A 138,392-nucleotide genomic window follows, 5' to 3' on the forward strand; every position below is an offset into this window, starting at 1 on the left:
AAGGTAAGCAGGTATGGTACGGTACGGTATGGCGTACTGGCAAGAGTCCGTACTCCATACAGGATTGGACCAGCTTCGGCAGCAGTGATTTAAAGGGCCTAGGGCTCCAGTCGCTGCAGGGAGCCCCAGGCCCTTTAAAGCGCCACAGGAACTCCGGCAGCCGGGCTTGGGCGAGGATTTAAAGGGCCTGAGCTCCGGCTGCTGCGGGGATTCCCGGGCCCTTTAAAGCACCCTCGGAGCTCTGGCAGCTGGACTCGGGAGGGGATTTAAAGGCCCCGGAGCTCTGCAACAGCCAGATCCCTGGGCCTTTTAATTCGCCCCTGAGCCCCAGGGCTCCCAGCCGCCTTTGCCGATGGTAGCTCTGGGGTGATTTAAAGGCCGTGGGACTCCCAGCCACAGCCGGAGCCCCAGGGCCTTTAAATGTCAAAAGGCCCCGCCTCTTCCAGTTGAGGCCACTCTCAGGACTCCAGCGTACCAGTAAGTCCTTTAAGTTACTTTCACCCCTGTGTACAGGTGACAGCACTGGCTTCCCAGGGGTTACTGGGAGTCCTTCCATTGCAGCTGTGGGAGATGGAGGAGAGGATCATTATGGAAGCCAACAGCAAGGTTAGCCAGAGTGAGTTGTGTCATTATGGTGGCATCCCCAGCCCACAGTGCCCACATCTTACATTGTCCCATGTGATCTACTAGCTGGGACCTGAGCAGAGCAAAGGGCACTGCTGCCAATGGGCTGCCATCAAGCCCTTTGCTCTTCCCTCAGCAGGCAGAGGGGGCATGGACTGGTGCCAGTTTGCCTTTTACAGTTGAGCTGGGGGTGGTTTCTGGGGCACATTCTTCTTACATTGCTGATAATGCCCCTCACCCCCCTGCTCAGCATTATCCTGCCATCCCCAACTCTCTGCCATGCCTACCCCACAGCCACCTGGCTCCAGACACACAGGCCCTACCTTCAGAAGGGCACAATGGGTCCCCCGAGGGAGGCAGCCTTCCTCAGAGAGTCGCCTAGCACTGGGTGTCCTGTGGCACTCAGAGTCCCTGCTCTCTGCCCTCGGATGAAAGGTCCAGTACAAGGACATGTTAGTTCATACGTCATGTGTCCAACTAGGATTGCCAACTTTCTAATCGCACAAAAACAAACACCCTTGTCCTGCCCTCTGCCCCACCCCTTCTTCGAGGCCTTGCTCCCGCTCACTCCATCCCCACTCCCTCTGTCACTCGCTCTCCCCAATCCTCACTCATTTGCTCATTATCACTGGGCTGGGGCAGGGGGTTGGGGTGTGGGAGGAGGTAATTAGGGGTTCAGAGTATGAGAGGGGGCCCCAGGATGAGGCAGGAAGTTGGTGTGTGGGAGGAGGTATGGGCTCCAACTGGAGGTGCAGGCTTTAGGATGGGGCCAGGGATGAGGAGTCTGGAGTGCAGGACGGGGCTCAGGACTGAGACAGGGGGTTGGGGCTCAGGAGGGGGTTTGGGGTACAGGCTCCGGAAGGGAGTTTGTGTGTGAGAGGGGTGTGGTCTCCGGGTGGCACTAATCTCAGGCGGCTTCCGGAACCAGCTGGCATGTTTGACTCCTAGGCGGAGGCACAGACAGGTGGCTCCATGCCTGGAAGCTGCGCAGCTGGCACTTGGGTTGGAGGCAGCATGTGGAGCCTCCGTGACCATCCCTACATCTAGGAGCTGCTCCTGCTTCCGGGAGCAGCACGGAGCCAGGTAGGGATCCTGCCACCCCTGCACCAACTGGACTTTTAACACCCCGGTCAGTGGTGCCTGCCAGAGTTGCCAGGGTCCTTTTTTGACTAGGTGTTTTGGTCGAAAACCAGACACCTGGCAACCCTATGTCCAATGCCAGCAGCATGGGATGGCCTAGGCCAATGTGGCAGCCAGCCACAGCTCAGGAGAGCCTCACAACACTCCTGACACAAGGGAATGTATTTTAGGGACGGGAGCTTCAGGGCCTCAGGGATCTCCCTGTACCAGAACTGTCCTGAGACCTCTGTCCTGGAGGCCCCCAATGCCGAACCCACCTCTCAACTTCATAGCATTCTCTAGCCAACCCTTTGGACCAGGAACATGTCAAGTCAAGCAGCAGCACCTCTTCCATTCCATTGAGGAACATGGCTTCCAGACAGGGCTGGCTCGGGCGAGTTCTTAGACACTGACTTGTGTTTTTAAAAAGGCAGGAGGCGGGGATATTAAACAGTCTAGTGTTTGCCCACCTCAGAGGCCACTGTCACCCACCAGCCCAGACATGCACATAAAGAACCACCTGTAACAAGGGCCCACGTGGTGCCTTGGCTCTTACTCAGCTTCCAAACACACAAAAAATCATCTTGCCTGAAGGTGTGGGTTATGGGAAGCGGGTATCATAGGCCCCTAGCTCATTTCCTTGCAACCCCACCTAGCCAGGTGTCATCTACAAATATTATAAGTACACTCGCCACTCCATTCTCTAAGTCATTCACTCAGTTGTTTTCGCCTTCTCTTGCTTGCACCACTTTCAAATCTCCTCTTAATAGTGATCTATCTGGTCAATATGTAGCCTATCCACACTTGAAATATTCTGCTGTAAATAAGTGGCTTAACTACACTTGAAATCTTCTACTGTAAATGTGTACACAAATATTGAATGGTACACAAATGCTGAAAAGACCAAAAATGAAGGAATACTAATTAAGAACACGAAGTGACACAATCAGACAGGTTGTTATCCTTATCACTGAATCAAAACTCAAGCATGCAAGGTATAATATAACAGGCTGAGCTGAAGACAAAGGGATGACATATATATAGTGAACACAGACACGGATACAGACAGAGGGATAATGTCCAAAAATTTCAAACATGTATTCTCACAAAACTCACTGTACAAGACTGTCCTCACAAATTTTCACCTTGAATCTAGGCCTATAGACTATGAAAGTCTATGATGATGGCCAAGCTACCGAGCTAGGGCTCAACCAACTAACCAGTCACCTCTTTTAGCTACCATATAAGGATAATAATGAGGAATTCTCACACATAAATAATTCCTTAGTTAACTAGACGTAAAACTGTAAAGACACTAAAATGTAACAATTCTCTCCCTTTCAACACATACTTGATCCAGCACCAGCCACTAGTAGTGGTTTGTTATCAGCTGATCTGAGAGGACACGTTCATCATGGTCTAATCTTGTGCCATCAGAACCGATATATTTTTATTAATATTATGAACATCTTTAACTCTTTAATACGACAAAATCTAGAGAACAGACCCCTGCATCATCCTCTCAGCAAACACCCAGGTGCTCTGCCCAGCTGATCCTTCTCCTTATGGATCACGTGGGACCAGCCTCCCTGGGAGTAAGTTAGGTACCTCCATTATTCTCTCTGTTCCTAGCAGGCTGCCCATCCTTCCTAGGTGATTTGCACTATCCACAGAGAAGTCATCAGCTCCCCCAAAATGCAGCCAACTCTGGAGCAGGACCTGGCAGCTCTGTATAATAAGACTACAGCCAGCGTGTAGGCCACCTAAGCAAAGGAGCCAATGTCCCTACCACAGCACAGGGAACACGGCTGATGGGCAGCATAAAGTGATCCACGTTGGAGCCTTAATGAGCTGTAGTGTTTGGGGCCAGACTTTTCCATCTGAGCAGCCCTATGCCATCTCCACCAATGTGATGCCTGTGGCCGTGCCAGGCAGGGCTGGTGCAAGGATGTTTTGCGCCCTAGGCGAAACGTCCACCTTGCGCCCTCACCCCCATCCCCACGCTCCTGCCCTGAGGCGCCCCCCCGTGGCAGCTCCCCCACTCCACCCTGAGGCACCCCTCTTGCAGAAGCTCCCCATCCTCCATCCTGAAGCACCCTCCCCGCCCCAGCTCAATCCTGCTCCGTCTCCACCCCGAGCACGCCATCGCTGCTTTACTTCTCCCGCCTCCCAGGCTTGCAGGGCCAATTGCAAGCCTGGGGGTGGGAGAAGTGAAGCAGCCACAGCATGCTCGGGGAGGAGGCGGGTCAGGGGTGAGCTGTGGCAGGGAGTTCCCCTGCATGCCGCCCCCCGCCTTTACTTGCTGCAGGCGGCCCTCCCTGCGCTCCTCTGCCCCAGCTCCTTCCGCCTAAATGTCGGCGGCGACCAAGGCGGCCGAAGATCCGGCCGCCGTGGTTGCTGCTGAAGAAAATGGTGCCCCCCAAATCCTAGCACCCTAGGCAACAGTCTCGGTCGCCTAAATGGTTGCACCAGCCCTGGTGCCAAGGCCTACCCACACCACAGCCTTGCCCTGCCAATGTCTGGCATGCACCACAGCCCTGGCTTCACCACAGCCCTGCCCATGCCAAGGCCCCACCTGTGCCAAGGCCCTGCCCGAACCACAGCCCTACCCATCCTGAGGCCCAGCCCGTGCCAAGGCCTGCCTATGCCAAGGGCCTGCTCATGCCACAGCCCTGCCTGCACCACGGCCCTGCCTGTGCTTAGGTCCTGCCCATGCCAAAGCCCCACCCACACCAAAGCCTGTCCACGCCAAGACCTGCCTGTGCCAAGGCCTGCTCTGCATGCTAGGAACTGCATTTTGACCACCAAGCACTGCTCACTGTGTCAGCTGAACTCCTTGTGCTCTCTGCCTTCTGCAGCCCTCCTGGCAGGCCAGCACCTCTCAGCGGTCGGTCTGAGGGGCACAGGAGAGAAGGCAAGCTGGGGAGCGAGGGCTAGTCTAGCTCTGCACATTTCAGCAGTCTGGGTCTGGTGAAGGAGCAAGGGTTGAGGCTGCTCAGGCAGCGGAGCCCTGGCCAGCAACTAACCAGTCTTGGCATGAGACTGGGGGCAGGTGGGCTGAGGCACACCCTGGGCTCTCCGGGAGATGCAGGCAGTGGGGCAGGCCTGAGTCTGATCTCAAACTAGTTTCGCCTGGAGTAATGCTATTACTCTCGGTGGAGTCGCTGCTGACTGACGCCAGCATCAGGGGGAGTGGATCGAGTAGGAGCCAGCCTGCTCTGTGTTGGCATTAAGCAGCTGGAGTTAGGTGAGGCAATCGCTGGCCCAGCTCCAAGGGGAGGAGGAGAGTACATGCAAAGCTGGGCTCCAGCAATAAGCAACCACCCACCCCAGGGTGCGGGAGGAGCAGCCCGGACCCAGCCAGGGCTCAGGACTGCAGATGCACAGTGTCCATCTGTGCCCAGTGAAGGGGAGGGGAGCTCTTGGCTAAAGCGAAGGAAGGGAAAGTTCAAGCAAGACTGGACAAACACTCTGCAGCCAGAGTAAGGGGCGTTTTCTCTGTGTGTGTATGAGGGGCACTGTGTGAGTGAGAGAGGGGCACTGTGTGTCAGGGGTGCTTTGTCTGTGTGTCTGTGAGGCAGTGTTGAGTGTATGTGTGTGTGTGTGGGGGGGCATATGTGTGCCGGGTGCTCTGTGTGTGTGCTTGAGAAGGGCTCTGTGTGTGCGTGTGTGTGTGAGGAGCACTGTGTGTGTGTACCAAATAAGGCCAGGCACAGCTGGAGGGGATTGGGTCTGAGGTGCGAGTCATCCCACTGGCCAGCCCTGGCTCTGCCTGGACATGCTGTCTGTGACCAGAGTCTATCAGCACTACTTGTCCTTGCCTCAATGGGGCAGGGAGGATCTAGAGTTGGAGGCATCGCTGCCTAGGGGCCATGTACTGGGTGGACATGAGGGAGAGGAGACACCCTCACCCACTCAGTCTCCTATGTGGGTGAGAGCCCCCTGCATGCTGCCTCTCATGGAGAGATTCCCCCCACACACTGTCCCTTGTGGGGTGACACCCCCCCCACATCCTACCCCTTGGTCTGGCAGGTCGGGGAGCAGTACTGCCACAGCTCCCAGCAGGCCATGGAGATGATCTGCACCCCCTGTGAGCACTGCCCCATGGTACAGAACACCCCTGTGCAGAGCTCTGTCCTTCACCCCTCCCAGCACACTTCCTCCATGGTGCCTGCCCTATCTTCTCATCCCCTCGCACAGCCCAGCCCCAACCCCTCTGGTGACAGCTGAAGCCCTTTGGCTGGGTTGGCAATGATCCCCCACCTAGAGAGGGCACCCATGGGAGTAAGTACCCAGCAGGGGTGCCCCCTTGTGACACCCATTGGAGCAGGGCAAGGCACTTCGCAGGGCACCTGGAGAGCTCAGGTGTCTTGGTAAGAAGTGTCTGGGCCTGGTGCCTGGCTGGGCAGGATGTGGGCAGCGTGGTGCCCCTCTCCCTATCAGCCCTGCCCCCCAAAGTGCTGTGCAGCTGCCCCAGCTTCTCTGGGTATGGCATGGCTGGGCTGGACGGAGTCAGAGTGGTGCCCCTCTCCCTATCAGCTCTCCCCTGCAATACTGCCCTGGGTTCTCTGGGCCCAGCCTGACTGGGGGAGAGGAATACTCCTGGCAATGGGAGATAAGAGCTTCATTCCTCAGCCCTACCCAGACCTGCCGCTCCCCTGGTCCACCTCCAGCCCCCGCCCCTCCCCTGCTGCAGCTCAGGACTGCCCCCGCACCTGATCAGGGAGGTCCTGCAGGTCCCTTCTCACCCTCAGCTGGGTTCTTTGCCACCCCACCTGTCCCCACATGGGCTGCGGCACCTCACTGAAGCCCATACCAAGAGTGGCAAAGCTCTGTCTCCTGCCTGTGCCAGCCGGGCACATGATGGCTGCCCTTGGTACAGGCAAGGGGCTCAGATCCCTTGAAGCTGTGTTGAACCTTCATGGTCCAGAGCAGGAGGGTCTGGAGCTCACTGCTAGCACCATGCTGATCCAGCTGTCCTGCCAGCCCTATGACACTGTGACCCTGCTGCTCGGCTCCTGTGCTGCCCACCCCGGGGTGAGACCCCCTTCGCTCTGCCTCTGGGGGGGCTCTGGCTGCAGCATGTCAGGGTTTAACCCTTGGGGGATCCCAGCCACAGCAGGAGACCTAATGAAACCAGCAGAATTTTTTCTTGGGGGGGGGGCGCAAGAACTGACCCTGGGAGCAGGGGCCAGCCCCTCCTCAGCCCCCTAACCAGACAGCACCAGTCAGGCTGTGCCAGCCCTTCCTGGTGCCAGTGCTGACCCCCAGCAATCTGACTGCCCCATTGGTACACAGGGGCCAGAAGCCCTACCAGTCAACCTGTCACCCTGCCATGTCCACCAGCTCAGTGACCTCCAGGCAGCGCTCATCTTATGCCCTACATCACCCTACTTCCCATGACACCTGTGATGGAGTAAGGACTGTCTGTGTGGGGGATGGGAGAGCTGGGGATGTCTTTAGGTGAGGAACAGGATCTTTAAGCCTGTAACCTGAGCCAGGTAGGGGGGAGAGGGTTAGCACCTTGGCCCGGGAAGCTGGGCAAAGGAATCAGCCGGCTGGAGGAGGGGCAGTTCAGTTTCGGTTTTGGGCTGGGTGATGGGAATTCAGGGGATCCTATGCTGGGATCCAAGCGTCCTGAACCCCGAGAAGGACTCGATTGGGGAAGTCCTGGTTGGGCCTCCAGGCTCTGCTGTAACCTGCAATCCTGTTGTCCAATAAACCTTCTGTGTTACTGGCTGGCTGAGAGTCACTGTGGGTCCCAGGAAGAGGGCTGCACGGCCGGACTCACCCACACTCCATGACAACACTACACGCTATGTTCTGAAAACATCCACTCAATGTGCAGCAATGGTCAAAAAAACAAACAGAATGTTGGGAATCATTAAGAAAGGGATAAATAATAAGACAGAAAAATTCACATTGCCTCTGTATAAATCCATGGTACACACACATCTTGAATACTGCATGCAGATGTCGTTGCCCCATCTCAAAAAAGATATATTGGACTTGGAAAAGGTTCAGAAAAGGGCAACAAAAATGATTAGGGGTATGGATATTAGCCTGCCTGCCATGCCTGGGGAAGCAAAATACCTAGAGCCACCCCTGGGGATGGTGTCCCTAGCCTGTTTGCCAGAAGCTGGGAATGGCTTGATCACTTGATGATTATCTGTTCTGTTTCTTTCCTTTGGGGCACCTAGCATTGGCCACTATTGGAAGATAGGATACTGGGATAGTTGGACCTTTGGTCTGACTCAGTATGGCCGTTCTTATGTTCTTATGCCATACAGCAGGCAAGAGGCAGGGCAGCAGAAGAGCCAGCAATCAACTTGCACTGGCTGCATCTGCCCCAGCTATAGCTATAGCTGCTTCCTTCTCCAGGCTGCTCGGGGCTACGCTGGGACTTAGTGCAAAGATGGCCATGCACATGTTCATGGCCAGTTTTCTAGCCCAGCTCTAGAAGATGAGTGGGGCTTGTGGTTAGAGCAGAGGGGGCTGGGAGTCAGGACTCCTGGGTTCTATCCCCAGCTCTAGGAGGGAGTGCAGGGGCTAGTGGGTTGAGCAGGGGACTGTGTATTAGTTTAGAGCAGTGAGGGCTGGGAATCAGGACAGCTGGGTTCTAGCTCCAGATTAGGGTGGGGAGTCCAGTGCCTTAGAGCGCGGAGTAGGAGCCAGGACACCTGGGTTATAGCCCTGGCTCAGGAGGGAAGTGGGGGCTAGCAGTTAGAGCAAAGAACTGCATATTAGGATACTGTGCTGATTGTGTGTTAATACTTTGCATTTACACTGGGGAGGGCCCCTTCTCAGGAAGGGGTACAGGAGCAGCTCAACTTACAGGGCTTTGGCATACTCTCCACAGGGGCCAGGCCCTGCCTGCTCCCACCCTGGGCCCGAGTGTTCCTGCAGACTTTGCTGGCTGCTGCCAGGCACCACCCAGGGGTGGCTCTAGACATTTCGCTACCCCAAGCACGGTGTCATGCCGCGGGGGACGCTCTGCCGCTCGCCGGTCCTGCGGCTCCGGTGGACATCCCGCAGGCGTGCCTGCAGAGGGTCTGCTGGTCCCACGGCTTCGGTGGAGCTGCAGGACCAGCGGACCCTTTGCAGGCACGCCTGAGGAGGTCCACCGAAGCTGCGGGACCAAAGGACCCTCCGCAGGCATGCTGCCAAAGGCACCCTGCCTGCCGCCCTCCCAGCGACCAGCAGACTGCCTCCTGTGGCATGCCGCCCCAAGCACGCGCTTGGCATGCTGGGCCCTGGAGCCGCCCCTGGCACCACTCCAGGGTGGGACAGGGGCTCTGGTAACAGCAGCTGTGGCAGAGGAGAGGTTGTTCCCTGGCTGGGGGCTCCCAGGTGCAGAGCGGGGCCTTGGAGGGGCTGAGCATAGGGATTGGTGGTCAGCCTGAGCCCCTCAGTCATGACCTGCCCGATGCAGTTCATAGGGTGGGCGAGGCCTTGGTGGAAGCTGCCCCTTGGCTGTGTTCCCCATTAGTTTCCTGCCTGCTCTCCTAGGCCTGATGCGGGGAAAGTCTCTTACCCTTGTCCCCCCTCCCCATGGGACTTGGGGCCACTGCTCGGTGGCTGCTGACCCAGTCCTTCCCAGGAAGCAGTGGCAGACAAGCCATCACTCTGACCAGCTCTGGACTTGGTACTGTGCCGGGCTCGAAGGCTGAGTGGAGGCTCCTGTGGGGCAAGGAAGCAGCTGCCCCCACTCTAGCTGTCCTGCCAAAGCGGTGAACAGGCTGTGGGCTGGGGGTACTGAACACAGAGCCTTCTAAGGCTGGGTGCTGTTCAGCACCCCAAAGCCTGGTACCCTGACCCCCCAACCCTCCCAGGGCAGACGTGCTGGGACCTTTGGGGTCTTTTGCTGCTATGGGGCTGAGGCAGCCTCCCATGGGCGGAGACATGGGTGTATCTGGGAAACATGCAGCAGTCTCTGATTTGCCAATGCCTGCCTGTCACCCAGGGTGGTTATATTCCTGAGCTGGCCCATTCCACTGTCTGGCCAGTTGAAGTGGTGCTAACGGCCTTGGCAGGACCTGAGCTGCACTGGCTAAAACACAAGTGTGGGGCCCATAGCCAGAGCTTCTGGCTTTCCAGCCAGACGTGCTTCTTCCTGCTCTCAGCCTCCTTGGGGCTCACAGCACCCTGCCTTCATGGGATCCCTGTTGCCACCAGTCCTATCTTCCCCCAGGGCCTATGACAGCAGGGTGGGGCAGCAGTGACTCCGCCACAGACAGCAATGGTTTCCAGGAAGAGGGAGTGTGAACGCAAGCCAGGGAGACACTGCAGGGAGGCACCCTGGTTTGGCACCAGGGACTGAGTGACGGAGCCAGCTCAGGCAGGACCAGAGCTCAGCACCAGTCCCATGGCAAAGCCAGTGCAATGGGGAACCACAGGACCATGGTCTCTTACCTGTGCTGCTGAGATGCTCTAGTGAGAACGTCCCTGGCCAGCACACAGGTCCCTTCTGGAGCCCTGCTCTGGAGCAGATTGGACCCGGCTATGGAATGATCCAGCCCCAGAGCTGGGCTCCTGAGGCAGCGGATCCACTGGTCCATGCGCAGCAAAGCTGGGTGCTTTCTGTCATGCCCCACGGCAATCCTTGTGCCTTCCTGCCCTGCCCAGCCTGGCAGGATAAGCGCACATGCTAGGCAGAGGAATCACTGGTGAATGGATGCTGCCAGTGTCTGGGCTGAGAACTCAGGGGGAGACAGGCCCAGCAGGTGCTGAAGTGACAGCTGGAATCCAGCATGTGTCCGCTGGATCTTAGATTAGTTATGCAATGAGTTATGTGCCTGAACAGGAGCACTGTAGGCTGGGAATGCCGGGAAAGGCAGCTCCGCAGGGCATGGGACCATGTGGAATTTATCACAGTTGGGCTCATGTTTCTCAGCAGCAATAACATAGCAAAGCAAATTCAGCTGCTCCTAACCCCGTTAGCCGGCCAGCCCAGAGGGCAGAACGAATTGGTGCATGAGAGAAGAATGTGGCTAGGCGGAAAGGGGCCAGAGAGAAAGAGCAGCAGACGCTGAGCCCCAACAGATGGAGAGACACCTGGACAGAACGGGTCTCTGAGTGGTGTGGGAGGAGCTGATGGGCAGGCAATGGAGGCTGGGGATGTTCATGGGGTGGAGGCAGGTTGACTCTCCCATACACTGCTGGAGAGGTGATGAGCCATGGCAGAGATGAGTGGAGCATGCAGGGCTCGAAAGAGGCAGAGCATTGATCCGGGAAGGTGACCAAGCTGCCTGCTTTGCATGGAGCCCAGGGGAGCGAGGTGCCAGAGCCGGCCAGGAGGAAGCAGCAGCAGCACCAAGGAGCGAGATACTGAGCATGGCAGAGTGGAGAGGAAACAGCAGAGTTTGGACATGGCCTGAATACTGGGTCCAGTGGACAGGTATGCGGAGGGGGGTAGTAACCAGGAGGGTAGAGAATGAGGAGGTGCTGAACTCTGCCCCACACCATGCACAGGTTCCACTGCTCCCAAACTGTGGGCAGCGGCTGGCACTCCGCCCTACGTGATGCTGGCAGGCACTCCTGGGGCTGTTCTCCCCTCTGGTCTGCTATCCCTCTGAACTCACCTGTGCCATCCTGTGCCCCGGGTGCTCTGCACTGCAGGTCACCCACTGCTCATCCCAGAGCTTGCACTAAACATAGTCCTGGCTGGATCTCAGGGCTGGGGACCAAGGGGTACTCAGGGCTTGAATCTATGCCCCTCAGCAGCCCTGCACACAGCCCACCTGCTCCTGCCAGATCCTCCCTGCCCACATCCAGGGCTGCAGACCAGCCGCTCTGGCTCCTCCCAGCCTGCTCATCCCCAAGCTCTCTGGCTCTCTCCCTGCTCAGGAAAGTGGCCCCAGGGCCCCTTTGCCCTTCTTTTCTCCAGGTTCCTCCATGATCATCCTGGGGTGACCCTCTGCCTGTGATCTGCTGCCCACGATCCATGTGGTAGTGGCACAGAGCCAGTCTCATTGCAGCTGCCACCTTTCTGGGCACAGCATCTGCCCTCTGCTTAGGCTCTGCACGGCCCCTTGCTACAGCGTCAGGGCACCCACTGCTGCAGGCAAGGGCTGGGGAGGTGCTGCAGTGTGTCTGGGCAGGCTGACCTCAGGGCCTCGCTCTGGTCCCGGCACCCAGCGCAGGTGGGAATGCCACTGAGTGGCCGCCTGCATCCCAGTGCCCATGCAGTGCCAGTCACACCCCATGAAATATGCCATGTCCCCATGCCCATAGACCCCACTCAGAGCCTACCACTCAGACCCCACCCACAGAGCCAGCCTCACTCCCCTAACACTTCTGAACCTGACCACCCCGCAGTGCTGCCTGAGACCCCACCCACATGGATCCTAGTCAATAGCCATGCCCCTGCACCCTGCCATTGTCTTCTGTGTCCCGCTGCCACACACTGCCCTTGGGAGGTGTCCCCTGGGCTTGTGACTCATTTCACCTTCTGCGCTGCCCCTACAGCATCTCCTGCCTGCTCACCCCAGGCAACTTCCCAGGCAGAGCTGCTGCCAAATGAGGGCAGGGTGTCAACCCCACTGTGCTTTCACTGGGCCCAGGTGACAGCACAGTTGGCTGGGGGCCCACCTGCCCCGTCACAGCCATCCATCTCCAACCATGGGACTGGCCCAGCCCCAGTGCCTGCCCTCGGCTGGGAACGGGAGAACCAGGCTCTGTGCTAACAGTGTCAGTGCCTGGTCCCCTCGGGGCTGCAACCCTGGATGACAGCTGAATGGAGCCCTGTGCTCACAAGGTCTGAGGCTGGTGGCAGGGCGTTCCCAGCCCTGTGATTGTAACACCAACACCAATGTGACACCCCCTCACCATGCAAGGTGCTGAGCAGGGCAGACAGACCAGTCATGGTGCCCCTTTGCTACCTGGCATCTCCTCCTGGAGTTCTGCAGGCCTTCGCCCATGCCTGTGCCACAGGCCCAGCTTTCCACGAGAGGGCAGTGACAGGTGGGTGATGCCTGGCTGTCCAGACCCAGCAGCAGCACTCCCACTCCTGTACTGCCCCCTGGCGGACTGTGAGCAGCAACTGCTGTCTCTCTCAGCTGAACAGTTAGTAAGAAGCAGGAATCCTAGTCTTCTGTGATAAAAACCAAAATTCTCTGATAAACAACCATAAAAATCCACGTTTTTCCATGATTAAAATGAAACACTGGCCTTTAGTTTCATTAGCCGCAATACATACAGGTCTCAGATGAACACAATACTTTACTGATATACAGCAGAGCCCCGGTTACCAGAGCCTCCATTGCACAGGTCTCCGTGTTAACCGAACAACCAGCCGCTGTTAACACGGGGCTCAGGTTGACAGAGGCTCTGATAAACGGTTCTAATACATGCCAATTTAAAGCACATTCAAAAATCAACCCCCAGAGGGGGAGGTTGTACGCACTGAATAAGTGATACCAGTGCTGTCAGCGAACTTTAGTTCATAGTTAATGGATGCCTTTATTTTCTTCACAAAATGTAAAAAACTATTCACTGTAAAAATGCACATTCTGCATTTTTCTGTGGCAAACAGATTTCTAGGCTCCCAGGCAATAAGATCCACTGGGCCCTGGCATGGCTGCCTGTGGACTCAAGGGGTGTCGTCCAGTAGTTCATCTACTGGCGATCTGCAGCGCCTCTCATATGAGCTAGCAGACCTCCCTTCCAAGGGACCTTCCCCTCACCAGCCCCGCCTACCCCCTTGCCTGGGAATCCCCCCCAGCATCCTGCCTGGCCAAAGGCCCTCCCCAGCTGCACAGGGAATTGGGTCTTTTCCCTCATCCCACTTCCTGCCCCCTCGCTGCACTGACTGGCATATGGGAGAGCCCAACCATCACAAGGGGATGTTTCAGATACAGAGGTAGGAGAATTTTTATTACTCGTGCAAGAGGTGACTCAGGATTTGACCTGCTGCTGATTCCCATGCCAAAGAGGAGCCCTTCCCTTCGCCTCTGTGGCTGCCCAGCTGGCTCTGGAAGTGCCTAATGGTCAGAGTGAGATTTGAGATGATTTTTCCCAATTCTGCCAAAATTTAGCCAGGCAATGAACCTGTGATCATTTGTAGACAAAGGCAATACCTTGCCGCTGACCCACACAGGCCACCTCATGGTTAACCAATTGGCAATATGGCATGAGCTGTGCAAATAATGAATGTCATGTAAAACTATAGGTGATAGCACTTTCACCATGCCTGCAAGAGCTTCAAAGCTAAGCTCACATGAGCAGCTAGTAAGGCTTCCATGACACTCCAGAGTTTTGCGGACAATCAAAAAGCGCTGAAAGAAAATTGTTCTTTCATGTTCACATTGTCAGCAAAGTGCATCCACACTTCAGCAGTAGCATTGACATTGAGAACAGTGCACAGTGGGTAGCTATCCCACACTTCTGCCGCTAGGTCGTCTAGTAAGGTAGAGTGGAATGCAGCACATCATGGGGCTGGGCTCAATGTCCCATGATGCTTTCCACCCTAACATTCAATGAGCTTCCATCTTCGGTTTGTGGCATTTTTCAACAGCCCTTGTTTGCTGGTCACCTCGCCATCTCTGTGTGAAAGGATGGGTCCCACACTGCTTTCCACTGCTCTATTAGCTGTCAGTAACACATCTCGAATGGCAGTGCAGTTAATAGTGAAGTTCTGAACTCAACAGAATTCACAGTTGCCTGATATCAAATAGCAATGTTTTCCCAAGGAATTGAAATTGGGGGCGGGGGGGTCAAACAATACAAGGTGATGGTGAGGACCGATGAGGGATGACACCGTTAGGGCAAAGGTATGCTGTATGGCACCATAGTAAAAACTGAAAAATATTCCAAGACCATTTTATTAGCTTTAACTCATGTTTTTAATTCATCACACAAAGTAAAGTTGACTACATAAAGCTACTAAGAAGCACTATCTGTACCTCGTTCTTGGTTTCTTGTACTTTTGAACAATTCTGATAATGAACTTCTCAAATGCAGTGTGTTCATTTTTGGTGGCTTTTCATGTTTCCAGTACTTCCAGTCCTTCATGACATGCTCATGATCATGCACAAGATGATTTCTTTCAGAACACAAAATTCTATTCAATGAGGAAAAAGAATACTCAGCTGTAAGCTATTATGACTGGGAATAGCAAGAGATGAATTCCTACTTCTTTCATCCCATGAAACAGCACAAAGATTAGGTCGAACCAATAGTGATGATAAAGAAGTTGAAGTAAAATCTTCATTTGTTCATGGTATGATATTTACTATGTGTTCAAATCCTCTATTCTGTCCTGATCACATGGCAGCCCCCTTTGCAGTTACTGCCTCACTCCACTCAGCTGTCAGTGTTTTATAAGACAGGCACCTGTAAAAGCTATGAAGCCCTTCTTGGAGCTGGGTTTGAGGAGGCAACTACCTGCAAAGCTAGAACAGAAAGATGCTGGCTTGTGGCTGGCCTCAGCATGACTGATCCTGTCATGCGCTGGGCCTGTTTTTCTACACTGCTCAGGCTGCAAGTGAGAGGCAACCCCAGAACCAGCCACTACCTGTTCTTTTGGTGCTGTTCTCTTCTTTCCCCTCAGGGACTTTTTTGGCTTGATTTGTCTCCTATTAAAAAAATGGGTCAGACTTTATCCCCATCTCATCCAAGGTTCCCTGATCCTCAAAGCCAGGATATGACCATCTGCGAGCTGACCAGACAGTGGCTCTCCTAGGAAACACTCTCCAGCTAAAGGGCCTGGGAACAAGGGACTATGTCAGAGCAAAAACCTGACTTCACAGATTGCATGTCATAGAATCATTCAATATCAGAGTTGGAAGGGGCCTCAGGAAGTCATCTAGTCCAACCCCTTGCTCAAAGCAGGACCAAGCCGCAAATCCCTAAATGGTCCCATGAAGTATTGAAAGCGCAACCCTGGGTTTCAAAGACTTTAGATATTTCTCTGACTAGTACAAGTTATACAGGTTGTGAATGGTGCGTATTGCCCTGGGCCTGAGCAGGCTGAGATTGTGGTACGTCAGGCTCCAGACCTGCATCAGTTTGCAGTGTAAGTGTGCTGCAGGGAGAGGTGCATGGAACTCACTGGGTCCATTGACCCCAGCAACGGTAGCCCAGTAGTTAGCCACAGCCACCCAGATATGACCCCCCCGCCCCCCAGGAGAGTCGGCGCCTGAATGACAGTGATGCAGGGACAAGGCCCCTTGGATATAGTTTAGGGACCTCACAGCCATACGGCTGGGGATTATGGACAAAAACAGCTCTATATAGACACTGCCCCCATGGGGTATTATCACACTGCTGCAGGGACACTGCCTCCCGGGGGTGGGAAATCGCAGTGCTGCAGAGACACTGCCTCCCTTTGGTGGGATGGAGGTCTAACTGATGTGCAGCTACACAACCCACCGTGGGTATTACCCCAGTGTGGCTGGCCTGGTGCATGTTCACGTTCCCCCTGGGGGGCCATATGTATGTCTTCCCTCTGGGCTCTGCTGCAGCCTTGGCTCACCCAGGGTGGCCATGGGCTCTGATAGCACTCTCCTGCTGCCCCAACCCTGCACCAGGGCATGTGCGCCACCTGCCGGCTCAGCTGTCTCCAAAGTCCTTCGGTCCCCCGCCCGCAGTGCCCAGCTTCTGGAGCTGTGAAAGGACCAAGGGTTGGCTGCATGGTCCGTGGCTCCAACCTGACAGGGCAGCTCTAGGAGTCATGCAAGTTATTGCAAAAGGAGGAGAAGATAATTGGCCGAGTCCTGCCAGAGCTAGGCATAGAGCAGTTTCACATCCTGCCCCCACCCCCGGTCGATATGGTCATGCAGGGGGGGGTGTCACTTTTATTGAAGCCCAGGAACTTTTGGTGGCAAGGAGCTGAAACCCCCATGAGCTGGGTATGTGTTGGAGGTGAGCACTGCTCCCCTGTGCCCTGCCTGGGATCCTTAAATGGTAACCCTTACCCTCCCCAGAGCTGCATTATTGGCTTTTGGCCCAGATGCAAATATTTGCACAGCGGGGGCGGTGAGGGAATGAGAGCTAAGGGCACAGCCCTGCTTGGACAGTCCAGCCTCAGCCTGACCATTTCTGTACAGGCTCTGCGACAGTCCCTGAGGCGCAGCAGGATGATTCAGGCCAGAGCAGTGCTGCTGCTTGCCCTGGCCTGTGCCCTCAGCACAGGTAGGAGTGCCCACCTCGGGCAACCAGGGCCTGCTGTGAGCCTGCCCTCTCAGCTGGTCAGGGACTAGGGCAGAGGGCCCTTTTGGAATTGGCATGAGGTCCAACAAATGCCTCTCCCTCCTGCAGCTCAGTACTGCTGGCAAATGCCCTGCTGAGGAGGTCTGGGAGCAGGCAGCGAGGAGGAGGAGGGCACAGGGGAGACCATAAGGAAAAGCCCCATCAGGCAGAGCATGAACAGCTGCTCTCCCCTTAGTGCTCAAGCCCCACAGAGGAAAGGACTCTGACCAGCATAGCTGGGTCATGACTCCAGCCAAAAGGGGAGAGGGTAGTGGACAACAATGAGCAGCAGTGCCCCTGAGTGGGGCCAGGCCATGGGCTCTGTGGGGCAGGAATGCTGGCAGAGCCTTTAGGGCAGTGCCCCAGCCACTGACTGCACTCACACATGTGCTCTGTCCTAGCTTGGCTGGTCAATCGGTGCTGTTTGGGGCTCTGGCGTGTTTTCTCCTCTGTGTTTGGGCAAAGACGTGCTGAGACCTCTCAGACAGGGCCCCCTGGTGCTGAGGCGTTCCCACTGGGACCCCAGCCTCTGCCCTGACCTAGCACTTAACAGACCAGACTATGGCTGAGAATTTTAGATGATACAAAACACAGCTTGAAACAGCCCCTTGCTGTAGCCATTGATATGGCCAGTCGCACTGCCGGCCCCACTGCTGATCACCCGGCCGACCTGCCAGCCCCTCTGCCTGCCCACAGCTGACCCCTCTACTGACCCTACTGATGGCCCACCAGCCCTGCTGCCAGCACACTGGCCCCGCTTGTGGACTGCTGGCCCCTCTACCAGCCCCACTGACGGCTCCGCTGCCTGTCCATAGCTCTGCTGCCAGCCCAGGCACTTCTGCCTCACTGGCCCCAGTGCATCTCTGGACCCCTCTCTGTTCCATGCCCAGGGCGGGGCGAGAGGCCAAAGCTGGGCACCCTCAGCCATGTGGTTACCAGGAGTGTGTCTCTTGATGTATACCCCAGGGCAATGGCGCTCCCCTCTCAATGACTTCCAGAGGCTCAAAGCAACCCAGCTGCTACCTCTGAGCCAACGAGGCTCTGGCCCAGAGCAGGATGAGCCTTCAGACACTGAGGAGTGTGCCAGGCGCTGCACGGTACTGCTGGACTGCAGGTGAGTGGGGGGAGTCGCCCAGCTAGGGATGCACACGACTGTGTGTGGCTGCATGTGTGTGAGCTCCCCCATGTGATGCATGATGCCTGCCTCAGGAGAGCTGCAGTCAGGAGCTGGATCAGGAGCTGGATCTCAAAGCGCAGGCTTCTCAACGTTTTGCACAGGTGGCGATTATTGTCTTTATTCTCGTGTGTGGGTGACAATCAGCATCACCCCTCTCACACACTGAAAGAAGGGATTCTGTCCCCCCGTCTGCCTCTCCCCAACCTCTCAATCACTCCTCCCTCCCAACGCTCATCTGTGCCTCCTAGGGTTTCTCACACACACACACACCAGGCCAAGCACTCCAGAGGGTACCTTCTTCCCCTCCCCAGCTGGTAGTGGGGAGTCCAGAGGCTGCTAAATCCCCTCACACACACCGCTGCCCAGGGGAGAGCAGTGTGGCAGTCTCTGTCACTGTGCCCTCTAATTTTTCATACACATGTGCGGAATGAATTTTTTTATGTGCACCAAAAGAGTGAATATAAATCATTGTCCCATCCCCAGCCTGGAGTGGCTCCAGGCTGCAGCACGCCAAACGCCTACTTGGGGCGGCATGCTGCGGGGGGTGGTCTGCCAGTAGCCCGGAGGGCGGCAGGCAGGGTGCCTTTGACAGCATGCCTGTAGATGGTCCGCTGGTCCCGTGGCTTCGGTAGACCTCCTGCAGGCGCCCCCTGCGGCATGACGCCTTGCTTGGGGCTGCGAAATGTCTAGAGCTGCCCCTGTCCCCAGGTCTCTTGTGCGGGGGAGGCCGTGAGTTGTTGGGCTCTTTGCGCTCGCGTGCGTGCGCACACACACTCTTGAGACTGGCTGTGTGCTGCTGCGGTGAGGGAGAAAAACTCTGCTCTCTTATTGTCTCTTTGGCGCCAGGAGGCTAGTTTTTTTGTGTTTTTTTACTGTATTATGCCTAGCTATGCTGCCACTTGCTTGTGCAAACCAGCTATGGGTGCTACTAGGGTTTGTACCTATTCACTATTACCACCTTGCCATCCAGCAACTTTCAGAAATGCTCATTTGCCTTCCACTCATAACTTCAAAGGGAGTTTACCCATGTATCACTTTAGATCCTCTTAGGCCTGGTCCACACTACACAGTAAAATCGATTTAAACAGCGTTAAATCGATTTAACTCTGTACCCGTCCACACTACAAGGTACTTTAAATCGATTTTAAGGGCTCTTAAAATCGATTTCTGTACTCCTCCCCAACGAGAGGAGTAACCCTAAAATCGTTATTACTATATCGATTTAGGGTTAGTGTGGACAGAAATCGAAGTTATTGGTCTCATTCCTTTAATGTAGCTACCCAGAGTGCACTGCTCCGGAAATCGATGGTAGCCTAGGACCATGGACGCACACCACCGAATTAATGTGCCCTAGTGTGGACGCATAAAATCGATTTTATAATATTGGTTTTATAAACCCGGTTTTAGTAATTTTGATTTTATGCTGTAGTGTAGACGTAGCCTTAGAGACATTAAGATGGTTGATAGCTTTTCATGCTAATCCCTCTCTCAGGTCTTTACTTTTCTCAAAGCTTCCTTTACCATGCGATTGGTTCGTTCAACTTGTCCAGAGGACTCAGGGTGTCCAGATATGGGGAAAAGTTGCTTGATACCTAAAGGCTTACATAACAACTCCCACAAAATGAGATTCTAAATCTGAAGCAATTACTCTGGGAATTCCCATTCTTGAGAAAACCATTTTAAAGAGTTTCTTAGCGCAGATCAAGGCACTGTCGGTTTTAGTAGGAATGATTTCGACCCATTTAGCAAAGGGACCTACTATACCAGGCAGTAATTATTTCCTCTACTGGTGGTGAGTAAAAAGCCTATATAATCTACCTGAATCCTGGACCAGGAATCCCATATTTTTGGTACCCCAATGAATGTTTTTTGAAGCTGGCAATCAGCATTCACCATGGAGCACTGCAGACTATTATCACACCATTGATCTATAACTGCTTTCATGCCTGGCCACCACCCTGTACGTTTAACTGTGTTTAAAGAGTCCTGTTCTCCTGTGTGACCTTGCTCATGCACAAATGGAATCAGGTCCCACTGTTCCTGGCGTGGGACTATCCAGATCCTTTGACAATCAGCATCCACTGCCCACCAGACGTCTCCAATCCTGTATTTTCCTGAGGGATCTTTCCCTGTCTTGACTAAGGACCGGATTGCTGTATCCCCATCTTGAAGGGTACTTAAGCCCAAAGTATCTTTTTTCACTGTTCAACCAAGGGAGGGAGCAACACAGTGATTTCTCTGGCTGTCCAGTCAGAGTCACTGTAAATAGTAACAGAAATGTCCCAGGGTTCGTAAGCTAAGACAGCTCTAACAGCCTACACCTCGGCTGTTTGGGCAGAAGGGGGGGGCGGTGAGCTGGTCCTTGGCGCCTCTCTCCGTCATTTGCCCAGAGGGTTCCATACCCTGTTTTGGAATGACCTAAAGGTCAGAGTGCAAGCTCCTCCTGCTTAGCGTCTACAAGCCTCATGCCTCCCTTGACTGGCTACTCAAAGTGTTTTACAAGAGGAAGGGAGCAGGTATGCTCTTCACCTTCTGTAATTAGCCCATACGGAGTCTGATAAAACTGCATGTTCTGTTTTAAACTTGACTCCTCCATTTACTAGGGTGAGGGTCCATTGAGCAATGCGAGGGATAGAGACCTGGCTGTCCTGTATTTTCCCTGATCTAATGAACTTGATTGGGAAATATACAGAGTGTATACAGAGAAGAGAGGTTTACATTAATTAGGAACTGGGGAAACTTTTGGGATGGGGGAGCCTATACAGGAGATATGGGCTCCGGCTAAACCAAAGTGGAACCAGACTGCTGGCACCAAACATTAAAAAGGTTGTAGAGCAGTTTTTAAACTCGGAGATGCGGCAAAGCCGACTGCTGCAGAGAAACATGTGGATCAGATGCAGACTTCTCTTAAGGGAGATTCTAATGATAGAGAATCTCCAGGTTATAGTCAGGAGCAGAGGATGGAAGAGGATAATGTAAGGGCCAGATCAGATGATAAGCAGTTACATAAAAAAGAATCTGACACATCAGAAAAGGGCAGACAAATAAACAGGGACAAGTTTTTTAAGTGCTTGTACACAAATGCTAGAAGTCTAAATAATAAGATGGGTGAACTAGAGTGCCTTGTGATAAAGGAGGAAATTGATATAATAGGCATCACAGAAACCTGGTGGACTGAGAGCAATCAATGGGACACATTCTAGGGTACAAAATATATCGGAAGGACAGAACAGGTCATGCGGGGAGGTGGAATGGCACTATATGTGAAAGAAAATGTAGATTCAAATGAAGTAAAAATCTTAAGCGAATTTACATGTTTCATAGAATCTCTATGGATAGAAATGTTATATTTTTATTAGAGCATGACATTAGGGAATCTATTATCGACCACCTGACCAGGACAGTAATAGCGATGATGAAATGCTAAGAGAAAGTAGTGAGGCTATCAAAATTAAGAACCCAATAACAGAGGGGGATTTCAATTAGCCTCATATTGACTGGGAACATTTCACTTCAGGAAGAAATGCTCAGACAAAATTTCTCGATACTTTAAATGACTGCTTCATGGAGCAGCTGGTACGGGACCCACAAGGGGAGAGGCAACTCTAGATTTAATCCTGCATGGACCGCAGGAGCTGGTCCAAGAGGTAACTATAGCAGGACCACTTGGAAATAGTGACCATAATACAGTAGCATTCAACATCCCTGTGGTGGGAAGAACATCTCAACCGCCCAACACTGTAGCATTTAATTTAATTTCAAAAGGGGGAAACTATGAAAAAAAAAAGAGGTGGTTAGTTAAATAGAAATTAAAAGGATAGTGACTAAAGTGAAATTCCTGCAAGCTGCTTGGGCACTTTCAAAAGATACCATAATAGAGGCCCAACTTCAATGTATACCTCAAATTGAGAAACACTGTAAAAGAACTAAAAAAGAGCCACCGTGGGTTAACAACCATGTAAAAGAAGCAGTGAGAGATAAAAAGACTTCCTTTAAAAATGGAAGTCAAATCCTAGTGAGGCAAATAGGAAGGAGCATAAACACTGCCAAATTAAGTGCAAAAGTGTAATAAGAACAGCCAAAGAGGCATTTAAGAACGGCAAGCCAAAAACTCCAAAGGTAATAACAAAATGGTTTTTAAGTATATCAGAAGCAGGAAGCCTGCTAAACAACCAGTGGGGCCCCTTGATGATCGAGATACAAAAGGAGCACTTAAAGATGATAAAGACATTGCGGAGAAACTAAATGGATTTTTTGATTTAGTCTTCATGGCTGAGGATGTTAGGGAGATTCCGAAACCTGAGCTGGTTTTTGTAGGTGACAAATCTGAGGAACTGTCACAGATTGAAGTGTCACTAGAGGAGATTTTGGAATTAATTGATAAACTCAACATTAACAACTCACTGGGACCAGATGGCATTCACCCAAGAGTTCTAGAAGAACTCAAATGTGAAGTTGCGGAACTATTAACTAAGATTTGTAACCTGTCCTTTAATTCGGCTTCGGTACCCAGTGACTGGAAGTTAGCTAATGTAACACTAATATTTAAAAAGGGCTCTAGAGGTGATCCCGGCAATTACAGACCATTAAGTCTAATGTCAGTACTGGGTAAAGTAGTAGAAACAATAGTTAAGAATAAAATTGTCAGAAACATAGAAACACATAAACTGTTGAGCAATAGTCAACATGGTTTCTGTAAAGGGAAATCGTGTCTTACTAATCTATTAGAGTTCTTTGAAGGGGTCAACAAACATGTGGAGAAGGGGGATCCAGTGGCATCGTATACTTAGATTTCCAGAAAGCCTTTAACAAGGTCTCTCACCAAAAGCTGTTATGTAAATTAAGCTGTAGTGGGATAAAAGGGAAGGTCCTTTCATGGACTGAGAACTGGTTAAAAGACAGGGAACAAAGGGTAGGAATTAATGATAAATTCTCAGAATGGAGAGGGGCAACTAGTGGTATTCCCCAAGGGTCAGTCCTAAGACCAATCCTATTCAATTTATTCATAAATGATCTGGAGAAAGGGGTAAACAGTGAGATGGCAAAGTTTGCAGATGATACTAAACTCTCAGGCTAGTTAAGACGGAAGCACACTGTGAAGAACTTCAAAAAGATCTCACAAAACTAAGTGATTGGGCAACAAAATGGCAAATGAAATTTAATGTGGATAAATGTAAAGTAGTGCACAGTGGAAAAAAATAACCCCAACTATACATACATGGAGGTTAATTTAGCTGCAACGAGTCTGGAAAAAAGATCTTGGCTTCATCGTGGACAGATCTCTGAAGATGTCCAAGCAGTGTGCAGGGGCAGTCAAAAAAGCAAACAGAATGTTAGGAATCATTAAAAAGGGATAGAGAATAAGACAGAGAATATATTATTGCCTTTATATAAATCCATGGTATGCCTACATCTCGAATACTGTGTACAGATGTGGCCTACTCACCTCAAAAAAGATATACTGGCACTAGAAAAGGTTCAGAAAAGGGCAACTAAAATGAATAGGGGTTTGGAGAGGGTCCCATATGAGGAAAGATTAACGAGGCTAGAACTCTTCAGCTTGGAAAAGAAGAGACTAAGGGGGATACCATAGAAATATATAAAATCATGAATGATGTGGAGAAAGTGGATAAGGAAAAGTTATTTACTTATTCCCATAATACAAGAATTGGGGAGAGGGTCACCAAATGAAATTAATAGGCAGCAGGTTTTAAACAAATACAAGGAAGTTCTTCAAGCAGCTCACAGTCAACTTGTGGAACTCCTTACCTGAGGCGGTTGTGACGGCTAGGACTATAACAGCGTTTAAAAGAGAACTGGATAAATTCATGGTGGTTAAGTCCATAAATGGCTATTAGCCAGGATGGGTAAAGAATGGTGTCCCTAGCCTTTGTTTGTCAGAGGATGGAGATAGATGGCATGAGAGCGCTCACTTGAGCATTGCCTCTTAGGGCTGGTCTACAATACGGGGGAAAATCGATCTTAGATACGCAACTTCAGCTACGTGAATAACGTAGCTGAAGTCGAAATATCTAAGATCGAATTACTCACTGTCCTCACAGCGCAGGATCGATGTCCGCGGTTCCCCCTGTTGATTCCACAACTCTGTTTGGGTTGGTGGAGTTACAGAATCGATATAAGCACGTTCTGGGATCGAGATATCACATCTAGATGAGATGCGATATATCGATCCCCGAGCAATTGATTGCTACCTGCCGATACGGCGGGTAGTGAAGATGTACCCTTAGGTTCACTCCCTCTGGGGCACCTGGGATTGCCCACTGTCGGTAGACAGATACTGGGCTAATCTGACCCGGTACGGCCATTCTTATGGTTTTATGGTCTCATTACAGTGAACCTTTGACGGCCAATAATAAATTCCCAATGCATGGGGCTTCAGACCAATGCAAGACATTCTTTTTCACAAGTATGAACGCGTGTCTCTATTTGATCCAGGAGCCTGGAGGCATATGCATTGCCGTTGGTTGAGAGTCACTCTGACACTTATCTGAGGAGGCCAATTCAATCACAAATGGCAAGGCAAGGGCAGGATAAACCAGGGCAGAAGAACTAATGAAACTTTGCTTCAAGGTGACCAGGGCAATCTGTTTGTCTGTTCCCAGTATCCAAATCCTGATTTTCTTTAATAACTCGTACAGAGACTTGGCTTAGTCAGAGAACATGTCAATGATCTTTCTAGCAAAATTAAAAGTTCCCAAGAGAGTTCGTAAGGAGTAAGTGTCTGTTGGAGCAGATTCCTTTCCTATCATATCTACCCTTTTAACCCAGACACAGTATTTCACTTGTTGCTATACTAATCTAGGCTTCTAAAAGAGTTGACAGATGTGATTCTAGTGTCAATAGCCATTATATTTGCAAAGTCATGGCGATTCCAGAGAGGGCCTGGAAGATTGGAAAAAGGCTAATGTAGTGCTCATCTTTAAAAAAGGAAAGGAGATTCGGGGGAAAATATAGACCAGTCAGCCTCACCTCAATCTCTGGAAAATAATGGAGCAAGAATTCAAGGAATCAGTTCTGAAGCACTTAGAGGAAAGGAAAATGATCAAGAAAAGGCAGCATGGACTCACCAAGGGCAAGTCATGGCTGACTAAGCTAATTGACTTCTATGATGAGATAACTGGATGAGGAGGGAGCAGTGGATGTGTTATTCTTTGACTTTAGCAAAGCTTTTGATACGGTTTCCCATGGTATTCTTGCCAGCAACTTAAAGAAGTATGGGTTGGATTAATGGGCTATAGGTGGATAGGAGGCTAGCTGGATCATTGGGCTCAACAGGTAGTAATCAGTGGTTCTATGTCTAGTTGGCAAATGGTTTCAAGCTGAGTGCCCCAGGGGTCAGTCCTGGGGCTTTCTCTGTTCAATAACTTCATTAATAATCTGGAGGATGGTGTGGACTGCACTCTCAGCAAGTTTGCAGATGACACTAAACTTGGAGGAGTGGTAGATATGCTGGAAGGTAGGATACAGAGAGACCTAGATAAAGTAGAGGTTTGGGCCAAAAGAAATCTTATGACTTTCAACAAGGATAAGTGCAGAATCCTGCTCTTAAGACGGAAGAATTTCATGCATTGCTACAGACTAGGGACTGAGTGGCTAGGCAGCAATTCTGCAGAAAAGGACCTGGGGATTTTAGTGGATGAGACGCTGGATAGGGATCAACAGTGTGCCCTTGTTGCCAAGAAGGCTAACGGCATTTTGTTCACATAGTAGAACTGTTGCCAGCAGATCATTCCCGTTTATTCGACATTACTGACGCCTCATCTAGAGTACTGTGTCCAGTTATGGGCCCCACACTACATGAAGGTTTTGGACAAATTGGAAAGATTCCAGTGGAGAGTAACAAAAATGATTAGGGGGCTGGAGCACATGACTTATGAGAAGAGACTGAGAAAACTGGGATTGTTTAATCTGTAGAAGAGAAGAATGAGGGGGGAATTTCATAGCCTCTTTCAATTACCTTGAAATGTGGGGGTTTAAAGACGATGACTCTAGACTGTTATCAGTGGTAGCAGATGACAGACCAAGGAGTAATGTTTTCAAGTTGCAGTGGGGGAGGTTTAAGTTTGATTAAAAACTTTTTCATTAGGCGCGTGATGAAATACGGGAATGGGTTAGTTAGGGAGGTGGTGCAATCTCCTTCCTTAGAAGTTTTGATGATTAGGCTTGACAGAGCCTTGGTTGCGATGTTTTAGTTGGAGATTGATCATGATTTGCAGGGGGTTGGACTAGATGACCTTGTGAGGTCCCCTCCAACCTGATATTCTATGATTCTGTTATCGTTTTCGCTATTAACCTTAAAAGAGGTTTACTATACTGTAGTTGAAACCTCTCTGATGATTTCCCTGGTCATTTCCGAAGTGTGTGGGGGCCATGTGTATTAAAAATGTCATCCACATATGAAATTACATGAGAATGGTGGTCAGGGTGCAAATGGTTCCACGTTTTGGTGACATGAGCATGACAAATACTAGGGGAAGACTAGAAGCTGCTGGGAGTTCGGCTGAAGGTATTTCCCCACTCCAGCACTTTAAGTGCAGAAGCTGGGGGGCTCGCAAGGAGTCTAACATTCAATACTGGCCTCTCCAGGCTTGTATTAAACTCCCAGTGTTATAGTTTCTCACTGATCTTGAATGGGTAGATGTTGCCACTGTCAAAGTGAAAAAAACCCTTTGGCCCTAGGAAGGCGCACATGGGCGATTCTCTGGGATACGCTCAAACCCCTTCACCCCCCTCCCCCTCCTCTGGGGAAGAGCTGAGAAAGCTCTTAATTAGCTTTTGCCATCAGCTAATCAAACAAAATATGTCCAAACCTCTTAGAACACACAAAACGAACAATTCTGTTATTCAAAAATGTAAATTATATTTAAAAAAAAAAAGAAAAACTACATCTAGAACTTAGCCTAGTGCTAGATTTAAAAAGAGCAATTATAATAATTAAGCATAATTGTTTTCGTTTGGTCCAGCTTAAGGGTTACAAGCAAAATAAAATATTTGGGACCTAGGACAGATTAGTCAACAAGCCATAAATAAATACAAGAGCTAAACCTAACCGCCTCTTCCTAGACATTTCCTGATCTACTTACATGTGTGGGGATTTAAATGTCAGTTCTAGTTATGATTTAATTATTTTGCATACCTGACTTATGGATTTTTACAGCATAGGCCTGGTCTACATTATGCGTTTAAACTGATTCTAGCAGCGTTAAACCGATTTAACGCTGTACTGTTCCACACTACGAGGCTCTTTATATAGATATAAAGGTCTGATTAAATCGGTTTCTGTACTCCTCCCCAACAAAAGGAGTAGCGCTAAAATCGGTATTACCATATCGGGTTAGGGTTAGTGTGGCCGCAAATCGATGGTATTGGCCTCCGGGCGGTATCCCACAGTGCACCACTGTGACCGCTCTGGAAAGCAATCTCAGCTCAGATGCAGTGGCCAGGTAAACAGGAAAAGCCCCGTGAACTTTTGAATTTCATTTCCTCTTTGCCCAGGGTGGAGCTCTGATCAGCACGGGTGGCAATGCAGTCCCAAATCCAAAAAGAGCTCCAGCATAGACGGTACGGGAGATACTGGATCTGATTGCTGTATGGGGAAACAAATCTGTTCTATCAGAGCTCTGTTACAGAAGACGAAATGCCAAAGCATTTGAAAAAAAAAATCTATAGGCTACAGAGTGCTGTGTGACAAGCGTAACGGGAACCCAGGGACTCAAATGGACTCTCATGGAGGGAGGGAGGGAGTACTGAGGACTTCAGCTATCCCACAGTCCCCAGCAGTCTCCGAAAAGTATTTGCGTTCTTGGCTGAGCTCCCAATGCCTGTAGGTTCAAACACATTGTCCGGTGTGGTTCAGGGAATAGCTCGTCAATGTACCCCCACCTGCCACCACATGAAAGAAAAGGGAAAAAAATCCTTTCTTGACTTTTTTTAATGTCACCCTATGTCTACTGAATGCTGCTAGTAGATGCGATGCTGCGGCAGTAAAGAGCAGTATCTGCTCCTCTTCCCTCCCCAGTGGCAGATGGTACAACATGCTTGATAATTGCTGAATACCCCTGGCTGGCCTCAGGGGCGCCTGGGTAAAAATAGGAATGATTCCTGGTCATTCCCAGTAGAGGGACAGAACGGCTGGTAACCATCTTCATCATAGCCACTGGGGGCTGAGCTTCATCAGCCCCCTCCCTTTCCTGTGTAAATAAAAGATTCTGTCCTGCCTGGACTATCATAGCAGCAGCATGCTGTGCTCCTCTCCCTTGCACCGCTTAATGTCCTGCCTGGACTGTCATAGCACCGGGAGGCTGCCTCCCCTTCATTTTATCTCACTAACAAGTCACTGTTTCTTATTCCTGCATTCTTTATAACTTCATGATACAAATGGGGGGGACACTGCCACGGTAGCCCAGGAAGGTTGGGGGAGAAGGGAAGCAATGGGTGGGGTTGTTGCAGGGGCACCCCCTGTGAATGGCGTGTAGCTCATCATTTCTGCGGGATCTGACACGGAGCAGCTGTAGTCTCTGATGCACTGCTTCTCTAGTACATTTGCCCCATATTCTAGGCAGGACTGACTCTATTTTTAGAAACCATAAAGAAGGGATTGACTCAGGGAGTCATTCCCAGTTTTACTTTTGCACCCCCGGCCGATCTCAGCCAGGGGCACCCATGAGAGCAGCAGACAGCACAGAAGAACAGATAACCATCATCTCATTGCCAAATTACACTGGTAACCTTCTCTGCTATCATGGAAAAGCAAATGAATGCTGCTGTGTAGCACTGGAGGATCGCCTCTGTCCGCGGCATCCAGTACACATACGGTGACTGTAAAAAAAAAAGCTGAACGGGCTCCATGGTTGCCGTGCTATGGCGTCTGCCAGGGCAATCCAGGGAAAAAGGGCGCAAAATGATTGTCTGCTGTTGCTTTCCCGGAGGAAGGAATGACTGACGACATTTACCCAGAACCACCCGCGACAATGATTTTTGCCCCACCAGCCACTGGGCTCTCAACCCAGAATTCTAAGGGGCGGGGGAGACTGCGGGAACTATGGGATAGCTACGGAATAGCTACCCACAGTGCAACGCTCTGGAATTCAACGCTAGCCTCGGACCATGGACGCACACCGCCGAATTCATGTGCTTAGTGTGGCCGCATGCACTCAACTTTATACAATCTGTTCTATAAAACCGGTTTATGTAAAATCAGAATTATCCAATAGTATAGACTTACCCTCGGTCACCTATGCTGAAGGAGCACTGGTTGGCATTTTTATAATAGCAGGCCTTATGCTCTTGTTTAGCATCCTGTAGGTTTTCTCCAGCAAGGGCTAGAGAGTCTCCGAGAATATTTTGCAGGTTGATTACAAAGTCTAAATTGTTATTTTCTGGAGAAGATGTAACCGTCCTCCCATTTGCTGCTTCACCAAGTATAATGATCCCATAACTTCATGGCTTCAATCGAGTTCAAAGGGAGAAAACCCCGAAGTGGGATATGGTACAGCCCTGTAGGCAAAGATCAACTGCTGTCACGCTAAGTCTCAGTCTTTGGAGTGCTCGTTCACAAATTTACGTATCATGGCCCGAAATCCCATTAAACTTTTGCACTACGCCATTAGGTTAATGGCAGTAAGGGGGTGGCAACTGTTTCTCCCGAGGACCTTCCCAAAGACGTTTCATGGTTCCTGCCAGGACTTTAGTTTCCAAATCCATAAGGATGTCAGAGGGCCAATCTGCCCTTTCAAAAATATCTGCCAATGCCTGGCTCACATTTTTAGTCTTGGTGTTGCTTAGAGCTACTGTTTCCGGCCATTGGGTGGCAAAATCCCTAAAGGTCAGTATATTCAGCTTTCCTCTGCGTATCTTCTGAGGGAAAGAACCCAGAAAATCCACAGCTACATGCTGAAAAGGAAGCTCACTTATGGGCAGTGGCTGGAGAGGGGCCTGGACCTGGTGGTGGGGCTTTCCCACCCTCTGGCGAACCTCAGAAGACCAGACATAGGAAGAAACATCCTTGCCCATTCCCTCCTAGTGGTATGATTTCCCCAACTGGTCTTTGATCCTGTTCACCCTAGCATGACCACTATGTGATCATAGTCTAAACTTAAGAGATGTGCCCTATACTTAGCTGGAACATCCAACTGTTTTTGAGGATGCCAGTCCTCGTGCACACCAGAAAACTTTTCCTAGTATGAGTCCTCCTTCTAGAAAAAACCTGGACCTATTGGAATAGCTGAGAAGCACTGGCTAGCTCTGTGGTGCCATTCAAGGTCCCTTTAGGCTTCCATCTGTTTTCTGCCCTGCCTGGAACATCTCCCTTTATGCTGGAGACATTAGTTCCCCACTGTGTTGTGGACTGTAAGCGATGAAGGGTGTCGCTGTCCATTATGAACTGCTGGTGCCCTAGGTTGTATTTCAGGCTCCGGTATCCTTTGGCGCTGGCTCCCCTGACTCTGGACAGGTTGCAAGCATGGGATCTGGTGCTGACTGCTCCTCCAGTTATAATTCTTGGGCTCATTCTGGCTGGAGCGTACGAACTGGATGTAGAATTGCTATCATACACTTTGGTTTGGAATCGCGTTCCACCCCTCCCTCTGGCTCAGTCCCTTTAGGAGGTTCAGGAATGTGGCGGCCTGGTTAGCCTGGCTGCACGTGAGGATGCCCACCCTGTTTGTCGGATTTACATGTTGGCTAAACCTTCCCAAAGAATAGGAATGGGATGATCATACACTGCAAAAGTCAATATTCCAGACCAGTCCTTCTACTGGACAGGCAACTTGGCTGTCGGTAGGTTAAAAGAATTTGCCTGAAGAGGTTGCACTGCCATTTTGGTGTCTTGGCTGATGAATTTGGCGTCCACCAGCGACTGGCAGATAGCTGATGCCTCTGCTCATGTCCATCCACACAGTAATCTTCCTCCCAACCACATTTACAGTTTCCCTTCTATCTGGGAAAATCTGTGAGGCGTCTGGACCGGAAGGCTCTCAGTGGGACTCCTGATTGCTGAGTTGAGTTGGCTGATGCTCATGGAGCAGTTGGCCTTTACATGCCCCAGCTCATTAATTTTGAAACATTGGCCAGCTGATTGTGGGCTTGGGCGAGGTGGGTTCTTACAGAGTAGGCTGGTGGGCAGGACCTTTGCTAGGGGTCTGAGCACCCTAGGCGCACGGCCATTTCGCTGCCTCACGCACTGGTCCCCGGGCTCCTCAGTCCTGCCTGCAGATGGTCGGCTGCTCCCACGGCTCTGGTAGAACTGCCGAAATCGTGCCTGCGGGAGGTCCACCACAACTGCATGAGCAGCCGACCCTCCTCAGGCACCACTGCGGCAGCTCCACTGGAGCCGCCTGCCGCCCCCTCCGGCAAAATGCCGCCCCCTAATAATGCTAGCGCCCTAGGTGATTGCCTAAGCCGCCTAAATGCAAGCGCCGGCCCTGCTGGTGGGATGAGATGGAATCTGAAGTTTCCCTACCTGTGTGGAGGGCCTGGACGAGTGGGGGTCTTAAGGTGATCCCAATGGTGGGGTGTCGTCTCGGGTTGCCCCTTCTGGTAGCCAACTGCTACTAATTTACTTTTTCTCCACCACCTCCACCCATTTGGCTGCAATCTCCCCCACCTTGACTCATACATCACAGCCTCTGAGCAGACCAGGTCACTCAGCAGTTGCAAGCTGTCACCCTTCCACAGGCCCATGGACTCAGCAGGCTGGGTCAAGCAGCACTTCCAAGCTACCATCCTCCAATGCCACAGGTTCAGCGCATCCATATCCCCACTTTCATGTTCGAGTAGTAACACAGTTGATGAGCAATGCCTACAGGAATTTTGGACGCAGCAAGGATCTTTAGCTTAGGTAAGCGGAGCGTTGCTACAGAGCAAATGGGAAGCCAAAACACAAAAAGAGAGATTAGACGGAGGGACGGAAGCAACCATCTTGACCATAAAGTTATTTATTGCCAGGTATACAAGGAGAAGCCATTGGAACATTAAATCTATCTTAAAATTGATTACAAAAAGTTAGCTTTAGAAAAACTATATGCGATCACACAAGTCAGATTAAGAAAGCTATAGCTACAATAGGCTAAAACCAGAGAGAGAAAGAGAGAGAGAGACACACACACATTTGCGTTCTCACCACTCTGTGAAACTTGAACTTTTCGGAGTTCCCAGGTTGTGGTGGAAGGTGAAGGTTCGCAGGGCTTGAGACAGGCAGAGAGAGCCCCTGTAGGATCAGTCAGAAGATTAAGTTCCAATGGGACTGATGCAGATTTTGGCTAGCAGCATCGAAACACTTACCTGAGCATGGACAGGGCTTTTTTTGTAGTGAAACAGCAATGGTTTAAGAACGAACACCAGATTTGTTTATGGGTAAACTGATGGCTGGAGGGAATTCAGCAAAGTTGTTTTGGTCAGGCTAGACAAAAGGAACATTTCTGGATACAGGTGGTGTTCCTTGGTCTTATAACTACTGAACTGGATGTATACAGACATGTGTTCATTAACATCGTGAGCAGAGATCCCCATCATGCAGTGCTTCCCTGATTATCTGGTTCCAGAGTTCCATGTGGCTTTTGTCTCGGGAATCTCTGTTCTCCATTCTGAATGCTTATTGAGATGCTTGTGTGTGCCATCGCAGATGCAAATGAGGTTAGGAGTTCCCTCAATCTTGTCACCATTGTCCGGAGGAGGTTAGGTATCTTTCCCACTGCATTTTCAGTCATTACTGTATGTCTTTTGATTGGTTTTGTTTCAAGCAGAGGCTGGGGTGAGGTCCACCATGAATCAGACTGGCAAGAGAGTGGGACCTGATTCCTCAAAAAGAATACGGAGCACTTATATCACCTCCCCAAAGGCCCCTCACCTGTCCTCTGTCACATTGGGGAAAACCCCTGGGCCTTTTTCTTTGGCCCTTTGTTTTCCCACTGGCCAAAGACAGCTGGCTCCCGATTTATGGTGGAAGAGTGTCAGACACATAGAAAAACATAAACTGTTGAGCCATAGTCAACATGGTTTCTGTAACGGGAAATCGTGGCCTACTAATCTGCTAGAGTTCTTTGAAGGGGTCAACAAACATGTGGACAAGGGGGAATCCCGTGGACATAGTGTACTTAGATTTCCAGAATTCCATTAATGGTAAATTCTCAGAATAGAGAGGGATAACTAGTGGTGTTCCCAAGGGTCAGTCCTAGGACCAATCCTATTCAATTTATTCATAAATTAACTGGAGAAAAGGGTAAAAAGTGAGGTGGCAAAGTTTGCAGATGATACTAAAAAGCTCAAGATAGTTAAAACTGAAGCAGACTGTGAAGAACTTAAAAAAATCTCACAAAACTAAGTGATTGGGCAACAAAGACTTGATCATTTCCTGTTAGGCTCAGTCCTTCTGGGGCACCTGGCATTGGCCACTGTCGGTAGACAGATACTGGGCTGGATGGCCCTTTGGTCTGACCCGGTACGTCCATTCTTATATTTTTATGTTCTTAAGATTGAAGTTTCCAGAAACAGATTACAGTTTTGTGGGGCCCTGGGCCAAAGAAAGTGGGGGGGGGGGCTCTAAGCTCACCAGTCATGCAGCAGCCTATTAAGTGCTGCACAAGCACTCAGTGCTTTCGAGGGGATAGTCCCAACCCATCCCAGCCCCAGACCTGCTGAGGCGGCGGGGGGGGGGCGAGATGTCCTTCCCCTACCTAGCCAGACCCAGGGTACCTCTTCATTACCAGCAGTATCGGCGGGTTGCAATCGATTTCTCGGGGATCGATATATCACGTCTCATCTAGACCGATATATTGATCCCCAAAAGCGCTCCTGTCAACTCCGGAACTTCACCAACGTGAACGGCGATAGCGGAGTCGACAGGTGGAGCTGCGGATGTCGATCACGCGCCGTGAGGATGGTAGGTAATACGATCTAAGATACTCCGACTTCAGCTATGCTATTCACGTAGCTGAAGTTGCATATCGTAGATCGATCCCCACCGTAGTGTAGACCAGCCCTCAATAAAGGGAGAGGCGCCTATCCTGTGTTCCCCCTGGAGCTGCCACAGTGGGGAGAGATGCCTCTTCCCCGTCAAATGCTGATGCCAGGAGTTTAATCTGGGGAGAGTCCTCGCTCATCTCTGAAGTCCCGGGGAAACCCTCACCTCCTTGCTCGAAGCAGGACCAATATGTAGCTAAGTCATCCAACTAGGGCTTTGTCGAACCTGACCTTAAAAACCTCTAAGGAAGGAGATTCCACCACTTCCCTAGGTAACCCATTCCAGTGCTTCACCACTCTCTGAGTGAAAAAGTTTTTTCCTAATATGCATCCTAAACCTCCTCCACTGCAACTTGAGCCCATTACTCCTTGTTCTGCCATCTGGTACCACTGAGAACAGTCTAGATCTATCCTCTTTGGAACCCCCTTTCAGGTAGTTGACAGTGGCTATCAGATCCCCCCTCATTCTTTTCTTCTGCAGATTAAACAATCCCAGTCCCCTCAGCCTTGCCTCATAAATCTTGTGCTCCAGTCTCCTAATCATTTTTGAAAGCAGCAAAGAATCCTGTGGCACCTTATAGACTAACAGATGTTTTGGAGCATGAGCTTTTGTGGGTGAATACCCACTTCGTCAGATGTATTCACCCACGAAAGCTCATGCTCCAAAACATCTGTTAGTCTATAAAGTGCCACAGGATTCTTTGCTGCTTTTACAGATCCAGACTAACACGGCTACCCCTCTGATACTAATCATTTTTGTTACTCTCCGCTGGAATCTTTACAAGTTTTCCAAAGCCTTCGTCTAGCATGGGGCCAACAACTGGACATAGTACGCCAGATAAGGCCTTACCAAAGCCAAATAGAGAGGAATGATCACATGCCGCACAGGTTCCAATCGACCCTTGCTTCCACATCACAAAATTCATTCCGCGTATGCGTGGGAAATAGCGGAAACACTGGGCCCGTCCCCACCCTTTCCGCCTGTAGTTCCTTCCCCTATGGACACATCCTGTTCGACCCACAGTCTGCCCCATTCCAGCCCACACCACAGCCTCAGAAGCTGGGAGATGGAGCCAGCGTGTGGGAGGAGCCAGAATCCAGTTCCGGTGAAGGGAGGAGCTGGCGTGGTGGAAGAGCTGAGGGCTGGAGCTTGGATGGGGGAGGACTCTCCCAGCTTCGCTAAGCTCTAGCCAGGCACGAGTGGTGACTTCTGCTATGGGGATGGAAGGTGCTGAGGATGAGGTGGAGTCTGCCAGGGGGTTGGGGGCTTTGGGGCCTATCCCAGTGTGGATGTGACTCTTCGGTTTGATCTTCAGGGCCTTTCACTTCAACCACCAGCGCCATAGCTGCCAGCTACTGCCATGGACCCAGCACTTGGCAGACATCCACATTAAGAGGAACGTCCACTATGACCTCTACCAGAAGAAAGGCAGGTGGCGACAGGGGTGAGGGTGAGGGGTGGGGGAAGGATGACAAGCAGGAGTGAGGTGGAGGAGCGCAGGGATTAGGGCGTGGGGTGAGAGCTAGAGGGGCAGGGGTGTAGGGCGGGGACTGAGAATGGGGCAGGGGCAGAGGTGGGGGGGTGAGGGCAAGGGGGAGTGCAGGGTGTCCCAGGGGTAGGGCGGTGGGGGTATGGGACAAGGACAAGGGCTGAAGGGCAGGGGCAGCAGAGAGCAGGGGCACATTCAGCACCCATTTCGCCCAGTTTGAGCTCGGGCTGATCAAACCTAACTGCAAGATCCCGCTGCTTCGTCTGGCCAGCTAGGTGCTTCCTACCATGAGCCAAGCCTTGGTGGTTTTGCAGTGAGCGAAGAGGTGAGAGGGCAGAGTGAGGGCAGCAGCATTTCCAGACCAGGCACTCAGCCGCTCTGGAGACATCTACGGCTGTGTTATATGAAAACACATCCAGTCGTTCTCACAGCTGCCAGGCTGCTGGGCTCCAGCAGTACAGACATTGACTCCTGCCACCCAGCCTACCCCGTGCCAGCCTCTCTGAGGACAGTGACCTCCTGAAGCCCCAAACTGGCCAGCTATGCACCCCACAGGCACCACTCTCCTACCAGTCTCAAACCACCAGTGCTCCAGTGTCTGACTCTGTGATTAGAGCGCCCTGGTCCGGGCTCCCGACTGCAGGGAAGTTGCCCAGTTTTTACCCCAGCACTCTAGTGCTCCAGCACGCTCACTACGGGAATGATGGCTACCTGTTCTGCACTGCTGGTTGGAGCTGGTACGGAGATACAGGAGCCACTCGTGCTGAGCTCTGGTTGCTCTCTCAGCAAACATTCTCCACAAGGCACCCATCCCTGGGCTCATGAGGACACCCTTCTAACCGACAGATTATATGCAGAATTGCATTAGGGGAGATGGGAGGAGCTACCGGGGCATGCGGTCCACGACGGAGGAGGGGAAGAACTGTCAACAGTGGAGGCTGAAGTTTCCCCATGATCACAGGTGCTGTGAGGGTAATGCCGACGCCATGCTGGGAATGTGTTGGCGCACTCCCATGATGGGGCAGTGCCACCTACCGGCCCAGTGATATGGCCAATGAGTATCGAAGTCCAGGGGAGGCTATCTCCCCTAACCAAGGCTGTGGCATCGCCCACGCTTCCACCTCTTCGCTGAAGCTAATGGAGACACAGCTCCAATCAGGGGCCTGGAGCTTGGGGTTCAGGCTGGTGACCGGGGCTGGAGTAGCCAAGGGAGGCTCGGGCCGGCCAGCAACTCAAGGTGACTGGGGCCGGCCTAGCAGGTCGAGCCAGTCAGTGTGGCAGGCTGGAACAGAGGGCCTCTGGTGGAAGGGGCTAGATTCTCCGTAGCCCTGCCCTCAGCACACTGCTCGTCTCATTGGGCTGGTATTGAAGGAGTTGATAGCTCTGGGAGTCCAGAGTAAATTGCGCCTCTGTCACTTTGCCTCAGTGGGTCACAACTGAGGAGGTCAAATTCAGCACAGACTGTGCAGAAATAGGGCAGACTCACTCCATATTGGTGGTTGTTTTGTCATTAGATATATGAAGCCAGTAATCAAAATAACTTCAGTCTCTCCACACTGGTTAACAGTAAGTGAAAGATACAGTCTTCTTAGGCATCACAGCACTTAGAGTCCACTGCCTGGGTGGTGACCTATGAGGAGTGAAAAAAAATTTCATCGAACAAAGGGGCCTTTTAATTCAAAGCGATCAGTCACACATATAGATCTATGTATAACCCAAATTTTACCCAGTAACCATGCTAGGGTCAATTCTGTAGTAACTAAATATCTAAATAGCTAAGGGTTTGATTATAAAAGAAAAGATGAGGATTAATTACTGTTAACAGATCATCTATATATAACTGATCACAAAGTCCTTATATCAGATCTGTAGCAGTGATAGAACAGATCGCTGGCTTATAAAGTCTCTCTGGTAACTTCCAAAAGATTGGAAAGTCTTCAGTCCATAATTCAAAATATTCCTTTGAATTGTAAAGCCACAGTCCAGAGAATCAGGGCAGGAAATAGATGGCCAAATAGAGATAGCGGAGGGATCTTTTATATCCTCTGGCATTTGCCTGGAAATCTACTGTCTCGAAGAGAGCTCACAGCCCAGGTGCACGGAAAGTTCCTGACCCAAGGTGGAGTCCTGGATTACATGAGCATATCCCATGTCCTTATATGCTGGATCACCCACAGCCCACGTTCTGGTTGAAGCCTCCTTCTTCAGGAAGCTTTATCAGGGCGGAAGGAGTTTCTTCTATAGCCCGTTGTGAGAGCTAAGTGTTATTCATGCGACATCAACATAAAGTGTTCTTGATGGGACATCAACACATCAGTTTAAATTTTATCTGGAGGCTGTTATTAAGAGAACACACATATATGAATAGACAATATTAATAACTTCAAATACACAAATGCATATGTACGGGCATACTTAGCTAATCATGTTTTCCACTGACAAGTTTCGTGACATACGTTGTACAAAATTTGTTCTAATTGTCTAACAGTGGCAATATTAATGCTATAAATGGTCATACTTAATCGCACAGCATTATTGCCGCTCTCAGAACTGGGACTATCTGCCATTAGTCCTACACAAAGAGCACTAGTACCTCGCAAATGTGCTGGAGACCTCCCAAATGGATGGAAGGTTCAGAACTGCCCAGACCAGAAGGGATACGAGCCAGAGACTGGCTCCAAAACACTTTCTGGAGCAGAGCTTTTAGAAAAAATGGTTCCGTATGAAGAGCGATTAATATCTGGAACGTTACGGCTTGGAAAAGAGAGGGCGAAGGGGAGAGAGGACAGAGGTCTATAATCATGACTGATGTTGAGAAAGTAGATAAGGAAGTGTTGTTTACTACTTCTCATAACAGAAGAACTTGTAGGAGGGGTCACCAAATGACATTAATGGGCAGCAGGCTTAAATCAACAAAAGAGTATTTATTCACACAACACACAGTCAACAGAGGCCAACACCATAACAGCCCGTAACCAACAGTCTACCCACTAGGCTGCCCATCACTGAAAGCTCTATCAGAAATGGAGAATGTGGGCATCACCCTAATCCCCACTGAAGGGAGTTAAAACAAGATAACCAAAAAAGAAAGAGATTGTCACGGATTTTGGAGGGGACAAGGCCCTGCACCCCCGGCTTCCTGCAATTCACCATGACTCTCAGTCAGAGAGTACAACAGAAGGTTTATTAGATGACAAGAATACAGTCCAATCCAGAGTTGTAGGCATAAACAGGACCTCACTGTTAGGTCCCTCATGGGGGGAGGGTTGGGAGTTTAGACCTCAACCTTGGTGTTTCATCCGATTCCCCAGTCAACTGAAGTCTGAAGACCCCACCTCCAGCTTAGTCACTCACTCTCCTCCCACTCAGCTAGCCTTTGTCCAGTTTCCGGGCAAAGGGATCACCTGGCCCAACTCCCGCTTCGGTTACAGGTTCAGGTATCTCCCCTCAAGTGAAGTCATCTCCCCATCCCATCTCGAATGCAGACAATCCCAGTAAAACTAAACAACATTACCAGGTTAAGTATCAGAGGGGTAGCCGTGTTAGTCTGGATCTGTAAAAGCAGCAAAGAATCCTGTGGCACCTTATAGACTAACAGACGTTTTGGAGCATGAGCTTTTGTGGGTGAATACATGCATCTGAGGAAGTGGGTATTCAACCACGAAAGCTCATGCTCCAAAACGTCTGTTGGTCTATAAGGTGCCACAGGATTCTTTGATGCTATTACCAGGTTAGTCTGCCCCGCTCCCTACTGCGTCACAGAGACAAAGGGAGAAAAAGCACTGTGCCAAGCCCTTGAATGGAGATGGAACAGCTGCTGAAATGGACAAGCATCCATCATCAAGAGCAACTCCTGCAGCAGATGGCCACACAGCAATAGCAGGAAATTCGTTAATTAGCAGCTCAGCAGCAGCAGCAACAACAGTTGGTCCAACAGGTGGCCTGCATTTTGCAACCCCGTGCCCACCAGAGCTGCCTAACCCTGCCTCTATCCGGCTTTCCAAAATTGCTCCGGACAATGATCCTGAGGCTTTTTTAGAGACTTTTGAATGGGTGACCCTGGTAGCGCAGTGGCTCCAAGACCAATGGGCTGCAGTGGTGGCCCCGTACTTAAGCAGAGTAGCACAGACTTCTCGTCACCGAGAAGCTGTGTGACTGATGCTGGAGCTGGCTCAAATCAGAAGCAAAGATATGGGTGTAGGTCGCTGAACGTGTACTACTAGAACAGTTTGTCCAGATCCTGCCCCCTGTGGGAAGAAAGTGGTGTTTCAGCATCACCCTAACACCATGATCGAGGCCATTAAGCTCATGGAGTACTACCTCAGTGCCAAGTCTCCCGGGATTACAATATCTTCGTGGCTGGTTGGAACCAAGAGTCCTGTGCCCCTGAAGGATTAAACCATCCAGTGACTCCCTGGATTATGTGGAAAATCGACATCTATCCCCCCACCAGAGCTCCGGCGGGCAAGAGGATCCAGAGGAACAAGGACCCCCCATTCCAGAGGCCCAGTGCTAACTACCTGCCCTGCGGTTCAGGAGACCTTTGATTGGCCCAGAAGTCAGGAAAGCATGTTGTGACCCAACTGCCCGGGTCCCCAGGCATGAAACCCAAGAACAATACCGGTGTTTCTGATCTTCCTGATTTTTTCCTAAGGTTGTTCTGCACCATAGCCATCATAGCCTGGAGTCTCTTCTTAAAGTGGCGCACACACACACCCTTACTGGCAGTTCTATTTCTTCAGTTTTGCTTTCTCAGGAGTCATGGGTCAAATTCAAGAGTCCCCTGCTCTGTCTACCACATAATTTTGAATTTGAAAATGCATAGTGGGGCCGTTGTCATGTAATTATGTACCACCATTAATCACCTCCTAACACTTGCATCTTTAAAAACACAGAACTGTTCAGAAATCTGCAAGCAGGGACATTTTTTTTCTGGACTGGGATATTACCATTACTGTCACTATTGAAATGCCACTAGTGAGTCTCATGGCTCAGAGATAAGAGCCATGGAACTGTGCCATTGCCTGTTCTCTGGGCCTCGTGCTGCTGCGAACTGTGCAGTTCACTGATAGGACTATCTAAACCAGCTTGGTATTTTTTGTGTCAGCATTTTTTGCCACTTTGCCAGCTCTTTGCTCACCACTCCTACAGGCTTTTACGGTAATTACACCCAACTTAGTCAATCCTGGTATTAAGAGCAATAGTTCAGTACAAGTATCATTTCTTCTATGTGATGAGCCAATTCCTTTTCCAGAAGTCTTATGACTCAGACAGGATTGTCATGGTAGTTAGGCACAGATCTATGTCTCAGTTACGGCCAGCATTGTCCCTGCCAATTCAGTCACCAACACGGAGACAGACTACATCTTTTTGAGCCTGAGCAAAGGAACGTAGAATGCTGTTCCTTCACTTCCTTTTTGGCCACCTTTGGAGCCAATGACATGCACTGGTGATAGTAGCCCCACTTCTCACAAACACTCCTTCGCTTTGTATTTCATTAGACAATTCCACCACTATCCCAGAGGGTGTAATTTTTCAATTAAAATACATTTTTGTATTGAAGACAAAATTGATATGATGATAATGTGTCATGTGGCTTCTGCTTTCTTTTTTCCAACTAACCTACCCAGCCATGTCCCTGCTGAATCACAAGAGTCAGCTGTATAGCTGATGGTCCTTAATAGTTTTTTAGCCTGTATAAGCTTTATACAGAATAAAACGGATTTATTGAGCTGGATGTCTGGGTGCTGCTGTCAGGTAACCCGCAAGGCTGTTTTCACTTAAACATGCAGCTTTCGGCGTATAGCCCGGACCCTGGGTTTGTGTTGCAGCAGTCTAGCATGTCTGGTTCAACAAGGCAGGGGTCTGGAAGTCCCAAGCTGGTAGGAAAAATAGGCTCCAATGTAATTTCAGTAAATCATGAGACAGTCCCAAGGGGACTGCTGTGACCAAACCCGTCACACCCAACTTCTGGCAAAAAGAGGCTAGGAATTTTGAAGCATTTAGAGATGACGAACAGTCAACATAGATTCCCCAAGGGCAAGCCAACCTAATTGCCTTCTCTGATGACAGAATTGGCTCTGCGGATATGGGGAAACCAGTGGATGCAATATATGTTGACTATGGCAAAGTTTTTGACATGGTCTAGCAGCAAGTTCAAGAGGTATGGATTGGCTGAATGGACTATAAATTGGCTAGAGAGCTGGCTAAGTCGTCCGGCTCAATGGGTACTGATCAATGGTTCGATGTCTATTTGGCAGCTGGTATCAAGCTGAGTAACCCAGGGGTCAGTCCTGGAGCCGTTTTCTTCAACAGATTTATTAATGATCTGGATGACACTAAACTGCAGGGAGACGTAGATACCTGGAGGGTAACGACAGGGTCCAGAGTGATCTAGACAAATTGAAGGATTGGTCCAAAGGAAATTTTGTGGGGTCCAACAAGGACAAGTGTAGAGTCTTACAATTAGGATGGAAGAATCTCATGCACTGCTGCAGGCTGGCTAAGCAGCAGTTCTGTAGAAAAGGACCTAGGGATTACAGTGGATGAGAAACTGAATATGAGTCAGCACTGTGCTCTTTTTGCCAAGAAAGCTGCATTAGTAGGCGTATTGGCAGCAGATCGCGGGAAGTGATTAGTCCCCTTTATTTGGCACTAGCAAGGCCACATCTGGAGTACTGGGCATTGCCAGGAGATCGAAGGACGTGATCATTCCCCTCTATTCGACATTGGTGAAACCTCATCTGGAGTATTGCATCGAGTTTTGGGTTGGCCATTACAAGAAGTATGTGGACCAATGAAGGGAGGAGGGCAATGAAAATGATAAGGGGGTTGGGACACAAAGTTCGACAAAAGGCTGTGGGAACTGGGCTTTTTTAGTCTTTAGAAGCGAAAAGTTAGTGGGATTTGATTGCAAACTTAAATTACTTGAGGAGAGGTTCCAAAGATGATTGAGTGCAGATGACAGAACAAGTAGCAATGGTCTCAAGCTGCAGTGGGGGAGGGGGAGTAAAGGGACGATGACTTCTTATAGAATCATCGAATATTAGGGTTGAAAGGAACCTCAAGAAGTTTTCTACTGTAAAGCCCTGGTCAAAGCAGCCCCTATTCCCAAATAAATCATCCCAGCATGACCTTAAAAACCTCTAAGAAAGGCGATAGCACAGCCTCCTTAGGAACCCTTTCCACTGCTTAACCCCCTCCCATTCTTGTCTTTTGCAAACTGAACAATCCCAGTTCCCCCAGCCTCTCATAAGCCATGTGCGAATCATTTTTGTTACTCTCTGCTGGACACTTTCCAATTTTTCCACATCCTAGTGTGGGGCCCAAAAACTGGACACAGTACTCCAGATGAGGTCTCAGCAATGTCAAATAGAGGGGAATGATCACGTCCTTCGATCTCCTGGCAACGCCCCTACTTATGCAGCCGAAAAGGCCGTTGGCCTTCTTGGCAACAAGAGCACACTGTCGACTTATATCCAGCTCTCCTCCAATGTACCCCCTTGGTCTTTTTCTGCAGAACAGCTGCTTAGTTATTCGTTCCCTAGTATGTTGGAGTTCCTGGGATTCTTCCATCCTAAATACAGGATTCTGCACTTGTCCTTGTTGAACTTCATAAGGTTTCTTTTGCCCCAATCCTCTAACTTGTCTAAGTCCCGCTGTATCTTATCCCTACCCTCCATGCCATAAAGTTTAGTGACCACCTTTCTATCACCCTGGGAATTAGCGCTTTTGACACAGGGCACTCGCTGCAGGCCGATGTCCTGCCTTGCTGCTGCCCCACCCCCCGTGTCCATCCCAGCTTCGATTCCCCTTATGCCAGGTTTCATCTTTGGGGAATCCCCCAACCCCCTATTCCCCACCTCGCCTGAGTCTTTGGTTACTGCCAGTTACCATCTAGCCCCCGCCCCATGGGCGCCTCTATGTATTTTGCTGCCCCAAGCATGGCAGTCAGGTGGCTTTTGGCGGCGTGCCTCTGGGAGGTCCTCTGGTAACATGGATTCGGCGGCCTGCTTGTGGCAGGTCCACCAGTTCCACAGCTTCGGCAGGTCCGCCGCCCAATTGCCATTGAACCCGCGGGACCGGCGGACCTCCCGCAGGCAAGCTGTCAAAGGCAGCCTGACTGCCGCCCTCATGGCGACCTGCAGGCCGCCCCCCACCCATGCTTGCTGCCCCAGGCATGCGCTTGGTCTGCTGGTGCCTGGAGCCGCCCCTGAGGACCGCCCACACCCAACACTCACTGGGAAGACTGCAGTATATGTGCCACTCATCATTGACAAGGAGGCTGTGTACCTGTTGCCTCTGCCTATCCTTGGGCTGCCCCGTTGCCATCCCAGTACCTTTCGGCCTTAACCAAGCCTGAAGCCTGGGATTTTTTTCCAGGCCGGAGATTTCTCCAGCTCGGTTGGTCTTTCACCAGCCCAGCTCCACTTCTGCGACATGGTTCAGCTTCCCAGCAGCCAAGCCCTTGTCCCGATAGAGACAGAGACTCTCTGCTCCAGGCCCAATGGGCTCTTATAAGTGTCAGGTGGGCCCTAATTGGGGCATGGACCCAGCTGAGGCTTCTTTCCCAATCAGCCATTCCCCAGGTATAGCCCTCTCTAGGGCTGTTTTTAACCCCTCCCAGCAGGACTGGGGTGACCACCCCGCTATAGTTGGATGTTAGGAAAAACTATTTCACTAGGAGGGTGGTGAAGCAGTGAAATGGGTTATCTAAGGAGTTAGTTTTTAAAGGTACAGCTTGACAATGCCCTGGCTGGGATGATTTAGTTGGGTCTGGTCCTGCTTTGAGCAAAGCATTAGACTAGATGACCTCCTCAGGTCTCTTTCAACTCTAACCTTCTATGATTCTATACCATCCCTGCCCATACTGCCTAATAGCTGTTGGTGGACTACCATCCATGAATTTATCTAATTATTTTTTGAGACCTGTTATAGTCTTGTCCTTCACAACATCCTCTGCCAAACACTTCCACAGATTGACTGTGAATTGTGTGGTGAAATACTTCTTTTTGTTTGCGTTAAACCTGCCCCTATTAATTTAATTTGGTGCCCTCCCCCCTCGCAGTTCACGTGTTATGAGATGGTGTAAACAAAACTTCCTTATCTATTTTCTCTAGGCCAGTCATGATACAGAGCTGTATCATAACTCCCCCAAATCATTTCATTTCCAACAAGAAAAGTCCCGTTTTATTAATCGCACCTCATACGGTAGCTGTTCCATAACCTTACTCATTTTTGTTGCCCTTTTCTAAATCTTTTCCAATTCCAATATATCTTTTTTGAGATGAGGCGAAAACATCTACATGCAATATTCAAGCTCTGACGTACCATGGATTTATTTAGAGGCAATATGATATTTTCTCTTATTATCTTAATGAGTCTCAACAGTCTGTTAGCTTTTTTATCTGCCCCTGCACATTGAGTGGATGTTTTGAGAGAACTAGCCACAATGAGTCCAAGATCTCTTTCTTGAGGGAGAAAAGCTAATTTAGACCCCATAATTTTATATTTATGGTTGGGATTATGTTTTCCAATGTTCATTACTTTGCATTTATCAATACTGTGGAAAAATGCAAGTTCCAAAATTGAGTTTAGTGTCATGTGGTCTGGTAACATGTCCTTGCATGTCTTGCTGACTCATAGCCACCATTATCCATAGGCTGGCTGAGGCACTCACTGGTGAGAACAAACTTTTTCCATGGTCCATTGTCTTTAATGGGCCATTAGCATTATCTAGTTTCTTCATTGGTGTAGCTGAAAGGCTAGTTATAGATGTTTCCAACTTTATAGCATCTTTCAGTGACATACACATAGCAAAATTAATAACTCCACATACGATTCAACAAGAATTCTACCTCACAAGGCTCACTTTGTACAAAGGTTCATTTTGTAGCATAATTATCTGAAAGTGGTGAATATGGGGGGTATCAGGGTGTTGCTTTTGGGCACAGAGTGTCACATACCCTACTCTGTGAGGCAATTTTACTCGGCTGGTGTAATGGGGTTCTTACAACCGCTGGAAGCAAATGCGAGGCAGACATATGCCTAACTTTTCAGGCTGTGTGTATACTACCGAAGTGAGTTAGTCGACATAGCTTAGGAGTCGACGTAGCTAAGGTCAACTAACTGTGGGGTCTAGATCGCACTGGGTTGATGGGAGACACTCGCCCGTTGACTTATCTTATGTTCTCGTAAGGGATGGAGTATGGGGGTTGACCAGAGATTTAGCTGCAGTTGATTTGGTGGGTCTTCACTAGACCTGCTAAATTGACCCTGGTGCATCAATCACCAGAGCAACAATCTGCCTATAGTGTAGATATAGCCCGAGTCTCTGCCAGGCCACTTGCATTGACCTAGGTTTGTAATGTAGCCCTGGCCTGAGTGCTGACAGGGCCCCAGTCATTGAAACCATTCCAGTTCCCTGCGCTCTGTGTCCCAGCAGGTTTTCGCCCTCTCTGCGGAACGGCCTGGAGGAGAACTACTGCCGGAACCCAGACAGAGATGAGCGGGGTCCATGGTGCTATACCACGGACCCGGCCGTCCGGCACCAGAGCTGTGGTATCAAGAAGTGTGAAGATGGTGAGTTAAACCCCCCTTTCCCAAGCACAGGTGCCGACTTTTCCTTTTCCCAGGGGATGTTTCACCCCATTTCACCTGAGGCTCAAGCCCACTCAGGCTTCCTGCCTCCACTCTGCTCCTTTCCCTAGGCTCCCACACACCCACCACTATCCACCCTCTCCTAGGTCCCCACAAACACCAAACAGCAGTTTGGCAGTGGCACCACCCACTTCAGCTGTTTGACGGGGGTGTTCCCCATTATCTGATGAGCATGAGTGGAACAGCTGTGGCCGATGTATGTTGAGCAACCACTATTTTTGTCCATTCATGCCCCAGACCGAGAGAACCCACAGACTTGACATCTATGCCCTCATTCATGGAATAGTCATCGCCCACGGGCAACGATCAGACACCTCACCCCCCCTCTGTGTGAAGGCGGGAAAGCCCCTCACTCCCCAACTGACAGCTGGTGCCTGTGCACCAGCACCCAGCCCGCACATGCCCTAGCACCCCTGCACGCCGTCATGCACAGATGTGCAGGATCCAGGGTTCTACCCACAAACCCTTGCCTGGCATTAGTCTGCTGGGTGACTGTCTGCAATGTGGGGGACTCTCCTGGGGGCAGAGCTGGGAGGATTGGGGAATGCCGTGAATTCTCTGGGTTCAGTGTCCCCGAGTCCCACCTGCATAGCTGGTAGAGGCCCAGAGCTATCAGCCTGCATGTCCCCTGCCTCGCTCCATGCCTAAAGCATGCCTCTCTGTTGCAGACATGTGCGTGTTGTGTAATGGGGAAGATTACCGGGGACTTGTGGACCACACGGAATCTGGGCGGGAGTGCCAGCGCTGGGACCTGCAGCACCCCCACAAGCATCCATACCATCCCCACAAGTACCAGCCCGCCCTGCTTGGGGCCGGGATTGCTCATCCCTGGCAGGATGTTCTCAGTTTGGAATGGGGGGGGTGCCTCAGGAGGGAGTAGGGCTGGGTAGTGGGGGGGCATCTCAGCACGCTGTAAAGAGCAGAGTGTTCCCCGGGATCACTGGTTGCTGCCCATTAATTCCTAGGGCCTTGGAAGCCTGAGCCCCCAGCACTGCAGAGGCCCTGCAGTGAATGCAGACCAGCCTGGGAACATGGCACTCTGGAGTGGGATTGGCACAAGCAGAGACCGTCTCTGCTGCCAGTGCTGAGCCTCCAGGCTGGCAGTACCACCTGCAGAGGAGCATTCTTGGCACTGCCCAACCCCACCGCCATGTTCAAGCAGGGCCTAGCACTGAGATTCTGTGGGTAACATGTCCCCCAAACAGGGCTGGTCACTGCCCAGGGTCAGTCTGGGGGCCTCACTGAAAACACTCTTCCTAGGAGGGGTCCGAGCAGGGAGAGAGCACATCCCAGAAGTTCTCGTACCAGGACAGGAGCTGAACATGGCTTTGTAAATATCAAGGTTTCCCTCACCTCTTTCCCTCGCCTCCTCCCTATCCCACCCAGATACCCTGAGAAGGATCTGGATGACAATTACTGCCGCAACCCTGACAGCTCCGTGGGCCCCTGGTGCTACACCACAGATCCTGCCCGGGAGCGGGAATACTGCCACCTCCGCAAATGCAGTAAGTGATGTGGTGTGCTGTGGGTGCCAAAGGGCATGTGTGGGATGTGTTTCCCATACTGCTATGTCCGTATCATCGCTTAACATCACTGAGATTCACGCTGAAGTGTCCAGTAGGGCTCTGGTCCCTGATGGTGTGAGGCCTAGCCATTTGGCAGTGACACCCCATGCTGCACTGCCCAGATCGCTACTACCATGCCTCAGAGGAGTCAAGTCATGTAGCCATGACAGACCTTTCCTGGCCAAGGCCCCGCCTGCTGCCGCTGCCCAACACTGCTCTCTGCTGTGCCCCAGTGCAGGGGATAAGACCCCCAACCCCTGGCACAACACCTACCCTCTGGCACTCAGGAACATGTTCCATGTCCTTAGGGGTACTTCAGAGAGCCCGTGAGGTCCAGCCTCTGGCTCACAGTACTGAGCACATGGCAAGACCCTGCCAGCGAAGAGTGTGCAGCGTGACCAGTCCCCTGGTCATCGGGCTGGTGCTAGGGTGAAAGCTGTCCCAGTGCCCACACCCACAACATACACCACTCCTCCCTGCTCCCTGGTGCTCCCAAGCCAGCCACCACTGAGGCTTGGCCTTTCCCGCTGCCCACATTCACAGAAGCAGAGAAAAGCCCACGAGTGGCAGACACCACCACCAGCTGCTTCAAGCACAAAGGCGAAGGCTACCGGGGCAAGGTGAACGTCACCACGTCAGGAATCCCCTGCCAGCGCTGGGACGCCCAGACCCCCCACCGGCACCACTTCCGGCCCGAGGAATACGAGTGCAAGTAGGCGATGGAACTGGTAGGGGGAGGGAGGCGCTGCTAGAGGTGTATATGCTGGACGTTAAGGGCACGGGAGGCGGAGGCCTTGCTCACAGGATGAAAAATTTACTGCGCATCTCAGTAGGGATTGCTGGGTGGCCCCTGGAGGCTAATTGGGGTCCCGGGGAACTACCTGGAGGAGGGAGTCACTGGGGTCCCGGGGGGGCTAGCTGGGGGAAGGTGTTGCCAGAGGTTCTTGGGGGGGTACCTGGGTAGGGGTTATCTGTTCCTCCCAAGATGAGGGCCGGCACCAGTGCACACTGCTCTAGCTGCCCGAATAAACACCCAGGGTCCTGGCTGGCTGTGCTGGTTTGGCTTGAGCTGACGACGTCCAGACTCCCTGGCTCAACTCCTTTGTGTTGCAGGCGCCCACTGTGGCAATGTAGACATCGGTCTGATGGCTGCAGCAATCCCCCGGCTGAAGTTGGGCAGGAGGGGCTGGCTTTGCAGCTGGGAGTCACAGCGTGGGAGCCAGCTGGAGGAACCGGGCAGGGCTAGGAGTGTGGTGTGAGGCTAGGCAGGGCTCGCAGGTTCTGTGGTTGCAGGGCCTGAGACAGGCGTGGCCCCGGCCCAGATGGGGTGGCGCCAGGACCGGCGCTAGGGGTTTGAGCGCCCTAGGTGCACGGCCATTTTGCTGCCCCTCGCAATGGTCCCCCGGCTCCACAGTCCTGCCTGCAGACGGTCGGCTGCTCCCGCAGCTCCAGTGGAGCTGCCGCAGTCGTGCCTGCAGGAGGTCCACCGCAACCGCGTGACCAGCCGACCCTCCGCAGGCACCACTGCGGCAGCTCCACCAGAGTCACCTGCCACCCCCTCCGGCAAAATGCAGCCCCCTAATAATGCTGGCGCCCTAGGCGATTGCCTAAGCCGCCTAAATGCAAGCGCCGGCCCTGGGTGGCACCAAACTTGCAGAGGGCCTGCCTGCTCCTGGCGTGTCTGTGAGGGGGAGAGCCGTGGCTCCCATGATGGGGGCTGGCAGCCACTGGACGCTGTGCCCTTGCTTGTGATGTTCCCAATCTGAGCTGGTGTGTCTGCCAGGGACCTACGGGAGAATTACTGCCGGAACCCTGATGGCTCAGAGGCCCCCTGGTGCTTCACCAGCCTGCCCAGCATGCGCGTCGCCTTCTGCTTCCAGATCAAACGCTGCACCGACGAGGTGGAGGTGGAGGGTGAGGACTGCCCTGGCAGGGAGGAGACAATAAACCAGTTGTCACAGTCCAGTGCTCCCGAGTAACCCTACAAGAACTGGTACCCATAGCCCAGTGGCCAGGAGCAACACTACAATGAGCAACTAGTGTGTTCTAGTTATCTTAGGTGCCTGTACTCGAACACAAAAAGGCTGGAGAAGAACTAGGCATAATTGGAAGTCCTGGGACAGTCAGGGAACTATCATAGAATCATAGGGAAGGGATAGCTCAGGAGTTTGAGCATTGGCCTGCTAAACCCAGGGTTGTGAGTTTAATCCTTGAGAGGGCCATTTAGGGATTTGGGGATTTAGTTGAGGATTGGTCCTGCTTTGAGCAGGAGGTTGGAATAGATGACCTCCTGAGGTCTATAGAAGAGTAGGTCTGGAAGAGACCTCAGGACGTCATCTAGTCCACCCCCACCCCCACTCAAAGCCAGGCCTAAACCAACTAAATCATCCCACCCAGGGTTCTCTCAAACTGGGCCTTAAAAACCTTTAAGGAGGGACATTCCACTACCTTCCTAGGTAATCCAGTCCATTGCTTCACCACCCTCCTAGTCAAACATCTTTCCTACTATCCAGCCTAGATCGCCCCCATTGCAACTTGAGAGCATTGCGCCTTGTTCTGCCATCTGCCACCACTGAGAACAGCCTTGCTCCATCCTCATTGAAACCCCCACATCAGGTAGTTTGAAGCCTGCCATCAAATTCCCCCTCACTCTTCTCTTTTGCAGACTAAACAAACTCAGTTCCCTCAGTCTCTCCTCGAAAGTCATTCGGCCCAGCTGCATGATCATTTTTCTTGCCCTCCACTGGACTGTCTTCAATTTGTTCATATCCTTTCTGTAGTTGCGGGGGAGCTCCCCAAACTGGACACAGTACTTTAGAAGTGGTCTCAGCAGAGCCAAATAGAGGAGAACAATCTCTTTCCTCGATCTGCTGGCAATGTTCCTACTAATGCTATGATGGGATTGGACAAGGGGGAGAAAAGGTAGAGGAGTTGCACTATATGTAACAGGACAATATGATTACTCAGAGCACCAATGTGAACTGGAGAAAAGCCTGTTGAGAGTCTTTGGCTAAGTTCAGAGGTCAGAGCAATAAGGGTGATGTCGTGGTGGGCATCTGCTATAGCCCACTAGACCAGGAGGATGAGGATTTCTTCAGACAACTAACAGAGGTTTCCAGCTCACAGACCCTGGTTCTCATGGGGGATTTCTATCACCCTGACATCTGCTGGAGACCAATACAGCAGTGCACAGACAATCCAGTAAATTTTCTGAGTGCACTGGGGACAACTTCCTGGTGCAAGTGCAGCTGGACAAACCAATTAAGGGCTGTGCTTCTCTTGACTACTGCTCACAAACAGGGAAGAATTGGTAGGGGAATTTGATGGAGGTGGCAACCTGGGTACAGGGCTGTCCCTAGATATTATGGGGCCCTACTCAGCCCCCCTATGGGGTGGCAAGCCTCTGTGGGTGGGGGGGAAGGGGAGAGGGCAAGGAGCGGGCCCCAGGGGAGGGAAGCGGGGCTTGCTTGGGGAAACCACCCCCCAGCACTCACAGGCAGCGGGGGTTGGGGCCGCATTTCTGCACTTCTACAGCCAGTGAGTGGAGTTTCCTGGGCCTACTGCAGATTGTTGGGAATTGGTGGCCGAGCTGGGCAGGGGCAGGAAGAAGCGGGGCTGGAGTGGAGGCCCTGCGCACGGCACTAGGAAAGTTGGGGCAAAGCCTCAGTGAGTTTAAACACAAGAAGGAAGCTTCCAAGAATTGACATTTGAACAGATGACTAGGGAGAATTATAAAAATATTGCTTGAGTATGCAGGGAAGTAATAAGGAAGGCCATAGCATAACTGGAGGTGCAGCTAGCAAGGAACGTGACGGGAAATAAGAAGGGTTTCTACAGGTATGTTTGCAACTGAATTGGGGTGGCAACCTAGTGACAGATGATGTGGAAAAAGCTGAAGTACTCTTTGCTTCTTTTGCCTCTGTCTTCAAAGACAAGGTCAGCTCCCAGACTACTGTACTGGGCAGCACAGTATGGGGAAGAGGTGAGAGAACAAATAAAGGACTATTAAGAAAAACTGGACATGCTCAAGTCCATGTAATGCATCCAAGAGTGCTGAGGGACTTGGCTGATGTGATTTCAGAGCCACTGTCCATTATATCTGAAAACTTTTTTACGCTTGGGGGAGGTCCTGGATGATTGGAAAAAGGCAAATATAGTTCCCGTTTTTAAAAAAGGGAAGAATGAGAATTCTGGGAACTACAGACCTCGCCTCAGTCAGCCACACCTCAGTTCCTAGAAAAATCATGGAGCAGCTCATCAAGGAATCTATTTTGAAGCACTTGGCAAAGATAAAGGTGATCAGGAACAGTCAACATGCATTCAACAAAGGAGAGTCATGCCTGACCAATCAGATTACATTCTATGATGCGATAACTAGCTCTGTGGATATGGGGCAAGTGGTAGACATGCTATAGCCTGACTTTAGCAAAGCTTTTCCTACAGTATCCCACAGTATTCTTGCCATCAAATTAAAAAAGTATGGATTGGCTGAATGGACTATTAGATATCTAGAAAGCTGGCAAGATCGTCGAGCTTAATTGGTAGTGATCAATGGCTTGATGTCTAGCTGGCAGCTGGTATCAAGCGGAGTGCCCCAGTGGTCTGTTCTGGACCCGGTTTTGTTCAACATCTTCATTAATGATCTGGAGGATGGGATGGATTGCATCCTCAGCAAGTTCATCAATGACAGCTGCAGGGAGAGGTAGATAGGCTGGAAGGTAGGGATAGAGGCCATCTTGAGCTAGTTAAATTGGAAAGTTAGGACAGAAGAATCCCATGCACTGCTACAGGCTGTGGGCCAACTGTCTAAGCAGCAGTTCTGCAGAAAAGGACCTGGGGATTACAGTGGACGAGAATCTGGATATGAGTCAACAGTGTACCCTCGTTGCTAAGAAGGCTAACGGCATATTGACCTGCATTAGTAGGAGCATTGCCAGCAGATAGAGGGATGTGATTATAACCTCTCTAGCTGGCACTATTGGGGCCAAATCTGGAGTATTGCATCCAGTTTTGGAATACTCACAACAAAAAGGATGTGGAGAAATTGGAGAGTCCAGCAGTGGGCAACAAACATTTTTAGGGGGTTGAGGCACATGATGTAGGAGGAGAGGCTGAGAGAACTGGGCTTATTTAATCTCTGGAAGAGAAGCGTGTTTGGGGTATTTGATCGCCACTTTAAACTACCTGAAGAGGGGTTCCAAAGAGGCTGGAGCTAGTTTGCGCTCAGTGGTGGAAGATGACAGAACACGACATAAAGGTCTCAAGTAGCAGTGAGGGAAGTCTAGGTAGGATAGGAAAAAACATTTCACTACAAAGGTGGGGTAGCACTGGAATGGATTATCTAGGGAAGTGTCGGAATCTTCAGCCACAGAGGTTTTTAAGGCCTGGCTTGACAAAGCCCTGACCAGCATGGTTTAGTTGGGTTTGGGCCTGTGTTTAGCAGGGGATTGGACTAGATGATGTCCTGAGGTCTCTTCCAACCCTAATCTTCTATTATTCTATGATCAGTGCGCACAGACCAATGTCCAGGAGCGACCCTAAACTAACAAACCAGAGCGTGTAGCCCAGTGCCCTGGAGCAACAATACCATAACAAATGAGTATCCACAACCCAGTGCCCAGGAGCAACTGCATAATAACAGAACATAGTGTGTATGTTACCTCCTTGGCAGTATGGGGGGTCTGAGTGAAGAGCAGGGGAGGGAGGACTAGGTCAGCGGTACCAGGATAGTCCCCGAGGGAGATGTCATGGTGAGGATGGGGGCCAGGGAGCTGGAGGGGGTGGGGGAGTTGTGCACACCCGGTAACAGCTATTTCCCTTTCTTCACCCCCAGACTGTTACCAGGGAAATGGTGAACTGTACAGAGGCAAGATCAGCAAGACCCGGAAGGGCATCACTTGCCAGAAGTGGTCAGCAGGCTCGCCCCACACACCCCAGTGAGTGCAGGGTCTCCAACAATGGCCTCCACAGCCACTGGGAGAGGTCCCCAGCGGGGAGGTGTCTGCACTGGGCCCAGGAACCTAGGCATGTGACCCTGCCATGGAGCCTGGGTCAAGGCGAGCAGCAGGGCCAAGGGCAGTGGGAAATGCTCCCACCTCCGGGGGGAATGTTATGGGGAGTGTTGGCATGAGGGATGAGAGGTATGAAAAGGTTGAAGCGTAAGGGAGATAGAGGGAAACCAGGGCAACAGGGGGTGTTGAGGAGGCGGCAGGGGGAGGGCTGAGGGGTGGTTGCTGAGGGGCAGCAGAGAGAGGAAGGACTCAGGGCTGACTGCACTACCGCCTCCCAGGATCTCTCCCGCCATGTTCCCCGCCATGAGGCTGGAGGAGAATTATTGCCGGAACCCCGACAACGACAGCCACGGGCCCTGGTGCTACACCATGGACCCCAGCACCCAGTTTGATTACTGCGCCATCAAGCCCTGCGGTGGGTGTCTGGCACACAGAGGAGACAGCTCAGTCCCGTGGCCGCTGCCCCACCTCATATTCTCTGGGGACCAACGCAATCTTGCTGAGTTGAGAAAATGCAGTGAGCTTGTGGCCTGGCTCCCCTGTGCCTGGCTGTCCTGTGGCCTAGCCTTCTGTTGTCCCAGTGCCCCACACTGATGAGGGGCAGGGCCATGATAGGGCCACATCTGCAAGCCCACAAACTGGGCTGAGTCCTCCAGGGGCCTTCTCCACAGCAGAGGCAGCCCTGGCCACCCGGTGTTCGGCATGTGGATCTGAGTCTGCTCAAAGCAGACCTGGGCTCTGGCCTGGCAGATGGATGGGCCCCAAGTGGCCCCAAGCATGCTTAGACTGCTTTGTGAGTTCCAGGTACCCAGTCGTGCCTGTGTCAGGCAGGTGGGGCTATTCGTGTGGGGACAGGCCAGAGCCAGAAGGTGCTCGGTGGAGGTGGGGTGCAGTGAGGAAGAGGTAAAGGGGTGCAATTAAGGACTTAATCACCCCCACTCCAGGGATGCAACTATAGAGTGGCTCAGTACCAGTGTGGTGGTGCTAGGCGCATCCCAGAATGCCGGCTTCTCCGGCACCACTGCTCTGGAAACCCGGAGGTGTTTTCAAAAGATTTAATCAGCAAAGTGGGGGGAGGGGAGCTGGGTTGAGGGCTGAGGGAATGAAGCCCCAGGATGGTGCCGCTCTCCAGCACAACCCCAAGCTGTGCTTTGGCCAGTCCCCAGGCCTTACACCATCCAGACTCAGCTCATGTACTCTGACCCACATCTTGGGGCAACTGACTTTCATCGCCTCTGATTTGTTTCCCCAGCAGGTGACAAGACACCATCCATCCTGGAGACTGTAGGTAAAGACTGCCATCTGTGGCCAGAGTCTGGGTGCTGGGGCCAGTGGTGGTAGTTTAGCCTGACGCGAGTGCTCACGAGCTGAGGCCACAGAGACCCTAGATAACCCCCACCCCATCTCTGTGTCAGGATTGGGGCAGGTGGAAGCAGTTCAGCCTGGAGGCGGGGAGTGCTCATGAGTGAGGCCAGAGAGCCCCCCCCCCCAGTGGTTTCCCCAGGAATTGAAATTAGGGTAGGGGAGTGTTCGAATTTACAGGGGGGTGTCAGGACCAATGAGATATAAAAAAGAGATATGAATAAACTAAACGTTTTGTTAGGATTATGCAAATTTAACATAAGGAAAAAGCAAGTTACACCAAAACACATAACAGATCAAGATTGCTAAAAAAAAAATTGACTTTTGAAAAGTAAGCTATCATGGGATAAAAGGGCACTCCTCTCATGGATTAGTAACTGGTTAAAAGATGGGAAACAAAGGGTAAGAATAAATTATCAGTTTTCAGAATGGAGAGAGATAAATAGTGGTATTCTTGAAGGGGTCAGTACTGGGACCAGTACTATTCAACATATGCATCTGGAAAAATGGGTAAACAGTGAGATGGCAAAATTTGCAGATGACACAAAACTATTCAAGATAGTTAAGTCCCAGGCAAACTGCAAAGAGCTACAAAGAGATCTCACAAAACTCGGTGACTGGGCAACAAAATGGCAAATTAAATTCAATGTTGATAAATGCAAAGTGATGCACATTGGAAAGCAATCTCAACTATACATACAAAATTATGGCATCTGAATTAGCTGTTAACACTCATGAAAGAGATCTTGGAGTCATTTTGGATAGTTCTCTGAAAACATCCACTCAATGTGCAACAGCAGTCAAAAAAGCAAACAAAGTTGGGAATCATTAAGAAAGGGATAGATAATAAGACAGAAAATATCATATTGCCTCTATATAAATCCATGGTACGTGCACACCTTGAATAGTGTGTGCAGATCTGGTCACCCATCCTAAAAATATATATATATTGGAATTGGAAAAGGTACAGAGATGGGCAACTAAAATGATCAGGGGTATGAAACAAGAGGAGAGATTAAAATGACTGGGAGTTTTCAGCATAGAAAAGAGATGACTAAGGGGGATATGATAGAGGTCTACAAAATCTTGACTGGTGCAAAGAAAGTGAATAAGGAAATTTTATTTAATCCTTCACATGACACAAGAACTAGCAGTCACCCAATGAAATTAATAGGCAGCAGATTTTAAAAAAAGAAAAGGAAGTACTTCTTCAGACAATATAAAGTCAACCCAGGGAACTCTGCAAGGGGATGCTGTGAAGACCAAAACTATAACAGGATTTTAAAAAGAACTAGACAAATTCCTGGAGAACAGGTCCATCTGTGGCTATTAGCCAGGATGGGGAAGGATGCAACACCATGCTCTGAGTGTCCCTAGCCTGTTTGCCAGAAGCTGGGAATGGGTAACAGGGGATGGTCACTTGATGATTACTTGTTCTGTTCATTCCCTCTGAAGCACCTGGCCTTGACCACTGTTGTAAGACAGGGTACTGGGCTATATGGACCATTGGTCTGACCCAGTATGATCATTCTTATGTAAAAATTAATTATAATAATAAAAATGTTTATTACAGAAACTCCCCAACATAATGACCTCCCAAGATAAAAACAATGTGAGATAACAACCTTGGCAAATAATGCATTTTAAAAATCTTGGCCTACTAGGAAACATATTTATATACGTTTCCATTCCCAGTCACAAACCTAGCATTCTGGAGTAAAGTGACTAAAATATAGTCCAACAAACAAATGTTTTCTTAACATGCCCCTCACTTTTCCCTCCACCGCACTCCACTCACCAGTGTTGTCCTTGGTTAGTGGAAAGTAGACTCAGAGTTCAGAGGTGCTTTCACATGAGTACACCTTCCAGGTGGGGGACAAGAAGGCACCTTGCTTGTTCCTCCAGCTGCTCACTGTTCGCTCTTGCCATGTCTGTTCGTTGTGCCACCGTTCACTCCACCATTCTGTTGCCAGTGGCCCTGCGCAGTCACCTTCAGCTGCCGGCTGCCACCTGCCACTGTGACCTCTGCGAGTTGGTCTCTTGAGGGTCCACCAGCTCTCAGTGATTTCAGCTGAGCTCTCAGCTCGCTGCTAGTGCAGTCTGGGCTGTCCCTTATACAAAAACACTCTACCCACAGGTACACTCTCCCCACAACAGGACTAAGTACTGTCACTGATTTCAGCTGCAGTGGTCACTTAACAGAACAAAAGACTATCTCTGGAGCCTAATCATCTCTGTCTTTAAATAGTGGAGAGGGACAGGGCCTACCCTCTCTCTTGATGCCTTCAAATCATCACAGGCTACAGTTCTACTGCCCATTACTCATACAATAAGAACAACATTTCATTCCCCATTCCCCCCACATTCAAGTGGTTTGTAACCCAACCCCAGCCAAAATCTATCACTTAGACAACACAGCTCTGTTTGCTGGATACCTAGGTAGATTAGGTATGAATGTAAATATAATCTGGCCCTGAAGCCTTTCCCCGCTGCCCCCGCTCATCACTTGCTGTCAGGGAGAGCTCATTTAGACTTTGCTTACAAATCATCATATGAAATTATTAGGTTGGCCCACTTCACCGAAATGAATGCACTGACATCATTCAGCTGTATAAGGAAGCTAATCTATGTTCCTACTTTTCAAATCTATTATACTTTTTCAGATACACATATTTTATCATACACTGTATAAGCTTTTAAAGTGTGCATTAATGTTTCAGTTTAAATTCAGATTTCCTAAGAGTCACTGAATTGGTATGTAACTAGCTCACAAAACTGGGGGGGTGTTGGGGAAATTCAAGGGGGGCGTGGGGAAATTCAAGGGGGGTGTAGGGAAATCACTGACCCCCCCCCCCACCTCCGTCTCAGAACTGGGGCTCGAGCCAGATCACCAGGTGCACCATGGCCATCTGTCTCTCGCTGGGGCGGGGGGGAGGCTTTGCGGAGCTCTTGCTGAGCCTGTTGCCGGCCCGGGTCCTTGAGTACTGTCCTCATCCTCCCTGTGCTTGCAGATAATGTGGTCTTTGCCGAGTGCGGAAAGAGGGAAGAACGCGTCCAGCTGAAGGGCCGTATAGTTGGGGGACGCCCCGGGAACTCACCTTGGACTGTCAGCATCCGCAACCGGTGAGGAGTGGCCCCGGGGATGGAGGGCCCAGCCAGGGTGGGGCTGGGGCAGGAGAGCTGGAGTGCGGGACCCTGCTAGGTCATGGGGAAGCAGCTGCAGAAGCGGCGACTCAGCCGGCAGGTATTTGAACTCCATTCAGTGGTGCAAGAGTTTAATATGTGCGGAACAGTAACGTGTGCATCCCCCAGAGCAGCTAGAGCCCGGCCCATGAGCCTCGGTGGGTGGGGGGGGCTGGTAACACTGGTTGGCTGCTCCACCCCACTCTGTGCAGCCTCCTCCACCTGGCTCGCAAGGCACAGGCTAGGGATTAGCAAGCCACTAACGTTGGCCCTTGCCCCCGGGGCTAAAAGTTCCCCATCATCCAGACCGCCCAAGCACTCGGTAGCATGGGCTTGGGAACGGGCACCTGCAGAAAAAACAGTGATGGTCACACCTCCTGGCATGCAGGGCCGGCGCTACCATTTCGGCGACCTAGGCAATGGCCTAGGGCACCAGAATTTTTGGGGGGCGCCATTTTGCGGGGGGGGGGGGCTGGCACGCAGGTCCGATGGATTTACCGCAGTTATGCCAGCAGATGGTCCGCTGCTGGAAAGGCTCCGGTGGAGCTGCCGCAGTTATTTCGGCGGACGGTGCGTTGATCTAAAGGCTCCGGTGCCTTTAGACCAGCGGACCGCCCGCTAGCATCAATGCGGCAGCTCCACCGGAGCCTTTCCAGCAGCGGACCGTCTGCCAGCATTACTGTGGTAGGTCTACCGGGACCCCGGGGGCGGCGAAGTGGCCGTCCGCCTAGGGCTTCAGAAACCTTGGCGCCGCTCCTGCTGGCATGGATTCCCCACAGAGGCGAGAAGGGGACAGGCTAAGCTGCACAGACCTGTACTATCTTACAGTGAGATGAAGTGCCATGCAGACCAGTGACTTCTCTCTCTGACTATGGCCAATGTCACAGAGGCAGAGATTCCCCATGCGCCTCACTGTCACACAGCTGATTTGCTGAAGACCAAGCAAGCCCATGCTCAGAGCGGCACGGAGAGCCCGAGGTTCAGTCTCACCTTCTGAAGGACACAGGCCAGAGAACGTCTCCAAAACATTTCCAACAGCCAATCTTGAGTTAAAAATTGTCAGTGGTGGAAAAGCCACAAGGACCGTGGGTAAATTGTTCCAATGGTTAATTAGTCTCACCAGTAAAAATGTAAGCCTGATTTCCAGGATGAAGGTGTCTAGATTCAACATCCTGCCTATGGAGAGTGGTGTCCCTTCCTCTGCCAACCTATAGAGCCCAGGATGAAAGATTCAGTTCCTGTGCCGATATACGTTCACCGCCTCTTTTTTGTTAATACTGCCAGCGCCACCTAGGGCTAACTAGAGGGACAGGCCTTGTGAGGCAGGCAGGGGCACCGCCTGGACCCTGCCTCTCCCGTGTGATAAGTGCTTTCTGCCCTGCAGGAAAGGAGTGCATTTCTGTGGAGGATCACTGGTGAAGGAGCAATGGGTCATCAGCACGCGCCAGTGCTTCTCCTCCTGGTAAGGTGTAAGCTGTGCCCTGGGGCCCCTTAGGGCAGTGGGGCTCAAACTTTTTTACTGGCGACCCCTTTCACCTTACAGGCCTCTGAGTGCACACCCCCTTTATAAATTAAAAAAAATTGTTTATATATTTAACACCATTATAAATGCTAGAGGCAAGTGGGGTTTGGGGAGGGGGTTGATAGTGTGTGACCGCCACATGTCATGACCTCACGACCCCCTGCAGGGTTCCAACCCCCAGGTTGAGGCCCCCTGCGTAAGGGGAGGAAGTGCAGTGTCCTGTGCACGTGCCAGTCTGGCTGAGCTCATGGCACTGTGAGGTGTGGGGGGAGGGCGGGTTGCTGGAACAGGGGACCGTCTACAGAGCGTTGGACCGCTGATTTGGCCAGAGATCAGTTAGCTCTTGCCTTTGAGGTGCTCAGCACCAGTCCAAGGGTTGTCGCCATCCAGTCCTCCAGGGTGCCTCATCCAGCGGGGCCGGAGTCAGTGATGGGATGGGGAGCAGAAAAAGGAGGTCAGATGGGCCCTGTTCACTGGCACATTGCAGCAAATGCAGGCATCATCTGGTGGGTGCTGCAGTGCCCAGGTGGGCAATGGGAAATAGGACTCTGTGGTTTGTCCCTTCAACTCCTCCCCGCCCTACCTGCAGACTACACAGGTGTCTGGGCAGCACCGAACTCAGTCACTGTCGGGCTGGCATGTATCGGCCCCAGAACTAGCCCTTCGGCATGGTCACGAAAGGGCTGCTATAGTGATGATCAGATACAAACTGTCTGGGAGCAGCTTCCTGGGCTGTGCAGCCCTAGGCCTGCAGGGAAGGGCCAGTCCTTGCTTGACCAGTCCTAATGGCACCCTGGCCAGAAAGGCAGGATCTCAGATATGGGGGACTGTGAGAGAGAGCCCCTGCACAGCCAGCAGGCTTGCCAACGGTCTAATCATGCAAATCTGAGCGACCTTGACAAGCCCCTGTATCCCCATGTCCGAGGCCCCACCCTGCTAAATTCATTCCCCACTCCCTCCATCCCTCGCTTTCCCACACCCTCACTCACTTTCACCTGGCTGAGGGAGGGGGTTGGGCTGCAGGCTTTGGGATGGGATTTTGGTACTGGAGGGGCTCTGGGCTGGAGGAAGAGATTGAGGTGCAGGAGGGCATGTGCTCTTCAGGCTCCAGGAAAGTGCTCAGGGATAGGGCAGGGGATTGTGGTGTAGGAAGGGGTGAAGAGTGCGGGCTCAGGGAAGGAGTTTGGGTGCAGGAGAGGGCTCTGTGCTGGGGCAGTGGATTGGGGTGCAGGGGAGTGCAGAATCTGGGAGGGCGTTTGGGTCAAAGAGAGGCTCAGGGAGGGGGCTGGTGAGCAGAGTGAGGCCTGGGAGCACTGTGCTGGAGTGATGTGCTGCAGCTTGGATCGTGCCTCCTTTGGCAGTGACACTGACTTGTCTAGCTACGAGGTCCAACTTGGGACCCTCTTCAAGGACCCCAGTCCCAGTGACCCCGACAAACAGGCTGTCCCCATACTGAAACTTGTCTGCGGGCCCTCCGCGTCTGACCTGGTCCTGCTGAAACTGGCCAGGTGAGCAGGCTGAGGGTGTCAGTTTAGTGGGGCCGGGATCTCATGCCAAGGCGTACTCTGGACCCCCCCCGCCACCTGCACCGTGCAGACTTTGCTGTGACAGCCTATCCCTTCAACTTGGGGGTGTCACCTTTCCTTTTAAGATCCGGCTGGCTCCAGAGATTTCTTGTGCTCCCATAGAGCCAGCGGAGGATGCTGGGAACAGACAGTGACAGGGCCCAAGCATGTCGAGTGCCACAATGGGCAGGGTGGTGCTGGAGTCCAAGGCCAGTACAGGCGCCGGTGGTGCAGGGGGCCAGCCCATGGGGCAGGTGTCTGGCTGTGACAGGGAGGCAGGTGAGCTAGTATATGGCCCTGGCAGGTGGGACCCTGGCTCCGGCTCTGCTTCTCTGACCCCACTATGGGCTTGGTGCAATGGCTTCTTGCAGCGGTATGCACTGGAGCCCATTGGAAATTTGGGGCAGCGTGGGGGACTCCTCCACCTAATACGAAATTCAGAGGATCTGGATTCAGCACTCATAGGGCTGGACAAAGCTGAATGGGGCAGTTGAAATCTCTGCGAGTCGTTGGCCTGGGCTCTATGTAGCCATCCTGTTGTGCTCAGGTCTCATTTGGAAGCTGCTCCAGATCCATCTGCGCTGAAGGCCTGTTCCTATAATGGCTGTAGTGAGGGCAGAGCTTCTTGGTGCCATGCTGGGAGGTGGGTGACCATGGACATGGGAGGGGACAGGTTGACAACCAGGGAGTGGGGGGGGGTAGCTGTGTGGCACTGCTCTCTCTTGGCAGGCCAGCGACTCTGAACAAGCGGGTGGCTCTCATCTGCCTCCCACCAGAGCGGTTCGTCGTTCCCGAGAACACAGAGTGCGAAATCGCTGGATGGGGTGAAACCGGAGGTACAGACCCAGGGCCAGGGAGGGGGCAGCCAGGAGGTGAGGACTGGAGAATACCATGGGGCGCACACACCAATGCCGACCAGACTCCTCTACAGGCTGGGACTGTCTGCAATGACACTACCTTACCCAGCTGCCTCTACACTACAGGGGCCCCAGCCGGATTCCTGCCCCAAGGGGCCTCCCTTCTGCGCTTCACTTCGCCCTCCCCACCACTTCCACATAAGAGCCCAGCCAAGGACCCCCCTTCACGACTAGCCAGTCTTCCCTCCAGCCAGCCCCCTTCAGGCCAGTCGGGGAACGCGAGATGGGGCAGCCTGTCTCTGGGTTCTAGCCCCCTCAGGCCACTCACCTGCTCTCCCTCCTCCCCCAGGTACTGGCAACAAAACTCTGCTCAATGTAGCCAAGCTACCCGTGATGAGCAACAAGGAGTGCAACATGGCGCTCAGAGGCCAGGTGAAGGAGAGCGAGCTGTGTACTGCGCCCCTGCGAGCTGGGGTGGGGGCCTGTGAGGTAAGCTGGGAGGCACGCTGGGAGGTGCATGCTGTGGGAGGGAACTGCCATGAGAGAGGGGAGTACTATGGGCGAGGGGAGTCCTGTGGGTGGGGAGGGGAGTGAGGAGTGCCTTGGAAGAGGGGAGGAAGTGTCATAGGGGGCAGGCTGGGGGGCAGTGTTATGGGGGAGGAGAGTGCTGTCGTGGGCGAGAGAGGAGGGAAGTTATATACGGAAGGGAGAGGTGTATTATGGCGAGACGAGTCCCATGAGAGACAGAATGGGAAGAAGTGCTATAGGGGAAGGGAGGGGAGTGCTGTGAGGGCTGGACCTGAATCCTGGAAGAGGCCATGCAAGGTGAGCACAGGGAGGCTCTGTGAGGGGGGCAGGGCACGGCACAGGAGTTGAAATGTTCTCTCGGCCCCTGCAGGGCGACTATGGGGGGCCGCTGGCCTGCCTGACCCATGACTGCTGGGTGCTGGAGGGCGTCATCACCCCTATGCGTGTGTGTGCCCGCAAGGACAAGCCAGCCGTCTTCACTCGTGTGTCGCTCTACGTCGATTGGATCAACAAAGTGATGAGGATGCTCTGAGCTTTTGGGGGCCCCAGCTCAACCCCCTAAAGAGCTCAGCGCTGCTTTCCTCTCCGTCTGGTGATGGCTGTGGGCTCTGAGATGTACGTTCACCAATGGCAAACTGTGCCAAGCCCTCGCAGCATCCTCAGGCAAGGCTCTGAGTCCAGATTATCTGTCCCATGTGCTGAGAGCAACCCAGGTCAGCCCGTCCCTGAGCTATGGCCACCGGCCCTAGGACGGGGGTACTCATGGTTACTATATTGGCTGATTTCAATAAACTGCTCAAGGTGTCGGTGGCTGTCTCTGTCATGTGGGCTGGGAGGAGGGGGGCTCCCCAGGGTTCTGGGGTACAGGACAAGTCTCAAGGACTGCTGGGAACCCGGCTAGGGCCTGGCAGGCTCCAAGTCCGCCTGGGGGAGATGATAGCTCTGGCCCTGCACACTTCAGGGAGCCTCTCCCCCAGGATCGGGAAGGGGGGGGCCTGAATCCTGAGTTCTGACCCACAGGAGCACAGAGCCTGACCTAGTCATGTCTCACTGCACAGGAGAGGGCAGCAAGGGGCTGGAGTTAATGGGGGGGCAAAAAGGCAGGGGAGGTCCTTAAGTGGCTTGAGGGTGGGTATGAGGCAGTGCTGGGGTGGAGGGGGGAGTATATTGCTCCTGCAGGTCCTGGCTGGGACAATCAACTCATGGCTCCTGAGGGACATGGTTGGGGTAGAGGAGCTGATTTATATTTCTATGTTTGTCAATAGACTAGGAGCTGTGACACATTCACCCAGAAGCAGGACAAGGGGCTTTGGGCTGGATCCAACTGCAGGGAGGCCACACCTGGGTCACGGCGTGTGTGTAGGAGGAGGGCAGGGGCTGGCTCTGGGGCGGTGACTGCCCATCTATAGGCACAGACCAGGCTCATCTGGAAAAGCCATAGCCGGCACAGTGAGACAGGTGAGGTGTGCTTTAGGGATGTCAGACGTCAGCCATTTCCTGGGACTCCCAGTTTCCCATTCCTCCCACCTGTCCAGCCACTTTCTCGCTCAGCCCCCCACGTACTCCAGCCATTGCACTCTAGGGCTGCAGCCTGGCACACTTTTTTGGATAAGTGAGATATCTGGGAGAAATTCCTGTCCACAGGGGGAGGAAGGGGCTCTGTGTCCACCCAGCGGAGGTTCCCAGACAGTGTTCTCCCCAGGAATTTAAATTGGGGGAGGGTTGAATTTAAAGGGGAGGCTGTTAGTCTTATAAAAGAGATATGAATAAAGTAAATGTTTTGTCAGTATAATGCACATTTAACATAAGGATAATGCACGTTACACTAAAACATATAATAAGTCTAGGTTTCTAAGAACATATTTAAAAAAATGTATTTAATTTAAATTGACTTGAAAAGTAAGCCCTCGTGGGATAAAAAAGAAGTCCTCTTATGGATCAGTAATTGGTTAAAATATGGCAAACAAAGGGTAGGAATAAATTATCAGTTTTCAGAATGGAGAGAGTAAATAATGATAGCCCAGAGGGCTCGGTACTAGGACCATTACTCTTCAACGTCGTCATAAATGATCTGGAAAAATGGGTAAACAGTGAAGTGACAAAATTTTCAGCTAATACAAAACCATTCAAGATAGTTAAGTCCCAGGCAGACTGCGAAGAGTTACAAAGGGATCTCAGAAAAAGTGGTGACTGGCAATAAAATGGCAATTGAAATTCAATGTTGATAAATGCAAAGTAATGCACATTGGAAAACAATCTCAACTATACATACAAAATGATGGAGTCTGAATTAGCTGTTAACGCTCAAGAAAGAGTCATTGTGGATAGTTCTCTGAAAACATCAACTCAATGTGCAGCGGCAGTCAATGAGTCCCAACATTCTGTTTGCTTTTTTAAAAAAGAACAGGAGTACTTGTGGCACGTTACAGATTAACAAATTTATTTGAGCATAAGCTTTTGTGGGCTCCAGCCCACTTCATCGGATGTAGCGTACAAAAGCTTATGCTCAAATAAATTTGTTAGTCTCTAAGGTGCTACAAGTACTCCTCTTTTTCGGCTACAGAGTAACATGGCTACGTACGTCTACACTACGGGATTATTCCGATTTTACATAAACCGGTTTTATAAAACAGATTGTATAAAGTCGAGTGCACATGGCCACACTATGCACATTAATTCGGCGGTGTGCGTCCATGGTCCGAGGCTAGCATCGATTTCTGGAGCGTTGCACTGTGGGTAGCTATTCCATAGCTATCCCATAGTTCCCGCAGTCTCCCCTGCCCCTTAGAATTCTGGGTTGAGAGCCCAGTGGCTGGTGAGGCAAAAATCATTGTTGCGGGTGGTTCTGGGTAAATGTCGTCAGTCATTCCTTCCTCCGGGAAAGCAACGGCAGACAATCATTTCGCGCCCTTTTTCCCTGGATTGCCCTGGCAGACGCCATAGCACGGCAACCATGGAGCCTGTTCAGCTTTTTTTTTTTACAATCACCGTATGTGTACTGGATGCCGCAGACAGAGGCGATCCTCCAGCGCTACACAGCAGCATTCATTTGCTTTTGTATGATAGCAGAGATGGTTACCAGTTGTTCTGTACTGTCTGCTGCTAGTGTAATTTGGCAATGAGATGATGGTTATCTGTCCTTCTGTGCTATCTACTGCTCTCATGGGTGCCCCTGGCTGAGATCGGCCGGGGGTGCAAAAGCACAACTGGGAATGACTCCCTGAGTCAATGCCTCCTTTATGGTTTCTATAAATAGAGTTAGTCCTGCCTAGAATATGGGGCAAATATACTAGAGAAGCAGTGTATCAGAGAACCAGAGAGCACAGCTGTTCTGTGTCAGATCCTGCAGAAATGATGAGCTGCATGCTATTCACGGGGAGTGCCCCTGCAACAACCCCACCCGTTGCTTCCCTCCTCCCTCAACCTTCCTGGGCTACCATGGCAGTGTCCCCCCCCACTTGTGTCATGAAGTAATAAAGAATGCAGGAATAAGAAACGCTGAGTTTTTAGTGACATAAAATGAGGAGGAGGCAGCCTCCTGGTGCTATGATAGTCCAGGCAGGACATTAAGCAGTGTGGGGGAGAGGAGCCCAGCATCCCACTGCTATGATAGTCCAGGCAGTACAGAATCTTTTCTTTTCACATGAAAGGGAGGAGGCTGATTGAAGCTCAGCCCCAGTAAGATGAAGACAGTTACCAGCTGTTCTGTACCACCTACTGGGAATGACCAGGAGTCATTCCTATTGTCACCCAGGCGCCCCCGGCCAGCCTCACCTGAAGCCAGCCAGGAGCACTCACGGGTTGATAAGAAGGACGGTTACCAGTCCTACTGCACCATCTGCCACCAGGGAGGAAAGAGGAGCACATACTGCTCTTCACTGCTGCAGTATCGTGTCTACCAGCAGCATTCAGTAGACATAAGGTGAAACTGAAAAAAGTCAAGAAACGATTTCTTTCCCTTTTCTTTCACGTGGGGGGTGGGAGGGAATAAATTGACGAGCTATTCCCTGAACCACGCCGGACAATGTGTTTGAACCTACAAGTATTGGGAGCTCAGCCAAGAATGCAAATACTTTTCGGAGACTGCTGTGGACTGTGGGATAGCTGGAGTCCTCAGTACCCGCTCCCTCCCTCCATGAGCGACCGTTAGAGTCTCTGGCTTCCGATTACACTTGTCATGCAGCACTCTGTAGCCTGTAGATTTTGATTTCAAATGCTTTGGCATTTCGTTTTCTGTAACGGAGCTCTGATAGAACAGATTTGTCTCCCCATACAGCAGTCAGATCCAGTATCTCCCGTACGGTCCATGCTGGAGCTCTTTTTGGATTTGGGACTGCATTGCCACCTGTGCTGATCAGAGCTCCACGCTGGGCAAACAGGAAATGAAAATCAAAATTTCGCGGGGCTTTTCCTGTTTACCTGGCCACTGCATCTGAGCTGAGATTGCTGTCCAGAGCGGTCACAGTGGTGCACTGTGGGATACCGCCCGGAGGCCAATACCGTCGATTTGCGGCCACACTAACCCTAACCCGATAAGGTAATACCGATTTTAGCACTACTCCTCTCATCGGGGAGGAGTACAGAAACCAATTTAAAGAGCCCTTTATATCGATATAAAGGACCTCATAGTGTGGACGGGTACAGCGTTAAATCGGTTTAACGCTGCTAAAATCGGTTTAAACGCGTAGTGTAGACCAGGCCTTACATAGAAACCCACCCACTGTAGACCAGGCCTAATAGGCTAATTAATTAATATGTGCTAGTGTCAGCAGAAGAAAAAAAACTTTTGCGGTGGTAATCAAGATACTCCATTTAAGACAGTTTGACAAGAATGTGTATGTAACACGTATATGTAACATGGGGAAATAGATTCTGTGTATAATGGCTCAGCCAGTCCCAGTCTCTATTTAAGCCTAAATTGATTGTATCTAAGTTGCATATTAATTCAAGTCCAGCAGTTTCTAGTTGGAGTCTGTTTTTGAAGCTTTTATGTTGCAAAATTGACACTTTCAAATTTGTTACTGAGTGACCAGAGAGGTTGCAATGTTCTCCTACTGTTTTTTGAATGTTATGATTCCTCATAGATTTTGTCCATTTATTCTTTTGCATAGAGCCTGTCCAGTTTGGCCAATGTACATGGCAGAGGGGCATTGCTGGCACACAATGACATATATCACATTGGTAGATGTGAAAGTGAACGAGCCCCTGATAATGTGGCTGATTGGTTTCTATTATGGCATCACTTGAATAGATATGTGGACAGAGTTCAGGCTTTGTTGCAAGGATAGGTTTCCAACTTAGTGTTTTTGTTGTGTGACCTGTGTGGTTGCTTGTGAGTATTTGCTTCGATTTCGGGGGGCTGTCTGTAAGCAAGGATAGATCTGTCTCCCAAGAGCTGGGAGAATGACAGATCATCTTTCAGGATAAGGTGTAGATATTTGAGGATTCACTGGAGAAGTAACAACTAGTGGCATTCTTTTATTTTCTATGTTGGGTCTGTCTTGCAGTAGGTGACTTCTGGGTACTCTTCTGACTCTGTCAATCTGCTTCTTCACTTTCCTATGTGCGTACTGTAGTTTTAAGAATGCTTGTTAGAGATCTTGTAGCTTGTTGTCTATGTCTGAGGGATTGGAGAAAATGCAGTTGTGTCTTACAGGTTGGCTGTAGACAATGGATGATGTGCTGTGTCCTGGCTGGAAACTGCAGGCATGAAGGTAAGTATAGCAGTCAGCAGGTTTCCGGTATAGGATGGTGTTTATATGACCATCGCTTATTAGCACAGTAGTGTCAAGGAAATGAACCGGTTGTGTGGATTGGTCTACACTGAGGTTGATAGTGGGATGGAAATTGTTGAAATAATGGCGGAATTCCTCAAGGGCTTCTTCTCCATGGGCTGATGAAGATTGATGACCAATGTAGCGCAAGTAGAGTAGGGGCGTTAGGGGATGAGAGCTAAGGAAGCATTGTTCTAACTCAGCCATAAAAATGTTGGAATACTACGGGGCCATGTTGGGTACCCCAGCAGCGTCAGTGACTTGAAGGTACATATTGTACAAAAACGTGAAATAGTTTTGGATGAGGAAAAGTCGCAAAGTTCAGCTACTAGGTTTGCCATGTAACTAGTTCACAAAACGGAGTGGGGTTGGGGAAATTCAGGGGGGTGTACACACCTCTTCGGGGGGGTGTAGGGAAATCACTGCTCCCAGGTCAGCCGGCTGCTGGCAAACAGGTGCACCCCACCCACTCGTTCGAGGTCCTCAAGCCCTGCTCTTTCCTAGGAAAGGCAGGGCTTGGCAGGCTGGCAATTCATTCCCCCAGCGTGGGGATCACCAGTGCGCTGGGCTTTTCCAGACTCCGCCTTGCACCCGAGGTATGGCCTGCAGGGATTCGGGCCGCCCTTACTTGCGTGTCTCCTCAGTTCACTCCTCTGTTTAGCACCCACCTCTCAGCTGCATCTAGGAAAGCAAGACAGAGGTTTATTTAGCAGAGCTAGAGCCAGACTGTTGGGGTTTGGAAACCCACAGGCACAAATCAAAGAAAAGCTGTTTAAGATTGGAATCTGATTGCTCTCCCCCACAGCGGTCTGGCCTTACAGCCTGTGGCCATTTTTTGACCCTTCTCCCTCTGTTCTTTTACAGATCGAGTCTGTTTCCTAGACCAGGGTGCTGTACGCGGGCTCATTTGTGTGTGTCAGCACTCATGTCGCTACCTGGTCCAGAGAGGGATCCAAGCCTGATCTCCTTGGTGCTGCTGCAGCCACCCTACAAGCCACCTCGTCGCCATGGACAAGTATCTGGACAGCAGTTTATCACCGCACTATCTACCGTTTCACACAAATCCAGAACCACCACACTGCTCCCACCAGCCACGCCAGCTGATTGCTACACAGCTTTCAGCAGAGCTCCCCATGACTCACGTGGTGCACAGAGCCCCATTAGCGCCACCCTCCCAGTCCCCTCCTTGTGCCCACGCCATTGCACCACTGGACCCTAAGCAGTGCCTCCTGCTGGTCTGCACTTACCCACAGCACAGCTAGCCTCCGTCAGCATGATAGTAAGGTTTCCCCAGTTTGTTACCCCTTGCTCTTGGCCCCACAGATAGATTTGGTCCAGATATCCGTTGCCATGGCATCCAGGTAAAGTGACGGTACCAACCTTGGACCCAAGCAGCAGCCGCACTGGACAATCCATTCAGCAGTTCATAAAGATGCCCACCTTGGTCGCCATGCCAGCTGGCAGTTGAATCCCATAACTCATCCTTTATCAGGTAGTCACAGGCCTGCGGCTTTGGGACGGCTCTGTATGAAGCCAGCAAGAATTCTAGGGTGGTGTGACTTGCCTCAGGGCACACTGTCCAGGGCAAGACATCTCCTTGGCTATGGCCTTCATGGTCTGACCTCAGAGCAGTCATCCCTGTTCTTACCATGGTCTTTCTCCAGCGGGTCCAGTCTGTAAAACAGAAGTGCTTATTAGTTGACAGGAACACAGAATAAATCAGAGTTTGTTAGCAGAAAAATCAGGAACTTTCCGCAAAGCCCATCTTGGAGATACCCGGGGCATGGAACCCTCGACCCCCCACCTCTGGGTCCAAAACAGCCAACTGCCGCTTCCAGCTGTCTGACCTCCAACACACTTGCTGCCCCTCCTCCCAGTCTTGTCTTTCTTTCCTGGAAAATGTGAACTGGTTGCGTTGCATTCCTGGAGCTCACGTTACGAAGGGCACCGTCCAGTGCTTGTGTACAGGCAGCTGTCTCCCCCCATGCAGGATATAAGCAAAAGTCACACACGTTTATTCCTACCAGCTAGGCATTGATACAATACAGAGGAAAACTGAAGTAAACAGAGTAGTCATATAAATCATAATACTCACATACAAAAATAACAGAAAAAAAACCCACTTTATCACATCCGTTTGCTCTTTGAGACTGAACTGAGCGTGGTCAGGTAAGTCAGCCTCCCTCCTTCCAGGAAAAAGCGTCAGCTATAACATTGGAACTTAACATGGACCACGTTTATGTTATAATCATGCAGGACCAGAAAGCAGCAGTTTGAAATTGGTCCCTTTTATCTGAGGCAGCCACAGCAGGGTGAAGGCTCTGTGTACACAGTGACACTGAGCCCAAGTAGAGCCAGCTACAGCTTTTTAAGGGCCAACCCAAGGCCAGGAATTCCTTCTGCAAGACTGCATAGCTAGGCTTTTGGGGCAGCAGCTTCTTGCGAAGGTATATGATGAGATGTCTCTTACACTTCAGAGCGGCATGCATCAACGCTGCGCCGACCCTTGTGTCTGAGGGGTCTGCAAATACAATAAAGGATTTGGCAAACTCTGGGTGTACCAGAACGGGGCACTTGAGCAGAGACTCCTTCAGCGTCTTCCCAATCCAGATCCCGCCACTTGTCTCGCTTACCTTACTGTCATAACTCGGTGATAGGGCGGACACAGAGGTGAAGTGGGGCATAGCCTCTGCCAGTTTAGTCTGGGGAGCACTAATCGCTGAGTGCCACCATTTTGCCTGACTCTGGCATTAGGTGGCCACTCTCAACTTTGTAGCCCAGGTGCGACACTTCTGCTAGTCCACCCTTACACTTTTCACCTTAAAATTCAGTTCTACATCCCAGAGGCGACCCAGCACCCTCTTCACCTGGGACACATGACACTCCCACTTCTAGCTAAAGAGACAAATGTCCTCAATATATAACAGGGCAAACTGCTTCATTTCCCCTTCCGTAAATGGTTCATCTGGTGCTGGGAGGTGGCAGGCATCCCCTTGATGCTGAAAGGCCGTCCCAGGAACTCATAGAGCCAGAGAGGGGTGCTAAAAGCAAATTTCAGCGTGTCTCCAGGATTCATTGGCATTTGCTAGTCGCCCTTGGTGAGATCCCTGGTAATGAGTCTACGAGCTTGTGTGGCATAGTCATGGATTAAAACACAAACATGGTGATGGCATTGATCTGATTATCTGCACAAAACTGGATCGACCCTTCTTTTGGGGGACCCGCACCACAGCTGCGGCTTAAGGATTGGAGGGCGGCTTGATCACCCCTAAAGTCAACATTTGTGTGACCTGTCTCGACAGGTCCTGGGCTGTTTTCCCAATGACTCTGAATGGGGAATACTTGATGAGAAGGTTGGCTCCTCTCACCACCCAACTTGCATGCAAGTTAGTTAACCCAGGACAGTAGGATAGTACCTGCAGACTACACCAAAACACCTCTTGGAAAAAGGAAAGCTGCTTAAAGAGGTAATTAATTCAGGAGGGCTGTTGGCCCCTGTCACAGGAAAGCGTTCCACTAGGGGCTCGACCCTCGTCTCCTCCCACTGACCACACACAGCCAGCACTAATGTCTCAATGTCAAAGTACGGCTTCATCATATTAACATGGTACACTTGGTGGCTGAGCACCCAGTTGGACAGTTCCACATAATTCACCTAATTGAGCTTTTTCAGACCCTTAAAGGGCCCATCCTAGCCAGCTTGTATCTTATTCCTTCACATTCAGGTGAGGACAATCACTTGGTCACCGCTGGCATAGGAATGGGCCTGCACTGAGTGGTCATGCCAGACCTTCTGCTTCCCTTGGGCCCTGGCTATAGTCTCCCTGGCCAGACCCATGCCAGCTCTGAATAGCCACTGGGAGAGGTCTTCCCCTCCAGTTATTCCTCACCAAGTCCAGGGCTTCCATCACTGTCCTCCCATATAGAAAGTTCAAAGGGGAGACACGCCCCTCTGGGTTTCTGGCACACTTCACGATATGCAAAGAGCAGGTGGGATAAATAGTTGTCCAAGGCCTGTAGGTGCTAGTCAATAAAAGTGTTCAGCATTATCATTAGGGTCCCATTAAACAGCTCCACTGGCCCATTGAACTGAAAATGATATTAAGAAGCCCAGGTGTGCCAGACCCCCTCCCCTCCCCCACACTTTTCCCGCTAACACTGGAGCGGAACTGATATGAAATTGCTCAGAAGTACATTTGTCAACATTTCTGCCTCCATAGGGACCTCAAAGCTGGATTACGCTTATCCCAGTGTGACGTTCTCTACGCGAACGCCTGTCATCCCTATAATTCATCCTTCTCAAATGATCATGTGGTATCCAAATGCAAAGCTTGTCATGCTGGGTTTGTCAAAAGGTTCACCATTCACTGAGCATTGTTGTTATAGTGGTGTTATAGTTACAGAAATCTTATAGTAGCGTTAAAGATTATTAATGCTGAAAATGTAGTTACATGGCTTAAAGGAAGCCCAAGCAAAAACTCTTCAAAAGCAGAGGGGCATTTCATAATTCAGCAGGGCATATATCGGACAAATCCAGCCCACAGAAACAAAGGACATATTAAAGAAGGTGGACTTTCAACTGTCACCCCTTTCCATTGATCAATTTGGAATTGCGATGAGATAGTGCTCACCTGAGTCTGAAGGGGAAGGGAGTCCAAGAGGCAAGCGAGGACATGCTAAAAGGGAGAAATATTTTTCCATGCTCATTGTCGTCTACACATATCTACAGACACCCCCCCAAGCGATTTAAACGCTCATCAAAAGGGAGAGCCTGACTGAAAGCTAACCAGCCAGCTTCTGGTGAGACGAACATAAGTTTTCAAGGAACTTGAATGTGTTAAGATCAGCTTAGAATGCTTTTAGATTTTATTTAATTTGACCAAATCTGATTTATGCTTCGATTTATTATCGCAAAATCTATGTTTAGAGTTAATAAATTAGTTTATTTGACTAGTTCGTTTGGTTTGAAGCATGTCTGATAACAAACCTGCTACATATGATTTTTTTTGTTTGTTAACTAATATACTGGCTAGAGACATTCAGTTGCACAACTCAAGGATTAGCTTACATGCTAGAGGCTGTGGGCAAACAGCCCAGGAGTGGGATGTGTCACAGCAGAGCAGGGTATGTCTGGTTCCAAGAGTCAAGGATTGCAGTGACCTAGCAGATCACCTGTCCAGAGGGGACATCAGAGGGAACGTCACAATAAAGCAGCGAAAAGTGTGTACATGCATCTTGTTACTTCAACTGACCGTTATACTTCAACCGCTGCTATTTGTGATTTTAAGTTAGTCAAATGCACTGTCTGTGAACTGTCATGACAGGATAAGAGTTTTTGTTATTTTCAGTGATGGAAACAGGCAGAAAAATGAGGCCAGTGAGGCAGCTACAAACCAGAGCTGGGAAGTCTGGAAGCTGAGGAAAAAGAAAAACACCACGCGGTAGCAAAGAGACCACTGTTCTAGGCAGAAAAGACGCTGCATATAGAAGGGTTATGCACGAAAAAGAGAAAGAGAGGCGTAAGAGCAAGGGAGAGAGCGAAAACACCAATTGAACCGGATGCAGAAACAGAACCGGAACCCCACGACTGCAATGACTTCCAGCACTCCAATTACTCAAAAATGGCAAAAATAATGTCCTCCATATAATGGAGTATTATATTCCTGAATATCTCACTCCCGTCGAAAGGCTGTGTAATATATAAATTCCCAATAATCGAGTGCGTATCCTGTTTGTAAAGCTTGAAAAGCATTAAACAGAGTGACTATCGAAGGTTCTTTAGACTCTTGGAAATTATAGCTACTATTCTGCGAAGTTTTCAACTTACCTCTGAAAAATATAGTTATATTTAGGAATCTTAATGAGTAATATGAATAATGGTAATGAAACAAAACGGAGACATTTGTTGAGAAATTGAGTTATTGGAAAAGAGGTGGTGTTTTCAAGTAATGCTTGAGCTTCTTTCTCAACAGCAATATATGAGCATAAGTAAAGCAGTGTCTATGAGATAAAAATATAATGCCTATGGTCTTGGCTACAATTGTAAACAGTGCCCCAGCGCTGCAAGCTAATCCCCACGGGGAGGTGGAGTACATGCAGTGTTGGGAGAGCGCGCTCCCAGTGCTGGCGCCGCGACAACACTGGAACTTCAACGGTCTGTGCAGGAGCTCTCCTGCGGCAGCTCTTTGGAGTTTTGTGTGCAGCCAAACCCTGTGAGTGAAACATGCATCTGGTGAAGTGGGTATTCACCCACGGAAGCTTATTCTGCACTATCAGAGGGGTAGCCGTGTTGGTCTGGCTCTGTAAAAACCAAAGAAGAGTTCTGTGGCACCTATTAGAGCAGAAACATTCTTGCATGAATAACCACTTCATTAGACGCATGTCATGGAAATTTCCAGCGGCAGGTATAAATCAGTGTGGAGATAACGAGTTTAGTTCATTCAGAGAGGATGAGGCATTTTTCTAGCAGTTGCCATATGAAGGCCAAGAGAGGAGAAACTGCTTTAGTAGTTGGCTAGCCATTCACAGCCTTGGTTTAATACTGACCTGATTGTGTCAAATTTGCAGCTAACTGAACTGATGTTCAGCAGTTTGTCTTTGAAGACTGGTCCTGAAGGTTTTTTGGCTGCACTTTGTTAGTCTATAAGATGCTACAGGACTCTGTCGCTTTTTGTGATTGAGATGGCTTTTAGCTGATACATTTGAAGAGACAGTCATGTATTTAGGCACTCCACAGAAAGAGGGATTTAAAACTAGTGGGACGGGAAGATTCAATTTTTTTCCTCCTCGGAAGAGAGCAGAAGCTTTGGCTGTTGGGAACCTAAACATTCGCGTATTAAAAAATATTTTTCTAACTTTCATTCCAAATCGCCTGTAAAAGCAAAAAAGCCCAAAAGGAGCTATCACTGTAATTCCAGCGATCACCCAAGGAATATATTCCCCGTGTTAAGAATAAGCAAACAATAACTCATGCTAGCGGTGCAGTCTTCAACAATGAGATAATCGAAATCTAGCATTTTGGTTCTGTGAGGATGGTCGCTGCAGAACCAAACATGGAGCATGTTAAGGTTGGCGAAATTAATGGCAGGGAGTACTTGGGGCAGAAGGATACAGGGACCCAGATTCCTGTGGTGAAGCAGCGTGTAGTCCCAAACTATATAGTCCCAGTATGTTGACTGGTCAAATGACAGAGACTGTGGGGGGTGGGCGATAGCAGATTCCACGTACCACTGGCTAAAATCCATTTGTTGTCTGAAGGTGTGGACAGTGTTTTCCTTGTGGGGTGCTGGAACATCTCGTTGTTGAGCTAGTACTTAATAACTTTTACCCTTTTGCTAATCTTAAAGTTTTGCCTGAAGCAGTACGGTGCGTTAAGCTGGGAATCTCAAGACAAAGTCTCAAGAACTATTGCAACAACTGAGGAGAGTCTCCTTGAGTATTCTGTAGCTGGGGGAAGTCACATTGTGATAAGTTGCACTCGCCTTGCATCAAAGGGGAGAGACTTAATGCCACATTGTGAGCTGAGGAAGACAAGGCTACCATTATTTAACCTGGCCAACTAGTGCAGCCTACCGAAATCTACACCCTCACCCCCACTCAAGACACCCTGGACTATGAAATGGTGAAGATTGCCATCTTAGACGAGCTCGGCATAAGTCCAGCGATGTAGCGGCACCAGTTTCGTCAGGCATGGTATCCGATGGGGCCAGGCTCTGGGCTGTGGCTCAGTGTTTCCGGGACTAATGCAACGGATACACACCGAGAAGTGGTTTGGGGCAGAGGGGGAAGAGACGGTCATCCGCCTGGTCTACACTGCGCGTTTATACTAATTTTTGCAGCGTTACAGCGATTTAGCGCTGCACCCGTCCACACCACGAGGCCCTTTATATCGATATAAAGGGCTCTTTAAACCGATTTCTGTACTCCTCCCCGATGAGAGGAGTAGCGCTGAAATCGGTTTTAACATATGGGATTAGAGTTAGTGTGGCCACAAATGGACGGTATTGGCCTCCGGGCGGTATCCCACAGTGCATCATTGTGACCGCTCTGGAAAGCAATCTGAAATTGGATGCACTGGCCAGGCAGACAGGAAAAGCCCAGCGAACTTTTGAATTGCATTTCCTGTTTGGCGAGCGTGGAGAGCTCACCATCGCAGGTGACCACGCAGAGCTCATCAGCACAGGAAACAAAGCAGTCTCCTGAGAATCGAAAAATTGCTCCAGCATGGAGCGCACAGAGGTACTGGATCTGATCGCTATATAGGGAGAGGATTCTGTGCTAACAGAACTCCTTTCCAAAAGATGAAGTGAAAAAATTTGAAAAAATTTCCAAGGCTATGCTGGAGAAAGGCCACACCAGGGACTAAGTGCAGTGCAGAATGAAAGTTAAGGAGGTCAGCCAAGCCTATCAGAAAATCAAAGAAGCAAACACAAGGTCTGGGGCAGAGCCGAAAACATGCTGCTTCTACGCTGAGCTGCATGCAATTCTGGGGGGGGCGGTCCGCCACCATTACCCCGTCCCGTCCATGGATTCCGAGGTGGGGTTGGTACTCTCAACCATGCCTGAGGATTCTGCGGACAGGAATGATGAGGAGAACGAGCTTGCAGAAAGCACAGAGGACTCCGTTCTCCCCAACAGCCAGGAGCTTTTTCTCACTCCCAAGCCAGTACAGACAATGAAGCCATAGAAGAGACCTCTGGTGAGTGTACCTTTGTAAATATAAAACATGGTTTTAAAGCAAGCTTTTTTTAACGATTGATTTGCCCTGATGACTTGGGATGCATTCGCGGCCAGTACATTTATTGGAAAAGTTTGTTAATATGTCTGGGGATGGAGCAGAAATTCTCCAGGGACATCTCCCTGAAGCTCTCCTGGAGATACTCCAAAGGCCTTTGCAGAAGATTTCTGGGCAGGGCAGCCTTATTCCGTCCTCCATGGTATGACATTTTACCACTACATGAATGTAGCAAGTAATCTGGTATCATTGCATGACCAAGCGTAGCTGCGCATGGTCCCAGTGATTGCTGGCATTCAAGCAACATCTGTTCTTTATCTCACTGTGTTATTCTCAGGAGAGTGATATCGTTCATGTTAACCTGGTTGAAAGTCAGGAATTTAATTAAGGGGACAGAGATGGCCTTTCCTACTGGCCTCGTTGACTGTTGGAGAAAAGAAATCCTTCCTTGCTTTTTCGCGTTTGGCTAGCAGGGATCTTCCTTGATACCAGCCACGCGGTGGGGGAAGGGTAAAGTGATCATCCCAGAGAACTGGATGGAGGGGGAGTTTAGTTTCCACTGCTGCACGTTAACAGGAAAGACGTAGCATTCAACGGGCTTTGCTTGGCATTTGGGAAAAGACGGCACTGGATATATGAAGGCTGCAGAAGCCGAAAGACAACGGCTTACCATGGAGGCATGCAAGCTGAATTCTGCTGCCCGGACCTGCGTCTGTGACATCTCTAACACCAGAGCCACAGGCACTCAATATTAAGAGGCAAAATGCGATCTTGTAGTGAAATCACAGGTGCTATGTAAGGTGAATAGTGTTCACTGTGAAAGAGTGAAAGCATTGTTCTGCTAATGTATCTTTTTAAATGCTTCTCTCCCTTTTTTACCTCCCTCATGCAGCTGAGGACCTCATAGAAGAAATGGTTGTAGGGGACAACCTTGGTTCGAGTGATCATGAGCTAATTTAGTTCAAACTAGATGGAAGGATAAACAAAAATAAAACTGGGTCTAGGGTTTTTGATTTCAAAAGGGCTAACTTTAAAGAATTAAAGAAATTAGTTAGGGAAGTGGATTGGACTTTGTGGATCTAAATGCGGAAGAGGCCTGGAATTACTTTAAGTCGCAGCTGCAGAAACCATCGGGAGCCTGCATCCCAAGAAAGGGGAAAAAAACCATAGGCAGGAGTTGTAGACCAAGCTGGATGAGCAAGCATCTCAGAGAGGTGATTAAGAAAAAGCAGAATGCCTACAAGGAGTGGAAGAAGGGTGGGATTGGCAAGAAAAGCTATTTTAGTGACTTCAGAACATGTAGGGATAAAGTGAGAAAGGCTAAAAGCCATGTAGAGTTGGACCTTGCAAAGGGAATTAAAACCAATAGTAAAAGGTTCTCTAGCCATATAAATAAGAAGAAAATGAAGAAAAAAGAAGGGGGCCGCTACACACTGAGGATGGAAAGGAGGTTAAGGGTAACCTAGGCATGGCCCAATATCTAAATAAGTACTTTGCCTCAGTCTTTAATAAGGGTAATGTGGATCTTAGGGGTAATGGAAGGATGACAAATGATAGTAAGTGGAGCTAGGGTTCGTGGATCCAGGGGTAGAGCACCTGGAGCTAGGGATAGGGCCCCAAGGGAAAGGGCCCCTGGAGCTAGGGTTAGTGCCCCCAGGGAAAGGGCCCCAGGAACTAAGGTTAGGGACCCCAGGGAAAGGGCCCTTGGAGCTAGGGTTAGCGCTCCCAGGGAAAGAGCCCCTGGACCTAGGATTAGGGCCCCCAGGGAAAGGGCCCCTGGAGCTAGGGTTAGGGGACCCAGGGAAAGGGCCCCTGGAGCTAGGGCTAGGGCCCCAAGGGAAAGGGCCCGTGGAGCTAGGGATAGGGCCCCCAGGGAAAGGGCCCCTGGAGCTAGGGTTAGGGGACTAAGGGGTAGGACCCCTGCAGCTAGGGTTTGGGCCATAGGGAATTGGCCCCTGGAGTTAGGGTTAGGAGACCCAGGGGTAGGGCCCCTGGAGCTAGAGTTAGGGACCCAGGGAAAGAGCCCCTGGAGCTTGGGTTTGAGCCCCCAGGCAAAGAGCCCAAGGAGCTAGGGCTTGGGCCCCCAGGGAAAGGGCCTCTGGAGCAAGGGTTAAGACCCACAGGGAAAGGGCCCATGGAGCTAGGGTTATGGCTCCCAGGGAAAGGGCCCCCAGAGCTAGGGTTATGGGACCCAGGGAAAGGCCCCGGAGCTAGGGTAAGGGCCCCAGGGAAAGGGCCCCGGTAACTGGGTTAGGGCCCCCAGGGAAAGGGCCTCCGGAGCTAGGGTTAGGGGACCCAGGGGTAGGGTACCTGGGGCTAGAATTAGGGCTCCCAGGGAAATAGCCCCTGGAGCTAGGGTTAGGGGACCCAGGGGAAGGGCCCCTGGAGCTAGGGTTAGGGACCCCAGGGAAAGGGCCTCTGGAGCTAGGGTTAGGGCACCCAGGGAAATAGCCCTTGGAGCTACGGTTAAAGCCCTCAGGGAAACGGCCCCTGGAGCTAGGGTTAGGGCTCCCAGTGAAAGGGCCCCTGGAGCTAGGGTTAGGGGACCCAAGGAAAGGGCCCCTGGAGCTAGGGTTAGGGCCCCCAGGCAAAGAGCCCCTGGAGCTATGGTTTGGGCCCCCAGGGAAAGGGCCTCTGGAGAAAGGGTTAGGGCTCCCAGGGAAAGTGCCTCTGATGCTAGGGTTAGGGCCCCCAGGGAAAGGGCCCTTGGAGCTAGGGTTAGGGGATCCAGGGAATGGGCTTCTGGAGCCAGGGTAAGAGGACCCAGGGGTAGGGCCCCTGCAGCTAGGGTTTGAGCCCCCAGGGAAAGGGCCCCTGGAGTTAGGGTTAGGGTCCGCAGGGAAAAGGCCCCTGGAGCTAGGGTTTGGGCCACCAGGAAAAGGGCCCATGGAGGTAGGGTTTGGGGACCCAGGGAAAGAGCCCCTGGAGCTGGGTTACAGGATCGAGGGATAAAGCCACTGGAGCTAGGGTTTGGGCGCCCAGGGAAAGGGCCCCTGGAGGTAGGCTTAGGGCCCACAGGCAAAAGGCCCCTGGAGCTAGGCTTAGGGCCCCCAGGGAAAGAGCCTCTGGAGCTACGGTTTGGGACCCCAGGGAAAGGGCCTCTGGAGCAAGGGTTAGTGCCCCCAGGGAAAAGGCCCATGGAGTTAGCGTTAGGGGACCCATGGGTAAGGCCCCTGGAACAAGGATTATGGACTGCAGGGAAAGGGCGCCTGGAGATAGGGTTTGGACCCCAGGGAAAGGGCCTCTGGAGCTAGGGTTAGGGAACACAGCGAAAGGGCCCTTGGAGCTACGGCTGGGCCCCCAGGGAAAGGGCCTCCGGAGCTAGGGTTACGGCTCCCAGGGAAAGGGCCCCCGGAAATAGGGTTAGTGCCCCCAGGGAAAGGGCAACCGGAGCTAGGGTTAGAAGACCCAGGGAAAAATCCCCTGGAGCTAAAGTTAGGGGACCCACAGAAAATGCCCCTGGAGCTAGCGTTAGAGCCCACAGGGAAAGGTCTCCAGGAACTAGGGTTAGGTCCTCCAGGGAAAGGGCTCCTGGAGCTGGGGTAAAGGCCCCCAGGGAAAGGGCCCCTGGAGCTACGATTAGAGGACCCAGGGAAAGAGCCCCTGGAGCTAGGTTTAGGGCACCCAGGGAAAGGGCCCCTGGAGCTATGGTTAGTGCTCCCATGGAAAGAGCCCCAGGAGCGAGGGTTAGGGCCCCTAGGAAAAGGGCCCTTTGAGCTAGGGTTAGGGCCCCCAGGGAAAGGGCCTCTGGAGCTAGGGTTAGGAGACCCAGGGGTAGGGCCCCTGAAACTAGGATTAGGGCCCAGAGGGAGAGGGCCCCTTGAGCTGGGTTTAGCGCCCCCACGGAAAGGGCTCCTAGAGCTAGGGTAAGGGTCCCAGGGAAAGGGCCCCTGGACATAGGGTTAGGGGACCCAGGGAAAGGGCCCCTGCAGCTAGAGTTAGGGCTTGCAGGGAAAGGGCCCCTGCAGCTAGGGTTAGCGGACCCAGGGGTAGGGCCCCTGGAGCTAGGTTTAGGGGTTGGAGAGGTAGGGCCCCTGGAGCTAGGGTTAGCGCCCCCAGGGAAAGGGCCCCAGGAGCTAGGGTTAGCGCTACCAGGGAAAGAGCCCCTGGAGCTAGGGTTAGGGCCCCCAGGGAAAGGGCCCCTGGAGCTAGGGTTAAGGGACCCAGGGAAAGGGCCCCTAGAGCTAGGGTTAGGTTACCCAGGGAAAGGGCCCCTGGAGCTACATTTAGCGCCTCTAGGGAAAGAGCTCCTTGAGCTAGAGTTAGGGCCCAAGGGAAAAAGCTCGTGGAGCTAGGGTTACGGCCCCCAGGGAAAGGGCCCCTGGAGCTAGGGTTAGGGGACTAAGGGGTAGGACCCCTGGAGCTAAGGTTTGGGCCCTGGAGAATGGGCCCTGGAGTTAGGGTTAGGAGACCCAGGGGTAGGGCCCCTGGAGCAAGGCTTAGGGCCCCAAAGAGAAGGGCCCCTGGAGCCAGGGTTAGAGCCCACAGGAAAAGGGCCGCTGGAGCTAGGGTTTGGGCCCCTAGGGAAAGGGACCCTGGAGCTAGGTTTAGGAGTCCGAAGGAAAGGGCCCCTGGAGCTAGGGTTAGGGGACCCAAGGGTAGGGCCCCTGGAGCTAGGGTTAGGGCCCCCAGGGAAAGAGCCTCTGGAGCTAGGGTTAGGGCCCCCAGGGAAAGGGCCTCTGGAGCAAGGGTTAGTGCCCTCAGGGAAAAGACCCATGGAGCTAGCGTTAGGGGACCCAGGGGTAGGGCCCCTGGAGCTAGGGTAAGGGCCCCCAGGGAAAGGGCCCCTGAAGCTAGGGTTAGGGCCTCCAAGGAAAGGTCCCCTGGAGCTAGGGTTAGGGGACCCAGGGAAATGGCCCTTGGAGCTAGCGTTAGGGCCCCGAGGGAAAGGGCCTCCAGAGCTGGGTTAGGTCCCCGAGGGATAGGACCTCCGGAGCTAGGGTTAGGGGACCCAGGAGAAGGGACCCCGGAGCTAGTTTTAGTACCCCCAAGGAAAGGGCTCACAGAGCTAGGGTTAGGGCCCCCAGGGAGAGGGCCCCTTGAGCTAGGGTTAGGGGACCCAGGAAAAGGCCCCTGGAGCTAGGGTTAGGGGACTCAGGGAAAGGGCCCCTGGAACAAAGGTTAGAGCCCACAGGAGGGCCCCCGGAGCTAGGGTTAGGGGACCGAGGCGTAGGGTTTCTGGAGCTAGGGTTAGGAACCCCAGGGAAAAGGCCCCTGGAGCTAGGGTTAGGAATCCGAGGGGTAGGTCCCTTGTAGCTAGGGTTAGGCCCCCCAGGGAAAGGGCCCCTGCAGCTAGGGTTAGGGGACCCTGGGAAAGAACCCCTGGAGCAAGGGTTAGGGTCCCCAGGGAAAGGACCTCTGGACCTAGAGTTAGGGCCCCCAGGGAAAGGGCCCCTGGAGTTAGGTTTACAGGACACAGGGAAAGGGCCCTTGGAGGTAGGGTTAGGGGACCCAGGGGTAGGACCCCCGGAGCTAGGGTTAGCTCCCCAAGGAAAGAGGCCCCGGAGCTTGGGATAGGGCCCCCAGGGAAAGGGGCCTGGAGCTAGGGTTAGTGCCCCCAAGGAAAGGGCCCCTGGAGCTAGGGTTAGGGCCCCCACGGAAAAGGCCCCTGGAGCTAGGGTTAGGGCGCCCAGGGAGAGGGTCCCTGGAGCTAGGGTTAGTGGACCCAGGAAAAGACCCCTGGAGCTAGGGTTACGGGATTGAGAGGTAGGGCCTCTGGAGCTAGAGTTAGGGCCCCCAGGGAAAAGGCCCCTGGAGATATGGTTAGGAATCCGAGGGGTAGGTCCCTTGCAGCTAGGGTTAGGCCCCCCCAGGGAAAGGGCCCCTGCAGCTAGGGTTAAGGGACCCTGGGAAAGGGCCCCTGGAGCAAGGGTTAGGGCCCCCAGGGAAAGGACCCCTGGACCTAGGGTTAGGGCCCCCAGGGAAAGGGCCCCTGGAGTTAGGTTTACAGGACCCAGGGAAAGGGCCCTTGGACGTAGAGTTAGGGGACCCAGGGAAAGGGCCCCCGGAGCTAGGGTTAAGGGACCTAGGGGTAGGACCCCTGGAGCTAGGGTTAGGGACCCAAGGAACGAGCCTCCGGAGCTTGGGATAGGGCCCGCAGGGAAAGGGGCCCAGAGCTAGGGTTAGTGCCCCCAGGGAAAGGGCCCCTGGAGCTAGGGTTAGGGACCCCAGGGAAAGGGCCCCTGGAGCTAGGGTTAGGGGACCCAGGGGTACAGCCCCTGAAGCTAGGGTTAGGGCCGCAGGGAAAGGGCCGCTAGAGCTAGGGTTAGGGACCCAGTGAAAGGGCCCCTGGAGCTAGGTTTAGGGTTCCCGCGGAAAAGGCCCCTGGAGCTAGGGTTAGGGGACCCAGGGGTAGGGCCTCTGCATCTAGGGTTAGGGGACCCAGGGGTAGGGCCTCTGGAGTTCTTGTTAGGGCACCCAGGGAAATGGTCCCGGAGCTTGGTTAGGGACCCCAGGGATAGGGCCTCCAGAGCTAGGGTTAGGGGACTCAGGGGTAGGGCCCCCGGAGTTAGGGTTAGGGCCCCCAAGAAAGGGCCCATGGAGCTAGGATTAGGGGACCCAGTGAAAAGGCGCCTGGAGCTAGGGTTAGGGGACCCAGCGAAAGGCCCTTGGAGCTACGGCTGGGCCCCCAGGGAAAGGGCCTCCGGAGCTAGGGTTACGGCTCCCAGGGAAAGGGCCCCAAGAACTAGGGTTAGTGACCCCAGGGAAAGGGCCCCCGGAGCTAGGGTTAGGAGACCCAGGGAAAAATCCCCTGGAGCTAGGGTTAGGGGACCCACGGAAAATGCCCCTGAAGCGAGGGTTAGAGCCCACAGGGAAAGGGCCCCAGGAGCTAGGGTTAGGTCCTCCAGGGAAAGGGCTCCTGGAGCTGGGGTAAGGGCCCCCAGGGAAATAGCCCCTGGAGGTAGGATTAGGGGACTCGGGGAAAGGGCTCCTGAAGCTACGGTTAGGGGACCCAGGGGAAGAGCCCCTGGAGCTAGGGTTAGGGCCCCCAGGGAAAGGGCCCCTGGAGCTATGGTTAGTGCTTCCATGGAAAGAGCCCCAGGAGCTGGGTTAGGGCCCCTAGGGAAAGGGCCCTTTGAGCTAGGGTTAGGGCCCCCAGGGAAAGGGCCCCTGGAGCTAGGGTAAGGAGACCGAGCGGTAGGGTCCCTGGAACTAGGGTTAGGGCCCCGAGGGAGAGGGCCCCTTGAGCTACGTTTAGCGGCCCCAGGGAAAGGGCCCCTGGAGCTAGGGTAAGGGCCACAAGGAAAGGGCCCCTGTACATAGGGTTTGGGGACCCAGGGAAAGGTCACCTGGAGCTAGAGTTAGGGCCTGCAGAGAAAGGGCCCTGCAGCTAGGGTTAGGGGACCCAAGGGTAGGGCCCCTGGAGCTAGGGTTAGGGGTTTGAGAGGTAGGGCCCCTGGAGCTAGCGTTAGGGCCCCCAGAGAAAGGGCCCCAGGAGCTAGGGTTAGCGGACCCAAACAAAGGGCCCCTGGAACTAGGATTAGTGCCCCCAGGGAAAGGGCCCCAGGAGCTAAGATTAGGGACCACAGGGAAAAGGCCCTTGGAGCCAAGGTTAGCGCTCCCAGTGAAAGAGCCCCTGGAGCTAGGGTTGGGGACCCCAGGGAAAGGGCCCCTAGAGCTAGGGTTAGGTTACCCAGGGGTAGGACCCCTGGAGTTATGGTTAGGGCCCCCAGGGAAAGGGCCCCTGGAGCTATGTTTAGCGCCTCTAGGGAAAGGGCCCCTTGAGCTATGATTAGGGCCCAAGGGAAAGGGCCCGTGGAGCTAGGGTTACGGCCCCCAGGGAAAGGGCCCCTGGAGCTAGGGTTAGGGGACTAAGGGGTAGGACCCCTGGAGCTAGGGTTTGGGCCTAGGGAATGGGCCCCTGGAGTTAGGGTTAGGAGATCCAGGGGTAGGGCAACTGGAGCAAGGCTTAGGGCCCCCAAGGAAAGGGCCCCTGGAGCTAGGGTTAGAGCCCACAGGAAAAGGGCCACTGGAGCTAGGGTTTGGGCCCCTAGGGAAAGGGACCCTGGAGCTAGGTTTAGGGGACCGAAGGAAAGGGTCCCTAGAGCTAGTGTTAGGGGACCCAAGGGTAGGGCCGCTAGAGCTAGGGTTAGGAACCCCAGGGAAAGGGTCCCTGGAGCTAGGCTTGGGGTACCCAGGGGTAGGGCCCCTGGAGCTAGGTTTAGGGGTTTGAGAGGTAGGGCCCCTGGAGCTAGAGTTAGGGCCCCCAGGGAGAGGGCCTGTGGAGATATGGTTAGGGATCCGAGGGTAGGTCCCTTGCAGCTAGGGTTTGGGCCCCAAGAGAAAGGGCATCTGTAGATAGGGTTAGGGGACCCTGGGAAAGGGCCCCTGGACCTAGGGTTAGCACCCCCAGGGAAAGGGCCCCTGGAGCTAGGGTTAGCGCCCCCAGGGAAAGGGCCCCTGGAGCTAGGGTTTGGGCCACCAAGGAAATGGAGCCTGGAGCAAGGGTTAGGGGACCCAATGGTTGGGCCCCTGGAGCTAGGGTTAGGGTCCCCAGTGGTCAGGCCCCTGAGGCTAGAGTTAAGGGCCTCAGGGAAAGGGCACCTGGAGCTAAGGTTAGGGGACCCAGGGAAAGGGCCACTGAATCTATGGTTTGGGGACCCAGGGAAAGGACCCCTGGAGCTAGATTTAGAGCCCTAAGGAAAGGGCCCCTGGAGCTAGGGTTGGGGCCCGAGGGAAAGGTCCCCTGGAGCAAGGTTTTGGGGACCCACGGGTAGGGCCCCTGAAGAGAGGGTTAGGGCCCCCAGGGAAAGGGCCCTTGGAGCTAGGGTTAGGGTCCCCAGGGAAATGGCCCCTGGAGCTAGTGTTATGGCCCGCAGGCAAAGGGCCTCTGGAGCTAGACTTAGGTCCCCCAGGGAAAGGGCTTCTGGACCTTGGGTTAGGGCCCCCAGGGAAAGGACCCCTCGAGCTAGGGTTAGGGGACCCAGGGAAAGGGTCCCTGGTGCTAGAGTTAGGGCCCCCAGGAAAAGGGCCCCTGGAGATAGTGTTAGGGGACCCAGGGGTAGGGCCTCTGCATCTAGGGTTAGGGGACCCAGGGGTAGGGCCCCTGGAGTTAGGGTTAGGGCCCCAAGGGAAAGGGCCTCTGGAGCTAGGTTTTGTGCCCCAAGGGAAAGAGCCCTTGGAGCTAGGGTTTGGGCCCCCAGGCAAAGAGCCCCTGGAGCTACGGTTTGGGCCCCCAGGGAACGGGCCTCTGAAGTAAGAGTTAGGGCCCCCAGGGAAAGAGCCCATGGAGCTAGGGTTATGGGACCGAGGGGTAGGGCCCATGGAACTAGGGTTAGGGCCCACAGGGTAAGGGCCCCTGAAGCTAGGGTTAGGGCCCCCAGGGAAAGGGCCTCTGGAGCTAGGGTTAGGGGACCCAGGGAAAGGGCCCTTGGAGTTCTTGTTAGGGCACCCAGGGAAACGGTCCCGGAGCTGGGTTAGGGACCCCAGGGATAGGGCCTCCAGAGCTAGGGTAAGAGGACTCAGGGGTAGGGCCCCCGGAGTTAGGGTTAGGGCCCCCAAGAAAGGGCCCATGGAGCTAGGATTAGGGGACCCAGTGAAAAGGCGCCGGGAGCTAGGGTTAGGGGACCCAGGGAAAGGGCCTGTGGAGATATGGTTAGGGATCCGAGGGTAGGTCCCTTGCAGCTAGGGTTTGGGCCCCAAGGGAAAGGGCATCTGTAGATAGGGTTAGGGGACCCTGGGAAAGGGCCCCTGGAGCAAGGGTTAGGGCCCCCAGGGAAAGGACCCCTGGACCTAGGGTTAGCGCCCCCAGGGAAAGGGCCCCTGGAGCTAGGGTTTGGGCCACCAAGGAAATGGAGCCTGGAGGAAGGGTTAGAGGACTCAGTGGTTGGGCCCCTGGAGCTAGGGTTAGGGCCCCCAAGTGGTCGGGCCTCGGAGGCTAGGGTTAGGAGCCTCAGGGAAAGGGCACCTGGAGCTAAGGTTATGGGACCCAGGGAAAGGGCCACTGAATCTATGCTTTGGGGACCCAGGGAAAGGGCCCCTGGAGCTAGGTTTAGAGCCTCTAGGGAAAGGGCCCCTGGAGCTAGGGTTAGGGCCCCAGAAAAAGATCCCCTGGAGCTAGGTTTTGGGAACCCAGGGTTACGGCCCCTGAAGAGAGGGTCACGGCCCCCAGGGAAAGGGACCTTGGAGCTAGGGTTAGGATCCCCAGGGAAATGGCCCCTGGAGCTAGTGTTATGGCCCGCAGGCAATGGGCCCCTGGAGCTAGAGTTAGGTCCCCCAGGGAAAGGGTTTCTGGAGCTAGGGTTAGGGGACGGAGGGAAAGGGCCCCTGGAGCTAGGGTCAGGGCCCCCAGGGAAAGGGTCCCTGCAGCTCGGGTAAGGGCCCCCAGGGAAAGGGCCCCTGGAGATAGGGTTAGGGGACCCAGGAGTAGGGCCCCTGCATCTAGGGTTAGGGGACCCAGGGGTAGGGCCCCTGGAGCTATGTTTAGGGTACCGAGGGCTAGGGCCCTTGGAGATAGCGTTAGGGCTCCCAGGGAAAGAATCCCTGAAGCTAGGGTTTGGGCCCCCAGGCAAAGAGCCCCTGGAGCTACGGTTTGTGCCCCAAAGGAATGGGCCTCTGGAGCAAGGGTTAGGGACCCCAGGGAATGGGCCCTTGGAGCTAGGGTTAGCGCTCCCAGGGAAAGAGCCCCTGGAGCTGGGGTAAGGGCCCCCAGGGAAAGGGCCCCTAGAGCTAGGGTTAGTGGACCCATGGAAAGGGCCCCTGGAGCTAGGGTTAGGGCCCCCAGGAAAAGGGCCCCTTAAGATAGGATAAGGGGACCCAGGGATAGGGTCCCTGCATCTAGGGTTAGGGGACCCAGGGGTAGGGCCCCTGGAGCTATGTTTAGGGTACCGAGGGCTAGGGCCCTTGGAGATAGCGTTAGGACTCCCAGGGAAAGAGCCCTTGGAGCGAGGGTTTGGGCCCCCAGGCAAAGAGCCCCTGGAGCTACGGTTTGGGCCCCCAGGGAACGGGCCTCTGGAGCAATATTAGGGCCCCAAGGGAAAGGGGCCATGGAGCTATGGTTAGGGCCCACAGGGTAAGGGCCCCTGAAGCTAGGGTTAGGGCCCCCAGGCAAAGGGCCCCTGGAGCTAGGGTTAGGGGACCCAGGGAAAGAGCCCTTGGAGTTCTGGTTAGGGCACCCAGGGAAAAGGCCCCGGAGCTGGGTTAGGGACCCCAGGGATAGGGCCTCCGGAGCTAGGGTTAGGGGACTCAGGGGTAGGGCCCCCGAAGTTAGGGTTAGGGCCCCCAAGAAAGCACCGCCAGAGCTAGAGTTAGGGCTCCCAGGGAAAGGGCCCATGGAGCTAGGATTAGGGGACCCAGGGAAAAGGCCCCTGGAGCTAGGGTTAGGGGACCCACGGTAGGGGGCGTGGAGCCAGGATTAGGGGACCCAGGGAAAGGGCCCCTGGAGCTAGGGTTAGGGTCAGCAGGGAAAGGGCCTATGGAGATAGGGTTAGGGGACCCATGGTAAGGCCCATGGAGCAAGGATTATGGACCGCAGGGAAAGGGCGCCTGGAGATAGGGTTTGGACCCCTGGGAAAGGGCCTCTGGAGCTAGGGTTAGGGAACCGAGCCAAAGGGCCCTTGGAGCTACGGCTGGGCCCCCAGGGAAAGGGTCTCCGGAGCTAGGGTTACAACTCCCGGGGAAAGGGCTCCTGGAGCTGGGGTAAAGCCCCCCAGGGAAATGGCCCCTGGAGCTAGGGTTAGGGGACCCAGGGAAAGGGCTCCTGAAGCTACGCTGAGGGGACCCAGGGAAAGCTAGGGTTAGGGCCCCTAGGTAAAGGGCCCTTTGAGCTAGAGTTAGGGCCCCCAGGGAAAGGGCCCCTGGAGCTAGGGTTAGGAGACCAAGGGGTAGGGCCCCTGGAACTAGGGTTAGGGCCCCGAGGGAGAGGGCCCATTGAGCTAGGTTTAGCGCCCCCAGGAAAAGGGCCCCTGGAGCTAGGGTAAGGGCCCCAGGGAAAGGGCCCCTGGACAAAGGGTTAGGGAACCCAGGGAAAGGGCCCCTAGAGCTAGAGTTAGGGCCTGCAGAGAAGGGGCCCTGCACCTAGGGTTAGGGGACCCTGGGGTAGGGCCCCTGGAGCTAGGGTTAGGGGTTTGAGGGGTAGGGCCCCTGGAGCTAGGGTTAGGGCCCCCAGGGAAAGGGCCCCAGGAGCTAGGGTTAGCGGACTCAGGGAAGGGTCCCCTGGAGCTACGGTTAGTGACCCCAGGGAAACGGCCCCAGGAGCTAAGATTAGGGAACACAGGGAAAGGGCCCTTGGAGCTAGGGTTAGCGCTCCCAGGGAAAGAGCCCCTGGAGCTAGGGTTTGGGCTCCTAGAGAAAGGGACCATGGAGCTAGGTTTAGGGGACCGAAGGAAAGGGCCCCTGGAGCTAGGGTTAGGGCCCCCAGGGAAAAAGCCTCTGTAACTAGGGTTTGGGCCCCCAGGCAAAGAGCCTATGGAGCTACGGTTTAGGCCCCCAGGGAAAGGGCCTCTGGAGCAAGGATGAGTGCCCCCAGGGAAAGGGCCCATGGAGCTAGGGTTAGGGGACCCAGGGGTAGGGCCCCTGGAGCTAGGGTTAGGGACCCCAGGGAAAGGGCCCCTGAAGCTTGGGTTAGGGCCCCCAAGGAAAGGTCCCCTGGAGCTAGAGTTAGGGGAACCTGGGGAAGGGCCCACGGAGGTAAGGTTAGGGCCCCCAAGGAAAGGGCCCACAGAGCTAGGGTTAGGGCCCCCAGGGAGAGGGCCCCTGGGGCTAGGGTTAGGGGACCCAGGAAAAGGCCCCTGGAGCTAGGGTTAGAGGACCCAGGGAAAGGGACCCTGGAACTAGGGTTAGAGCCCACAGGAGGGCCCCCGGAGTTAGGGTTAGGGGACCGAGGGGTAGGGCCCCTGTAGCGAAGGTTAGGAACCCGAGGGAAAGGGCCCCTGGAGCTAGGGTTAGGGTCCGCAGGGATAGTTCCTCTGGAGCTAGGGTTAGGGGACCGAGGGGTGGGCCCCTGGAGCTAGGGTTAGGAACCCCAGGGAAAGGGCCCCTGGAGCTAGGGTTTGGGTTCCCAGGGGTAGGGCCCCTGGAGCTAGGTTTAGGGGTTTGAGAGGTAGGGCCCCTGGAGCTAAAGTTAGGGCCCCCAGGGAAAGGGCCCGTGGAGATATGGTTAGGGATCCGAGGGTAGGTCCCTTGCAGCTAGCGTTTGGGCCCCCAGGGAAAGGGCCTCTGCAGCTAGGGTTAGGGGACCCTGGGAAAGGGCCCCTGGAGCAAGGGTAAGGGCCCCCAGGGAAAGGACCCCTGGACCTATGGTTAGGGCCACCAGGGAAAGTGGCCCTGGAGCTAGGGTTTGGGCCACCAGGGAAATGGAGCCTGGAGCAAGGGTTAGGGGACCCAGTGGTTGGGCTCCTGGAGCTAGCGTTAGGGCCCCCAGTGGTCGGGCCCGTGAGGCTAGGGTTAGGGGTCTCAGGGAAAGGGCACCTGGAGCTAAGGTTAGGGGACCCAGGGAACGGGCCACTGAATCTATGGTTTGGGGACCCAGGTAAAGGGCCCCTGGAGCTAGGTTTAGAGCCCCTAGGGAAAGGGCCCCTGGAGCTAGGGTTAGGCCCCGGGGAAAGGTCCCCTGGAGCTAGGTTTTGGGGACCCAGGGGTACGGCCCCTGAAGAGAGGGTCACGGCCCTCAGGCAACGGGCCCCTGGAGCTAGAGTTAGGTCCCCCAGGGAAAGGGCTTTTGGAGCTAGGGTTAGGGCCCTCAGGGAAAGGGCCCCTCGAGCTAGGGTTAGGGGACGGAGGGAAAGGGCCCCTGGAGCTAGGGTTAGGGACCCCAGGGAAAGGGTCCCTGGAACTCGGGTTAGGGCCCCGAGGGAAAGGGCCCCTGGAGATAGGGTTAGAGGACGCAGGGGTAGGGCCCCTGCATCTAGGGTTAGGGGACCCAGGGGTAGGGCCCCTGGACTTAGGGCTAGGGCCCCGAGGGAAAGGTCTCCTGGAGCTAGGTTTTGCGCCTCCCAGGGAAAGAGGCTTTGGAGCTAGGGTCGGGGACCCAGGGAAAGGGCCACTGGAGCTATGGTTAGGGTACCCAGGGGTAGGGCCCATGGAGCTACCGTTAGGGCCCACAGGGAAAGAACCCTTGAAGCTAGGGTTTGGGCCCCCAGGCAAAGAGCCCCTGGAGCTACGGTTTGGGCCCCCAAGGAACGGGCCTCTGTAGCAAGGGTTAGGGCCCCCAGGGAAAGGGCCCTTGGAGCTACGGCTGGGCCCCCAGGGAAAGGGCCTCCGGAGCTAGGGTTACGGCTCCCAGGGAAAGGGCCACCGGAACTAGGGTTAGTGCCTCCAGGGAAAGGGCCCCCGGAGCTAGGGTGAGGAGACCCAGGGAAAAATCCCCTGGAGCTTGGGTTAGGGGACCCACGGAAAATGCCCCTGGAGCTAGGGTTAGAGCCCAAAGGGAAAGGGCCCCAGGAGCAACAGTTAGGGCCCCCAGGGAAAGGGCCCCTGGAGCTAGGGTTTGAGCCCACAGGAAAAGGGTCGCTGGAGCCAGGGTTTGGGCCCCCAGGGAAGGGCCCCTGGACCTAGGGTTAGGGTCCCCAGGGAAAGGGCCCCTTGAGCTAGGGTTAGGGGACCCAGGGAATGGGCTCCTGGAGCCAGCATTAGAGGACCCAGGGGATAAGGCCCCTGGACCTAGGGTTTGGGCCCCCACGGAAAGGGCCCCTGGAGCTAGGGTTTGGGCCCCCAGGGAAAGGGCCCATGGAGGTAGGGTTTGGGGACCCAGGGAAAGGGCCCCTGGAGCTATGGTTAGGGCCCCCAGGGATAGGACATCTGGAGCTGGGGTAAAGGCCCCCAGGGAAAGGGCCCATGGAGATAGGGTTAGGGGACCCATGGGTAAGGCCCATGGAGCAAGGATTATGGACCGCAGGGAAAGGGCGCCTGGAGATAGGGTTTGGACCCCAGGGAAAGGGCCTCTGGAACTAGGGTTAGGGAACCCAGCCAAAGGGCCCTTGGAGCTACGGCTGGGCCCCCAGGGAAAGGGCCCCGGAACTAGCGTTAGTGCCGCCAGAGAATGGGCCCCCGGAGCTAGGGTTAGGAGACCCAGGGAAAAATCCCCTGGAGCTAGGGTTAGGGGACCCACGGAAAATGCCCCTGGAGCTAGGGTTAGAGCCCACAGGGAAAGGGCCCCAGGAGCTAGGGTTAGGTCCTCTAAGGAAAGGGCTGCTGGAGCTGGGGTAAAGGCCCCCAGGGAAATGGCCCCTGGAGCTAGGGTTAGGGGACCCAGGGAAAGGGCTCCTGAAGCTACGGTTAGGGGACCCAGGGAAAGAGCCCCTGGAGCTAGGGTTAGGGCCCCCAGGGAAAGGGTCCCTAGAGCTCTGGTTAGGGAACCCAGGGAAAGGGTCCTTGTAGTTCTTGTGAGGGCACCCAGGGAAACGGCCCCGGAGCTGGGTTCAGGGACCCAAGGGATAGGGCCTCCGGAGCTAGGGTTAGGGGACCCAGGGGTCGGGCCCCCCGAGTTAGTGTTAGGGCACCCAAGAAAGGGCCCCCAGAGCTAGGGTTAGGGCTCCCAGGGAAAGGGTCCATGGAACTAGGATTAGGGGACCCACAGAAAAGGCCCCTGGAGCTAGGGTTAGGGGACCCACGGTAGAGGCCCTGGAGCCAGGATTTGGGGACTCAGTTAAAGGGCCACTGGAGCTAGGGTTAGGGGACCGAGGGGTAGGGCCCCTGGAGCGAGGGTTAGGTTACCCAGGGGTAGGGCCCCTGGAACGAGGCTTAGGGCCCCCAGGGAAAGGGCCCCTGGAGCTAGGGTTAGAGCCCACAGGAAATGGGCCGCTGGAGCTAGGGTTTGGGCCCCTAGGGAAAGGGCTCCTGGAGCTAGGGTTAGGGGACCCAAGGAAAGGGCCCCTGGAGCTAGGGTTAGGGCCCCTAGGGAAAGAGCCCCTGGAGCTAGGGTTTGGGCCCCCAGGCAAAGAGCCCCTGGAGCTACAGTTTGGGCCCCCAGGGAAAGGGCCTCTGGAGCTAGGGTTAGAGCCCCCAGGGAAAGGGCCCCTGGAGGTAGGGCTTGGGCCCCCAGGGAAAGGGCCCCTGGAGCTAGGGTTTGGGACCCCAGTGAAAGGGCCCGTAGAGCTAGGGTTAGGGTCCGCAGGGAAAAGGCGCCTGGATCTAAGGTTTGGGCCCCCAGGGAAAGGGCCTTTGGAGGTAGGGTTTGGGGACCCTGGGAAAGAGCCCCTGGAGCTAGGGTTACAGGACCCAGGGGTAGGGCCACTGGAGCTAGGGTTTGGGCCCCCAGGGAAAGGGCTCCTGGAGCTAGGGTTAGGGCCCACAGGAAAAGGGCCCCTGGAGCTATGGTTAGGGCCCATAGGGATAGGGCACCTGGAGCTAGGGTTAGAGCGCCCAGGGAAAGGGTCCATGAAGTTAGGGTTAGGGGACCCATGGGTAAGGCCCCTGGAGCAAGGATTATGGACCGCAGGGAAAGGTCGCCTGGAGATAGGGTTTGGACCCCAGGGAAAGGGACTCTGGAGCTAGAGTTAGGGAACTCAGCGAAAGGGCCATTGGAGCTACGGCTAGGCCCCCAGGGAATGGGCCTCTGGAGCTAGGGTTACGGTTCCCAGGGAAAGGGCCCCTGGAACCAGGGTTAGTTTCCCCAGGGAAAGGGCCCCCGGAGCTAGGGTTAGGAGACCCAGGGAACAATCCCCTGGAACTAGGGTTAGGGGCCCCAGGGAAAATGCCCCTGGAACTAGGGTTAGAGCCCACAGGGAAAGGGCCCCAGGAGCAAGAATTAGGTCCTCCAGGGAAAGGGCTCCTGGAGCTGGGGTAAAGGCCCCCAGGGAAAGGGCCACTGGACCTAGGGTTAGGGGACCCAGGGAAAGGGCTCCTAAAGCTACGGTTAGGGGACCCAGGGAAAGAGCCCCTCTGAATAGAGTTAGGGACCACAGGGAAAGGGCCCCTCGAGCTAGGGTTAGGGGACCCAGGGAAAGGTCCCCTGGAGCTAGGGTTAGGGCCCCAAGGGAACGGGCCCCTGGAGATAGGGTTAGGTGACCCAGGGGTAGGGCCCCTGAAATTAGGGTTAGGGCCCCGAAGGAAAGGGCCCCTGGAGCTAGGTTTTGTGCCCCCAGGGAAAGAGCCCTTGGAACTAGGGTTTGGGCAACCAGGCTAAGAGCCCCTGGAGCTACGGTTTGGGCCCCCAGGGAACGGGCCTCTGGAGCAAGGGTTAGGGCCCCCAGGGAAAGGGCCCATGGAGCTAGGGTTATGGGACCCAGGGGTAGGGCCCCTGGAGCTCGGGATAGGGCCCACAGGGTAAGGGCACCTGAAGCTAGGGTTAGGGCCCCCAGGGAAAGGGCCCCTGGAGCTAGGGTTAGGGGACCCAGGGAAAGGGCCCTTGGAGTTCTTGTTAGGGCCCCCAGGGAAATGGCCCCGGAGCTGGGTTAGGGACCCCAGGGATAGGTCCTCCGTAGCTAGGGTTAGGGGACCCAGGGGTAGGGCCCCCGGGGTTAGGGTTAGGGCCCCCAAGAAAGTCCCCCCAGAGCTAGGGTTAGGGCTCCCAGGAAAAGGGCCCATGGAGCTAGGATTAGGGGCCCAGGGAAAAGCACCCTGGAGCGAGGGTTAGGGGACCCACGGTAGGGGCCCAGGAGCCAGGATTAGGGGACCCAGGGAAAGGGCCCCTGGAGCTAGGGTTAAGGGACCCAGGGGTAAGGCCCCTCGAGCAAGGGTTAGGTTACCCAAGGGTAGGGCCCCTGGAACTAGGCTTAGGGCCCCCGGAAAAAGGGCCCCTGAAGCTAGGGTTAGAGCCCACAGGAAATGGGGCGCTGGAGCTATGGTTTGGGCCCCTAGGGAAAGGGCCCCTGGAGCTCGGGTTAGGGGACCCAAGGAAAGGGCCCCTGGAGCTATTGTTAGGGGACCCAGAGAAAGAGCCCCAGGAGCTAGGGTTAGGGCCCCTAGGGAAAGGGCCCCTGGAGTTATGGTTAGTGCTCCCATGGAAAGAGCCCCAGGAGCTAGGGTTAGGGCCCCTAGGGAAAGGGCCCTTTGAGCTAGGGTTAGGGCCCCCAGGGAAAGGGCCACTGGAGCTAGGGTTAGGAGACCCAGGGGTAGGGCCCCTGAAACTAGGGTTAGGGCCCCGAAGGAGAGGGCCCCTTGAGCTAGGTTTAGCGTCTCCAGGGAAACAGCACCTGGAGCTAGGGGAAGGGCCCCAGGGGAAGGGCCCCTGGACATAGGGTTACGGGACTCAGGGAAAGGGCCCCTGGAGCTAGGGTTAGGGCCCCCAGGGAAAGGGCCCCAGGAGCTAAGGTTAGGGACCCCAGGGAAAGGGCCCTTGGAGCTAGGGTTAGCGCTCCCAGGGAAAGAGCCCCTGAATCTAGGGTTAGGGCCCCCAGGGAAATGGCCCCTGGAGCTAGGGTTAGGGGACCCAGGGAAAGGGACCCTAGAGCTAGGGTTAGGTTACCCAGGGTTTAGGACCCCTGGAGGTATGGTTAGGGCCCCCAGGGAAAGGGCCCCTGGAGCTAGGGTAATGGTCCCCAGGGAAAGGGCCCCTGGAGCTAGTGTTAGTGGACCGAGGGGTAGGGCCCCTGGAACTAGGGTTAGGAACCCCAGGGAAAGGGCTTCTGGGGCTAAGGTTAGGGCCCCCAGGGAAAGGGCCCCTCGAGCTAGGGTTAGGGGACCCAAGGAAAGGGCCCCTGGAGCTAGGGTTAGGGCCCCCAGGGAAAGGGTCCCTGGAGCTCGGGTTTGGGCCTCCAGGGAAAGGGCCCCTGGAGATAGGGTTAGGGGACCCAGGGGTAGGGTCCCTGCATCTAGGGTTTGGGGACCCAGGGGTAGGGCCCCTGGAGTTAAGGTTAGGTCCCCGAGGGAAAGGTCCCCTGGAGCTTGGTGTTGCGCCCCCCAGGGAAAGAGCCCTTGGAGCTAGGGTTTGGGGACCAAGGGTGTGGGCCACTGGAGCTATGGTTAGGGTACTGATGGGTAGGGCCCATGGAGCTAGCGTTAGGGCCCCCAGGGAAAGAACCCCTGAAGCTAGTGTTTCGGCCCCCAGGCAAGGAGCCCCTGGAGCTATGGCTGGGCCCCCAGGGAAAGGGCTTCCGGAGCTAGGGTTACAGCTCCCAGGGAAAGAGACCCCGGAACTAGGGTTAGTGCTCCCAGGGAAAGGGCCCCCGTAGCTAGGGTTTGGAGACGCAGGGAAAAATCCCCTGGAGCTAGGGTTAGGGGACCCACGGAAAATGCCCCTGGAGCTAGGGTTAAAGCCCGCAGGGAAAGTGCCCCAGGAGCTTGGGTTAGGTCCTCCAGGGAAAGGGCTCCTGGAGCTGGGGTAAGGGCCCCCAGGGAAAGGGCCCCTAGAGCTAGGGTTAGGGGACCCAGGGAAAGGGCTCCTGAAGCTATGGTTAGGGGACACAGGGAAAGAGCCCCTGGAGCTAGGGTTAGGGCCCCCAGGGAAAGGGCCCCTGGAGCTATGGTTAGTGCTCCCACGGAAAGAGCCCCAGGAGCTAGGGTTAGGGCCCCCAGGGAAAGGGCCCCAGGAGCTAAGGTTAGGGACCCCAGGGAAAGGTCCCTTGGAACAAGGTTAGTGCTCCCAGGGAAAGGGCCCCTGGAGCTAGTTTTAGTGCCTCTAGGGAAAGGGCCCCTTGAGCTAGGGTTAGGGCCCAAGGGAAAGTACTCGTGGAGCTAGGGTTACGGCCCCAGGGAAAGGGCCCCTTGGAGCTAGGGTTAGAGGACTAAGGGGTATTACCCCTGGAGCTAGGGTTTGGGCTCTAGGGAATGGCCCCCTGGAGTTAGGATTAGGTTACCCAGTGGTAGGACCCCTGGAGCTATGGTTCAGGCCCCCAGGGAAAGGGCCCCTGTAGCTAGGTTTAGCGCCTCTGGGGAAAGGGCCCCTTGAGCTAGGGTTAGGGCCCAAGGGAAAGGACCTGTGGAGCTAGGGTTACGGCCAAAGGGAAAGGGTCCCTGGAGCTAGGGTTAGAGGACTAAGGGGTAGGACCCCTGGAGCTAGGGATTGGGCCCTAGGGAATGGGCCCCTGGAGTTAGGGTTAGGAGACCCAGGGGTAGGGCCCCTGGAGCAAGGCCTAGGGCTCCCAGTGGTCGGGCCCCTGAGGCTAGGGTTAGGGGCCTCAGGGAAAGGGCACCTGGAGCTAAGGTTAGGGGACCCAGAGAAAGGGCCACTGAATCTATGGTTTGGGGACCCAGGGAAAGGGCCCCTGGAGCTAGGTTTTGAGCCCCTAGGGAAAGGGCCCCTGGAGCTAGGGTTAGGGCCAAAGGGAAAGGTCCCCTGGAGCTAGGTTTTGGGGATCCAGGGGTAGGGCCCTTGAAGAGAGGGTTATGGCTCCCAAGGAAAGGACCCTTGGAGCTCGGGTTAGGGTCCCCAGGGAAATGGCCCCTGGAGCTAGTGTTATGGCCCGCAGGCAAAGGGCCCCTGGAGCTAGAGTTAGGTCCCCCTGGGAAAGGGCTTCTGGAGCTAGGTTTAGAGCCCCTAGGAACGGGCCCCTGGAGCTAGGGTTAGGGCCCCAGGAAAAGGTCCCCTGGAGCTAGGTTTTGGGGACCCAGGGGTAGGGCCCCTGAAGAGAGGGTTACGGCCCTCAAGGAAAGGGCCCTTGGAGCTAGGGTTAGGATCCCTAGGGAAATGGCCCCTGGAGCTAGTGTCATGGCCTGCAGGCAAAGGGCCCCTGGAGCTACAGTTAGGTCCCCCAGGGAAAGGGCCCCTGGGGCTAGGGTTAGAGCCCACAGGAAAAGGACCGCTGGAGCTAGTGTTTGGGCCCCTAGGGAAAGGGCCCCTGGAGCTAGGTTTAGGGGACCGAAGGAAAGGGCCCCTGGAGCTAGGGTTAGGGAACGCAAGGGTAGGGCCCCTGGATGTAGGGTTCGGGCCCCCAGGGAAAGAGTCCCTGTAACTAGGGTTTGGGCCCCCAGTCAAAGAGCCTCTGGAGGGACGGTTTGGGCCCCCAGGGAAAGGGCCTCTGGAGCAAGGGTTAGTGCCCCCAGGGTAAGGGCCCATGGGGCTAGGGTTAGGGGACCCAGGGGTAGGGCCCCTGGAGCTAGGGTTAGGGACCCCAGGGAAAGGGCCCCTGAAGCTAGGGGTAGGGCCCCCAAGGAAATGTTCCCTGGAGCTAGGGTTAGGGGACCCAGGAAAATGGCCCTTGGAGCTAGCGTTAGGGCCCACAGGGAAAGGGCCCCCAGGGCTGGGTTAGGGCCCCCAGGAATAGCGCCTCCGGAGCTAGGGTTAGGGGACCCAGGAAAAGGCCCCTGGAGCTAGGGTTAGGGGACCCAGGGAAAGGGCCCCTGGAACTAAAGATAGAGCCCACAGGAGGGCCCACAGAGCTAGGGTTAGGGGACCGAGGGGTAGGGCCCCTAGAGCTAGGGTTAGGAACCCCAGGGAAAGGGCCCCTGGAGCTAGGGTTAGGGTCCCCAGGTAAAGGGACACTGGAGCTAGGGTTAGAGGACCGAGGGGTAGGGCTCCTGGAGCTAGGGTTAGGAATCCTAGGGAAAGGGCCCCTGGAGCTAGGGTTCGGTTACCCAGGGGTAGGGCCCCCGGTGCTAGGTTTAGGGGTTTGAGAGGTAGGGCCCCTGGAGCTAGAGATAGGGCCCCCAGGGAAAGGGCTCGTGGAGATATGGTTAGGGATCCGAGGAGTAGGTCCCTTGCAGCTAGGGTTAGGGCCCCCAGGGAAAGGGCCCCTGCAGGTAGGGTTAGGGGACCCTGGGAAAGGGCCCCTGGAGCAAGGGTTAGGGCCCCCAGGAAAAGGACCCCTGGACCTAGCGTTAGGGCCCCCAGGGAAAGGGCCCCTGGAGCCAGGGTTTGAACCCCCAGGGAAATGGAACCTGGAGCAAGGGTTAGGAGACCCAGTGGTAGGGCCCCTGGAGCTAGGGTTAGGGCCCCCAGGGAAAGGGTTCCCGGAGCTAGGGTTAGGGGACCCAAGGAAAGGGCCGCCAAAGCTAGACTTAGAGGACGCAGGCGTACGACCCCCGGAACTAGGGTTAGCGCCCCCAGGGGAAGGGCCCCTGGATCTAGGGTTAGGGGACCCAGGGAAAGGGTCCCTGGAGCTAGGATTTGGGGACCCAAGGAAAGAGCCACTGGAGGTAAGGTTATGGTCCCCAGGAAAAGGGCCCCTGGAGCCAGGGTTAGTGCCCCCAGGGATAAAGCTCCTGGAGCTAGGGTTAGAGGACTCAGGGAAAGGGCCCCTGAAGCTAGGGTTAGGGGATCCAGGAAAAGGGTCCCTGGAGCTAGGGTTAGGGCCCCCAGGGAAAGGGCCCCTGGAGCAAGGGTTAGAGGACCCAGGGGGAGGTCCCCTGGAGATAGGGTTAAGGCCCCCAGGGAAACGGCCCCTGGAGCTAGGGTTAGGGGACCCAGGCGTAGGGCCCCTGGAGCTAGGGTTAAGGAACCCCAGGGAAAGGGCCCTTGGAACTAGGTTTAGCGCCCCCAGGGAAAGGGCTCCTGCAGCTAGGGTTAAGGGACCAAAGGTGTAGGGCCCCTGGAGCTAGGGTTAGGGCCCCCAGTGAAAGGGCCCCTGCAGCTAGGGTTCAGGCCTCCAAGGAAAGGGTCCCTGGAGCTACGTTTAGGGGACCCAGGGAAAGGGCCCTTGGAGCTAGGGTTAGGGGACCCATGGAAAGGGCCCCTGGAGCTAGGGTTAGGGCCCCCAGGGACAGGGCCCCTGGAGCTCACGTTGGGGCACTCAGGGAAAGGGCCCCTGGAGCAAGGGTTTGGGGACCCAGATGTAGGGCCCCTGGAGCGAGGGTTAGGGCCCCCAGTGAAAGGGCCCTTGGAACTAGGGTTAGTGCCCCCAGGGAAAGGGCTCCTGCAGCTAGGGTTAAGGGACCATGGTGTAGGGCCCTTGGAGCTAGGGTTAGGGGACCCAGGAAAATGGCCACTGGAGCTAAGGTTAGGGCCCCCAGGGAAAGGGCCCCTGGAGCGAGGTTTAGGGCCCCCAGGGAAAGGGCCCCTGGACCTAGGGTTTGGGCCCCCAGGGAAAGGAGCCGAGAAGCTCAAGGTAGGGCACCCTGGGAAAGGGCCCCTGGAGCAAGGGTTTGGGGACCCAGGGGTAGGGCTCCTGGAGCGAGGATTAGAGCCCCCAGTGAAAGGGCTCCTGCAGCTAGGGTTAGGGTCTCCAAGGAAAGGGTCCCTGGAGCTAGGTTTAAGGGACCCAGGGAAAGGGCCCTTGGAGCTAGGGTTAGGGAACCCAGGGAAATGGCCCCTGGAGCTAGGGTTAGGGCCCCAGGGAAAGGGCCCCTGGAGCTTGGGTTAGGGGACCCAGAGGTAGGGTCGCTGGACCAACCGTTAGGGCCCGAGGGAAAGGGCCCCTGGAGCTAAGGTTAGGGGACCCAGGGGTAGGGCCCCTGGCGCTAGGATTAGGGCCCCAGGGGAAAGTGCCCCTAGAGCTATGGTTAGGACCCGAGGGAAAGGGCCCCTGGAGCTAGGGATAGGGCACCCCAAGGAATGGGCCCATGGAACTAGAGTGAGAGGACCAAGGGTAGGGCCCCTGTAGGTAGAATTAGGGCCCCCAGGGAAAGGGTCCCTGAAGCTAGGGTTAGGGGCCCCAGGAAAAGGGCCCCTGGGGCAAGGGTTAGGGGAACCAGGGGTAGGTCCCCTGGAGCTAGGGTTAGGGCCCCCAGGGAAAGGGCCCCTGTAGCTAGGTTTAGGGCCCCCATGGAAAGGGCCCCTCGGACTAGGTTTAGGGGACCAAGGGAAATGGCCCTTGGAGCTAGGTTTTGGGGCCCCAGGGAAAGGGCCCCCGCAGCTAGGGTTAGGGCCTCCAGGAAAAGGGCCCCCATAGCTAGGTTTTGGGCCCCCAAGGAATGGGCCCCCAGAGCTTGGGTTAGGACCCCCAGAAAAAGAGCCTCTCTTGCTAGGGTTAAGGCCCCCAGGAAAACGCCCCTGGAGCTAGGGTTAGGGGACCAGAGGAAAGGCCCCTGGAGCTTGGGTTAGAGCCCCCAGGGAAAGAGCCCCTGGAGCTAGATTTTGGGCCACAGACAAGGAGTCCCCGGAGCTAGGGTTAGGGCACCAAGGGAAAGAGCCAGTAGAGCTAGGGTTATAGCCCCCAGGGAAAGGTACCCTGTAGATAGGGTTAGGAGACCAGGGGTAGGGCCCCTGGAGCTACGGATAGGGGTCCGAGGGGTAGGGCCCCTGGAACTAGGGTTTGGGCCCCCAGGGAAAGGGCCACTGGAGCTAGGGTTAGGGCCCCCAGGCAAAGGGCTCCCGGAGCCAGGGTTAGGGGACCCAGGTAAAGGGCCCCCGGAGCTAGAGTTAGAGGACGCAGGCGCAGGACCCCCGGAACTAGGGTTAGCGCCCTCAGGGGCAAGGCCCCTTGGTCTAGGGTTAGGGGACCCAGGGAAAGGGCCCCTGGAAATTGGGATTGGGGACCCAAGGAAAGAGCCACTGGAGCTAAGGTTATGGCCCTCAGGGAAAAGGCCCCTGGAGCTAGGGTTAGTGCCCCCAGGGAAAGGGCTCCTGGAGCTAGAGTTAGAGGACCCAGGGGTAGGGCACCTGGAGCTAGGGTTTGGGCCCGCAGGGAAAGGGTCCATGGAGCTAGGGTTAATGCCCCCAGGGGAAGGGCCCCTAGAGGTAGGGCTGGGGACCCAGGGAAAGGGCCCCTATTGCTAGGGTTAGGGGACCCAGGGGGAGGTCCCCTGGAGCTAGGGTTAGGGCCCCCAGGGAAAGGGACCCTGTAGATTGGGTTAGGAGACCTAGGGGTAGGGCCCCTGGAGCTACGGATAGGGGTCCAGGGGTAGGGCCCCTGGAACTAGGGTTTGGGCCCCCAGGGAAAGGGCCACTGGAGCTAGGGTTAGGGCCCCCAGGGAAAGGGCTCCTGCAGCTAGGGTTAGGGGACCAAGGTGTCGGGCCCCTGGAGCTAGGGTTAGGGCCCCCAGCGAAAGGGCCCCTGGAGCTTGGGTTAGGGGACCCAGAGGTAGGGCCGCTGGACCAACCGTTAGGGCCTCAGGGAAAGGGCCCCTTGAGCTAGGGTTAGAGCCCCAGGGGAAAGGGCCCCTAGAGCTAAGGTTAGGGCCCCAGGGAAAGGGCCCCTGGAGCTAGGGTTAGGGGACCAAGGGAAAGGGCCCCTGGAGCTAGGGTTAGGGTACCCCAAGGACTGGGCCCATGGAACTAGAGTTAGAGGACCAAGGGGTAGAGCCCCTGGAGGTAGAATTAGGGCCCCCAGGGAAAGGGTCCCTGGAGCTAGGGTTAGGGCCCCAGGAAAAGGGCCCCTGGGGCAAGGGTTAGGAGACCCAGGGGTAGGTCTCCTGGAGCTAAGGTTAGGGCCCCCAGGGAAAGGGCCCCTGTAGCTAAGGTTAGGGCCCCCATGGAAAGGGCCCCTCTATCTAGGTTTAGGGGACCAAGGGATAGAGCCCTTGGAGCTAGGTTTTAGGGACCCATGGAAAGGGCCCCCGCAGCTAGGGTTAGGGCCTCCAGGAAATGGGCCCCCATAGCTCCCTTTTGGGCTCCCAAGGAAGGGGCCCCGGAGCTTGGGTTTGGACCCCCAGGGAAAAGGCCCCGGGAGCTAGGGTTAGGGCCCCCAGGGAAAGGGCCCCTGGAGCTAGATTTTGGGCCACAGACAAAGAGTCCCCGGAGCTGGGGTTAGGGCACCAAGGGAAAGAGCCAGTGGAGCTAGGGTTATAGCCCCCAGGGAAAGGGACCCTGTAGATAGGGTTAGGAGACCCAGGGGTAGGGCCCCTGGAGCTACGGATAGGGGTCCGAGGGGTAGGGCCCCTGGAACTAGGGTTTGGGCCCCCAGGGAAAGGGCTACTGGAGCTAGGGTTAGGGCCCCCAGGCAAAGGGCTCCCGGAGCTAGGGTTAGGGGACCCAGGTAAAGGGCCCCATGAGCTAGAGTTAGAGGACGCAGGCGCAGGACCCCCGGAACTAGGGTTAGCGCCCTCAGGGGCAGGGCCCCTGGATCGAGGGTTAGGGGACCCAGGGAAAGGGCCCCTGGAGCTTGGGTTTGGGGACCCAAGGAAAGAGCCACTGGAGCTAAGGTTATGGCCCTCAGGGAAAGGGCCCCTGGAGCTAGGGTTAGTGCCCCCAGGGAAAGGGCTCCTGGAGCTAGAGTTAGAGGTCCCAGGGGTAGGGCCCCTGGAGCTAGGGTTTGGGCCCACAGGGAAAGGGTCGCGGGAGGTAGGGTTAATGCCCCCAGGGGAAGGGCCCCTAGAGGTAGGGCTGGGGACCCAGGGAAAGGGCCCCTATTGCTAGGGTTAGGGGACCCAGGGAGAGGTCCCCTAGAGCTAGGGTTAGGGACCCCAGGGAAAGGGACCCTGTAGATTGGGTTAGGAGACCTAGGGGTAGGGCCCCTGGAGCTACGGATCGGGGTCCGAGGGGTAGGGCCTCTGGAACTAGGGTTTGGGCCCCCAGGGAAAGGGCCACTGGAGCTAGGGTTAGTGCCCCCAGGGAAAGGGCTCCTGCAGCTAGGGTTAGGGGACCAAGATGTCGGGCCCCAGGAGCTAGGGTTAGGGCCCCCAGTGAAAGGGCCCCTGGAGCTTGGGTTAGGGGACCCAGAGGTAGGGCCGCTGGACCAACCGTTAGGGCCTCAGGGAAAGGGCCCCTGGAGCTAGGGTTAGAGCCCCAGGGGAAAGGACCCCTAGAGCTAAGGTTAGGGCCCCAGGGAAAGGGCCCCTGGAGCTAGGGTTAGGGGACCAAGGGAAAGGGCCCCTGGAGCTAGGGTTAGGGCACCCCAAGGACTGGGCCCATGGAACTAGAGTTAGAGGACCAAGGGGTAGAGCCCCTGGAGGTAGAATTAGGGCCCCCAGGGAAAGGGTCCCTGGAGCTAGGGTTAGGGCCCCAGGAAAAGGGCCCCTGGAGCTAGGGTTAGGGCCCCCATGGAAAGGGCCTCTGTAGATAGGGTTAGGGCCTCCAGGGATAGGGCCCCTGGAGCTAGGTTTAGAGGACCCAGGGAAAGGGCCCTAAATGTTAGGGTTAGGGGACCCAGGGAAAGGGCCCAAGGAGCTAGGGTTAGGGCCCCAAGGGAAAGGGCCCAAGGAGCTAGGATTAGGAGACCCAGGGGTAGGGCCCCTGAAGCTAGGGTTAGGGTCTGTAGGGAAAGGGCCCCTATAGCTAGGGTTAGGGCCCCGAGGAAAGGGCCCCTGGAGCTAGGTTTAGGGGACCAAGGGAAAGGGCCCCTGGAGCTAGGGTTAGGGGACCCGAGGGAATGGGCCCATGGAGCTAGGGTTAGGGGACAAAGGGTTAGGACCCCTGGAGGTAGGCTTTGGAGCTAGATTTTGGGGACCCAGGGAAAGGTCCCCCGGGACTAGGGTTAGGGGACCCAGGGAAATGGCCCCTGGAGCTAGGGTTAGGGTCCCCAGGGAAAGGACCCCTGGAGCTAGGTTTAGGGGAACCAGGGAAAGAGGCTTTGGAGCTAGATTTTGGGGACCCAGGGAAAGGTCCCCTGGGACTAGGGTTAGGGGACCCAGGGAAATGGCCCCTGGAGCTAGGGTTGGGGCCCCCATGAAAAGGGCCCCTTTAGCTAGGGTGAGGGGACACAGGGAAAGGGCCCCTGGAGCTAAGGTTACAGGACCAAGGGAAAGCGCCCCTGGAGCTAGGGTTATGGGACCCAGGGGTAGGGCCCCTGGAGGTAGGGTTTGGGGACCCAGGGGTAGGGCACCTGGAGCTAGGGTTAACGACCCCAGGGAAAGGGCAACAGAAGCTAGGTTTAGGATCCCCAGGGAATGGGCCCCTGGTGCAAGGGTTAGGGGACCCAGGGAAAGGGCCCCTGGAACTAGGTTTACGGCCCCCAGGGATAGGGCCCCTGATGCTAGGGTTAGGGCCCCCAGAGAAAGAGTCACTTCAGCTAGGGTTAGGGAACCCAGGGGTAGGGCTCCTCGAGCTATGGGTTAGAGCCCCCAGGGATAGGGCCCCTGGAGCTCGGGTTAGGGCCCTCAGGGGTAGAACCCCTGGATCTAGGGTTAGGGCCTCAGAGAAAGGGCCCATGGAGCTAGGTTTGGGGAACCAGGGAAAGGGCCCTTGGAACTAGATTTAGGGACACAGGGAAAGGGCCCCCGGAGCTAGTGTTAGGGGACCTAGGGAAAGGGCCCCTGGAACTAGGGTTACAGGACCCAGGGAAATCGCCCCAGGAGCTAGGGTTATTGGACGCAGGGAAAGGACCACTGGAGCTAGGGTTAGAGCCCCGAGAGAAAGGGTCCCTGGAGCTAGGGTTATGGCTCCTAGGCAAAGATCCCCTGGAGCTAGAGTTAGGTCCCCCAGGGAAAGGTCCTCTGGAGCTACGGTTAGGGCCCCCAGGGCAAGGGCCCCTCGAGATAGGGTTAGGGGACCTAGGGGTAGGGCCCCTGGAGCTAGGTTTAGGTACCCGAGGGAAAGGGCCCCTGGAGCTAGGGTTAGGGCCCCCAGGGAATGGGCCCCTGGAGCTAGGGTTAGGGGACCCAGGGAAAGGGCCCCTGGAGCTAGGGTTAGGGGACCCAGGGAAAGGGCCACTGGAGCTAGGGTTATGTTCCCCAGGGGTAGGGCCCCTGGATCTAGGGTTAGGGGACCCACGGTTAGGGCCCCTGGAGCTAGGGTTAGGGTCCTCAGGGAAAGGGCCCCTGGAGCTAGGCTTAGGGGACCCAGGGAAAGGGCCCCATCAGCTAGGGTTAGAGCCCCCAGGGAAAGGGCCCCTGGAGCTAGGGTCAGTGCCCCCATGAAAAGGGTCCCTGGAGCTGGGGTGAGGGGACCCAGGGAAAGGGCCCCTGGAATTAGGGTTACAAGACTCAGGAAAGCACCCCTGGAGGTAAGGTGATGGGACCGAGGGGTAGGGGCCCTGGAGCTAGTGTTAGGGTACCCAGGGAAAGGGCCCCTGAAGCTAAGGTTATGGGAAACAGGTGTAGGGCCCCTGGAGTTAGGGTTACTGCCCCTAGGGAAAGGGAACCTGGAGCTAGGTTTAGATCCCCCAGGGAAAGGGCCCCTGGAGCTAGGGTTAGGGCCCCAGGGAATGGTTCCCTGGAGCTTGGGCTTGGGGACCCTGGGGTAAGGTCCCTCGAGCTAGAGTTAGGTCCCCCAGGGAATGAGTCTCTGGAGCTAGGGTTAGGGGAACCAGGGAAAAGGCCACTGGAGCTAGGGTTAGGGTTCCCAGGGGTAGGGCCCCTGGAGCTAGGGTTAGGGGACCCACGGGTAGGGACCCTGCAGCTCAGGTTAGGGGACCCAGGGGTAGGGCTAATGGAGCTAGAGTAAGGGCCCCTAGGCAAAGGGCCCCTGGAGCTAGGGTTAGGGCCCCCAGGGCAAGGGCCCCTGGAGCTAGGTTTAGGGCCAGAGGGAAAGGGCGCCTGGAGCTAGGCTTAGGGGACCCAGGGAAAGGGCCCCTGGAGCTAAGGTTAGAGCGCCCAGGGAAAGGGCCCCTGGAGCTAGGGTCAGTGCCCCCATGAAAAGGGTCCCTGGAGCTGGGTTGAGGGGACCCAGGGAAAGGGCCCCTGGAGCTAGGGTTAGAGCCCCCAGCGATAGGGCCCCTGGAGCTAAGGTTATGAGAAACAGGTGTAGGGCCCCTGGAGTTAGGGTTACTGCCCCCAGGGAAAGGGAACCTGGAGTTAGGGTAAGGGACCCCAGGGAATGGGCCCTTGGTGCTAGGATTAGGTGACCCAAGGGTAGGAAACTCGGAGCTAGGGTTTGGGCCCCCCGGGAAAGAGTCCACGGAGCTAGGGTTAGGGCCCCCAGGGAAAGGGCCCCAGAGCTTGGGTTAGGACCTCAAGGGAAAGGGCCAAGGACCAAGGTTAGTGCCCCCAGGGAAGAGCCCCCGGAGCAAGTTTTAGAGTACCCAGGGAAAAGGCCCCTGGAGCTAGGGTTAGGGCCCACAAGGAAAGAGCCCCTGGAGCTAGGGTTTGGGGCCACAGGGAAATGGCCCCTGGAGCTAGGCTTAGGGCCCCTAGTGTTAGGACCCCTGGAGCTAGGGTTACGGCCCTCAGGGAAAGGACACCTGGAGCTAGGGTTAGGGGACCCAGGGAGAACGCCAATGGATCTAGGCTTTGGGGACCTAGGGAAAGGGCCCTTCGAGCTAGGCTTAGGGCGCCAAGAGTAAGAGCCCCAGGAGCTAGGGTTAGGGCCGCCAGGGAAAGGGCCCCTGGAGCTAGGGTTTGGAGACCCAGGTTTAGGGCCCCTGGAGCTAGAGTTAGGGCCCCCAGGGAAAGGGACCCTGGAACCAGGGTTAGGGCCCCCAGCGAAAGGGCTCCTGCAGCTTGGGTTAGGGGACTAAGGTGTAGGGCCCCTGGAGCTAGGGTTAGGGCCCCAAGGGAAAGGGCCCAAGGAGCTAGGATTAGAGGACCCAGGGATAGGGTCCCTGGACTGAGGGTTAGAGTCCCAGGGAAAGGGCTCCTGGAGCTAAGGTTAGGAGACCCAGGGGTAGGGCCCCTGAAGCTAGGGTTAGGGTCTGCAGGGAAAGGCCCCCTGGAGGTAGGGTTAGGGCCCCGAGGAAAGGGCCCCTGGAGCTAGGGTTAGGGGACCAAGGGAAAGGGCCCCTGGAGCTAGGGTTAGGGGACCCGAGGGAATGGGCCCATGGAGCTAGGGTTAGGGGACAAAGGGTTAGGACCCCTGGAGGTAGAATTAGGGCCCCTAGGGATAGGGTTAGGGGCCCCAGGGAAAGGGCCCCTGGGGCAAGGGTTAGGGGACCCAGGGGTAGGGCCCGTGGAACTAGGGTTACGGCCCCCAGGGAAAGGGCCCCTATAGCTAGGGTTAGGGTCCCCAGGGAAAGGACCCCTGGAGCTAGGTTTAGGGGAACCAGGGAAAGAGGCTTTGGAGCTAGATTTTGGGGACCCAGGGAAAGGTCCCCCGGGACTAGGGTTAGGGGACCCAGGGAAAGGTCCCCCGGGACTAGGGTTAGGGGACCAAGGGAAATGGCCCCTGGAGCTAGGGTTAGGGCCCCCAGGGAAAGGGTCCCTGGAGCTAGGATTAAGGACCCCAGAGAAAGGGCCCCTGAAGCTAGGTTTACGGGTCCCAGGGAAAGGTCCCTTGGTGCTAGGATTAGGGGACCCAGGGAAAGGGCCCCCGGAGCTAGGGTTATTGGGCACAGAGGTAGGGCCACCGGAAGTAGGGTTAGGTGACCCAGGGGTAGGACCCCCGGAGCTAGAGTTTGGGCCCCCAGGGAAAGGGCCTCCAGAGGTAGGGTTAGGGTCCCCAGGGAAAGAGCCCCTAGAGCTTGGGTTAGGGCCCCAAGGGAAAGGGCCCCAGACCTAGGGATAGTGCCCCCAGGGAAAGAGACCCTGGAGCAAGGGTAAGGGTTCCCAGGGAAAAGGCCCCTGGAGCTAGGGTCAGGAGACCCAGGGGTAGGGCCCCTGGAGCTATGGTTAGTGACCCCAGGGAAAGCGCCCCTGGAGCTAGGGTTTGGGCCTCCTTAGGAATGAGCCCTGGAGCTAGGGTTTTGGCCTATAGGGAAATGGTCACTGGAGCTAGGGTTAGGGGTCCCAGGAGTAGGGCCCCTGGAGCTAGGGTTAGGGCCGCCAGTGGTCGTGCCCCTGGAGCTAGGGTTTCGGCCCTCAGGGAAAGGGAACCTGGAGCTATGTTTAGGGCCCCCAGGGAAAGAGCCCCTGGAGCTAGGGTTAGGGCCCCCAGGGAAAGGGCCCCTGGAGCTAGGGTCAGGGCCCCCATGAAAAGGGCACCTGTAGCTAGGGTGAGGGGATCCAGGGAAAGGGCCCCTGGAGCTAGGGTTACAGGACCTAGGGAAAGCGCCCCTGGAGCAAGGGTTATGGGACCCAGGGGTAGGGCCCCTGGAGCTATGGTTAGGGCCCTCAGGGAATGGGAACCTGGAGCTAGGGTTAAGGACCCCAGGGAAAGGGCCCATGGAGCTAGGTTTAGGGGAACCAGGGAAAGGGCCCTTGGAACCTAGGTTTTTGGGACCCAGGGAAAGGGCCCCTGGAGCTAGTGTTAGGGGACCCAGAAAAAGGGTTCCTGGAACTAGGGTTACAGGACCCAGGGAAAGCGCCCCTGGAGCTAGGGTTATGGGATGCAGGGAAAGGACCCCTGGAGCTACGGTTAGGGCGTCCAGGGAAAGGGTCCCTGGAGCTAGGGTCAGGGCCCCAGGAAAAGGGCCTTTGGAGCTAGGGTGAAGGGACCCAGGGAAACGGCCCCTGGAGGAAAAGTTACAGGACCCAGGGAAAGCGCCCCTGGAGCTAGGGTTATGGGACGCAGGGAAAGGGCCCTTTGAGGTAGGGTTAGGGCCACCAGGGAAAGGGTCCCTGGAGCTAGGGTTAAGGACCCCAGAGAAAGGGCCCCTGAAGCTAGGTTTACCGGTCCCAGGGAAAGGGACCTTGGTGCTAGGATTTGGGGATCCAGGGGAAGGGCCCCGGAGCTACGGTTATTGGACACAGAGGTAGGGCCACCGGAGCTAGGGTTAGGTGAGCCAGGGGTAGGACCCCCGGAGCGGGATTTTGGGACCCCGGGGAAAGGGCTTCCGGAGGTAGGGTTAGGGTCCCCAGGGAAAGAGCCATTAGAGCTTGGGTTAAGGCCCGAAGGGAAAGGGCCCCAGACCTAGGGTTAGTGCCCCCAGGGAAAGAGCCCCCGGAGCAAGGGTTAGGATTCTCAGGGAAAGGCCCCTGGAGCTAGGGTTAGGAGACCCAGGGGTAGGGCCCCTGGAGCTAGGGTTAGAGACAACAGGGAAAGTGCCCCTGGAGCTAGGGTTAGGGCCCCCAGGGAAAGAGCCCCTGGACCTAGGGTTTGGGCCCCCTTAGGAAAGAGCCCTGGAGCTAGGGTTTTGGCCTATAGGGAAATTGCCACTGGAGCTAGGGTTAGGGGACCCAGGAGTAGGGCCCCTGGAGCGAGGGTTAGGGCCGCCAGTGGTCGTGCCCCTGGAGCTAGGGTTTCGGCCCTCAGGAAAAGGGGACCTGGAGCTAGTGTTAGGGTCCCCAGGGAAAGCACCCAATGATCTAGGGTTTGAGGACCCAGGGAAAGGGCCCCTGGAGCTATGTTTAGGGCCCCCAGGGAAAGAGCCCCTGGAGCTAGGGTTAGGGCCCCCAGGGAAAGGGCCCCTGGAGCGAGGGTTTGGGGACCCAGGGAAAGGGACCCTGGAGCTCGGTTTAGGGCCCCCAGGGAAAGGGCCCCTTGAGCTAGGGTTAGGGAACCCAGGGGTAGGGCCCATCGAGCTAGGGTTAGAACCCCCAGGGATACGGCCCCTGGAGCTTGGGTTAGGGCCCCCAGGGGTAGGGCCTCTGGAGCTAGGGTTAGGAGACCCAGGTGTAAGGCCCCTGGAGCTATGATTAGGGCCCCCAGGGAATGGGAATCTAGAGCTAGGGTTAGGGAGCCCAGGGAAAGGGCCCCTGAAGCTAGGTTTATGGGACCCAGGGAAAGGGCCCTTGGTGCTAGGTTTAGAGGACCCAGGGAAAGGGTCCCCGGAGCTAGGGTTAGGGGACACAGAGGTAGGGCCCCCGGAGCTAGGGTTAGGTGACCAAGGGGTAGGATCCCCGGAGCTACGGTTTGAGCCCCCAGGGAAAGGGCCCCCGGAGCTAGGGTTAGGGCTCCCAGGGAATGGGCCCCCAGAACTTATGTTAGGGCCCCAAGGGAAAGGGACCCGGACCTAGGGTTAGTGCCGCAAGGGAAAGAGCCCCCGGAGCAAGGGTTAGGATTCTCAGGGAAAAGGCCCCTGGAGCTAGGGTTAGGAGACCCAGGGGTAGGGCCCCTGGAGCTAGGGTTAGGGACAACAGGGAAAGTGCCCCTGCAGCTAGGGTTAGGGCCCCCAGGGAAAGAGCCCCTGGACCTAGGGTTTGGGCCCCCTTAGGAAAGAGCCCTAGAGCTAGGGTTTTGGCCCACAGGGAAATGGCCCCTGGAGCTAGGTTTAGGGGACCCAGGGGTAGGGCGCCTGGAGCTAGGGTTAGGGCTGCCAGTGGTCGGGCCCCTGGAGCTAGGGTTTCGGCCCTCAGGGAAAGGGCACCTGGAGCTAGGATTAGGGGACCCAAGGAAAGCACCCATGGATCTAGGGTTTGGGGACACAGGGAAATGGCCCCTATAGCTATGTTTAGGGCCTCCAGGGAAAGAGCACCTGGAGCTAGGGTTAGTTCCCTGAGGGAAAGGGCCCCTTGAGCTAGGTTTAGGGGACCCAGGGAAAGGGCCCCCGGAGCTAAGGTAAGCGGACCCAGGGAAAGGACCCCTGTAGCTAGGGTTATGGGAGCCAGGGAAAGGGCCCCTGGGGCTAGGGTTAGAGCCCCAAGGGAAAGGGTCCCTGGAGCTAGGGTCAGGGCCCCCATGAAAAGGGCCCCTGGACCTAGGGTGAGGGGACTCAGGGAAAGGGCCCCTGAAGCTAGGTTTATGGAACCCAGGGAAAGGGCCCTTGGTGCTAGGATTAGGGGACCCAGAGAATGGGCCCCCGGAGCTAGGGTTAGGGGACACAGAGGTAGGGCCCCCGTAGCTAGGGTTAGGTGACCCAGGGGTAGTATCACCGGAGCTAGGGTTTGGGCCCCCAGGGAAAGGGCCCCCGGAGCTAGGGTTAGGGCCCCCAGGGAAAGAACCCGCAGAGCTTGGGTTAGGGCCCCAAGGGAAAGAGCCCCCGGAGCAAAGGTGAGGATTCCCAGGGATAAGGCCCCTGGAGCTAGGTTTTGGAGACCCAAGGGGTAGGGCCCCTGGAGCTAGGGCTAGGGACTCCAGGGAAAGGGCCCCTGAAGCTAGGGTTGGGGCCCGCAAGGAAAGAGCCCCTGAGCTAGGGTTTGGGCACAGAGGGAAATGGCTCCTGAAGCTAGGGTTAGGGGACCTAGGGGTAAGGCCCCTGGAGGTAGGGTTACGGCCCTCAGGGAAAGGGCACCTGGAGCTAGGGTTAGGGGACCCAAGAAAAGCGCCCATGGATCTAGGGTTTGGGGACCCAGGGAAAGGGCCCCTGGAGCTAGATTTAGGGCCCCCAGGAAAAGGGCCCCTGGAGCTAGGGTTTGGGGACCGGGGGATAGGGCCCCTGGAGCTAGAGTTAGGGCCGCCAGGGAAAGGGACCCTGGAACTACGGTTAGGGCCCCAGTGAAAGGGCTCCTGCAGGTAGGGTTAGGGGACCAAGGTGTAGGGCCTCTGGAGCTAGTTTTAGGAACTCCAGGGAAAGGGCCCCTGGAAATAGGGTTAGTTCCCCCAGGTTTAGGGCCCTGGAGCTAGGGTTAGGGCCCCCAGAGAAAGGGCCCCTGGAGCTAGGATTAGGGCATCCAGGAAAAGGGCCCCTGGAGCTAGGTTTAGGGGACCCAGGAAAAGGGCCCTTGATGTTAGGGTTAAGGAACCCAGGGAAAGAGCCCCTGGAGCTAGGGTTAGGGCTCTCAAGGAAAAGGTCCCTGGAGCTAGGATTAGGGGACCCAGGGTTAGGGCCCCTGCAGCTACGGTTAGGGCCCTCAGGGAAAGGCCCCTGGAGCTAGAGTTAGGGCCCCAGGGAAAGGGCCCCTGGAACTAGGGTTAGGGCACCCCAGGGAATGGGCCCATGGAGCTAGGGTTAGAGGACCAAGAGATAGGGCCCCTGGAGGTAGAATTAGGGCCCCCAGGGAACAGGCCCCCGGAGCTAGGGTTGGGGCCCCAGGGAAAGGGCCTCTGGGGCAAGGGTTAAGGTGTCCAGGGTAGGGTCCCTGGAGCTAGGGTTCGGCCCCCAGGGAAAGGGCCCCTGTAGCTCGGGTTAGGACCCGCAGGGAAGGGGCCCCTGGAGCTAGGTTTAGGGGACCCAGGGAAATGACCCCCGGAGCTAATGTGGGAAAGCGCCCTTGGAGCTAGGGTTACAGGATCCAGGGAAAGCGCCCCTGGAGCTAGGGTTATGGGAGCCAGGGAAAGGGCCCCTATAGCTAGGGTTAGAGCCCCTAGGGAAAGGGTCCCTGGAGCTAGGGTCAGGGCCCCCATGAAAAGGGCCCCTGGACCTAGGGTGAGGGGACCCAGGGAAAGGGCCCCTGAAGCTAGGTTTACGGGACCCAGGGAAAGGGCCCTTGGTGCTAGGATTAGGGGACCCAGGGAATGGGCCCCCGGAGCTAGGGTTAGGGGACACAGAGGTAGGGCCCCCAGAGCTAGGGTTAGGTGACCCAGGGGTAGTATCACCGGAGATTGGGTATAGGCCCCCAGGGAAAGGGCCCTGGGAGCTAGGGTTAGGGCCCCCAGGGAAAGAACCCGCAGAGCTTGGGTTAGGGCCCCAAGGGAAAGAGCCCCCGGAGCAAGGGTGAGGATTCCCAGGGAAAAGGCCCCTGGAGCTAGGGTTAGGAGACCAAGGGGTAGGGCCCCTGGAGCTAGGGTTAGGGACCCCAGGGAAAGGGCCACTGAAGCTAAGGTTTGGGCCCCCAAGGAAAAAGCCCCTGAGCTAGGGTTTGGGCACAGAGGGAAATGGCTCGTAAAGTTAGGGTTAGGGGACCCAGGGGTAAGGCCCCTGGAGGTAGGGTTACGGCCCTCAGGGAAAGGGCACCTGGAGCTAGGGTTAGGGGACCCAGGAAAAGTGCCCATGGATCTAGGGTTTGGGGACCCAGGGAAAGGGCCCCTGGAGCTAGGTTTAGGGCCCCCAGGAAAAGGGCCCCTGGAGCTAGGGTTTGGGGACCGAGGGGTAAGGCCCCGGGAGCTAGAGTTAGGGCCGCCAGGGAAAGAGACCCTGGAACTACGGTTAGGGCCCTCAGGGAAAGGGCTCCTGCAGGTAGGGTTAGGGGACCAAGGTGTAGGGCCTCTGGAGCTAGTTTTAGGGACTCCAGGGAAAGGACCCCTGGATATAGGGTTAGTTCCCTCAGGGTTAGGGCCCCTGGAGCTAGAGTTAGGGCCCCCAGAGAAAGGGCCCCTGGAGCTAGGATTAGGGCTTCCAGGGAAAGGGCCCCTGGAGCTAGGTTTAGGGGACCCAGGGAAAGGGCCCTTGATGTTAGGGTTAAGGAACCCAGGGAAAGAGCCCCTGGAGCTAGGGTTAGGGCCCTCAAGGAAAAGGTCCCTGGAGCTAGGATTAGGGGACCCAGGGTTAGGGCCCCTGCAGCTACGGTTAGGGCCCTCAGGGAAAGGCCCCTGGAGCTAGAGTTAGGGCCCCAGGGAAAGGGCCCCTGGAACTAGGGTTAGGACACCCCAGGGAATGGTCCCATGGAGCTAGGGTTAGAGGACCAAGAGATAGGGCCCCTGGAGGTAGAATTAGGGCCCCCAGGGAACAGGCCCCCGGAGCTAGGGTTGGGGCCCCAGGGAAAGGGCCTCTGGGGCAAGGGTTAAGGTGTCCAGGGTAGGGTCCCTGGAGCTAGGGTTCGGCCCCCAGGGAAAGGGCCCCTGTAGCTCGGGTTAGGACCCCCAGGGAAGGGGCCCCTGGAGCTAGGTTTAGGGGACCCAGGGAAATGGCCCCCGGAGCTAATGTAAGCGTACCCAGGGAAAGGGCCCCTGGAACTAGGGTTAGGGCACCCCAGGGAATGGGCCCATGGAGCTAGGGTTAGAGGACCAAGGGATAGGGCCCCTGGAGGTAGAATTAGGGCCCCCAGGGAACGGGCCCCCGGAGCTAGGGTTAGGGGACCCAGGGAAAGGGCCTCTGGGGCAAGGGTTAAGGTATCCAGGGCAGGGTCCCTGGAGCTAGGGTTCGGCCCCTAGGGGAAGGGCCCCTGTAGCTCGGATTAGGACCCCCAGGGAAGGGGTCCCTGGAGCTAGGTTTAGGAAAACCAGGGAAAGGGCCCTTGGAGCTAGGCTTTGGGGACACAGGGAAAGGGCCCCTATAGCTAGGGTTAGGGGACACAGGGAATGGGACGGGGAGCTAGGGTTACAGGACCCAGGGAAATCGCCACTGCAGCTAGAGTTATGGGTTCCAGGGAAAGGGCCCCCGGAGTTAGGGTTACGGGCCCCAGGGAAAGGGCCCCTGGGGCAAGGGTTAAGGTATCCAGGGGTAGGGTCGCTGGAGCTAGGGTTTGGCCCCCAGGGAAGGGGCCCTTGGAGCTAGGTTTAGGGGAACCAGGGAAAGGGCCCTTGGAGCTAGGCTTTGGCTACACAGGGAAAGGGCCCCCGGAGCTAGGGTTAGGGCACACAGGGAATGGGACAGGGAGCTAGGGTTACAGGACCCATGAAAAGGGGCACTGGAGCTAGGGTGAGGGGACATAGGGAAAGGGCCCCTGGAGCTAGGTTTAGGGGAACCAGGGAAAGGGCCCTTGGAGCTAGGCTTTGGGGACACAGGGAAAGGGCCCCCGGAGCTAGGGTTAGGGCACCCAGGGAATGGGACAGGGAGCTAGGGTTACAGGACCCATGAAAAGGGGCACTGGAGCTAGGGTGAGGGGACATAGGGAAAGGGTCCCTGGAGCTAGGGTTACAGGACCCAGGGAAAGCGCCCCTGGAGCTAGGGTTATGGGACGTAGGGAAAGGGCCCCTGGAGGTAGGATTAGGGCCCCCAGAGAAAGGGTCCCCGGAGGTAGGGTCAGGGCTCCCATGAAAAGGGCCCCTGGAGCTAGGGTTATGGGACCCAGTGGTAGGGCCCCTGGAGCTAGGGTTTGGGGACCCAGGTGTAGGGCTCCTGGAGGTAGGGTTAGGGGACCCCTGGGTAGGGCCCCTCGAGCTAGGGTTAGAGCCCCCAGGAATAGGGCCCCTGCAGCTCGGATTAGGGCCCCCAGGGGTAGGGCCCCTGGAGGTAGAGTTAGGGCTGACAGGGAAAGGGCCCCTGGAGCTAGGTTTAGGGGAACCATGGAAAGGGCCCTTCGAGCTAGTTTTTGGGGACCCAGGGAAAGGGCCCCTGGAGCTAGGGTTAGAGGATCCAGGGAAAGCACCCCTGGAGCTTGGGTTATGGGACCCTGGGAAAGGGCCCCTGGAGCTAGGGTTAGAGCCCCCAGGAAAAGAGCCCCCGGAGCAAGGGTTTGGATTCTTAGGGAAAAGGCCCCTGGAGCTAGGGTTAGGAGACCCAGGGGTAGGGCCCCTGGAGCTAGGCTTTTGGCCCACAGGGAAATGGCCCCTGGAGCTAGGGTTAGGGGACCCAGGCGTACGGCCCCTGGAGCTAGGGTTTCGGCCCTCAGGGAAAGGGCACCTGGAGCTAGGGTTAGGGGACCCAGGGAAAGCGCCCATGGATCTAGGGTTTGAGGACACAGAAGAAGGGCCCCTGTAGCTATGTTTAGGACCCCCAGGGAAAGAGCCCCTGGAGCTAGAGTTAGTTCCCCCAGGGAAAGGGCCCCTGAGCTAGGTTTAGGGGACCCAGGGAAAGGGCTCCCGGAGATAAGGTAAGCGGACCCTGGGAAAGGGCCCCTGGAGCTGGGGTTACAGGACCCAGGGAAAGTGCCCTGGAGCTAGGGTTATGGGAGCCAGGGAAAGGGCCCCTGGAGCTAGGGTTAGCGTCGCCTAGATAAAGGGTCCCTGGAGCTAGGGTCAGGGCCCCGATGAAAAGGGCCCCTGGAGCTAGGGTGAGGGGACCCAGGGAAAGGGCCCCTGGAACTAGGGTTACAGGACCTAGGGAAAGCGCCCCTGGAGCTAGGGTTATGGGACCCAGAGGTCGGGCTCCTGGAGCTAGGGTTAGGGCCCCCAGGGAAAGGGCCCCTGGAACTAGGGTTTGGTCCACCAGGGAAGGGGCCCTGGAGACAGGGTTAGGGCCCCCAGGGGTAGGGCCCCAGGAGCTAGGGTTAGGTCCCCCAGAGAAAGGGCCCCTGGAGCTAGGGTTAGGACCTCCAGGGAAAGGGCCCCAGGAGCTAGGTTTAGGGAACCCAGGAAAAGAGCCCTTGATCTTAGTGTTAGGGGACCCAGGGAAAGGGTCCCTGGAGCTAGGGATAAGGCCCCCAGGGGAAGTGTCCCTGGAGCTAGGATTATGGGACCCAGGGGTAGGGCCCCTGCAGCTAGGGTTAGGGCACCGAGGGAAAGTGCCCCTGGAGCTACGGTTAGGGTACCAAGGCAAGGGGCCGCTGGTGCTAGGGTTAGGACACCCCAGGGAATGGGACCATTGAGATCGGGTTAGGAGACCAAGGTGTAGGGCCCATGGAGGTAGAATTAGGGCACCTAGGGAATGGGCCCCTGGAGCTAGGGTTAGGGCCCTCAAGGAAAGCGTCCCTGGAGCTAGGATTAGGGGACCCAGGGGTTAAGGCCTCTGCAGCGAGGGTTAGGGCCCTCAGGGAAAGGCCCCTGGAGCTAGAGTTAGGGCCTCAGGGAATGGGCCCCTGGACCTAGGGTTAGGGCACCCCAGGGAATGGGCCCATGGAGCTAGGGTTAGAGGACGAAGGGGTAGGGCGTCTGGAGGTAGAATTGGGGGCCCCGGAGCTAGGGTTAGGGGCCCCAGGGAAAGGGCCTCTGGGGCAAGGGTTAAGGTATCCAGGGGTAGGGTCCCTGGAGCTAGGGTTCGGCCCCCAGGGAAAGGGCCCCTGGAGCTAGGGTTTGGGGACCCAGGAGTAGGGTCCCTGGAGCTAAAGTTAGGAAAGGGCCCCCGGAGCTAGGGTTAGGGGCCGCCAGGGAAAGGGCCCCTGGAACTAGGGTTACGGCCCCCAGGGAAAGGGCTCCTGCAGGTAGGGTTAGGGGACCAAGGTGTAGGGCCCCGGAGCTAGTTTTATGGACTCCAGGGAAAGGGCCCCTGGAAATAGGGTTAGGGCCCCCAGGGTTAGGGCCCCTGGAGCTAGGGTTAGAGCCCCCAGAGAAAGGGCCCCTGGAGCTAGGATTAGGGCCTCCAGGGAAAAGGCCCCTGGAGCTAGGTTTAGGGGACCCAGGGAAAGGGCCCATGATGTTAGGGTTAAGGAAACCAGGGAAAGAGCCCCTGGAGCTAGGGTTAGGGCCCTCAAGGAAAGGGCCCCTGAAGCTAGGGTTACAGGACCTAGGGAAAGCACCCCTGGAGCTAGGGTTATGGGACCCAGGGTTAGGGCCCCTGCAGCTAGGGTTAGGGCCCTCAGGGAAAGGCTTCTGGAGCTAGTGTTAGGGCCCCAGGGATAGGGCCCCTGGAGCTAGGGTTAGGGCACCCCAGGGAATGGGCCCATGGAGCTCGGGTTAGAGGGCCAAGGGGTAGGACCCCTGGAGGTAGAATTGGGGCCCCCAGGGAAAGGGCTCCCGGAGCTAGGATTAGGGGACCCAGGGAATGGGACGGGGAGCTAGGGTTACAGGACACAGGGAAAACGTCACTGGAGCTAGAGTTATTGGTCCCAGGGAAAGGGCCCCCGGAGCTAGGGTTACGGGCCCCAGGAAAAGGGCCCCTGGGGCAAGGGTTAAGGTATCCAGGGGTAGGGTCCCTGGAGCTAGGGTTTGGCCCCCAGGGAAAGGGCCCCTGTAGCTAGGGTTAAGGCCCCCAGGGAAGGTGCCCCTGGTGCTAGGTTTAGGCGAACCAGGGAAAGGGCCCTTGGAGCTAGGCTTTGGGGACACAGGGAAAGGGCCCCGGAGCTAGGTTTAGGGGACCTAGGGAATGGGACGGGGAGCGAGGATTACAGGACCCATGAAAAGGGCCACTGGAGCTAGCGTGAGAGGACACAGGGAAAGAGCCCCAGGAGCTAGGTTTAGGGGAACCAGGGAAAGGCCCCCGGAGCTAGGGTTACAGAAACCAGGGAAAGCGCCCCTGGAGCTAGGGTTATGGGACGTAGGGAAAGAGCCCCTGGAGGTAGGGTTTGGGGACCCAGGGGTAGGGCTCCTGGAGGTAGGGTTAGGGGACCTCTGGGTAGGGCCCCTCGAGCTAGGGTTAGAACCCCCAGGGATAGGGCCCGTGGAGCTAGGGTTAGGGCCGACAGGGAAAGGGCCTCTGGAGCTAGGGTTATGGGACCCAGGGGTAGGGCCCCTGGAGCTAGGGTTTGGGGACCCAGGGGTAGGGCTCCTGGAGGTAGGGTTAGAGCCCCAGGGAAAGGGCCCCTTGAGCTAGGGTTAGGAGACCCAGGGGTAGGGCCCCTAGAGCTAACGTTAGGGCCCCCAGGGAAAGGGCCCCTGGAGCTATGGTTAAGGGACCCATGGATTAGACCCATGGAGCTCGGGTTAGGGCCCCTAGGGAAACGGCCCCTGGAGCTAGGGATATTTGACCCAGGGATAGGGCCCCTGGAGCTATGGTTAGGCGACCCACGGAATGCAAACCTGGAGCTAGTGTTAGGGACCCCAGGGAAAGGGCCCCTGAAGCTAGGTTTACGAGACCCAGGGAAAGGGCCTTTGGTGCTAGGATTAGGGGACGCAGGGAAAGGGCCCCCAGAGCTAGGGTTTTGGGCCCCCAGGGGAGGGGCCCCCGAAGCTAGGATTCGGGCCCCCAGAGAAAGGGGCAATGGAGCTAGGGTTAGGGGACCCAGCGGGAGGGCTCCTGCAGCTAGGGTTAGGGGACCCAGGGGTAGGGCCTCTGGAGCTAGGGTTTGGGGACTCAGGGGTAGAGTCCCTGGTGCTAGGGTTAGCGGCCCCAGGGAAAGGGCCAATGGAGCTAGGGTTAGGGCCCCCAGGGAAAGGGCCCTTTGAGCTAGGGTTAGGGCCCCCAGTGAAAGAGCCTCTGGAGCCAGGATTAGGACCCCCAGGGAAATGGCCCTTGGAGCTAGGGTTAGGGGACCCAGGGGTACGGTCCCTGGAGTTAGGGTTTCGGCCCTCAGGGAATGGGCACCTGCAGCTAGCGTTTGGGGACCCAGGGAAAGGGCTCCTTGAGCTATGGGTAGGGCCCTCAGGGAAAGGGCCCCTGAAGCTAGGGTTACAGGACCCAGGGAAAGCGACCCTGGAGCTAGGGTTATGGGACCCAGGGAAAGGGACCCTGGAACTAGGGTTAGACCGCCTAGGGAAAGAGCTCGTGCAACTAGGGTTAGGGGACCAAGGTGTAGGGCCCCTGGAGTTAGGTTTAGGGCCCCCAGGGAAAGGGCCACTCGAAATAAAGTTAGGGCTCCCAGGGGTAGGGCCCCTGGAGCTAGGGTTAAGGCCCCCAGAGAAAGGGCCCCTGGAGCTTGGGTTAGGGCCTCCAGGGAAAGAGCCCCTGGAGCTAGGTTTAGGGGACCCAGGGAAAAGGCCCTTGATGTTAGGGTTACGGGACTCTGGGAAAGGGCCCCTGGAGCTAGGGTTAGGGCGCCCAAAGAAAGGACCCCTGGAGTTGGATTAGGGGACCCAGGAGTATAGCCCCTGGACCTTGGGTTAGGGCCCCAGGGAAAGGACTCCTGGAGCTAAGGTTAAGGGACCCAGGGGTAGGGCCCCTGCAGCTAGGGTTAGGGCCCTCAGGGAAAGAGCCCCTGTAGCTAGGGTTAGGGTCCCAGGGAAAGGGCCCCTGGAGCTAGGGTTAGGGGACCAAAAGAAAGGGATCCTGGAGCTAATGTTAGGGCACCCAAGGGAATGGGCCCATGGAGCTAGGGTTAGGGGACCAAGGAGTTGGGACCCTGGAGGTAGAAATAGGGCCACCAGGGAGCGGGCCCCCGGAGCTAGGGTTAGGGGCCCCAGGGAAAAGGCCCCTCGGGCAAAGGTTAAGGGACCCAGGGGTAGGGCCCTGGAGCTAGGTTTACGGCCCCCAGGGAAAGGGCAACTGTAGCTAGGGTTAGGGACCCCAGGGAAAGGGCTCTTGGAGCTAGGTTTAGGGGAACCAGGGAATGGGCCCTGGAGCTAGGTTTTGGGGACCCAGGGAAAGGGGCCCCGGAGCTAGGGTTAGGGGACCCAGGCGTAGGGCCGCTGGAACTAGGGTTTGGGCCCTTAGGGAAAGGGCCACTGCAGCTAGTGTTAGGGGACCCAGGGAAAGGGCCCCTGGAGCAAGGGTTAGGGCCAACAGGGAAAGGGACCCAGGAGCTAGAGTTAGGGCCCTCAGGGAAAGGGTCCTTTCAGCTAGGCTAAGGGCCCCCAGGGAAAGAGCCCCTGTAGCTAGGATGAGGGCCCCCAGGGAAAGGGCCCCTGGTGCTAGGGTTAGGGTACCCCGGGGTAGGGCACCTCGAGCTAGGGTTAGGGGACCAAGGGGTAGAGCCCCTGGAGCTAGGGTTAGAGCGCCCAAAGAAAGGGCCACTGAAGCTTGGTTTAGGGGAACCAAGGTAAGGGCCCCTGGAGCTAACGTTAGGGACCCAAGGAAAGTGCCCCTGTAGCTAGGGTTAGGGGACCCAGGGTTAGGGCACCTGGAGGTAGGGTTTGGGACCCCAGGGAAAGAGCCCCTGGAGCTAGGGTTTGGTCCCCAGGCAAAGAGCCCTTGGAGCTATGGTTTGGGCCCCCAGGGAAAGGGTATCTGGAGCAAGGGTTAGGGCCCCCAGGGAAAGGGCCCATGGAGCTAGGGTTAGGGGACCCAGGGAATGAGACCCTGAAGCTAGGGTTAGGGCCCCCAACGAAAGGGCCCCTGGAGCTGGGTTAGGGCACCAAGGGAGAGGGCCTCCGGAGCTAGGGATAGGGGACCCAGGGGTAGGGCCCCTGGAGATAGGGTTACGGCCCCGAGGGAAAGGGCCCCTGGAGCTAGGGTTAGGGCCCCAGGGAAAGGGCCCCTTGAGCTAGGGTTAGGGGACCAAGGGGTAGGGCCCCTCGAGCTAGGGTTAGAGCCCCCAGGGATTGGGCCCCTGGAGCTCGGCTTAGGGCCCCCAGGGGTAGGGCACCTGGAGCTAGCGTTAGGTCCCCCAGGGAATGGGCCCAGGAGCTAAGGTTAAGGGACCCTGAGGTAGGGCCCATGGAGCTCGGGTTAGGGGACCCAAGGAAAGCGGCCCTGGAGCTAGGGTTATGGGATCCAGGGGTAGGGCCCCTGGAGCTAGGCTTAGGGCCCCCAGGGAAAGGGCTCCTGGAGCTAGGTTTAGGGGACCCAGGGAAAGGGCCCTTGATGTTAGGGTTACGGGACTCTGGGAAAGGGCCCCTGGAGCTAGGGTTAGGGCGCCCAGGGAAAGGACCCCTGGAGTTGGATTAGGCGACCCGGGGTAGGGCCCCTGGACCTCGGGTTAGGGCCCCAGGGAAAGGACTCCTGGAGCTAAGGTTAAGGGACCCAGGGGTAGGGCCCCTGTAGCTAGGGTTAGGGCCCCAGGGAAAGGGCCCCTGGAGCTAGGGTTAGGGGACCAAAAGAAAGGGATCCTGGAGCTAGGGTTAGGGCACACAAGGGAATGGGCCCATGGAGCTAGGTTTAGGGGCACCAGCGAAAAGGCCCCTCGGGCAAGGGTTAAGGGACCCAGGGGTAGGGCCCCTGGAGCTAGGTTTACGGCCCCCAGGGAAAGGGCACCTGTAGCTAGGGTTAGGGACCCCAGGGAAAGGGCCCCTGGAGCTAGGGTTAGGGGACCCCGGGGTAGGGCACCTCGAGCTAGGGTTAGGGGACCAAGGGGTAGAGCCCCTGGAGCTAGGGTTAGAGCGCCCAAGGAAAGGGCCCCTGAAGCTTGGTTTAGGGGACCCAGGGTTAGGGCACCTGGAGGTAGGGTTAGGGACCCCAGGGAAAGAGCCCCTGGAGCTAGGGTTTGGTCCCAAGGCAAAGAGCCCTTGGAGCTATGGTTTGGGCCCCCAGGGAAAGTGTATCTGGAGCAAGGGTTAGGGCCCCCAGGGAAAGGGCCCATGGAGCTAGGGTTAGGGGACCCAGGGAAAGAGACCCTGAAGCTATGGTTAGGGCCCCCAAGGAAAGGGCCCCTGGAGCTGGGTTAGGGCACCAAGGGAGAGGGCCTCCGGAGCTAGGGATAGGGGACCCAGGGGTAGGGCCCCTGGAGATAGGGTTACGGCCCCGAGGGAAAGGGCCCCTGGAGCTAGGGTTAGGGCCCAGGGAAAGGGCCCCTTAAGCTAGGGTTAGGGGACCAAGGGGTAGGGCCCCTCGAGCTAGGGTTAGAGCCCCCAGGGATTGGGCCCCTGGAGCTCGGCTTAGGGCCCCCAGGGGTATGGACCCTGGAGCTAGTCTTAGGGCCCCCAGGGAAAGGGAACCTGGGTCTAGGGTTAGGGAGCCCAGGGAAAGGGCCCCTGAAGCTAGGTTTATGGGACCCAGGGAAAGGGCCCTTGGTGCTAGGTTTAGAGGACCCAGGGAAAGGGTCCCCGGAGCTAGGGTTAGGGGACACAGAGGTAGGGCCTCCGGAGCTAGGGTTAGGAGACCCAGGGGTAGGACCATCGGAGCTAGGGTTTGAGCCCCCAGGGAAAATGCCGCCGGAGCTAGGTTTAGGGCCCCCAGGGAAACGGCCCCCAGAGCTTGGGATAGGGCCCCAAGGGAAAGGGCCCCGGACCTAGGGTTTGTGCACCCAGGGAAAGGGCCCCCGGAGCAAGGGTTAGGGTACACAGGGACAGGGCCCCTGGTGCTTAGGTTAGGGCCCCCAGGGAAAGGGCCCATGGACCTAGGGTTAGGGGACTCAGGGGAAGGGCCCCTGGAGCAAGGGTTAGGGCCCCTAGGGAAAGGGAACCTGGAGATAGGGTTAAGGGACCCAGGGGTAGGACCCCTGGAGCTAGAGTTTGGGCTACCCAGGGGTAGGGCTCCTGGAGCTGGGTTAGGGGAATCAGGGGTAGGGCCCATGAATGTATTGTTAGGGCCACCAGGGAAAGGGTCCCTGGAGCTAGGGTTAGGGCTCCCAGGGAAAGGGCCCCTGTACTTAGGGTTAAGGGACCCAGGGGTCGGGCCCCTGGAGCTAAGGATAAGGTGCCCATGGAAAGGGCCCCTGGAGCTAGCGTTAGGGACCTCAGGGAAAGGGCCCCTTGAAGTAGAGTTAGGGGACACAGGGGTGGGGCCCCTGGAGCTAGGGTTAGGGCCCCAGGGAAAGGGCCCCAGGAGCTAGGGTTAGGGCCTCCAGGGAAAGGGCTCCTGGAGCTAGGGTTAGGGGTCCCAGGGAAAGGGCAACCGGAGCTAGGCTTAGGGGACCCAGGGGTAGGGCCCCTGCAGCTAGGGTTAGGGGACCCTGGGGTAGGGCCCCTGGAGCTAGGGATAGGGCTCCCAGGGAAAGGGCCCCTGGAACTAGGGTTAGGGCCAAAGGGAAAGGGCCCCTGAAGCTAGGCTTAGGGGACCCAGAGATAGGGACCCTGGAGCTAGGCTTAGAGCCCCCAGGGAAAGTGCCCGCGGAGCTAGGGTCAAGTCCCACATGAAAAGGGGTCATGGAGCTAGGGTTAGGGGATACAGGGGTAGGGCCCCTGGTGCTAGGGTTAGGGCTCCCAGGGAAAGGGCCCCTGGAGGTAGGATTAGGGCCCCAGGGAAAGGGCCCCAGGAGCTAGACTTAGTGGACCCCAGGTTAGGATCCCTGGAGTTAGGGTAAGGGGACTCATGTGTAGGGCCCCTGGAGCTAGGGTTAGGACCCCAAGGGAAAGGGCTCCTGGAGCTAGGGTTAGGGCCCCCAGGGAAAGGGCCCTGGAGCTAGGTTTAGGGGAATCAGGGAAAGGGACCTTGGAGCTAGGGTTAGGGCCCCCAGGGAAGGGGCCCCTCGAACTAGGGTTAGGGGACCTAGGTGTAGGGCCCCAAGAGCTAGGGTTAGGAACCCCAGGGAAAGGGCCCCTGGAGCTAGGGTTAGGGCCCCCAGGGAATGGGCCCCTGGAGCTAGGGTAGGGGACCCAGGGAAATGGCCCATGGAGCTACGGTTAGGGTCCCCAGGGGTAGAGCCCCTGGAGCTAGGGTTAGGACCCCAAGGGAAAGGGCTCCTGAAGCTAGGGTTAAGGCCCAAAGGGAAAGGGCCTCTGGAGCTAGGGATAGGGGACCCAGGGATACGGCCCCTGGAGCTAGGGAAAGGAGACCCAGGGGTTGGGCCCTCGAGCTAGGGCCTTCTGGGATAGGGCCCCTGGAGTTAGGGTTAGAGCCCCTAGGGGTTGGGCCCCTGGAGCTTTGGTTAGGGTCTATAGGGAAAGGGCCTCTCGAGCTTCGGTTAGGGGACCCAGGGGGAGGGTCCCTGGAGCTAGGGTTAGGGGACCCAGGGGGAGGGCCCCTGGAGCTAGGGCTAGGGCCCCCAGGGAAAGGGCCCCTGGAGCTAGGGATAGGGACCCCAGTGAAAGGGCCCCTGGAGCTAGGGTTAGGGGATCTAGGGGTAGGGCCCATGGAACTCGGGTTAGGGCCCCCAGGGAAAGGGCCCCTGGAGCGAAGGTTGGGGCCCCCAGGGAAAGGGCCCCTGTACCTAGGGATAGCGGACCCTGGGGTCGGGCCCATGGAGCTAGGGTTAGGGCTCCCAGAGAAAAGGCACCTGCAGCTAGGGTTTGGGCCCCCAGGGAAAGGGCCCTTGGAGGTAGGGTTTGGGGACACAGGAAAAGAGCCCCTGGAGCTAGGGTTATGGGACCCAAGGTAGGACCCCTGGAGCTAAGTTTAGGGCCCCCAGGGAAAGGGCCCCTGTAGCTATGGTTAGGGCCCACAGGCAAAGGGCCTGTGGGACTATGGTTATGGTCCCCAGGGATAGGGCCCCCGGAGCTAGGGTTAGGGCCCCCAGGGAAAGGGCACTTGGAGCGAGGGTTATGGGACCAAGGGGAAGGCCCCTGGAGCTAGGGTTACGGACCCCAGAGAAAGGGCCTCTGGAGCTAGGGTTAGAGCCACCAGGGAAAGAGTCCCTGGAGCTAGGGTTAGGGACCCCAGGGAAAGGGCCCCTGAAGCTAGGGTTAGGGCCACCAAGAAAAGAGCCCCTGGAGCTAGGGTTTGGGCTTACAGGGAAATGGTCCCTGGAGCTAGGGTTAAGGGACTCAGGGGTAGGGCCCCTGGAGATAGGGTTAGGGCCCCCAGTGGTCGGGCCCCTGGAGCTAGGGTTACGGCCCTCAGGGAAAAGGCCCTTGTACCTAGGGTTAGAGGACCCACGGTTCGGGCCCATGGAGCTAGGGTTAGGGCTCCCAAGGGAAAAGGCCCCTTGAGCTAGGGTTTGGGCCCCCAGGGAAAGGGTCCCTGGAGGGAGGGTTAGGGTCCACAGGCAAAGGCACCCTGCAGCTATGTTTAGGGCCCCCAGGGATAGGGCCCCTGGAGCTAGGTTTAAGGCCCCCGAAGGGAAAGAGCCCCTGGAGCTAGGGTTAGGGCCCCCAGTGGTCAGGCCCCTGGAGCTAGGGTTAAGGCCCTCAGGGAAAGGGCCCGTGTACCGAAGGTTAGAGGACCCAGGGTTCGGGCCCATGGAGCTAGGGTTAGGGGACCCAGGGAAAAGGCGCCTGGAGCTAGGGCTTGGGCCCTCAGGGAAAGGGCCCCTGAGGGTAGGGTTAGGGCCCACAGGCAAAGGGCCCCTGGGGCTATTGTTAGGGCCTCTAGGCATAGGGCCCCTGGAGATATGGTTAGGGCCCTCAGGGAAAGCGCCCGTGGAGCTACGGTTAGGGGACCCAGGGCGAAGGCCCCTGGGGCTAGGGTTTTGGATCCCAGGGAAAGGGCCCCTGGAGCTAGGGTTAGGGTCGCCAGGGAAAGGGCCCCTGGAGCTAGGGTTTGGGCCCCTAGGGAAAGAGCCCCTGGAAGCATTGTTTGGGGACCCAGGGAAAGAGCCCTTATAGCTAGGGTTACGGGATCGAGGGTCAGAGCCCCTGGAGCTATGGTTAGGGCCCCCAGGGAAAGGTTCCCTGCAGCTAGGGTTAGGGCCCAGAGGCAAAGGCCCCAGGAGCTATGGATAGGGCCCCCAGGGAAAGGACCCCCGGACCTAGGGTTAGTGCCCCCAGGGAAAGGGCCCGATGAGCTAGGGTTAGGGGACACAGGGAAAGAACCCCTGGAGCAAGGGTTTGGGCCTCCAGGGAAAGAGCCCCTGGAGCTACGGTTTAGGCCCCCAGGGAACGGGCCTCTCGAGTAAGGGTTAGGGCCTCCAGGGAAAGGGACCCTGAAGCTAGGGTTAGTGCCCCCAGGGAAAAGGCCCCTGGAGCTAGGGTTAGGGGACCCAGGGTTAGGGCCCCTCGAGCTAGGGTTAGAGCCCCCAGGGATAGGGCCCCTGGAGCTCGGGTTAGGAGCCCCAGGGGTAAGGCCCCTGGAGCTTGGGTTAGGGTACCCAGGGTCAGAGCCCCTGGAGCTATGGTTAGGGCCCCCAGGGAAAGGTTCTCTGCAGCTAGGGTTAGGGCCCAGAGGCAAAGGCCCCAGGAGCTATGGCTAGGGCCCCCAGGGAAAGGACCCCTGGAGTTAGGGTTAGTGCCCCCAGGGAAAGGGCCCGATGAGCTAGGGTTAGGGGACCCAGGGAAAGAGCCCCTGAAGCAAGGGTTTGGGCCTGCAGGGAAAGAGCCCCTGGAGCTACGGTTTGGGCTCCCAGGGAACGGGCCTCTGGAGTAAGGGTTAGGGCCCCCAGGGAAAGGGACCCTGAAGCTAGTGTTAGGGCCCCCAGGGAAAGGGCCGCTGGAGCTAGGGTTAGGGGACCCAAGGAAAGGGCCCCTGGAGCTAGGGTGACGGCCGACAGGGAAAGGGGCCCTGGACCTAGGGTTAGGGCACCCAGGGAATGGGCCCCTCGAGCAATGGTTAGGTGACCCAGGGTCAGGGCCCCTCGAGCTAGGGTTAGAGCCCCCAGGGATAGGGCCCCTGGAGCTCGGGTTAGGAGTCCCAGGGGTAAGGCCCCTGGAGTTAGGGTTAGGGGACCCAGGGGTAGGGCCCCTGGAGCTAGCGTTAGAGCCCTCAGGGAAAGGGCCCCTGGAGCTAGAGTTAGGGCCCCAGGGAAAGGGCCCCTGGAACTAGGGTTAGGGCACCCCAGGGAATTGGCCCATGGAGCTAGGGTTAGAGGACCAAGGGACAGGGCCCCTGGAGGTAGAATTAGAGCCCCCAGGGAACGGGCCCCCAGAGCTAGGGTTAGGGGCCCCAGGGAAAGGGCCTCTGGGGCAAGGGTTAAGGTATCCAGGGTAGGGTCCCTGGAGCTAGGGTTCGGCCCCCAGGGAAAGGGCCCCTGTAGCTCGGGTTAGGACCCCCAGGGAAGGGGCCCCTGCAGCTAGGTTTAGGAAAACCAGGGAAAGGGCCCTTGGAGCTAGGCTTTGGGGACACAGGGAAAGGGCCCCTATAGCTAGGGTTAGGGGACCCAGGGAATGGGATGGGGAGCTAGGGTTATAGGACCCAGGGAAATCGCCACTGGAGCTAGAGTTATGGGTCCCAGGGAAAGCGCCCCCGGAGCTAGGGTTACGGGCCCCAGCGAAAGGGCCCCTGGGGCAAGGGTTAAGGTATCCAGGGGGAGGGTCGCTGGAGCTAGGGTTTGGCCCCCAGGGAAAGGGCCCCTGTAGCTAGGGTTAGGGCCCCCAGGGAAGAGGCCCCTGGAGGTAGGTTTAGGGGAACCAGGGAAAGGGCCCTTGGAGCTAGGCTTTGGGGACACAGGGAAAGGGCCCCCAGAGCTAGGGTTAGGGCACCCAGGGAATGGGACAGGGAGCTAGGGTTACAGGACCCATGAAAAGGGGCACTGGAGCTAGGGTGAAAGGACACAGGGAAAGGGCCCCTGGAGCTAGGTTTAGGGGAACCAGAGAAAGGGCCTTGGAGCTAGGTTTTGGGGACCTAGGGAATGGGCCCCCGGAGCTAGGGTTAGGGGACCCAGGGAAAGGGCCCCTGGAGCTAGGGTTACAGGATCCAGGGAAAGCGCCCCTGGAGCTAGGGTTATGGGACGTAGGGAAAGGGCCCCTGGAGGTAGGGTTAGGGCCCCCAGAGAAATGGTCCCTGGAGCTAGGGTCAGGGCCCCCATGAAAAGGGCCCCTGGAGCTAGGGTTAGGGGACCCAGGGAAAGGGCCCCTGGAGTTAGGGTTATGGGACCCAGGGGTAGGGCCCCTGGAGCTAGCGTTAGGGCCCCCAGGGAAAGGGCCCCTTGAGCTATGGTTAAGGGACCCAGGGAAAGCGCCCATGGATCTAGGGTTTGAGGACACAGGGAAAGGGCCCCTGTAGCTATATTTAAGGCCCCCAGAGAAAGAGCCCCTGGAGCTAGCGTTAGTTCCCCCAGGGAAACGGCCCCTGGAGCTAGGTTTAGGGGACCCAGGGAAAGGGCCCCCGGAGCTAAGGTAAGCAGACCCAGGGAAAGGGCCCCTGGAGCTAGGTTTACAGGACCCAGGGAAAGCGCCCCTGGAGCTAGGGTTATGGGACCCAGGGAAAGGGCCCCTGGAGCTAGGGTTAGAGCCCCCATGAAAAGGGCCCCTGGAGCTAGGGTGAGGGGACCTATGGAAAGGGCCACTGGAGCTAGGGTTACAGGACCTAGGGAAAACGCCCGTGGAGCTAGGGTTATGGGACCCAGGGGTAGGGCTCCTGGAGCTAGGGTTAGGGCCCCCAGGGATAGGGCCCCTGGAGCTTGGGTTAGGGTCCCCAGGGATAGGGCCCCTGGAGCTTGGGTTAGGGCCCCCAGGCCCTGGAGCTAGGGTTAGGAGACCCAGGGGTAGACCCCCTGGAGCTAGCGTTAGGGCCCCCATGGAAAGGGCCCCTGGAGCTATGGTTAATGGACCCATGGGTAGGGCCCATGGAGCCCAGGTTAGGGCCCCCCGGGAAAGGGCCCCTGGAGCTTGGGTTAGGGCCCCCAGAGAATGGGAACCTGGAGCTAGGGTTAGGGACCCCAGGGAAAGGGCCCCTGAAGCTAGGTTTACGGGACCCAGGGAAAGGGCGCTTGGTGCTAGGATTAGGGGACCCAGGGAAAGGGTCCCCGGGGCTAGGGTTAGGGGACACAGAGGTAGGGCCCCTGGAGTTAGGGTTAGGTGACCCAGGGGTAGTATCCCCGGAGCTAGGGTTTAGGCCCCCAGGGAAAGGGCCCCCGGAGCTAGGGTTAGGGCCCCCAGGGAAAGGACCCCCAGAGCTTGGGTTAGGGCCAGAAGGGAAAGGGCCCCGGACCTAGGGTTAGTGCCCCCAGTGATAGAGCCCCCGGAGCAAGGGTGAGGATTCCCAGGGAAAATGCCCCTGGAGCTAGGGTTAAGAGACCCAGGGTAGGGCCCCTGGAGCTAGGGTTAGGGACCCCAGGGATAGGGCCCCTGGAGCTTGGGTTAGGGCCCCCAAGGAAGGAACCCCTGGAGGTAGGGTTACGGCCCTCAGGGAAAGGGCACCTGGAGCTAGGGTTAGGGGACCCAGGAAAAGCGCCCATGGATCTAGGGTTTGGGGACCCAGGGAAAGGGCCCCTTGAGCTAGGTTTAGGGCCCCCAGGGAAAGAGCTCCTGGAACTATGGTTAGGGCCCTCAGGGAAAGGGCCCCTGGAGCTAGGGTTTGTGGACCCAGGGGTAGGGCCCCTGGAGCTAGAGTTAGGAAAGGGCCCCCGGAGCTAGGGTTAGGGGCCGCCAGGAAAAGGGCCCCTGGAACTAGGGTTAGAGCCCCCAGGGAAAGGGCTCCTGCAGGTAGGGTTAGGGGACCAAAGTGTAGGGCCCCTGGAGCTAGTTTTAGGGACTCCAGGGAAAGAGCCCCTGGAAATAGGGTTAGGGCCCCTGGAACTAGGGGTAGGGTCCCCAGAGAAAGGGCCCCAGGAGCTAGGATTAGGGCCTCCAGGGAAAGGGCCCCTGGACTAAGTTTAGGGCCCCCAGGGAAAGAGCCCCTGGAGCTAGGGTTAGGGCCCTGTCATAAACAGATAGCTAAGGGTTAATGTCTCTTTCACCTGAAGCACCTGACCAGAGGACCAATCAGGAAACCGGATTTTTTCAACTTTGGGTGGAGGGAATTTTGTCTCTGAGGTCTTTGTTTTCTGTCTGCCTGCTTTCTCTGAGCTTTGGAGAAGTAGTTTCTGCTTTCTAATCTTCTGTTTCTAAGTGTAAGGACAAAGAGATCAGATAGTAAGTTATATGGTTTCTTTTCTTTGGTATTTGCATGAATATAAGTGCTGGAGTGCTTTGATTTGTATTCTTTTTGAATAAGGCTGTTCATTCATATTTCTTTTAAGCAATTAACCCTGTATTTTGTCACCTTAATACAGAGAGACCATTTGTATGCATTTTTCTTTCTTTTTTATATAAAGCTTTCTTTTTAAAACCTGTTAAAGTTTTCTTTACTAGGAAATTTCAGGGAAATTGAGTCTGTACTCACCAGGGAATTGGTGGGAGGAAGAAATCAGGGGGAGATCTGTGTGTGTTGGATTTGCTAGCCTGATTTTGCATTCCCTCTGGGTGAAGAGGAAAGTGCTTTTGTTTCCAGGACTGGGAACGGAGAGGGGGAGTCACTCTGTATGGATTCACAGAGCTTGTGTCTGTATATCTCTCCAGGAGCACCTGGAGGGGGGAAGGGAAAAAGGATTATTTCCCTTTGTTGTGAGACTCAAGGGATTTGGGTCTTGGGGTCCCCAGGGAAGGTTTTTCAGGGGGACCAGAGTGCCCCAAAACACTCTAATTTTTTGGGTGGTGGCAGCAAGTACCAGGTCCAAGCTGGTAACTAAGCTTGGAGGTTTTTATGCTAACCCCCATATTTTGGACGCTAAGGTCCAAATCTGGGACTAAAGTTATGACAGGCCCTCAGGGAAAGGGCCTCTGGAGCTAGGGTTTGGGGACCCAGGGGTAGGGCCCCTGGAACTAGAGTTGGGAAAGGGCCCCCGGAGCTAGGGTTAGGGGCCGCCAGGGCAAGGGCTCCTGCAGGTAGCTCTAGGGGACCAAGGTGTAGGGCCCTTGGAGCTAGTTTTAGGGACTCCAGGGAAAGAGCCCCTGGACCTAGGGTTAGGGCCCTCAAGGAAAGGGTCCTTGGAGCTAGGATTAGGGGACCCAGGGTTAAGGCCTCTGCAGCTAGGGTTAAGGCCCTCAGGGAAAGGCCCCTGGAGCTAGATTTAGGGCCCCAGGGAATGGGCCCCTGGACCTAGGGTTAGGGCACCTCAGGGAATGGGCCCATGGAGCTAGGGTTAGAGGACCAAGGGGTAGGGCCCCTGGAGGTAGAATTGGGGCCCCCAGGGAAAGGGCCCCCGGAGCTAGGGTTAGGGGCCCCAGGGAAAGGGCCTCTGGGGCAAGGGTTAAGGTATCCAGGGCAGGGTCCCTGGAGCTAGGGTTCGGCCCCCAGGGAAAGGGCCCCTGTAGCTCGGGTTAGGTCCCCCAGGGAAGGGGCCCATGGAGCTAGGTTTAGGGGAACCAGGGAAAGGGCCCTTGGAGCTAGGCTTTGGGGACACATAGAAAGGGCCCCTGAAGCTAGGGTTAGGGAATGGGACGGGGAGCTAGGGTTACAGGACCCAGGGAAAGTGCCACTGGAGCTAGAGTTATGGGTCCCAGGGAAAGCGCCCCCGGAGCTAGGGTTATGGGCCACAGGGAAAGGGCCCCTAGGGCAAGGGTTAAGTTATCCAGGGGTAGGGTCCCTGGAGCTAGGGTTTGGCCCCAAGGGAAAGGGTCCCTGTAGCAAGCGTTCAGACCCCCAGGGAAGGGGCCCCTGGAGCTAGGTTTAGGGGAACCAGGGAAAGGGTCCTTGGAGCTAGCCTTTGGGGACACAGGGAAAGGGCCCCCGGAGCTAGGGTTAGGGGACCCAGGGAATGGGATGTGGAGCTAGGGTTACAGGACCCATGAAAAGGGCCACTGGAGCTAGGGTGAGGGGACACAGGGAAAGGGCCCCAGGAGCTAGGTTTAGGGGAACCAGGGAAAGGGCCTTGGAGCTAGGTTTTTGGGACCCAGGGAAAGGGACCCCAGAGCTAGGGTTACAGGACCCAGAAAAAGAGCCCCTGGAACTAGGGTTATGGGACCCAGGGAAAAGGCCCCTGGAGCTAGGGTCAAGGCCCCCATGAAAAGGTCCCCTGGAGCTAGGGTTAGGGGACCCAGGGAAAGGGCCCCTGGAACGAGGGATATGGGACCCAGGGGTAGGGCCCCTGGGGCTAGGGTTCGGGGACCCAGGGGTAGGGCTTCTGGAGGTAGGGTTAGGGGACCCCTGTGTAGGGCCCCTTGAGCAAGGGTTAGAGCCCCCAGGGATAGGGCCCCTGGAGCTCGGGTTAGGGCCCCCAGGGGTAGGGCCCCTGGAGCTAGGGTTAGGGCCGACAGGGAAAGGGCCCCTGTAGCTAGGGTTATGGAACCCAGGGGTCGGGCCCTTGGAGCTAGGGTTTGGGGACCCAGGGGTAGGGCTCCTTTAGGTAGGGTTAGGGCCCCCAGGGAAAGGGCCCCTTGAGCTAGGATTAGGAGACCCAGGGGTAGGGCTCCTGGAGCTAGGGTTTGGGCCCCTACGGAAAGGGCCCCTGGAGCTATGGTTACGGGAGGGGTAGGGCCCATGGAACTAGGGTTAGGGCCCCCAGGGAAAGGACCCCTGTAGCTAGGGTTAGGTCCCACAGGCCATGGGCCCCTGGAGCTATGGTTAGGGTCCCCAGGGATAGGACCCCTGGAGCTAGGGCTAGGGCCCCCAGGGAAAGGACCCCTGGAGCTAGGGTTCAGACCCCAGGGAAATGGCCTCTGCAGCTAGGGATAGGGCCACCAGGGAAAGGGTCCTTGGAGCTACCGTTAGGGCCCCATGGAAAGGGCCTCCGGAGCTAGGGTTAGGGACCCCAGGGAAAGGGTCCCCGGAACTAGGGTTAGGGGACTGAGGGGTAGGGCTCCCGGAACTAAGGTTAGGGCCACAAGGGAAAAGGCCGGGGAGCTAGGGTTAGGGTCCCCAGGGAAAGGGCCCGCGGAGCTAGGGTTAAGGGACCCAGGGAAAAATCCCCTGGAGCTAGGGTTAGGGCCCCCAAGGAAAGGGCCCCTGGAACTAGGGTTAGGGGAACCAGGGGTAGAGCTCCTGGAGCTAGGGTTAGGGGAACCAGGGGTAGAGCCCCTGGAGCTAGGGTTAGGGGACCCAGGGGTAGAGCCTCTGGAGCTAGGGTAAGCGCCCCGAGGGAAAGGGCCCCTGGAGCTAGGGTTAGTGCCCCCAGGGAAGGGGCCCCAGGAGCTAGGTTTAGGGCCCCGTGGGAAGGGACCATTTGAGCGACGATTAGGGCCCTCAGGGAAAGAGCCCCTACAGCGACGATTAGGGCCCTCAGGGAAAGAGCCCCTAGAGCGACGATTAGGGTAACTAGGGAATGGGAGCCTGGACCTACAGTTAGGGGACCCAGGGTTAGGGCCCCTGGAGCTAGGGTTAGGACCCCGAGGGAAAGGGCCCTTTGAACTAGGTTTAGCGCCCCCCGGGAAAGGGCCCCTGGAGCTAGGGTTAGGGCCCCAGGAGCTATGGTTAGGGCCTCCAGGGAAAGGGCTCCTGGAGCTAGGGTTAGTGCTCCCAGGGAAAGAGCCCCCGGACCTAGGCTTAGGGGACCCATGGGTAGGGCCCCTGCAGCTAGGGTTAGGGGACCCTGGGGTAGGTCCTCTGGAGTTAGGGTTATGGCCCCCAGGGAAAGGGCCCCTGGAACTAGGGTTAGGGCCACAGGGAAAGGGCCCCTGAAGCTAGGCTTAGGGGACCCAGAGATAGGGACCCTGGAGCTAGGGTTAGAGCCCCCAGGGAAAGGGTCCCCGGAGCTAGGGTCAAGGCCCCCATGAAAAGGGGTCATGGAGCTAGGGTTAGGGGACCCAGGGGTAGGGCCCCTGGTGCTAGGGTTAGGGCTCCCAGGGAAAGGGCCCCTGGAGCTAGGGTTAGGGCTCCCAGGGAAAGGGCCCCTGGAGCTAGGGTTAGTGGACCCCGGGTTAGGGCCCCTGGAGCTAGGGTTAGGGGACTCAGGGGTAGGGCCCCTGGAGCTAGGGTTAGAACCCCCAGGGAAAGGGCCCTCGGAGCTAGGGCTAGTGCCCCCAGGGAAAGGGCCCGCGGAGCTAGGGTTAAGGGAACTAAGGAAAAATCCCCTGGAGCTAGGGTTAGGGCCCCCAGGGAAAGGTCCCCTGGAACTAGGGTTAGGGGAACCAGGGGTAGAGCCCCTGGAGCTAGGGTTAGGGGACCCAGGGGTAGAGCCTCTGGAGCTAGGGTTAGTGCCCCCAGGGAACGGGCCCCAGGAGCTAGGTTTAGGGCCCCGAGGGAAGGGAACATTTGAGCTATGGTTAGGGCCCTCAGGGAAAGAGCCCCTAGAGCGACAATTAGGGTAACTAGGGAATGGGAGCCTGGACCTACAGTTAGGGGACACAGGGTTAGGGCCCCTGGAGCTAGGGTTAGGACCCCGAGGGAAAGGGCCCTTTGAACTAGGTTTAGCGCCCCCCGGGAAAGGACCCCTAGAGCTAGGGTTAGGGCCCCAGGGAAAGAGCCCATGGAGCGAGGGTTAGGGTCCCCAGGGAAAGGGATCCTGGAGCTAGGTTAGGGCCCCCAGGGAAATGGCCCCTGGATCGCAGGTTAGGGGAGCCAGGGGTAGGGCCCCTGGAGCTAGGGTTAGAGTCCCCAGGGAAAGGGCCGCTGGAGCTAGGGTTTGGGCCCCTAGGGAAAGGGATCCTAGAGCTATGGTTTGGGGAGGAGTAGGGCCCATGGAGCAAGGGTTAAGGCCCCCAGGGAAAGGGACCCTGTACCTAGAGTTAGGGGACCCAGGGAAAGAGCCCCTGGAGATAGGTTACGGGAGCCAGGGTTAGGGCCCCTGGAGCTAGGGTTAGGGCCTCCAGGGAAAGGACCCCTGTAGCTAGGGTTAGGGCCACAGGCAATGGGCCCCTGGAGCTATGATAAGGTTCCCCAGGGATAGGGCCTCTGGAGCTAGGGTTAGAGTCCACAGGGAAAGGACCTGTGGAGCTAGGGTTGCAACCCCAGGGAAAGGGACCCTGGAGCTAGGGTTAGAGCCCATAGGGAAAGGGCCGCTGGAGCTAGGGTTTGGGCCCCTAGCAAAGGGCCCCTGGAGCTAGGGTTAGGGGACCCAGAGGTTAGGCCCCTGGACGAAGGGTTATGGACCCCAGGGAAAGGACCCCTGGAGGTAGGGTTGCGACCCGAGGGAAAGGGCCTCTGCAGCTAGGGTTAGGGCACCCAGGGAAAGGGTCCTTGGAGCTACGGTTAGGGCCCCCAGGGAAAGAGCCTCTGGAGCTAGGATTAGGGCCCCTAGGGAAAGGGCCGCTGGAGCTAGGGTTAGGGGACCGAGCCGGAGGGCCCCTGGAGCTAGGGTTAGGGGACCCAGGGGTAGGGCCTCTGGAGCTAGGGTTTGGGGACTCAGGGGTAGAGCCCCTGGAGCTAGGGTTAGCGGCCCCAGGGAAAGGGCCAATGGAGCTAGGGTTAGTGCCCTCAGGGAAAGGGGCCCAGGAGCTAGGGTTAGGGCCCCCAGGGAAAGGGCCCTTTGAGCTAGGGCTAAGGCCCCCAGTGAAAGAGCCTCTGGAGCTAGGATTAGGGCCCCCAGGGAAATGGCCCCTGGAGCTAGGGTTAGGGCCCCAGGGAAAGGGCCTGTGGAGCTAGGGTTTGGGCCCCAGGCAAAGAATCCCTGGAGCTACGGTTTGGGCCCTTAGGAAAAGGGCCTCTGGAGCAAGGGTTAGGGCCCCCCGGGAAAGGGCCCATGGAGCGTGGGTTAGGGGACCCAGGGGTAAGTCCCTAGGAGCTATGGCCCCCAGGGAAAGGGCCCCTGGAACTAGGGTTAGGGCCACAGGGAAAGGGCCCCTGAAGCTAGGCTTAGGGGACCCAGAGATAGGGACCCTGGAGCTAGGGTTAGAGCCCCCAGGGAAAGGGTCCCCGGAGCTAGGGTCAAGGCCCCCATGAAAAGGGGTCATGGAGCTAGGGTTAGGGGACCCAGGGGTAGGGCCCCTGGAGCTAGGGTTAGGGCTCCCAGGGAAAGGGCCCCTGGAGCTAGGGTTAGGGCTCCCAGGGAAAGGGCCCCAGGAGCTAGACTTAGTGGACCCCGGGTTAGGGCCCCTGGAGCTAGGGTTAGGGGACTCAGGGGTAGGGCCCCTGGAGCTAGGGTTAGAACCCCCAGGGAAAGGGCCCTCGGAGCTAGGGCTAGTGCCCCCAGGGAAAGGGCCCGCGGAGCTAGGGTTAAGGGAACTAAGGAAAAATCCCCTGGAGCTAGGGTTAGGGCCCCCAGGGAAAGGTCCCCTGGAACTAGGGTTAGGGGAACCAGGGGTAGAGCCCCTGGAGCTAGGGTTAGGGGACCCAGGGGTAGAGTCTCTGGAGCTAGGGTTAGTGCCCCCAGGGAACGGGCCCCAGGAGCTAGGTTTAGGGCCCCGAGGGAAGGGAACATTTGAGCTATGGTTAGGGCCCTCAGGGAAAGAGCCCCTAGAGCGACAATTAGGGTAACTAGGGAATGGGAGCCTGGACCTACAGTTAGGGGACACAGGGTTAGGGCCCCTGGAGCTAGGGTTAGGACCCCGAGGGAAAGGGCCCTTTGAACTAGGTTTAGCGCCCCCCGGGAAAGGACCCCTAGAGCTAGGGTTAGGGCCCCAGGGAAAGAGCCCATGGAGCGAGGGTTAGGGTCCCCAGGGAAAGGGATCCTGGAGCTAGGTTAGGGCCCCCAGGGAAATGGCCCCTGGATCGCAGGTTAGGGGAGCCAGGGGTAGGGCCCCTGGAGCTAGGGTTAGGGTCCCCAGGGAAAGGGCCGCTGGAGCTAGGGTTTGGGCCCCTAGGGAAAGGGATCCTAGAGCTATGGTTTGGGGAGGAGTAGGGCCCATGGAGCAAGGGTTAAGGCCCCCAGGGAAAGGGACCCTGTACCTAGAGTTAGGGGACCCAGGGAAAGAGCCCCTGGAGATAGGTTTACGGGAGCCAGGGTTAGGGCCCCTGGAGCTAGGGTTAGGGCCTCCAGGGAAAGGACCCCTGTAGCTAGGGTTAGGGCCACAGGCAATGGGCCCCTGGAGCTATGATAAGGTTCCCCAGGGATAGGGCCTCTGGAGCTAGGGTTAGAGTCCACAGGGAAAGGACCTGTGGAGCTAGGGTTGCAACCCCAGGGAAAGGGACCCTGGAGCTAGGGTTAGAGCCCATAGGGAAAGGGCCGCTGGAGCTAGGGTTTGGGCCCCTAGCAAAGGGCCCCTGGAGCTAGGGTTAGGGGACCCAGGGGTTAGGCCCCTGGACGAAGGGTTATGGACCCCAGGGAAAGGACCCCTGGAGGTAGGGTTGCGACCCGAGGGAAAGGGCCTCTGCAGCTAGGGTTAGGGCACCCAGGGAAAGGGTCCTTGGAGCTACGGTTAGGGCCCCCAGGGAAAGAGCCTCTGGAGCTAGGATTAGGGCCCCTAGGGAAAGGGCCGCTGGAGCTAGGGTTAGGGGACCGAGCCGGAGGGCCCCTGGAGCTAGGGTTAGGGGACCCAGGGGTAGGGCCTCTGGAGCTAGGGTTTGGGGACTCAGGGGTAGAGCCCCTGGAGCTAGGGTTAGCGGCCCCAGGGAAAGGGCCAATGGAGCTAGGGTTAGTGCCCTCAGGGAAAGGGGCCCAGGAGCTAGGGTTAGGGCCCCCAGGGAAAGGGCCCTTTGAGCTAGGGCTAAGGCCCCCAGTGAAAGAGCCTCTGGAGCTAGGATTAGGGCCCCCAGGGAAATGGCCCCTGGAGCTAGGGTTAGGGCCCCAGGGAAAGGGCCTGTGGAGCTAGGGTTTGGGCCCCAGGCAAAGAATCCCTGGAGCTACGGTTTGGGCCCTTAGGAAAAGGGCCTCTGGAGCAAGGGTTAGGGCCCCCCGGGAAAGGGCCCATGGAGCGTGGGTTAGGGGACCCAGGGGTAAGTCCCTAGGAGCTTGGGTTAGGGCCCCAAGGGAAAGGGCCCCGGACCCAGAGTTAGTGCACCCAGGGAAAGAGCCCCCAGAGGAAGGGTTAGGGTACATAGGGACAGGGCCCCTGGTGCTTAGGTTAGAGCCCCCAGGGAAAGGGCTCCTGGAGCTAGGGTTAGGGCCCCCAGGGAAAGGGAACCTGGAGCTACGGTTAAGGGACCCAGGGGCAGGGCCCCTGGAGCTAGAGTTTGGGCTACCCAGGGGTAGGGCTCCTGGAGCTAGGGTTAGGGGATTTAGGGGTAGGGCCCATGAATGTATTGTTAGGG

At 55.7% G+C, this 138,392-nt stretch overlaps 1 protein-coding gene and 2 long non-coding RNA genes across 6 annotated transcripts; 2 read left to right on the forward strand and 1 right to left on the reverse strand.

Annotated features, from left to right (window-relative positions):
* Positions 1 to 1,202: 1,202 nt before the first annotated feature.
* Positions 1,203 to 9,492, forward strand: LOC115655272. The gene is made up of 3 exons (XR_004001359.1): positions 1,203 to 1,287; positions 2,338 to 2,343; positions 9,482 to 9,492. It is a non-coding gene; the product is annotated as an uncharacterized LOC115655272 (long non-coding RNA).
* A 1,483-nt stretch (positions 9,493 to 10,975) lies between these two features.
* Positions 10,976 to 63,633, forward strand: MST1 (macrophage stimulating 1). 4 transcript variants are annotated; one of them, XM_030569171.1, is made up of 17 exons: positions 14,649 to 18,046; positions 35,404 to 35,516; positions 36,424 to 36,538; positions 46,022 to 46,158; positions 46,905 to 47,025; positions 47,623 to 47,741; positions 48,345 to 48,513; positions 49,585 to 49,715; positions 53,635 to 53,737; positions 54,091 to 54,227; positions 55,065 to 55,100; positions 58,186 to 58,297; positions 59,742 to 59,819; positions 61,241 to 61,387; positions 62,174 to 62,280; positions 62,651 to 62,790; positions 63,200 to 63,633. In XM_030569171.1, exons 1-17 carry the CDS (start codon positions 17,859 to 17,861, stop codon positions 63,359 to 63,361), a joined length of 2,115 nt encoding a protein of 704 aa, XP_030425031.1. In that variant the 5' UTR covers positions 14,649 to 17,858; the 3' UTR covers positions 63,362 to 63,633. The 4 variants fall into 4 exon arrangements, with proteins under 4 accessions (XP_030425030.1, XP_030425028.1, XP_030425029.1 ...); XM_030569170.1 differs by lacking the exons at positions 14,649 to 18,046; positions 35,404 to 35,516; positions 36,424 to 36,538 and adding an exon at positions 10,976 to 11,140; XM_030569168.1 differs by lacking the exons at positions 14,649 to 18,046; positions 35,404 to 35,516; positions 36,424 to 36,538 and adding an exon at positions 10,976 to 11,140 and having other exon boundaries at positions 46,022 to 47,025.
* Positions 37,214 to 58,898, reverse strand: LOC115654637. The gene is made up of 3 exons (XR_004001218.1): positions 58,856 to 58,898; positions 58,273 to 58,704; positions 37,214 to 37,913 (listed from the first exon to the last, which is right to left on the reverse strand). It is a non-coding gene; the product is annotated as an uncharacterized LOC115654637 (long non-coding RNA).
* Positions 63,634 to 138,392: the final 74,759 nt, after the last annotated feature.

The sequence above is a fragment of the Gopherus evgoodei genome, chromosome 7, assembly GCF_007399415.2.
Source record: "Gopherus evgoodei ecotype Sinaloan lineage chromosome 7, rGopEvg1_v1.p, whole genome shotgun sequence".
NCBI lineage: Eukaryota > Metazoa > Chordata > Testudines > Testudinidae > Gopherus > Gopherus evgoodei.

Coding starts and splice junctions, on each gene's coding strand:
- MST1 (XM_030569171.1), top strand. CDS start 17,859: ATGTGGTTACCAGGAGTGTGTCTCTTGATGTATACCCCAGGGCAATGG. Junction 35,517..36,423: donor TGACCTCTACCAGAAGAAAG/GCAGGTGGCGAC, acceptor TCTAACCGACAG/ATTATATGCAGAATTGCATT. Junction 47,742..48,344: donor CTGCCACCTCCGCAAATGCA/GTAAGTGATGTG, acceptor CCACATTCACAG/AAGCAGAGAAAAGCCCACGA.